Source organism: Saccopteryx leptura, chromosome 1 (assembly GCF_036850995.1).
Source record: "Saccopteryx leptura isolate mSacLep1 chromosome 1, mSacLep1_pri_phased_curated, whole genome shotgun sequence".
In the NCBI taxonomy this organism is placed as follows: domain Eukaryota; kingdom Metazoa; phylum Chordata; class Mammalia; order Chiroptera; family Emballonuridae; genus Saccopteryx; species Saccopteryx leptura.
The window spans coordinates 265720148-265864326 of NC_089503.1; the positions used below are offsets into that span (position 1 = coordinate 265720148).

General features: G+C 37.5%; 1 protein-coding gene across 1 annotated transcript; it reads left to right on the top strand.

The window, feature by feature from the left end:
* Positions 1 to 18436: 18436 nt before the first annotated feature.
* Positions 18437 to 116149, top strand: ADAM7 (ADAM metallopeptidase domain 7). The gene is given in 22 exon segments (XM_066360233.1): positions 18437 to 18496; positions 18498 to 18532; positions 19702 to 19780; positions 21392 to 21468; positions 22409 to 22551; positions 22554 to 22600; positions 23877 to 23930; positions 29039 to 29110; positions 33753 to 33922; positions 36815 to 36899; positions 38305 to 38435; positions 41733 to 41907; positions 43374 to 43463; positions 44463 to 44658; positions 45465 to 45567; positions 46502 to 46688; positions 49083 to 49163; positions 50465 to 50546; positions 51403 to 51499; positions 52270 to 52369; positions 114017 to 114093; positions 115927 to 116149. Coding segments are annotated over 22 exon segments (2364 nt in total).
* Positions 116150 to 144179: the final 28030 nt, after the last annotated feature.

Genomic DNA, 144179 nt, shown 5'->3' on the forward strand with positions numbered 1-144179 from the left:
CAAGGTTTTCAAACTGTTAAATTTTCTTTCTATTTATTTTTTTCTCATCTATCTGTGCTACATCTCTGTCTTTTTTATCCATGATATTTGATTTTCTTTCCCTTAATGGCATCTGAGGGTGGTTTTGTTAATACCACTAATGCGAATTAATAAAGAATAAAAAGTAAAAATTTTAAAAAGCCAAAAAAATAGTTAAAAAATTTATTATTACTTCTTTTTTCCTTTTTTCTTTCCCTCTTTGAAAAAATACCATAAAATACTGAGAATTATGTTGTTCTAAATGGACAAAAACTAACTATATGTGAGGGCCTTAGATGGGGGAAATGATAAAGGGGCAAAAAGGAGTAGGGACCCACAAAATGCAAAAAGGAAAAAGTTTGGATGAAGAATAAAATAATTTGCTTGAAAATGATGGTGACTGAGAGATATAGTGAAAGGGATAAGAGGGAAACAAGAAAAAAATAATACTATTGTATTAAGTGGAACAAAAACTACATAGAATGGAGAGCCGGGGTTGGGGTGAATGCTGATGAGTTAAAAAGCAAAGTAAAAAGCATGAAATGTCACAAAGAAAAAATTTGGATACAAAATAAAATAATTTGTTCGTGAGTGAGGATCAAATGAGAGGAAAAGTAAAGGAGAAAAGAAGAAACTAAGAGAGATGGGGAAAAAAGGGAGAAAATGGGAAATGTAACACTTATGGGTAATGTAGTTCAAGATGAAGAGAAAAAAATAAGATGATCAGATAAGAAAAGGACCAAGGTAGAAGAAGAAAATAAAAAATAAACATAAGAAGATAAAAGAAACAAAAAAAAGTGGGAAAAGTTATAAAGACTATTAAAGACTGTGGATTTTTCTTGATTTTGAGAGGTTCTCTTCTTCCTTTTTCTTTCCTCTCCCTCTTCCTGATTTATGGCTTTATACCCCAGGCTCTGCCCTTGTGGCACACTTAGGTAGAAATTTGCAGTTGATGTGTCTCTATGGTGATGTCATATAGTAGGCTTCAGTCTCATTGATAGTCGGGGCTTGTTAGCATTTGCAGGCTCCAACAATGGGAGAGTCCATTTTCCCGGAGCCTCTCTCCTAGTCTCTCCTTCCTGAATTAGCAGCTTGATGATCCAGCTATGAGGTTGCTGCTGTCACTGCTTGGAGATTAAAAGGCTCAAAGAGCTGGCAGATCCCCACTCTATCCCCACCCAGCGCAGGGTTCTGAGTAAGGCTCTGTCAGTCAGAGCCACCAGTGTAATCAGGCAGGGATGGGAGCCAGTTGCTCTCAAGGTGTCTTTCTATGAGCCTCCGGGCATGTCCAGTATGCCTCAGCACTCTGTGGGACCACTCTCCCCAGGCTTTTTGCACTTTGTTACCTGTATTGGCTAAGAAGAAGATACCCTAGTCGCTGCCTGCAGAATAGGAGGTTTTAAAAGCTGCCAAGTCCCTCTTTTTAGTACATAGCCCTGAGTATGAAAGCTCTGCCAATCAGAGACAGCAGCTTAAGCAGGTAGGGGGTCGTGTTGACTTCTATTCAGTTCCCCAGGTATATCTAGTTAAATTTGCCTTAGCGTTCCATGGGATTGCTTTCTGCAGGTTTCTTCCTTGTTAAAAAGCCTACAGCCTAGCCTGTCTAACTTCTGCAGTGTTTTCTGAGGTTTGTTCCGTAGGTGTTTTCACCCTGTATCGGCTGGCAGGAAGTTGCCCCCACCCCATGTGCAGAGCAAGAGGCACTAAAAAATATCAGGTTTCTTATCTTAGATCACTGATCTGAGACAGACCTTGTCAACTAGAGCCACGTAAACCAGTTGGGCAGTGAGAAGATTGTGGATTAAGCTAATTTCAGTGATTGGATCCGCAGATCTGCTCCATATTCACAAGTGCTTGCGCGACCCTCCTCCTAGTGCTTTTGTATTATTTCTTCCTTGGGATGTTAGCCTGAATGGCTGGGTGAGGTGCCCCACCTGCCCAAAGGAATCTGGGCATAGGGACGTTCGCTTTCACGCATCCCCCATGCGCTGTTGCTGGGGGAGCAGGGACCACAATGAGACTCTGGTTGCAGCCCACACAGAAGCCTCTGACCCTGCCCCTCTGTCCGGGAACATGGGCATTCACTCCCAGGGTGCTTGGAGGAACCTCTTGCACACTGTTCGTGCTCACCGACCAGGATATCAGGGGTAGTGGCGACTGCCACTCGCCCTCCTTTGCTGGGGTCCGACACCAGTGTTGGCTCACATGGGCTGATCGCTGCAGGCACACTCTTTCCTTGGCTTGAATGTCTGTGCCCCAGCCTGGCTCCCTCCACGCCCCCAGCCCCCACTCTCTCTCAGTTCCAAGTGAAAGCAGCCCTTGCTCAGGTTAGTGAGGAAGGCGGAGTGTTCTGTTCTCCACCTTATTTCCTTCAGGGTTGATTATATATTTAGCCAACTTTTTGCCCAATCATACCTTCTTGTTCAGTGTATGGGACTTCCAGACACTCCAGGGATAGATTTTTTTTTCTCTAGTTGAAGAACTTGTTGAAATTTTGGAGAGAGGTATCAGGAGCACTCCTCAAGGTGGCATTTCTCTGATATCATTCCAAGAAATATTTTTTTAAAAGATAAAAAAATGGCCCTGACCTGTGGTGGTACAGTAGATAAAGCACCTACCTGGAATGCTGAGGTTGATGATTTGGAACCCTGGGCTTGCCAAGTCAAAGTACATACGAGAAGCACTCACTATGAGTTGAAGCTTCCTGCTTCTCCACCTTTCCCTTTTCTCTCTCTTCTCTCTAAAAATCCATAAATAAAACCTTTAAAAATGTTTTTAAAAATTAAAAGAAAAATAAAATATAGAAAAAATGGTAGCATGTTTGTTTATATGTGCATTGAGATGATACAGTGCAGAAAGAAACAATTATTAGGGTGATGACACTGGTAGGCAAGAAGGAATGGAATCCAGTATGTTCATGGTGGGTTAACCTGAGAGGCATGGGCAGTACATCCACAAAAATGGGAGATCTGGTCTATATTGGCACACACCTTGATAGTAAGGTAGATGTGAACATGGAAGAAGGTGCAATTTTATTTTCTTTTGATGATTTCTTTTTTCTCAGTGAAACAGGAAGCACGGTGATCAGCTGAGAGTAACTAAGAAGAGATGTAGAGAGTTGGGGAGAGAAGAGAGAATGTAAAACGGTCAGCCAAAAGAAATAGAGAATGGATGAAACAGGGAATGTAAGATTGCTCGTCTGCTCAGATTCATTTACTATTGAAACCATCCTAGGAGATACATATTATTATAATACCCAAGTTGTAGATCAGAAAATCATAGTACAAAGATGTTTCATCTTTTGTTCAAACCCTCAGAATTAATAAGTATCAGGCAATTTACCTTCTGAGGCTTTAAAGCTAAGTAAGTCTTAATGATAACACCAATAAAAAACTATTAAAGGCTTTTCAACAGGCACATGGCATGATCAGATTTGTATTTTGAGATAATGCTTTTTGGCATCTAGCCAAAGAGAGTCCCTGGTAACTGTACTATGGTGAAGGCAGAAGAGCTGGAGAAAAGTGGATGAGATATTTCTAGAAGATAAAAACATTATTTTAGTGGTGGGTTGATTGTGAGGGATATCAATGATGACTACTGGGTTTCAGACTTGCAACATGGAATGAACAATGACATTATTAACTAAAGCAGAAAACTAGTCAAGGGGTCAGTCAGTACAATAAGTTTTGTACATATTGGGTTTGCAGGGTTTTTGATTCTTCCCAGTGGAGATATTGAGTAGAGAGTTGGCTATAAAGGTCTATCCTCAGATAACAGGAAATACAAAAAGTGAGGCACAGCATAGAGGTGACAATGAAAGCCTAACTGAAGGTGGGCTGGCATTGGAATGAGCATACAGTTAGAAGAAGGAAGGTATAGAAAATACTGGGGGAATTCCAAAGTGTAAAAGCTGGATAAAAGAAGATACCCTTACCAGTTGCCAAAGATCTAAGATGAATGTAAAAAGACACATGTCAAGGGAATTAAATATGATATTTCAAGGAAAAGAGTTTGGTCAACAGTGCCAAATACTGCTGAGAAAGTAAGTAAGACGAGGCATCAAAATATCCATTGGATGTAGAAATTATGAACTTATTGGAGACAGGCAGCTATATCAGTAGAATCATAAACACAAATGCCTGAGTAAAATGTGTTAAGATGAGATGTAAGCAAGAATATTATCACAGGAAATATAAACTTTGTGAGAAGTTTAGCTGAAAAGGGAATGAAAAAGAAGGGAATGGTAGGAGCCTGTGGAATCTAGGTTTGAGGGTAGGATATTTTAAAAGGGAAAGATGAGCATATTTAAATATCAAGAGAAAGCTTTCAGTTGTCGTAGATTGTCTCAGCTTTTGGACTACCAGAGAGATAATCAATTGTGTAAGACATGCGTAGAGATAGAATCTCAAACACAGATAAGCCATTGTATTGGCAAAGGAATATCTCTTCTACCATATAACAGAGAACACCAACATATAGAAAGGATAGTACAGTGTTCTTCGCACATTTACCTATTAATGTTTTTATTTTGCATTGATTTGAAGGAGTTCTATATTATAAGAATATTTACCCTAAACTTTTATTATATGTGTTGTGTGCATTTAATTTAAACTAATTTGAGATTTATGGCATAAATAAGTTTCTATGAGTTTTAATAAAGGTGGTCCAAATGTACAGTTATAACATAAATAAGTACTAAGAGTATAATGTACGGCATGATGGACTCTAGTCAACATTGCTGTAGGAAAGTTGTTGAGAGCAGATCCTATGAGTTCTTTTTTTTTTTGTATTTTTCTGAAGCTGGAAACGGGGAGAGACAGTCAGACAGACTCCCGCATGCGTCCGGCACGCCCACCAGGGGCAACGCTCTGCCCACCAGGGGGCGATGCTCTGCCCCTCCCGGGCGTCGCTCTGCCGCGACCAGAGCCACTCTAGTGCCTGGAGCAGAGGCCAAGGAGCCATCCCCAGCACCCGGGCCATCTTTTGCTCCAATGGAGCCTTGGCTGCGGGAGGGGAAGAGAGAGACAGAGAGGAAGGAGGGGGTGGGGGTGGAGAAGCAAATGGGCGCTTCTCCTATGTGCCCTGGCCGGGAATCGAACCCGGGTCCCCCGCATGCCAGGCCGACGCTCTATCGCTGAGCCAACCGGCCAGGGCCCCTATGAGTTCTTAATACAAAAATGTTTTTCTTTTTTTTTTTGTATCTATATGAGATGATAGATATTAAATAACCTTCCTGTGGTAAACACTTTACAATATTTTTAAGTTAAATCACTATGCTATACACCCTAAACAGTGAATTATATCTATTGCATCTCAATAAAACTAGAAGGAAAAAAAGATTAACTTATTTTTCATCACTTCTCCCTGTTGCCTGGACTCTCCACAGTCTTTATCAGGGCAGGGGTGAGAGAGGGTGACCAGCTCGTGTTTCATACACACTCTAAATGCCATGACCCACACCTTTATGTAGCTAGAAAATACAAGTTCTCAATATTTCTATCTTGTTTGTTTTATCAAATTTTCCTTCACGATTTTTACATGTGGCATTTTGCATAAAGAGAACTTCCTCAACCAAAGTTTATATAAACCTTCTTCAATGATTTTTTTCTAAGACATACATAATTTTTTATCTCTCATATTTCAATTTTTAGTACACCAGAAACCCTATTTATAGTAGCAGGCAGAGGGACCCTGTTCAGTCACCCTCTCCACCACCGCAGTGATTGCTTTTAATTAGTACAGGCCGTCCCTCCCTCAGGGTTAGCCGCAAGCACCTCATGAATTGTGTAACGTGATCAAGGAACACTTCTTTCAGTTGGATCAAAATGGTCTATCTCCCTGTTAGGTCCTTCATCCGTGCTGTAGAAGCGAGGACAGAGAACTGTGCACATTATTTCTTAAGCACACTCACCCTCTTCTACCAGAATCATTCAGAATGCTTCCCGGGAGTTTATTTTTCACAATTTTACTCGCTTCTCAGATTAAAGGTATGTCTTAATCTTTTCATCAAGGTTTTCTTATTATGCAATGAGGTAATGTCTCTTTAATCACAAAGTTTAAATTATTAATGATAAACACATTAATATTCATTGATGATTTTGTTGAGAACACAGCATAGGATTTTGGACTAGATTAGGGCTAATGTTGAGATTCCATGAGTCCATGAAATGCCGTATCACTCTTGAATACTCCGAGTTACAGTGGGAAGGAGGCAAGGGTGAACTGATTGTCTGTACCATGACAGACAATGCTAGCCATGAGCCACTTTGAATTTTGTATTAAGACTTCCAGTTCACAGATAAGGAAATTGAGACTAATAACTACAGATCAGAGAGATTAGATGTGCAACTCATCGTCATACTGCTAACAAACTGGTGAAACTTTGGTTTAAATAAGAGCAGATTCTGAACTCCAGGCTCTTTCCTCAATGTGGCTCTGAATGGAGGGAGTGGGGCTCAGCTCCTAGGTGACAACCACAGTGACAGGAGATGTGTAGATTGTGTTTAGTGCTGATTGAGGTGTACCTCAATCCCTTAACAAGGGAAGCCTTCTATTTAGCTACCCGAGTTAAGACTTCAGATGCAACTGTCCCTGGGAGATAAAAACAGTGATTTTCATGAAAACAGTCCACTCTGGGGCAGGCTTCGACAGGTGGCAGAATCAAGAGACAGGCATGAGGAGAATTAGATGACAAAGGTGACAACTGAGAACAAGGTTAAAAGATGGAAGAAGCTGAAGGACGCTGATTTCTTTGCCTCCTCCCAATTCTGCTTATGCCTTCCTCCTCATGTGGAAATACCCATCAGTTTCTCTCCTTGTGAGGTGGGCATGCTGGTTCATGATGTTGTACAGGCTGCTGACTGGGAGCAGGTGAACTCTGCAGGAGCACTTCTGTGATCCCACAGCTGTGGGTGAACACTGATGCTGCATGAATCTCCCTCTGTGTTTCCTTTTAGAAAAGGAAGCTGTTGGCGTAGAGGGCCAAGAAGTGGTTTATCCTAAGTGACTTCCTCTGATGCGGAAGCGGGATGTTTGGCATACGCATGGTTATGACATACAGGTATAGATTTTGAAATAATAAAATGCATTACTTTCATGGGCCTGTGGAAAGCATCCCCTCTGTTTCCACTCAGAAGCAAAGGAGAGAGGAGCCTCAATTTTTTTGAGGACCCCAGTCAGCGGACAGTCTGTGCTTGGGGAGGTAAAAGAGGGGTTGAGAGTAAAGCAGCTCCTTGACAGATGAGGAAACACTAAAAATTAAGTTCCAATTGTAGGGAACGCCAGAAAACATTTTCCAGTTTCTGTGTGGAGTTCTCTGACAGCTCTCCAGATGGATGTGCGGTGACTATACCTGCTCTGTGTGACTGCCAAGAACTGTGCACTCAGGGCGCTCTGCTCTCCTGGGCCCTGAGATGCAGGCTGTTTCCTTACAGATCCTGCAGCAAAGTTGGATGACTTTCATGGGAGCAAAAAGCCTACTTGGCCTGTTGGTTAGAAGGATGTTTAATTAGGTGTTAAAAATTTAAAAAAGTCAATTTTATTTTCAAAAATGATAAATGTTTATTTATGTAGAAAATATATAATGTGCATCATAGGGCACAAGCTTTAAAAGTAGGTTATTTTCCATTCCAACTGTTGTAAAAGACCTCAATGACTGCTCATAGGCGTTTAATACCAGGCGCTCACATTTTGAGCCCTAGGTTTTCAGCTTGGCCCACAGGGAATGGTGGCCACTTTGCTCCAACCCTCCTTGAGAAGGAAAACCTTTCCCAATGCAGTGACTTCTGTTCCTTCCATCACAGAAGAGCCAGACTTCCAGGCTTTTCCTCATTAGGTTTCTCAGTTGTAGGTCAGGAACATTTCAACTTTCCAAATGGTATTATTGAGCTTTCTTTACATGGCTTGAGATGATAAAAAAGCAACTCTATCTGTTGCCTTTGAAAATAATGTCTAAACAGGTTTTCTAATAATCTCCTTACAAGTAGATTTATCTTAAACTCCAATTCTTTTCTCAACTTCTCAAACCTTTTACGGGTTGCATGTTGGTACTCAGCTACGTGGACAAAACCAGCTTTCTATCACCCATTGTGTAAAAGCTGGGGGTCCCTCTGGCATATATCACTTAAAACTTATCAAGACCAATATTAACAGTCCCATAATAAATATACAAGGTGAGCCTGAACTGAGGCAGAAAATACAAAGATTGAATTTGGAGTAAGCGCCATGTTTACCAGGAAGTAAGGAAGTTCCTAAATGAACCAACAAAAAGCTAGAATCACAATAAGGAGAGTATGTTAAAAGAACACAGGGGCTGACTCAAATAGCTTTCAATGGCCAAAGAAGAAAAAATTTGAGCAAAACAAAATACATTAACATAGTTTTGGGTCATAGCAAAGTATAAATTAATATCCATAAAACTATACTGATAACCTGACCAGGTGGTAGCGCAGTGGATAGTGTCAAACTGGGACCTAGAGGACCCAGGTTCAAAACCCTGATGTCACTGGCTTGAGTGTGAGCTCATTCGGCTTGGACAGGAGCTCACCAGCTTGAGCGTGAGGTAGCTGGCTTGACTGTATGATCATAAACATGACCCCATGGTCACTGACTTGAGCCCAAAGGTTGCTGGCTTTAAGCCAAGGCCACTGGCTTGAGCAAGGGGTCTCTCACTCTGCAGTAGCCCCCTGGTCAAGGTACATATGAAAAAGCAATCAATGAACAACTAAGGAACTGCAACAAAGAACTGATGCTTCTCATCTCTCTTCCTTCCTGCCAGTCTGTTCCTATCTATCTCTCTCTCTCTGTCTCTCTCTGTCTCTGTCACACACACTCAAAAAAACTATACTGATAAATAAATGGTTTAATAAGTAAATATATGTGGGAGAGGAGAGACTAGACAAATATTCCATATAGAAGAATCAGAAAATGGATGTAGATATTCCCTGCCCAGGAGGGGGAGATAGAACTTCTGACCCTTTAAGCATGAGCTGTGCATAGTGACTTTCTTTCAAAGAATACAATAAAGAAGAAGGAAACGTATAACTTTACAGTGGAGAAAGCTGTCAAATATGACGTCAACCAAGTGACCAAGGTTAACATCACCAATGATGTCATGTTGATATGACATGATATAAATGGCAGTTTATTTTGTTTTCTCCCAAATCTCCATAACCCCAGTTCAAGCATAAAAAAAGAAAGTCTCAGAAACTAAAGTTGAGGGACAGCCTACAAAATATCTGACTGGTGCTCTTCAAAACTGTCGAAGTCACCACAAACAGGGAAAGTCTGAAAAACTGTCATGGTCTGTAGGAGCCTGAGGAGACATGACAACTAAGTGTAATGTGGTCTGTGGATGTGATCCTACAGCAGTAAAAGAACATCAGACACAAACTAGGGGAATCTGGCTGAGCAAAGACTGTCATTGTAATATTGATCTTGGCTCATCAGTAGTGACAAATACACTATAGTAAGGTTAGGATGCCAATGATAGGAAAATTTGTGTTGTGGTATACATGAGAATTTTGGAAATATCTTCCTAACTTTTCTCTAAATCTAAAATGATTTTAAAATAAAAATAAGTTTTAAAATTAAATAAAATTCTAAAATAAAATGAAATATTCTGTCTATTAAAACAATGGTAATGACAAGATTAATGATAATTTTATCACATTTGACCATATAAAATAGTTCTTCAATACTAATGTAAAATCCATATTCAAACATTCAAACTTCAAAAAGTTTTGATATACCATCCTGTTACACACACAGACATAGGCACATACCTACACATCTACACACAAAGGCCATCATGTTGTAAAATGGGATTCAACACTTATTTAAGTAAGCATCTGTTTCTTGTCTGCCCACTGTGAGTACTATGTCTTTATAATAAAGTCCTAACTTTATATTAAACTTGCTATAAAAAAGTCTTAACTGATGCACAGCTCACATTCAACAAACAAAAACTCCCCTCTCTCTCCTTCAAAGCTGCTTCTCTTCACAGGACCCTCCTCTGAGCAGTGACCCAGTTAAACAAACCAGAAATGAGAGGTAATCCCTGACTCCTCTCTCCAGCCTTCCTCATCAATCACCTAGCCTTGTAGATTCTAGCATGTAAATATCCTTCAAAATTATCTGGTCTTCCTTATCCTTGGTGACTTCACTGCCCAAACCACTGGTATTCCATCACACCCTTTAAATGCTTCTCCTGTCTACAATCATGATCTCTGCTGATCCCTCACCCAAAATAAGTAAGTCATCTAAAATATCATACCTACTGCATTATTCTGCTTAAACCTTTTGCTTCTCTTTGCTATTAAGGTCTAAGTTCTCTTAAGTGACTTACTAGGCTATACATGATTTGGCTCCTTTTTACCTTTTTACTTCTCGTTTCTACTCAACTTGACTTTCTAACAACACTGGAACTTCTTTGTTTTTCAAACATGTCAAGCTCCTTCCTATTTCAGGACCTTTGTGTGTGCTGTTCCTTGTCCCTGACTCCTCCATTCAAAATCCCTGATGCAGGCCCTGGCCGGTTGGCTCAGCGGTAGAGCATCGGCCTGGCGTGCGGGGGACCCGGGTTCGATTCCCAGCCAGGGCACATAGGAGAAGCGCGCTTCTCCACCCCCCCCCCTCCTTCCTCTCTGTCTCTCTCTTCCCCTCCCTCAGCCAAGGCTCCATTGGAGCAAAGATGGCCCGGGTGCTGGGGATGGCTCCTTGGCCTCTGCCCCAGGCGCTAGAGTGGCTCTGGTCGCGACAGAGCCTCGCCCCGAGGGGCAGAGCGTCGCCCCTGGTGGGCGTGCTGGGTGGATCCCGGTCGGGCGCATGCGGGAGTCTGTCTGACTGTCTCTCCCCGTTTCCAGCTTCAGAAAAATACAAAAAAAAAAAAAAAATCCCTGATGCAGTCACTGTGTTTCTTCTATTATGGTGCTTATAATATTCAAGAGCACTTGCTTGATTTTCTTTTTTGTCAAGCTGTGGCTTCATTGGGGCAGCACCCTCTAACTTGTGCACCATTGTATTTTCCTTATTATCACTGTGACTTAAATACCAGAAATTGAATAAATGAGTGAACAGTAAACTAAAATATATGTAAGATATATAGCCAATAACTGTGAATCCTAAAATTATAAATAATTCTTATTAATAATAAATAAAATGCCAGAAAAAGGAAATGGTGAAAAGACATAAATTAGAAATTCATATATGAATATATAAATAACTAAGCAAAAGAAAATGTCAATTCTATCATCAAAAAGAACAATTTATTCACAATAAGTTATTTCGTTATTTTAAAGATCTTATTAATTATAATATTTAAGGCAGGGAAACAAGAACCACTATACATTTCTAGTGAAATCTAAATTTGTACTTCCATTCTTCAGGGTTATCTTGCAATATTTACCAAAAACTTTACAGTTCTGCTCTGTTGTTGACAATGAAATTCTGTCTAACTATAATGAATAGTCCAAATCAAATTTCTGATCTAAGTGTAGATTAAATAAATTCATATTATCCTTTTCAACCATAAAATACAGGGTGAGACTAGCTCAGCAATGGGTGTGCACAAGATGAAGGCACTGTAGGACTTAAGAAAAAACACACAAGATAAAACATAAAAAAAAGATGGGTGCAGGGGACTCCCAGCCTCTAGGACTGAGAGGACTGAGAGCTCAGGTCTCTGCAGCCTCATCATATTTATTTGTTTTCCTAATCATTAAGCAAATTAACAGAGCATGAGCTCAGGTGCTGAGAAGGATGATTAACTAAAACCTTTCAGGTATGCAAAAAATGGCTATAGGGCTCAGATGCTTCCCATTAAACAATCCCATCAGTGCTTGACTGGGCAGTGTTCTGCCCCCACAGGACTTGGCGTTCCAAAGTCCGCACCAGAGATTTCTGTCAGGGCAGCATTCCAATCTCCGGCCATTTTCCTACATGTCCCCCATTTGGTTTTTGTGTAACTCATAAAGAGTTTTTGCAGCCTCCTTCTGTATTAATTGTTGGAGGGTTTGTTGCAAGCATCTGAGGACTAAGAAAAGCATATTAAAATAATACATATACCAATGAGACCTTCCAATAATCCAGTACCCCATTTTTCTATCAAAGAAATAGGATTAAGGGATTGCAGACCATCAGCAATGCCATGCACAGTGTTAGAAGCTGATAAAAAGTTGTAACTGCATGTTGCATGTTAAAATCATCAGCTTGAAGCTGTGCGGTGTCTAAACTAAGATTATGACATCGGACACTATTCCAAGAAGTAAGAGTCTCATTATAACTTGTGGGGTTACACAAAAGGAGGTGTGATTCCAGTCACAGTGAAGTTAAAGCTGTATTTTTAGTTAGTAGTTCTTCCCCGAGCAGCAACACCGCATTTTCTAAATCTACCAGGAATGTGTTAATTTCTTGATCAATGTGAATTTGACTTCCCCATGCTAAACTAGCATTTTCATGTCATTTTTTAATAAATGCAGTAGTTTGGATACTTTCATGTAAAGCTACTCCTGATATCGCTGCAGCAGTTGTAAGGGCTATAATGCCCATGATAGCAGTGATTAGCATTCCAATAAACCTTTTGGAACACGATTGTTTACCAAAAGATGGACTGTGCGTCATATCCATCTGCCAAATGTGATTTGGTTCCCAGCCTTGGGGATTAATCCCAGGAGGAGATTGTTAATGATTTGATATTTAGGAAATGTGCGTACAATGTCTTTAGTCTGTTTCCAAGACAACTAGAATCTAGCACGGAGTCCTGTAGCATTAACATGAGTCAAGTCATGAAACTGACTTGCCTCTGTAAGAGCAGGCATAACCAGTTTGTCAGCTGTAGCATTGCCTGCAGCTAAGGGTCCTGGTAGAACAATATGTGAATGAATATGAGTGATATAGAAAGGGAAGCAATGTTGTCAGACAGCTCGCTGTAATTGAGAAAAAGGACTAGTAAGAGGTTGCGGTAAAGAAGGTTTTAACAAAGCTGTTTCAATCATCTTTGTGACTTGTACCCCTTAAGCAGAATCACTAACAATGTTAACTGGATTGGGAAAATCTTGCAAAGCAGAAATAACAGCATATAATTCACTGTTAAGCAGAAAAACCCGGGGTGGAAATTCATTTCTGTATCGCCTGGTGTAGCCAGCACGTCCATTATCAGAGCCATCAGTAAAGATGGTGGGGGCATAGATAAAGGTTCCCGCCAGGTAGTATGAGGTAGAATCCATGGAGTGTGCCTCAGGAACTGGAAAAGAGGGTTTTATGGATAATGATTAGCAATAATCCCTAGGAAATTAGCAAAAGCTAATTGCCAGTGTAAATGACTCTGAAAACAAGAAAAATTGTCAGCTCTTGTTAAGGCAAGGATGATAGTAGATGGGTCACATCCCACAAGTTATTGAATCTATTCTCTTACTTTAAGAGTAAGTGAGGACACGAGGTCAAGATAGGGAGAGAGAGATTTTTATGGTGGAATTAGGTAAGAATAGCCATTCAACTAATTTATCATGCTGAACAATAACACCTGTAGGAGAATGTGGTGAATGAAAAATCAATAATTGAAGTGGTTCTTTATCCTGAATATGATCTAATTGAGCCTGATGAATTTTTTCTTCCACTAATTGAAGTTCCTTTTCTGCTCCTTTGGTTAAAATTCTAGGACTATTCAGACTAGGGTCTCTACACAATAGAGAAAATAAAGAAGAGAGCTCATGTATCATAATTCTCACTTTTGGGCAAAGCCAATTAGTATCTCCTAATAATTTCTGTAAATCATTTATAGTCTTATGTTATTTCTGGGTATTTGTACTTTTTGGGGTTGTATTCTACAAAAGTGCCTAAAAAAGACACTAGGACAGTCTGTTGAATCTTTTCAGGTGCTATTTTTAAGCTAGCAATTGCACCTGTTTTTCTAAAGCAGACTAGACTTTAATTCTTTTTGGTTTCTTGCTGCTACAAGAATATCATCCATATAATGGAGGATGTAGCACTGAGGGAATTGTGACCAACCAGGTTCCAGGGCTTTAGCTACAAAGTTTTGACAAATACTAGGGCTGTTAAGCATGCCTTGTGGCAATATCTTCCACTAAAATCTTTTCATTGGCTCTTTAGTATTAAAGGAAGGTACAAAAAAGGCAAATATTTCTCAGTCTTCCTGTGCCAAAGATATAATGAAAAAACAATACTAATGGCCATTCCTTAGGTATTAAAGATGGATTTGATAACCCTGGTTGTAAAGCACCCATAGGTTGAGTTACTGTGTTTACTGCATGTAAATCTGTCAAAAATCTCCACTTTCCCGATTTTTTCTTAATCACAGTCACTGGAAATTTTCATGGCCTATATGTTCTTTTTCTAATTGCTCAAATACTAATTCTTGAAGAGCCTCCAATTTTTCTTTAGTTAATGGCTACTGTTCAATCCAAACAGGCTTATCTGTTGTCCATTTTAAAGGCACTGCTTGGGGTTTAGAGAGGAGGCTTTGTGAATAGTAGCCACTAGAGAAAAATGTGACTGATACTCTATTCCTTGTCTATGGCCTCTTATTTCAGGCTGTAAGGGCACTGTAATGCCTCCATTCAGTTTACCGATGCCACTCCTCAGAATACATCCTCGCTGCTTCATAATTTTCTGGCTTTGTTTGCTGTGCTGTGGGAGAGTGAAATATGAATTTCTGTTTGCCATTGTTCTAAAAGATCTCTTCCCCAAAGATTGACAGGAAGTTCTGCGACATAGTGCTGTCATGTTGCAGGCTGACCAACTGGTCCAGAGCAAGAGTATATGTTAGTTAGCACTTTGCTTTAAACCTCTTGCAGTACCTAGGCCAATTACAGAGATATTGGCCTCTTGAAGAGACCAAATGTAAGGCCAAGAATTAATACTGATAATAAATATATCTGCCCCTGTATCAATTAGACCAGGGGTCTCAAACTCGCGGCCCGCAGACTAATCAAACTTCATGGATTAGTCTGCGGGCCAGTCTACGGGCCGCACAAAATTGGTGGGCGGGCCACATGCGGCCCGCGGGCCCGAATTTGAGACCCCTGAATTAGACCCTTAAACTTTTTATTTTGTATAGTAATTTCACAGGTGGGCCATTCATCTAAATTTTTTTCTGTTAAAAAGACCCCTTCTCGTCCCAAGCTCCCAAATCCTTGTGAGCCACGGACCTTCCGACTTGACCCAATTGGAATATAGGGCAACAATAAAAATTGAGTGATTCATTCTCCAGGATATGCCTTCCATGGGATTGAGGAAGACATCAGGACCAAAATTTCCCCACTATAGTCACTATAAATAACTCTGGTATAAACTCGGACTTCTTTTGATGTTAAACTGGAATGTCCTAGCAAAGGTCCCACCGTATTAGGAGGTAGTGGTCCACATAAACTGGTCTTAACCTTTACAGGGTCCTGTCCGGGGGTTAAAAGAATACCCTCTCTGGTAGTAACATCTACTGTTGCACTCCCTGCTGTGGCTGGGGTAATTCCAGGACACTGCGGAGTATTGCTCCTGAGGAAAACGGAAGCTTCCTGCTGCACTGGGTATGCTCCCTTTGGGGACGGGGCTGGGAACACACCCAGCTGGTGGTTTCCCTGAAACGGTGTTTCATTTTTATGATATTGAGAATGACATTGGCTAGACCAATGGTTACCTTTCCTACAACATGGGCATATTCCGGGTGGCTTACCTCCCTCATTCCCTCATTTTTGTTGAGGAGTTATTCTATTGCCTTTTTTATTACAATTTTTTTAGTATGTCCTAACATGCCATAGTTATAGCATTTTCTTGGAAATTTTGAGTTTAACTTTAATCCTGCCATAGCTTGAGCCACCATATTTGCCTTGTAGCTCTCAGTGCCAACTCCTTGGCACATTTAATGTATCCAATTAAATCTAATTTTTTTTAAATTGGGCCAATAACCTTTTGGCTATCTTGATTACTATTTTCAAATGCTAAAAGGTGGAGTGAAGTATCAGCAGCTTCAACATTGGTAGTGTGTGTGTGTGTGTGTGTGTGTGTGTGTGTGTGTGTGTGTGTGTGTTTCTGAAGTTAGAAGCGGGGAGGCAGTCAGACAGACTCCTGCATGTGCCCAACTGGAATTCACCCAGCATGCCCACCAGGGGGCGATGCTTGGCCCCTCTGGGGCATTGCTCCGTTGCAACCAGAGCCATTCTAACACCTGAGGTGGAGGCCATGGAGCCATCCCCAGCGCCCAAGGCCAACTTTGCTCCAATGGAACCTTGGCTCCAGGAGGGGTAGAGAGAGAGAATGGAGAGGGGTACAGGGAAGAAGATGATAGGCACTTCTCCTATGTTCCCTGACAGGGAATCGAACCCAGGACTTCCACACACTGGGCTGACACTCTACCTCTGAGTCAACCAGCCAGGGTGGTAATTTGTTTTTTAATAGCCTCTTGGAGCCAGGCAATGAATTCAGTAGAGGGTTTCTTTGGTCCTTGCAATACCTTTTGAAAAGAGACACCTGCTTGTCCTTTAGATTCATTTTTTCTCCCAAGCTTGCAAGCAACATCTCCTAATCTGGGCAATGGCCTGATCATTCATAAGAAGTTGATTTGGGACTCCTGCCCATGCTCCAGAGCCCACCAGTTGTTCCAGTGAAATAAAAATGTTATGTGTGGTTTGAGTTTCGGCATGGTCATATTACCAAGTCTTAAATTGCAGAAATCCCCCAGAACTTAATAAAGTTTGAGCCAAAGTGTTCCAATCTATAGGAATTAAGTGAGAAACTTTATAAGACCCTGAATCAGGCCATAAGTGAAAGAAGAATTAGTTCCATATTGTTGTGCAGCTAATTTCAATTCCTTCAGTATTTTAAAAGGAATTGACTCATGGGTGAATTCATAAACACCATTAGGATTTTGAGGATCCACCCCAGGAGCCACTCTCTCTGTAACTGTTACTGGAAAAGCCATCTGTAAAGCATCCAAATCTCCCTCTCTATGTGCCTGTAATATTTCTTGCTGAAGAGCCAATAACTGTGGCAGAGACTCCATAGGTACAAAAAACAGGTGTTGGAAGGGGCGGCAAAAGTTCTGCAAAGTCAATGAAAGGAGCAGATGGCAAAGGTTTGTCAACCTCCAGAGCACTTTCAGGCTCAGCGTATTTAGTCTCCTCAAATTCTTCATCTCCACCATCATCATCATCATCATCATCATCATCATCATCATCATCATGTTTGTAAAGGTTCTAAAATGGATTTCACTAAGGTCCGAATTGGCCAGATAATAATCTGACTGATGGAACACCTTGAGTATGTAACTTTTTCAACTCTTTCCCTACCTTTTCCCAGTCATGTAAATCTAGACTTACTAAAGTAAGGAACCAAATACAATGTTTTTCTATTACTTGTAATAATTCTAAAAGTTTTGCTTCACTGGCTTTAGCCCTGCCAGCCTTCAACAATTAGAGACATATATAGGAACAGCATTTCATAACACTGTCCCCATTCCCCATTGTTACCCTGTATTTTCCCGAGAGTGTCCTTACAACTTACCTGTGATGGACTGAGGCCTCTATTTCTCCTCAGGGGCCAGCAGTTGTTTCCTTACTTTATCACTATGGCAATCCTTCCAATGGTGCCCCACGTTGGGTGCCAATTGCTGAGACTAGCTTGACAATGAGTGTGCACTAGAGGAAGGCACTGCAGGACTTAAGAAAAAACACACAAGACACAACATAAAGAAAAGATGGATACAGGGGACTCCCAGCCTCTAGGACTGAGAGGCCAGATCTTTGCAGCCTCATTGTATTTACTTGTTTCTTTAATCATTAAGCAAATGTAAAAAAAATCACTAAGCATGGGCTCAGGTGCTGAGAAGCAAGATTAACTAAAACTTTTCAGGTATGCAGGAAATGGCTATAGGGTTCAGATGCTTCCCTTAAACAATCTCATCAGTGCTTGCTGGGCAGTGTTCTTCCCCCGCAGGACTTGGCGGTCCAAAGTCTGCACCAGAGACTCGTGTCAGGGCAGCATTCCAATATACGACCATTTTCCTACAAATATGTACTATAAAAGTATGCTTATTGGAATAAGAAAATGGTCATAGTCATGATTTACTTTTATGTGAAAAAGCAGGCTATAATACAGTTTCACAAAACTGTTAAAAATACATGAACAGAAGATTTTTTGGAGTTGGAACTGAAAGGACATATAGCATGTATCTCTGGATAAGGGGACAGCATAAGTTATTTTATTTTATTTTCAACTAATAATAAAGATCAAAAATTTAATTAAAAACAACTTGAAAGAAAAATCCTGCATAAATTAGCTCTATTATAAATTCAACTTTATCTTTACTTACCATTTTGCCTGAAAGGACAGCTGGACTGTTGGGTAGACTCCCTGGTCTTTACCCACCTCCAACCTACACTCAAGGATGACACATACTTAAAATCACATGATGGCTATTGTTTTTCAGGAAACTTATGAAGATGAATTATTATATGAAATAAATCTGAGTGAAAAAAACCTTAACACTTCACCTTATAAGATCAAGGTAAGTTCTATTATGGTTAATAACACAGATTTATTAGTCCATAATATTATAGTTTTATAAAAATTGCCAGTGAAGTGAATTCCTCAAGTCATTGTTGTATGTACATAACCTTAATTCTTACCCTTCTTATGTAAGCCCCCTCATTTCAACAGCTTACCAATTATAGTAAGGTTTTCTAGTCCCTAAATTACTCCCTATTTGGGGTACTGAAGTACTTTGACCTCCGCCTACCCTAAAAAGAGTTGATGCATCACTGCTTTGTAAATCAGTAGAACAAAAGAAATTTTTAACCTCAGTTATTTTAAAAAGATATCAAACCAAGTTCTGTTTACACAAAGAGCAAAGTTGAAAGAATTTTATAGTGAACATTTATATACCCAGTAATATATGTATGCTCATAATCATATCAAGATAGACATATATACATATACCCATTAATATTTTTATGCTTGTTTATATTATAATTCCTTGTCTATGCATCCATCCATTATTTTTATGCATTTCAAATTATATTGCAGACATCAAAATAATTCCCCCTAAAAAACAAGCATATCCTTAGAGTTTAATATTTGTTTAGTTTTCTCTTTTGATGTAAAACTTTTTGTAATGAAGTACACAACCATGAAGTATACATTCATGGAATTTTGATAAATGTGCATACCTCTGTTATTTAAACTCCTATAAAAATGAACTATAAAGGTTACTTTTATCTGTAATGGCTTTTTTCTTCATTCTTGAAGGCCATTTTTTTTGTAGATATGAAATTATGGGTTGACAGAATTATTTTTTTCTTTTGGTAAAAGAAACTGACATTTTCCCTTCTCCTGTGACTTTTATAGTCTCTAATGAGATTTTTCTTTTGCATAATTCTGACCCTTAAGGTGAGTGATTTTTACTCAGGTGATATATTCTCCAGGTTCTTCCCACAGTGTCACCTTGCTAAAACTGCCAGAATTTTTTTTTTGTCTCCTCTGCTTCTTGACCAAACCATGAAATCTGGGTAGAAAGGTTTCTCATGTGAGCGGGTTGATTTTGCTTATCTATTTCTAGCACATGAGGACTTCTTGGGATTGGAAAACAACCTGGAGGCTTCTCACTCACATAATTGGTTTTATATATTAACTGTTTAAAATGAGTAAATCTCAGTCCCTCTCTGTCTTCTTTTCCAGGGACTTCCTCGCCTCAAATTACAGTGAAACATACTACTCCAGGAAGGCAGAAGTGATCACCAAGCATCCTCATACAGTGGTACCTTATAGAATCTTTATATGTTTCTTCACTGAAACTATCATTTCCTCATGTGGTTTTGCAAGCCAATTCTAGCTTTACAAGCAGCTTCGGAAACTGTTACATCAGAAGTGAATCCTGCATTATTATTGTCACTGAATGATCCTAGCATAGAAAATATGACCTTTTGAGCTCTAAAGGAGACAGATAACTGCAAAACAAGTAAACCAATAACTACTAACATATTTTTCTTTACCAAACTGATTTCTATCCTCAGAAGTCTGGAGGAAGGATGAAGCAGGACACCAAAGGAGCATAGGCACTTTGATGAGGTTGTAACCAAGCTAAATGAATAAAACCTAAATAACTGACACGATTGAAAACTCTCCAGCTAACTGACCCTAGGAGAGTCACATCCACTGGCCCCACCCCCCTCATGCACCAGCACAGAGGCTTCCCCTCATTCTCCAAATCAATATTTTATTATTTTTTATTAGTACTTTTTCAGTGGATACAGGTTCTATTTTTTATGACTTTACTCACTTTTCCAGAACATGCTCTCTGCAGCATTCTAACCAGTAAAACCATTATTTTTTCTTTCAAAAAGGGTACTTTTAAAACCTATATTCTCTATTTAAAGCAGTTGTCAACTGTGAAATCTAAGTTATCATGAAACCTTTATCAAGTAGAACAGGGAGAAAAGTGGGGAGCATTCTGGTGTGCAGGGGTGGTGGTTGGCCTGTGAGGGTCTGAGGTCCCTGGAGGACCTTGACAAGTGCCGCATATAGGCGTCAGTTGAACAGATGAAAATGGTGAAGGGAGTTATTATCTGATGGAACCACTATGGATGGTGCATCAAGTAGGCTGTAATAAAGAAACTAGCTTGGTTGAAGGAGTGAGACTTAATTTCAACAATCATCAAAAACTTTGTCTTATCCTGTCAGAGAAAGACAAACAGCACATGATCTCAGTTATATGTGGAACCTAATGAGCAAAATAAACTGACATCCAAAACAGAAACAGAGACATGGATACATGAAACAGATTAACAGCTGTCAGAAATGGGGGGTTTGGGGGGCTGGATGAAGGAAGGTAAAGAGATTAGCCAAAATAACATAAACATAACACATAGACACAGACAGCAGTGTGGTGACAGTCAGAGGGCAAGGGGGTGGGCAAAGGGGGGACAGAACTCGACTTTGCTCTGGGCAGTGGGTGTGTGGTGCAGTATGCTGATAATGTTTTGTTGAGTTCTACAACTGAAACCTGTATGGTTTTGTGAATCAATGTCAGTCCAATAAATTTAATTTAAAAAAAAACAGCAAATGTTGGCTTGATTTCATAGACAACTCAACTGCAGAAAATTATAACAGAAGCGGTAGTTTGGTATAAATTATAAGATGAATAACAGTAGTAATATTACAGAAAATAATTATGCAATTAAAATATAAAAATTTTAAAGTAGTTTCAAAATTTTTCAAATGAAAGAATGCAATCAATGAGTGCATGAGTAAATATAAATACAGTTTGTAAGAATGAAATACTGATACACTGTAAACACAAAATATATAGATATTTTATTTATATATCACTCTATGTACTTATATCAAATAGTGTCTTCATCTGTTTTAGGATCACTGTTATTATCAAAGATCTGTTATACATGAGTATGATTATGTGGCCAGCATCAGCACATGCAATGGTCTCATGCATAGTATCTTTCTATTTTCTTTACAAATTTTTCTATGGATTTTTAAAGAAATGAATTTCTCATCTTTCTTTTTAACAAAGCTTGTAAATAGAATTAAGTGGAAAAAGGCTACTGTGTGTTTTCATCATAAGTATCCACTTTGTTCATTGTTTATGCTCACTTTTGACAAAAAGATGTCTAACGCCAGCCCTAAGCAAGACAAGTTTTTCATTGTGTGATCAAAGGATTCAGAGTTGGAAGACCCTGGAAATCTCATGTTACAGGTCAGGATACTGAAATCAGAGACTTGCTCCTGAACATTCTATTTGCTAGTGGTAGAACTAAGTCCAAAGCAGGTCTCCTAACTTCTGATCCTGTGAATTCCTACCACACTACACAGTGTTTTCAGTCTCCAGAAAGTAAAATGTCAGAAGTAAAGCCTGTAAAAGTTCTCTATATAGATCTGTGGCTCAAGAACAAAGTAGAAAGATATGGAGAGGCAAAGGGTAGGAGAAATAGAAACTCTGTCTCCCTTGATGACGACTTGAGTAGTTCTGAGTATTTTCAAGCACCAGAACCCCTTTAATAACAAAATTATTGCATAATAGTATTTGGACTTTAATATATACTCTACAATTAATCTGAGACTTGCCAGAGATCAACAACACTAGGTGAGAGTTGCTGCTCTATCTAATACTTCAAAGTAGAGACTGGGCCATCCAAAAAACTCCCAAAAATTCCATATGAGGTGACTCTTTCAAAACGTTATGAATTCAACCAAAGACCACATATTATCTCCATTATCTTTATCACTCAAAACACCTGGCTGCATGATCATGAGAATCTGCCATTAAATAGTTCTCCTTTCTTAAAAGGCAACATTAATAAAAATGAAATAGAGTGATTTTGTGTAGTAATGTAGTATTAAAAAGTCTTAACTATACATTATATTTCCATAGGGGATTCTTCAGGTTATATGACCAAAGGTACCTCATTGAACCAGTGAAATATTCAGATGAAGAAGAACATTTGATGTTCAAGTATGAACCAGAGAAGCAGTATGCTGCCAATTTTTCTTGTATAGAGCTCAATTTAACCAAGAAGTTGTTCCAAACAATACTACTAAAGCCATGGAAGACTTCAAAATGAAAGTGAGTGCTTTGTTTTTAAATGTTTTTCTCTATTTCTTTATAACCTTAACAGTATAATTATAAACCCAATGAATGAAGTAAACATATAACCTGAGTCAAACTCTTTATTGTTTGAAATCTGAAGTGTCAAACATTTGTGTTTGTTACATACATAGTAAGTGACTGTTCCTATAGTAAATCTCAGTTTGTCCCATTGATTTCAAGGAAGGAAGTTATCTACAATTATATGTATAGGTGTATAAAGTAAGGCTATAAGTGATTGGAAAGATGAAATTTACAATGTCTTGAAAACTACCCTAGATATTGTCTGCTCTTGTCCTCTCTGCCATTATAAACCAGATTCTCTCCCTTTTGTCATGTCAAATGTTCTAACTGTTAAGGAAATTGAAAGTAATAATAAGTTTAATTCTGGTGAGATGATTGCACAAGGAGGTCCTCTGTATTTTAGGATTTTCTCTACAACAAACTCTTCTCTCCTTAAATCCCCACTGTTGTTAGCCTATTAGCACTAAGAGTGTTCATTTTCTCACATATCCATGGTCCCAGACAGGGTCTGAATTATACTAAATCCTTAATGGATATTTTTTAATTGAATCAATGAATCAATCAATGAATAATTACTTAGTTCACATAAGAATGACCTAGTCTCTGAAATATCTGCCCCTGGTTTATTCTCAGACAATACACAGGTACATCAATGCATGCCACTGAAAGCTTGAAAACTTAGAATTTCTTAGTATTGCCTTTTTGTAAAAGATCTATAATTAACAACTTTTATATATGTTTGCTTAGAATTTAGACTACCGCAACATAGGAGATTTGGAGAGAGAGCAGGGGTAAATGGTAACCTATCAGTCCCGTTAGACTGACTATAGCTAATAGTCAGTTCTGGATTGGTTCTGAATTGTGTAGGTGGGTGCTACTTTTTTTTTTTACAAGAGCTTACTTAGTAAGCATTTACTTTGTACATAAAAAAAACCACTAAATGTTAAAAAGTAGGTTTATAACTTTTTATTTATAACTCATTTTATTTGAAAGACTAAATCCAGAAAAAAAGGATAATGAAATATGAAATATTATTTGAAGTTTATTACAATCTAATGTACAGGGTCACATGTTTTAATAATATAATGGGTTTTAGTTAGATAACTTCCTAGAGTTATTAACTATACTTCTATATCTTACCTTGTATTGATAAAATTAAAATTTCTTACATTGCAAATGTTAGCTAAGATAAATATCAACTGTTTTATAAAAATATTTTATGAATTTCCAGATCATCCATAAAAAAAAGTATATTGAACTGTTCATTGTTGCTGATGGTGACGTGGTAAGTTTTAAGATGAACATCTGCTCTTCATTCATTCTTATGAAACTAGACTTGTAATTCTAACAACAACAAAAAATATTAACCAGAATTTTATTCTGGGCTCAATATGTTTTTACCTTCCCAAAATGGATTTATATAAGAGATGATTGGGCCCTTTGGCAAGACAGTAGACTAAGCAAAAATAGAACTACCCATCTCAGTACAAATATATGAAAATGCTGAACAACATAAAAAGTTAAAACTATATTTGTACTCTGTAGTGAGCTCAAAGAAAAGAAACACATACACCCGTGAAACCTCTCCTAGTGCTAAAAATGAGAAAAACATCTCGTTAGAGTAATAAATAAAATTCAAAGGTTTGGTGATCCACAATATGTAGAATATTGTGCATGAAGCCCAGAGCCAGGAATGGCTGGCTCTTCCCTGAAAAAGGAACAAGAAAAATTCTATGTACTAAAAATGTAAAAAGAAAGGAAATATTTTGTCTGCTTGTGGCAAGGGCAGGAAAATATTATGTATGGTAAAAGCAAAAAATCTTAAACCTGTGTCATGCATGGTGTGGGGCATGATGTTATATATTGTTTTCAGATGCAAAAATGCCAAGCAAAGGTCTTAACATAAAAATTGATTAGAGAACTGCTAGAACCCAAATCAAACATGCTCTTTAAAGACATTTTTGTAATCGTGGATCAGACTAACCATGTGAGAAATAGTCAACCAATGCAATGAAAAGGAAAATAAGCTCTCTAAGAACAATAAATCATCTGATGATATTTCAGATTATAAACCTAACATCTTCTTCTAAGAAGATACACAACAAAAACAACAGGATTGCAGAAAAAGTAAGGGTTTTTTCTTCCATTTAGCAGAACATTTTAGGCTAAGCAAAAAGAAAAAAAAAGAATTCAACAAAAATGGAAAAGACTTGAACATATAAATATGTTTGATTTACTCATTTGATAAAATACCTTGTACACAGAAAATAGACAATATGTATTTTTTTCAAGTGCAGATAACATATCTTTAAAAATTAAACTGAAGTCCTGGCTGGTTGGCTCCGTGGTGGAGCATTGGCCAGGCATGTGGATGTTCCCAGTTCCATTCCTGGGAAGAGCACAAAGGAGAAACACCATCTGCTTCTCCACTCCTCCCCCTCTCACTTTTCTCTCTTTCTCTCTCTCCTCCCCTCCTGCAGCCAATGCTTAATTAGAATGAGTTGGTCCCGGATGCTGAGGATGGCTCCGTGGCCTCCACCTCAGGTGCTAAAATGTCTCCAGTTGCAACAAAGCAAGTAGCCCAGATGGGCAGGCATCGTCCCCTAGTGGGCTTGCTAGGTGGATCCCGGTGGGGGTACATGCAGAGGTCTGTCTCTGCCTTCCCCTTCTCTTACTAAAAAATTTTAAAAATTAAACTGATATTTTGCCACAAAGAAGGTAAAAGGAAATAAGAAAGAGTAGATATTATAGAGATTACTTTTTTAAAAAACTAGAACCAGATTTGAAACTATAACAAAATTATTAAATGAATCCATTAAAAGATCATTGGTTTGAAAATTAAAAGCAAAATATATTTTCAAATATTAAGTGACTAAAAAAATACACCTGAAATTATGACATATTTATAGCAAAAAAAAAAAAAAAGAGAAAAGACTAGTATAAATAAAATTTATTAGATGTGAGTGGCATAGCCGTTTTTAGTAGGACATTTGAGGACAAACATTTCTATTAAAAAAAGACAAGAAAGCCTGACCAGGAAGTGGCGCAGTAGATAGAGCATCAGGTTGGGACACCGAGGACTCAGGTTTGAAACCCCGAGGTCAGCGGCTTGAGTGCAGGGTCACTGGCTTGAGCATGGGAACATAGACATGACCTCATTTATGCTGGCTTGAGACCAAGATCGCTGGCTTGAGCAAAGGGTACCTCTCTCTGCTGTAGCCCCCCAGTCAAAGCAGATATGAGAAAGCAATCAATGAACAACTAAGGAGCCACAACGAAGAATTGATATTTCTCATCTCTCTCCCTTTCTGTCTGTCTGTCCCTACCTGTCCCTCTCTCTGTCTCTTTGTCTCTGTCACAAAAATAAAAAAGAACAAGTGTAATGAACTATGAGTCAGATAGAAAATAAAACACAGTAAATTCAAAAAATATAGAAGGAAGAAAATGATTTTGACAATGAGTAAAACTAATAAAAGATACAGTCAAAAAACACAATTGAGTAGATCAACAAAAACAGATCATAATTCTTTGAAAAGATTAATGAAATAGAGAAACTTCTAACAATATTTATTAAGAAAAAATAAAAGTACAAGTAAAATTAGAAATAAAAGGAAAATATCACTATAAACATTATAGAGGTTCTACATCATTTAAAAAATGTACAACCTTGAGCCAATAAATTTATGAGCAGAAGCATGTAGTATGTAATGTAACCTAGCTGACTCAAAAAGAAACAGAAAACTTCACAAAGATCATAACAAGTTTTAAAAATTAAATAAGGAGTCCACAGTCTACGAACTAATAAAGACATGGCTCAGATGAGTTTAAAGACAAATTTTGTCAAAATGTGTTTAACAGTTAACCCTGTTAAAGTTTTACAAACTTTTCTGAAGACTAAGAAAAGAGGAAAAATTCTGCATATATTTTATAGTTATTATAACCTTCACATTAGTTACCTGCTGCTATTTAACAATCTACCTAAAACATAGTGTGGATCACTTACGCTTCAGTAACCCGACGACTGCACCGACCAGGTTGACTGGCTGATAGAAGACAGTGTCAGTCACTGATTGCGGGACAGTGTTGGGTCTCAGTTGGCCACCTGTTTCCAGCAGGCTTGTCTGTTTCTCACATCTGAGCTTGGTATCAAAGCATCAAGAAAGAAGCCTGGCTCGGTGTTTCAGAGCTTTGCAAACTTCGGTTTGTATTACATTTATTAATATTTCATTCACCAAAGTCACATGGCTAAGCCTAGAAGTGATGTTAGAAGGAACTACACAAGAGTGTGGATATCTAGAAGAGAGACTCCTTAGAAGGTCATTACTGTAATCTATGGCATTGATAACACAATCATAAAATGAGGTAAAATTATAAGCCAATTTCACTTACAAACACAGCTTCAAATATCCTAAAATATTTGCAAACCCAGTTCAGCACATATTTAAAAAGTTTACATGATCATGAAGGTATATAATCATGCAATTTTTAAAACCATGTAATTATCTCAAATATCATATCATATCTATAGTTCAAAATTTATAATAAAACTCTCAGCAAATAAGAAATGGAAGAAAATAAAGAATATTTACCAAGATCCTATCTTGTGTAAACATTGAATTTAATAATGAAATAATGGAGATATTTTTCTACAAAGTTGGGAATAAGATACATCTGCTCATGGTAAATAGATTTTTTTCAACACATTTGCTGAAATTCCTAGCCAATGTTAAAAGAGAAAATATAAGATCTATGTTAATTAAAAAGATATAACATTATTGCACATTAAACAATAGGAGAAACTACAATTAACCTATAAATTTTCTAAAAAATGAATTAATAAGATCTAGGCACTAATCAATACATAGGCTTACATTAGCATTTTGGTAGAACAAGTTAACTAACTTTTTAAAAGATTGCTAACATAAACGTTATTCTTAACAACAATTGATTAGTAAAGACTAACAGGGTATTTTGGTAAGATAGACAAGGAAAAGCAAAGGCAGCTTTGGAAAACAAGTGGAGGGTTTTGCACGTCTTTAAGGCAGAGTGATGAGTTTTAAGCAACCAAACAGAGTGAGGGTGTGGATGTGTGTACTCAGAGGCAGTGAGCTGAAAGATAAAGCAGAACACAAATGTCTTATTTAATAAAGGCTTTGAAATAAATGTGCAAAGACCCATACCCCTACCTCTCCCTTACCTCATGGATAGAAATCAATGACTGATAAGTTACCCTGTTCCTGTGATCCTGAGATAGCTTCAGAATCTCTCTTAACTGTGTATTTTAGACAACCTTGCAAATTCATCCACAGGAATTCCCGAGTGAAAACATATTCGCCGTCTAGAATTTAAGGGAACGGTGGCAAAAGAGAAGCCTATGCACAACAGAAGTATAGAGGATAATAGAAACCACGATAAGACAGTTTAGAGAGAAAATGGTTAATATTAAATGTGAATAAGATGGCCAAGAAGATGAGGAAAATATGTTCAATGAATTGATAATTAAGAGGACATTTATGGATCTATTAAGAATAATTTCAGTGGAATAATAACAGTCAAGCCAATGAGTATTGAGTTGAGGATTGGATGGGAGATGATAATGGAAGAGATTCTAATGGTACATCTTTGAGGTATGTAGCTATTTAACATAATAGGTCAGCATTCAAAGGTAACTAAAGGATACTTGCAAGATTCAGAAAAGGCATATTTTTTTAGGTAAGAAGCTTGAGTATTTGCATTTGTCTTTACAAGATACCTTATGCTATTATTAAGTATATTTTATCACACCTAAATTAATAATGCTGAAAATAAGGTTATGATAGCAAAATAGAGAATCCATCTGTAAAAAGAGAACAGAAGTCAAAATAGTCAGAAGCAGGAAAACTGGTGTTGCCTTCCTAGTCTTTTCCCGGAAAGAAAGGAAGCCACAGTTCTGTGGCTCTTTCCTCACACAGACCGGCTCCAGGTGATCCTTGACTACATGCTCCGTAGTTTGTGACCACCATGGACACAGAAGAACTAGTAAAGTTGCTATCTTCTGACAACATAATGGTTGCTGTGGAGCTTTAATAACTTGTTTAATCAGTATGATAAATATGAATTCTAAAGAACGCTTGTTAGTTGACTTGATAAATCATGTAATATAATGTAATGTGAAAGGGGACAAAGTTAAAAATATTTAAAGTAGTTGCTAAGTTGAAGCATGTCTTTTGATAGTGCTGTGTCTATTTTATATAAAAAATATGTTTCTGCATAAGTTGCCCAGATTTTTAGCCGACTAGGAGGAATGCCAATGAACTTTTTTCTTTGAAAATCTGTTAATGGGTGAAATACTTTACTGAGTTAGCACTCAACTCCTATTATTAATAAATATCGGTCTGATGTTTCTATTTCCAGTATCACAGAAATAATAATCCTCAAAGTAAACTGAGGAACTGAATTTGAGGAATGGTCAATTTTGTCAACATGGTAAGATTTTTATACAGTTTAAATTAAGCTAATAATACAAATGGAAAAAACCCTTTTAATATAGATATTACTGAATTCTTTTGGTAGTTCTGCTATGGAAAGCCAAAAAGACAAAACTTTATCCAGTAGACTAATTAGCAAAAATTCATTAAAAATTCACAACAAATAAACCACAGGTCTGAGTTTTGGTTTCCTAAGTAAATGTCATTTAATACTTAAACATTTCAATGAGTTTCAAATATTGGTCACTAATCACAAAAATTTATAAAGCAATGTACAAAGATTTGAATACTCATCATTCATAAATCAAATCCACTATTTTAAATTACTGCTCCACAACCTTGCATAGCGTAAAGGTTTTCAAGTTATAATTTGTTTTTTATGTTTTGACACAAAAATTAGGAAAAATATTTTAGTAAAATTCACTAATGAGATAGGTTTGTCTAAAATAGAAATAGCTATAACCTTTCTTAAAGATAATATTGTAAATTGTAGATATTTTTCTCATGCTGACTTGCTCTAAGTCACCAAACTCCCCTATCTAGGTCAGTGGTGGTTCATTCCCCAGTTGAAGGACATTTGTAGTTTTTGCGATGATGAATGTGATTCTTTAAAACATTTGCATACATATATATGTGCAAACATAAATTTTAATTTCTTTTTGTAAATGACTAAGAAGCAAGAATGTGGGGTTGAATGGTAAGTATGTGCTCTTTAGCTGGTTCTAGTGAATTTTTATATGGTTTGCTTTTAATTTTCACTTAATTCAAAAATATTTTTGATTCAGTGGTTATACATGTGTCACTTAATTTCAGAATAGTTGGACATTTTTTACATGTCTTTATGTTAGAATTCTTCCTAACCATGTATGTTTTTCACTAGAGCTTTAATTTATTAATAATTTTTTTTTTACATTTCTAGTCAGATAATTTAACATTTATATCATCTCTGAGTCTAGTTTTATTGACTCATCTCTTAAACAGTGAGTTGTTTCTCCTTGCTTTTTTCTGTGTTATTTAATATTTTATTAGATACTGTACATTATATATAGGACTGTAGGGACAAAGGAAATTGTATTTATACCTGGAAATGTACACTTCTTCTTTTGGTAGGCCGTTAACAAATGGGATTGAATCAATCTTGCTGGCAATTACACTGGTTGAGGGATTTGCATGCTCTTGTTGCACAGTGCACCACGGGCAATTCCTGTAATGTTAGCTTGTGCTCAGAGTGGGTTCTGAGTTGTTGAGGAGGGAATTCCTGCTTCAACCTCAACCCCGGGCCTTCATCAGAAGCCAACGCTCAAAGGTCTTCCTTCACTTGCTTATCTCTTCTTCAGAGCAACCTATTCTTGGTTTTTATTCAGTAATTGCTGGCCTAGTTATGGGACCCAAGGTGTTTCTGTTATCCTGATCTACCTTTGGTTTTAGGAAAGTCCTGTCCATGGGTCTTTGGGTAAATATTTCCCAGCGTTCATGGTTTCCTCCTTTGGAGACAACCTTGAACTGCCAGGCCTCAAGACAGTTTCCTTCTTCTCTAGGGGTAGGTGTTTTTCTTGACTCTTTTTTCAGCCACAGTAGATCTTCACTTGAGTTCTGGAGATGTAAAGAAAAAGTTTGCTGCAGTTCATATAGCAGCTTAAGGTTTTGTTTCTCAAGATAGAAAAGTGCAGTAGCTCTACCGAGATAGTTAGAATGCATATTCAAGTTTAAGAAGCATTTCCTTATAGAAAGTTGGGTTAGAACTATGGTCAGTCTAAAAAGAACAAGAGATGCTAATGTCTACTGCCAGAAAGTCCCATTAGCCAATGCATATGCCCACATTTTGTAAATAATAAATAATTGTCTATTAATAACAACGACAACAACAACAAAGATGTTCTAAGGCAGCAGTTGCTCCCATCCTTCAGGCCTGTACCACCAAGGGAGAATATCTCCAGTCTCCCAGTCTGTCCTTCTCTGTGTTCATGGGTGTCCAGAGGAGGCCTGTGGAGCAGAGGGTCTTACATGCTCACTCTATCCCACATTTGTCTTTTAGCAATTCCTTAAAAATATCTGATGGTATCTTCTTCTCTGGCTGTTTGGCATATAGCATCTCTTCTCACTCTCTGCCACTGGGAGATGCTCTAGGACCATCTCTCTTCGAAGGAGTTTGTGTTCCTTTAAGGTTCAGGCTGCATGTTTTTGCCAATTACCTCCGCACTCGTGATTTCAACAAAAGATAGGATTTTGTAGCTTCCTTGGCTTTTTCTTTTGGTCAAGGAAGAAGCAGCATTCTTTCTATGTCCACCTTAGCCAGAAGCAGAATTACTCTTAAATATAAATCTAGGTCTATGGAAATTAAAAATTCTAGGACTTTTTATAAAATGTAGGGGCAATGTGAAGTGAAATGAGTATATCTAATAGTCATTTCTGTTTGCTCTTATTTCTTTTGTCTTTGTCATTACCCTAACATTGATCCAGATACAAAATTCAATTTCTCTCCTTGGGTTTTTATCTCCAAAGTTAGAATACATACAAAATTGCTGCATGTTGTTGAACTTTCATTAAATATTTTCAAGTTTAGATTGGGAGGTTATACCACAAACAATTTAAAGTAGCATTGCCTACAAGTCCTTGACCCTTTCAATCACATCACTTATCCCTGGCCTTTGATCCCCCATATTGCCCATAGGGGTGAGGCATTCACAGGAAGCAATTTCTATTCTGGCCCCAGATCTAGCTGGATCTAGCTCATTGAACAGTCTGTTCTCCAGAGTAAAATGTCTTTATTTTATAAGATACTTTATCACTAGAAGAGAATACATTCATAAGATGACAGATATTGTTTTCATTTGCACTTGCAACCAGTTTTATAAACCTAAAGCCCACCCATAAATGTAGAAAGTCCAAAAAGCCTAGGTAAAAATAATTTTTTGCTCTGAGGGATCTGACTTATAAGATTATTCCATGATAAGCTCTGGACAGAAAGGAGTGGGCATCACAGATTTGAGATGACAATTTAACTAAAGGTGTAACTTCATTAAAAATGAAAAAAAAAAGTTATTTTATTTCATTTTTTAATTAGATTTCACATATAAGTGGAATCATATGGCACTTGTTTTTCTCTCACTGGCTTATTTCACTTAGCTAACAAAAAAAATAGGAACAGACTCATAGATATGGAGAACAGACTGGCAGCTGTGAGAGGGGATTAGCGTTGGGGGGCTGGGTGAAAGACGGTGAAGGGATTAACAATGGAAAAAACCCACAGACACAGACAACAGCAGGGTGCTCACCAGAGGGAAAGGAGTGGGGGAGGAGAAGAGGGTAAAGGGGGGATAAATGGTGATGAAGGGAAACTTGACTGAGGGTGATGAACACAGAATACAATATACCGATGATGTGTTATAGAACTGTACACCTGAAACCGATATAATTTTATCAATCAATATTACCCAAATAAATTCAAAAAATAATTTTTTAAATAAAAGAAACCTAGTTTTCATGGTTATGAAATGGACCTTATTAGGTTATCATACTGACACGTCGAATTCAATATATCCATATGATATAGGTTAAGAAAAGCAGAAAATTAACACAAGATTATTGTTATAACAATGATATATGTATTAAACTTTTTAATATCTCTCTATTAATATCACTTAAGTAAGCTCTCCATTTCTATTCTTAATTCAGTGTTCATAGTTTATTATTCATTCTTTCTTCCAATCTAGCTGCTATGGAATAGATAATTGATACACCACATAGTTATTTGTCTCAAAATCTTCATAATACATATTTGCTTAAAATTGTCCTTTTTTGTTCTGACATTAAGTATCTATCAACTAGGTATTTATAAAAGCAGATGAAAATAGAGGTGAGAAGGCTTATGTGCTACAACTGTTTCTTCCTGCTTTGAGCCATCCACAGTAAGATTTCTTAGACAACAAAGTAATTCCCAAAATCAAACATGGAGAACAAACATGGCAGCAAACCATTGGTTTTTTAAACCAATGTAGACTTTCTAATCTGCCATAGAACCAACTCTTTCAAAGCAGAAAGATGAGTAAAGGACATTTATTCGACTATGTACTACTGTTAGTAAATTTACATTTTCAGGTCAGTTGTAATCTCAAAGGTTTACTGAATTATTTATTCAGAAACACTCTGAGCCCACTGCCCAATAAGGCTTATGACAGGTCATGGGGAAACAGACATTTTTAGTTTAGTTTCTTCGCTAGCCATGGCCATTCAACCAGAATTCTGAGAGATTCACACCACATTAGGTTTATCTTTTTAAAGATTTTACTTATTCATTTTAGAGAAGAGAGAGAGAGAGAAAGAGAGAGAGAGAGAGAGAGAGAGAGAGAGAGAGGAAGAGAGGTGGGGGAGGAACAGGAAACATCAGCTCCCAAATGTGCTTTGACCAGGCAAGCCCAGGGTTTCGAACCGGTGACCTCAGAGTTCTGAGTTGATGCTTTTATCCACTGCACCATCACAGGTCAGGGGCATTAGGTTTCAATAAAACTTTTTTTTAAGTCTGCACTTTTTGCTTATGTATCTCATGTATTAAAATTACTTTTTTAAATGTAAAATAATATAGTAATGGTGAGGATCCTTCTGCAACTTGACTTTGTGAACAATTATTTCCTTTTGAACAGATTTATAAAACTTTGGACATTCATATCACATTGATTGGCCTTGACATGTGAACAAATGGAGATAAAATAGAAGTAGATTCCAAAATAGAAACTACTCTATTGTGTTTTTCAGCTTGGCAACAAACAATCCTTTAAAAAAGAAAGATTTTTTATCATGTTTTGTTACTCGGGTATGTAACTGCTCAATTTTCCTGCATACCTATGGAGGATTAATAAAAAACAAAACAAAACAAAAAAACAAGTGAGCAACAACTAAAATTTTTTTTGTGTGTATTTTTCTGAAGCTGGAAACGGGGAGAGACAGTCAGACAGACAGACTCCCGCATGTGCCAGACCGGGATCCACCCGGCACGCCCACCAGGGGCGAAGCTCTGCCCACCAGGGGGCGATGCTCTGCCCCTCCGGGGCATCGCTCTGCCACGACCAGAGCCACTCTAGCGCCTGGGGCAGAGGCCAAGGAGCCATCCCCAGCACCCAGGCCATCTTTGCTCCAATGGAGCCTTGGCTGTGGGAGGGGAGGAGAGAGTGGGAGGGGAGGAGAGAGACAGAGAGGAAGGAGCGGGGGGGGGGGGGGGGGGGGGGGGGGGGATGGAGAAGCAAATGGGCGCTTCTCCTATGTGCCCTGGCTGGGAATCGAACCCCGGTCCCCTGCATGCCAGGCCGACGCTCTACCGCTGAGCCAACCGGCCAGGGCCCGACTAAAATATTTTAACGTTAGGTCTTAGCTACATAGAAATTTCCATATGCACTTTTTAATAACCTTTCTTCCTAATAGTGATGACTGCTAGAAAGGAAAAATCTAATATATTCATAGTCCTGAGCAGGGTTGAAAATGTCGTTAGGTAAGTAAAGTGCTTTTGGAATTCATTTACTTTACTTATTTACTTACAACACTAACCTCCTTCAGCCTTCCAGGCCATATGATTCCAATGCTCCCCCCAAATCAGCTTTGCTGAGGAAGCACCTTATTCTCAGCACCATGTGCCCCTCCAGTAATTAGTGGGCCAAAGGCATCTATCTTCTCTACTATTCAAACTGACAGAAAACTAATGTGAGAAATTAAAACTGCCATAGCTCTGATATTCCTAAGGAAAAGTCTGAATTTATCTAGAATACTCAGATCATTAATACTTAAAAATAAGGGTAACTTTTTTCAATCACTTTTGCCATTCAAAATACCTAAGCACACTACTCAGCCTATAGGGAAGTGATAAATAATTATGAAATTGGACTGACTTCAATCTTGTGCTTTGCACAGTCCTGTTGTCAAAAGGACTATTGAATTATGGAAAAACAACTTTGGAGCAATGGAGTCTTTTAGCATCTCTCATGATGCCCTTAAAGCTATTATAAACGTTGGACACCCACTTTATCTATCTATAATACCTGTGTTTCTCCTGAGATCTGCAGACACAGCCTGCAAATGTGCTTTTGACCATTATCTATATATGCAGCCCACAAAAATTAGGGGATATTTTATCGCTTCATATTCATTTTGAAATAAGCCCCAATTTTTGTGAGCAGTATATTCAGTCTGAACTCAGAATTATGAAGCTTTCAAAGCCTGTAATCAGAGGTCAGGTCCAGCTCTTTGTCAGAATGATGAGAGGGAACCAGACCTCAAAGTAATATCATTTCTAATTTTCATATCTGGGATGGCCAGTAACACATATTTCCATGGGAAATGTACCTGGCTTGGATATTCATCAACTGAAATAATCCAAAATTTTGAGCGGTAAAGTAAAATACCTCTATAATCTTTATAGTGGTCAAGATTTGCCCCTTTGCCTATTCCTTAGACACGTTATCTCAAAATACTTAATAAAATTGCCTAGAATATTTAAATGGGTGTAAGTGGGAAACCTTTTACTTCCATGAATGTCTCATAACTTCTCTCACCAATAGTATGTCTACAAATAGAGAAATGATTGAGTGTTGAGTGCTACTATATGTCTAGTTGGCATTATATTTGAGATTTCTTAGGTGTTGAGTTTCTTTTCTTCTGTGTTCACATAGATCTAGAAGTGGTAAGTCACTGTATATGGCATCATCATGGTGTGACTTTTGGTTTGAGGTGGCCAAGGGCAAAGTCAGAATCTGGACTGTGCTTCCTCAGGTGTTTCCTTGCATAGATGGTGTCTCCCAACGATCTTCAGTCTAGGAAGACCAGAATTCTATGTTCTTCAGAGATGTATAGGCAAATACGAAGACTTTCAAATATAGGAACAGGGACGTTTCAATCATAAAGGAAGAAATAGAACCCATCTTATATCTAGCCATATTTAAATTTTTTAAAGTTAAAATTTTAAAAGGAAAAGTTAAAAATTAAAAGGGATCATCTAGCTTGAACACCTTTTTTGTATTTAAATCCTTTCTATTGCCCACTACATGTGGCTCTCCATCCCATAATAGCTCTCTTTAAAATGTTCCAATTCTAACTGTTCTTGAAAGCATACCAAATTTGGGTTCCTTATTATACACATCTATATCTGTCTTTTTAGGTAAACTAGGGATAGTCCTATCTTCATAGGTAAACTAGGGATAGTCCTATCTTCACATGACAACTCTTTTAAATGTTTGATTATAGCTATTAAATTGTGTATTAGTTTTCATGGTTGATTAAACATTTAAAAATGTTTTCAACCACAGATAATTAATCACAACATCACATCTATTCACTATATTTTATTTTCCTCTCTGAAAATGTTTAACTTAATATTTTTGTTCTTTTAAGTGATTTTATCCAAAGCTTGAGTGTAGAGTAAACTAAAGTCAACTAAAATGGGACTCCACTCTATTTGGGTTTTTTTTTTTGTTTGTTTTTTTAGAAAGTACTTTTTATATGATTTTGGCTTAATATTGCATTGACTTTTTCAATGCCTCTCCTATGTCATAGGTTTAAAATGAGCTTAATATCCATTGAGGTCATTCCTAATTCCAGGTAAAAGAAAAGGCACTTTTATGTGCAAAGGCACTAGCATTGTGGGGGTTCACTGCAATTCAATCTATGTGTTAATTAAATTCCTACCTCAGATTGGAGAGTGTTTTCACTTTGTCTACAGTGGAAAGTGGCTATACACCCATGCACAAGGAACTTCCTATCCAGAGGGTATGTGCTTGCTCTTTTATTCCTCCAGTGTCGTTAAGGTGGGTAACGTTTTATTTATGTTATATTACTTAGTTAAAAGTTTGAAGTAAATTTCTGTAATTTTCTGTGACCTTTTGAAAGGGACTATGTGTGCATCCCTTCATATATTCCCACCAAAATATGCTATGATCAAACTGTCATGTTGCCTTCCCTAACTGAGAAATATTTTATTAAAAAATTCTAGATAAGTAATACAGATAAATCAGTGTTCAGCATTTAAGAGAACATCATATACAGATTAACATACAAATATTAAGAAAGCTCTTCTGCATATTAAATATGGTTGTATACAAGGACATGTAAAGTTCATTAAACTTGGCTGATTTAGCAAGTGAGGATAATTGTTCCTGTGCTGAAATGAAGTGGCATAGACCATTTAAAATATTACATCAAGGCAGACTTGCAATTCATTTTCCAAAGTGTAAGACCTTCAAACTGCCGAATTCCTTTGTTTATCTGATCCTTCTTCAAGTCACTATGCTTCTAGTAAACACTGTCCAGTAACCATATCTAAGAAATTCTTGAAAACTTCAAGATTTATATATTTTTCTTTAGTGTCTCTGCTTAGTTGTTGCTATGCTCAGCCTAGTCTTGTTAAGACTTTGAAATTAAAAGCTAGTACTCTTAAAATGACTTCATGACCCCTTTATTATGTGATTCTTTATATGCTTTGGGTTTTGCCTATAGAATTTTAATAACATAATTTTTTTTATAAAGAGTCAATGTAATCTAATACAGACTGTCACCACTCCAATTATGACCAATTTAGAACACATTTTAAACTTCAAATGAGCAAGATGAAATGACCAAATTAGGGGTATTTTACAATAACCTGATATCCCACCCCATTTGGAAATTAATATTTTTCATTAATACAAAGATTAAATTGTTAAGTAGGGTTACAAAGAGGTAACAATCAACTTTGCTTGGCTTTTGCAGCACTGACCATATATGGTTTTCTTCATAGTAGAAATTCCCTTCTCATAATTGCATAACAATGTTGTGCATTAAAAACATGAACCATGAATATTTTTATTTTACCCTCTTTGAATATCTAGTATATAGAATACAATAAATAATGTTTATTTTATTGGATAAAGCATTAGTTTTTAGCTATTTTTAAGAATGTGTTTCTATAACTCCAACAATGACCAGTATTATGTTCCAAAAAAAGAATTTCAAAATGGTAGAACTAAAGACACTCAAAACATCATTTGTCCAACTTCATTATTTAACTAAAGAAACTGAGGTGCAGAAGAGGGAGGTAATTAAGGTCATGACCTCTCAAATAAGTATTAGTTACCAGAAACTAGAAAATAGGTTTCAACCATTAGTTCAAAGCACTATGTACTACAGCGTACAATCTTGTAGAAATTTCTCATGTACATCTGTTTTTGGCACCAGGATCTTTTACCTGACCTTAATGTAATTGCAAGCAGAATAGCACATCAACTGGGGCATAACCTTGGGATGCAGCATGATGATTACCTGTGTACCTGTACTTTAGGGAGATGTGTGATGGATAGTGTTGGAAGGTAAGACTCAAACGATATAGAGAATACATTGAAATATTTTGGGAGTGGCTTTTGATGAAAACTCTATATTATAGGGATATGTTATGATTATATGGAATTTTTCCTATTATATTCCAGAAAGTCTATTGCAGAGGCAAATATGGTAAGGTGTTTCCCTTTGGGAACTAAATCTTACCTATTGGTAACATCTCAGTGATATGATGAGAGGAATTCTTAAATCTATCTGAACATGCCGGGGTCCAGCCCCGGGGAGAATCCAGGAGTCCCACAGGAAGAGACGGCGTCGGCACGAATCGAGTGAGAGAGCCGAATTCTTTTCTTTCTCTTTATTCTCTAGTTAGCATTTACTGCCAGGCATCTCTCTCAATTGCTGGTCTAGCTTTCCTTTTATGCACACACACTAAGTTACAATCACATGGTATTCAGAATACATTGATTAATCATTGTTTTTGTTTCACTATGGTTACATTTTCTAGGTAACAGTTAATTCATTTCTATAAACTGTAAGTCATTCAAAGTACAATTATACAATAACTTGAACAGCAATAACAATATTGATACAAACTTCCAAAAGGTCAGTACTGATTAATAACTCTACCTTGTCTAGGATACTATTGTCTAGTCAAATTTTATTTATTACTATATTCATACACTAATTAAGTTCTAACTTTACTTTTCTCAGAGTGTTCCACCACCTGCAGGTCAGGTATGCAAGAAGAATGGAAAGTTTCTTTACTCTACCACATGAGAAGGCTAGGGAGGAAAAGTGATGAATTAAGTGAAGGCTGAAAGGTGCTCTGTGTATAGTTACTGTTTCCTACCTATTCATAAGTCACAATCTATTCTTTCTAACATGATTAATAAGAAGAAATTCTCCTACCAACTTAACCCTTTATGAGGGATATCATAGCCAGCCTCTTATGTCTATGAGCCCAGTTCAAGGGGCTTACAGGCTTTTCTGTGGAACTCACACCCTCTGTCTCATTTCCAAAGAAATTACTATGAATCTACAGGGAAAGTACGGTACTATTATCCCTGTGCCATAAATGATAGCACACACCCAGAAAAGGGGGAAATATAAGGCCAGATTAATTCAAAAAGGTCTAAAGGGGGAAGTATCATTGTGCCTTTCCTTTGCGGTGACTTTGTCAACCCGCAGCTGTTAGTCTTCACTGCGGTGACTTTACTAACCAGCAGCCATTGGTCTTCTTTTGCTGTGACTTTGTCAACCAGCAGTTGTGGATCTTCTTCTGCTGTGACCTTGTTAGCCAGCACTAGTGGATCGGCTCCCGACATGAACATATTGCAAAAGTACATGACAATCCATTAGTAATTATACTGAGGTGCTGAGGAGAGGAATATAGTCCACATGCCTTAATGTATCATCTTTACTACAAGCTAGATTTTTCTCCTCCAAATCTTTTTTTTTAATTTATTTATTTATTTTTTTTCATTTTTCTGAAGCTGGAAACAGGGAGAGACAGTCTGACAGACTCCCGCATGCGCCCGACCGGGATCCACCCGGCACGCCCACCAGGGGCGACGCTCTGCCCACCAGGGGGCGATGCTCTGCCCATCCTGGGCGTCGCCATGTTGTGACCAGAGCCACTCTAGCGCCTGAGGCAGAGGCCACAGAGCCATCCCCAGCGCCCGGGCCATTTTTGCTCCAGTGGAGCCTTGGCTGCGGGAGGGGAAGAGAGAGACAGAGAGGAAGGCGCGGCGGAGGGGTGGAGAAGCAAATGGGCGCTTCTCCTGTGTGCCCTGGCCAGGAATCGAACCCGGGTCCTCCGCACGCTAGGCCGACGCTCTACCGCTGAGCCAACCGGCCAGGGCTCTCCTCCAAATCTTTATTCAAACACCAATCTCAGCAGAGCCATCCCAGCCACCTGATCCAATTTTTCAATCCTGCCCCCTTACCCATATATCCTAACACCATGCACACCCTCACCCTTTGCTTCGTTCCTCCCACCCTTTAGTACTAACCATTTTAAAATACATTTCACATGGTACATATTTATTATTTTACTCCTCCAGTACAATACAGGCTTTATGAGGTCAGAGGTTTTGTTTGTTAGTTTGTTTGTTTTTCTGCTTTGTCCACTGTTATGGAACCACAGTTAGAAAAGTCCAGGACAGATACTAGGTACTCCATAGATGCAGAATGAAAGAATGTCCTTCTTCCTTCCAGCGTTGAGTTACCTGCAGTCAGGTCCTAAGCCATGTGCATCATTGAACTCTTTCATAGTGGGCATTCAGGGCGCATTGTACACACTAAGAAAAATATTTGTTGATGGTGGTCAGTGCTTCTATATATTGATTAAATGAAAGAAAGTAGCTAAAGTATCCCAATAGGGTGACTGGTACAGAGGAAGAATTCAGTAGCTGATGTTTATTTTCAGGATTCTACCACCCTAATCTAATAATCTAAAGTCCATCTGTATTTAATCATCATATCAACAATACCTGTAATGGGAAAGGAGTCAAAACAAACAGAAAATGTAAGAGAGGTGAATTTCAGGGTGTTCTTTTTTTTTTTAGTTTAAAGTTCTTTTTAGAACATATCAACATATCATATTCCTAGGGTATGTAAGATATTACTAAATGTATAGTTCATTTTGACAAATGTTTATAGAGAACTATTCTGTTCCAGGCACTGTGTTAACTAGTACTTACTTGAAAAAAATTAAACATGATACAGTCCCCCACAGTGAGAAATTGTAATCTTACATGATAAACAAGTATATAAATTATTTCAAGAAGAAAAAATAGCCTGACCTGTGGTGGTGCTGTGACTAGAGTGTCAACCTGGAACACTGAGGTCACTAGTTCGAAACACTGGGCTTTCACACTTAAGGCACATAGGAGAAACAATCAATATACAACAAAATAAAGCAACTATGAGATGATGCTTCTCGTCCTCTTTCTTTCTCTCTCCCTTTCTCTCTAAAAATCAATAAATAAAATCTTAAATGAAAAAGAGGAACAAATAAAAGTAATACTGGAGAAGCAAGTACAATCAGTCTAAACCGTGGGTGTCAGGAAGGACCAGCTGGGTAGTGTATGGTGAGAGCATTATCACTAAGATAGCATATGTTGACTGTGCTTCAGTAAGACATTTTTTTGTAATAAAAAGCCCAGTTACTCTGTTATAACTGTAAGACAAGATGAAAAAAAGTAAGTGGACTTTGTTTATTATTTATATTAATTCCTACTAAATTATTTATAAAATGTTCACAGTTGTTCTACCAGTATGCATTGATATGATTAATCACTATTTTTAACTCATTTTATTTCTAGCATCCCCGCATTAAAATTCAGTAAATGCAGCAGAATCTAGTATGAGCAATTCCTGAAGGATTATAAGCCAACATGCATGCTCAATGTTCCACTTTCTGATAAGTTAGGTGATTCTCCATATTGTGGAAACAAGAAGTTGGATGAGGGAGAAGAATGTGATTGTGGACCCATTCAGGTATTTGCAAACGATGTGATGTTGATGTTATAAAGTTTGTGCTCAGCTAGAACCTAGGAAGCAATGGAACCATTAATCAACCACAGTGTTCCCCGTAAAGCTTTAAAAACTGTGCTTTTCTTTTGCTTATTTGGGAAACAAGCTATTGGTGCAGCCTCATCGAAGGCTTCTTACCAAGTCCAAAGCTGCAGACAGAGGTGGTTCACACCATCACATTTGCCTGCTTTGTACATTAATTGGCTCTTGTTGTGAGAAGGGTCCATTTGTGTCATTGACTGACCTCTCACGCACAGTAGGAATTCATTCTACAAAATTCTTCATAGTCAATCTAGTTTTACTCTGAAAATTATGATGCTAGCTTATAGCCTCATGGAGCAGTTCATGTTTTAAGGAAACTGTCTTAATTGAGCAGGAACCTCCTAACCTTTCATGTATTTATTGCAGTCTTGATCTCTAAAACATTTAGAATAATTCTTTGAGGCAAAGTTTAAAGTAATTTTTAATTTGCTTTTCTCCAATATAGAAGTTATTTTTTCCAGAAATTGTCCTAGACAATTTCTTCTCAAATTATCAAGTGCATATAAATCAGCTGGAATGTGTTAAAATGTGAATTCTGATTTAATTGGTCCGGAGTGGACTGAGATCCTTTGTTCCTCCCAACTTGCAAGATTATGCTCATGCTGAGGGTCCAAGGACCACATTTGGAATGTTGATACTCATGACAAGGCACAATTCAAAAAAATCTAATGAGATGGCAATTAAGAGACTCCATGATCAGGGTGGGAACAGTGACGTCCCGAGGTTATAACACATCAAGTCTTCAAACATCTGTCACTAAAATGTCAAGAGCCTTTCACTTTGGAAATCGATGCCTTTGCCCCTGTGCTTTCTTTGGAATGGTTCTAATGCTTTATTTTAACATATGAAGTATCTTGCTGACAGTTTTGTTTGCAATTTAAATACTGTTTGAGCAGATAGGTCCAAAGTGTCCATCCTGCTGTTATTACTAAGTATGCATTTATTAAAAAGAGGTCAGCCTAAAATCCTTGGCATCTTGCAGAAGTGTGAAATCCTATCTTCAAAAGAGGTATTATCTCGCATCAAACCTTTAGTATAGAGAAGCAGCAGGCCCTTCCAGAGAGCAGACGCCATCAGGAGAATGGGAGTCACAACTCGGACTTTGTATGCTGCCAGTGAGAGTTCATTAGCTCTGGGGTACTGAGGAGCCACGTGGGAAGAAAACAAAGTAAAAGTCCCAAACACCATAAATAATGATACAAGAGTAAACCGTTTTGTATAATTGCAACTGTAAACCCACTTTGCCACACTCTGTATAAATGTCATAGCCAAGGACTATGTCTGAAAGACAAAAGATATAAATTACACAGAAGCACAATTAATTAACTTTTCACACAGGGGCCAAACTGCCAACCAGTTTCTGATCTTTAATTTTTGGTTATTGCCAGGAGTGCGTTAATCCTTGCTGTGATGCAGACAAATGTGTGTTGAAGCCAGGATTTACTCGCGCAGAAGGAGAATGCTGTGAATCTTGTCGGGTAAGATACTTTGCTAGCACTGGATTTCTCTGTTTTCAGTGTACTAAGTCAACAGAGGACTCAAGAGCTGTCTGACCACTGAATGACCCTATACCACTAATCCCAGGCTGGGGCTAGGCTTACTGGTGTACAATCGAGGCTCTGCTAAAATGTTCCAATTTGTAAGTACTGGGTACAGCTATGGTTGCAGAAGTGAAAAAGTGGAAAAGAAGTCTTTCAGAAATGTAATTATATTGTTAATGTTATTCTTACTCCTTTGTAAATTATTACTAACCTATTCAAACTTAGCTTGAGGTTGGGGTGAGGGGTGGATTGGCATCCCAAGAAGAGTGATCTAACAGAGAATAGATTATGCTGAAATTAGAGATATATTACTAGGATAACAACCAGGAAACTAAATGGCTCTGTTTAAGCATTTATCAATGCTCTTTAACCTTAGTAGATTGTGAAATCACAAAGGAAGGGAAATATGTCTCATTCATCTTGAACTTTTTCCAGAAATTAGCACAGGTAAATGCATACTGAATGGCTGAATGAGAGAATCCTTCCATGCAGTGCCCATCAATAAAAGCCAGGGAATTTTTCTATTACATGGGGAGAAATCCGATTTCTTGGGAATGGAGATTCCTCCTTGTAGGCAGAAAGGGTCTCCCAGCAGTGTGCATGTGTAGTTGGGGGAGGGGAGAAGTGCTGGAGCAGGGTTGAAGAAGACAAGGTGAACAGAATATTTATTCATTTCTGTAATTTATGTCCATGTCAACTGTGCTCAGTGCTGTTCTAGCACCAAATTGCAAAAACACCATCTTGGCATTGCTGAAATTAATAAAAGCTGAGAAATTCACAAGTGATGATAATTCTTAGTGGAATGGGAAAGGAAGTTACCATTCAGCCCCCCCCCAAATTTCTGAATCAGTTACATATATCATCCTTTCTCCTACTTACTGAACATCACTTACCTACATGCATCCAAGATTCAATCTCTTTGTTTCTCTTCAACAGATGAGAAAAGTAGGGTCCATATGCAGAACAGCAAGAGATGAGAGTAATTTTCCTGAAGCATGTGTTGGACACTCTTCTGTGTGTCCCAAGGATGAACTCCAAATAAATGGATTTCCTTGAAAGAATATAAAAGGCTACTGCTTCATGGGGAAATGTCCCACCCGAAATGACCAATGCTCTGAATTCTTTGATCCTGGTGAGAGACAGTTACAGTGGATGGTGGATAAAGCTAATATCCATTATTTCTCTGTTATTGTCCTATACTGGGGAGGGGGGCAGATTGGAAATAATGCCATTTTTGGAATCTTTTCAAGATATTATCTATCATCCCTTCACATATGACCTTTCATATTAATGGATATTACTTCTAGTATTAATTGACTCACTCAGTATGTAGGTTAAAGGTGTTGTTTATTACTTTTCTATATCCATACTGAAATATTCTCCTGAGGGAATAGAATGTTTTGTTTGTTTGTTTGTTTGTTTTTTGTATTTTTCTTAAACTGGAAACGGGGAGAGACAGTCAGACAGACTCCCTCATGCGCCCGACCGGGATCCACCAGGCATGCCCACCAGGGGGCGACGCTCTGCCCACCAGGGGGCAATGCTCTGCCCCTCTGGGGTGTCGCGCTCTTGTGACCAGAGCCACTCTAGTGCCTGGGGCAGAGGCCAAGGAGCCATCCCCAGCGCCTGGGCCATCTTTGCTCCAATGGAGCCTCGCTGTGGGAGGGCAAGAGAGAGACAGAGAGGAAGGAGAGGGGGAGGGATGGAGAAGCAGATGGGCGCCTCTCCTGTGTGCCCTGGCCGGGAATCGAACCTGGGACTTCTGCACACCAGGCCGACGCTCTACCACTGAGCCAACTGGCCAGGGCCTAGAATGGTTCTTTAATTACTTATTTATTCCAATTGAACTTTCAATTACATCAGAAAAATAAAGTGTTTTATAATGAGCACTATCCATGCTTTCATTATTTACTTATATGATGCTGTTTTGCATCCCAGAGGCAAGAGACAGTCCCGAGATCTGCTACATGATGAATAAAATGGGAAACAGATTTGAATACTGCAGAAACAAGGAGAGCAGACTGATACCTTGTGAAGATAAGTAAGCGCCTTATCAAGAAAAGTAAGTGTCCTCAAGAGGGCTTTGCAGAATCAGAGTAGCTCTGTTCTGACAGCTGCTAAGTAATCGGAGACCAGCAGGAGGGGAGCAGGACGAGAGTGTATGCGTGCCAGCGCACCTGTGGGCTTCAGCTATGTGTTTATTAAGGTCCTGCATTGTAAGGGGGAGATATGGGAATGATTTCAGATTCTTCATAGAGAAAAAGAGGAATCAAAGCTACAGGAAAGATAAAGAGACAAACAGGAGGAGGGGGAAATAAATAGAAAAGGAGAAAGAGAAAAAGCTCTTTGGAAGAGAAATGGAAGCATTGGAAGTCAGATTTGATTTTTAAAAGCCTGGGCTGAGCCGTCCTTCCTTCCATTATTTGTTTCTGACACCAGGCATGGCGTTTTGTGGGCCTGAAAACAACAGCACAAACCTAAGGTCGAGTTCAACTTTGCTCCTGAATACATGAGATGAAAGTGGGCAGTCATTTCACTTCCCTTGTTTTCAATTACTTTCTAATCTTTACAAGTGGGGGTTATAAAGAGAGCAACCTCACAAGTTTGTTGTGAGAATCAACTGAGGTGCTCTATGCAAGAGAGAATAAGAACAAAATATTAGCATCCTGATTAAAGCTATGCTAATTCAAATTACTAACAGAAACATTCTACTGTAAACTTAAGCTAATATTCATTTGTGAGAACCATGGAGAGATCAGAAAAAAATATGATCAGGTTACACCTGTACCTCTTCCTTTCAGTTCCCAGGGTCAGGACTTGACCAGACAACCATTTACCCAGCCCCTTGTGGCCCCTGTGCAACCTGCTGGCAGACCTGAGTCTAGAAAAGGGTGGCCAGGCCACTTTAAGGCAAGATTAGTCTCTAATGTTTTATTTCTGGTCCCAAGTCTGAGATTATTGTCCCTCCTCCTCAGAGATGTCAAATGTGGAAAGATATACTGTACCAGAGGGGGACGCTTATCTGTCCTTGCAGAAGAGAAGATCTATCACCTTAAGGCTCCAAAAAAGAATGTCACCATTGATTGCAAAACCTTTTTCTTATATCACAATTCTAAAGATTTGGGCCTGGTTGCTCCTGGAACAAAGTGTGGAGATGGGATGGTAAGATGAAAATTCTTTGTTTTACTAAATGTCTGGGTTCGGCCACTTTAAAATGTCCTTCGATCCAAACATTGGTTCTGGAAGGACTGGATATGAGAAAACAGAAAAAAAATGGCTACTTTTTTATTGAGCAGAGTAGCAATAACATTATCGCAAATATTCATTTTGTCTAATTTTTATATACAGCATAATACGTAAGTGTCATAAATGTGTTTAATTAGTATCTTACAGTAGACATCTAATGAAATTATAAACATCATTTTTGAGTTAATTTGACTATGAAATAGCTGTGAACTTTTCATTTATTTTATTCATTCAGCTGCATTAACTGGGCATGTGCTCTGATGCTAGTGACTGCCAGACACAGGTGATGTGAAGATGAGCTTACTTGAGAATTTCACAGATAAAATGAAATATATCATTACCATCCAACCCAAGTGCTTCCCTAGTGGTATAACCCATATACCTTTGAGTCCAGAGGCCTGACTTCACTTGAGAAAGCATGGAATGATATCTTAATAATGCCATTAAATGAGTGACATTTCAGTTTTGACTTGATGGACATTTTTCAGCACATGAAAAATGAGAAAAGACTGTTTAGAAAGAAATGCCCAAGTACTATGTTTTTCAAAGTTAGCAGGTTATGGAATAGTCAGATAATTGACAATTTCAGTGTGACTAGAGCTTGGGTGAATTGGGAAAAAATGAAATTGAGTAGGTAGAATGAAGCCAGATTGGAAAGGGTTTATTTTTCCAGGATAAAATTTTAGAATGCATACAAACACAATGGCCAGATCACCCAGGTTTATAAACACAAGAATATATGACCAACATATAAGACTTTGTATTTTAAAAAATTAGCTATTTTGAAATTGAATAGTTTCTTTATGTGCTATGGCTTCCCTTCTCTATGCCAACATTCACAAACATTATAGCATCCTCAATATAATGTAATAGACAAGTTGGAAAACAAAAATTCAAAATGTAAAAAAAATTAGAATTTAAGAACTTAACAGAGACCGATATTTCAAGTCCAAATATTTAGCTATAGTTTCCCATTAAATAACTAAATCAATATCAGAATCACAAGGCATCTATATTTGTGAAAATTGAGTTATGTGTGTACCAGCCACAGGCTAGATAGTTAGGGAATTTTCAACAAGATAGAGTGAAGCATCAGATTAAAGAAAAATAAAACAATTTTTTATCACTTCAGGTAAGGAAAATCAGCCAGAAGTACAAAGCAGAAGTAGGACATTTCCTTCATAGAACGCCATTAAAAGCGGCAGGGATTAGCTAAGGCTTCATTGGAGCAAAGTTGACCCAAGTGCTGAGAATGGCTCTATGGCCTCAGGCGCTAGAATGGCTCTGGTTGCAACAGAGCAACACCCCAGGTGGGCAGAGCATCACCCCCTAGTGGGCATGCCAGGTGGATCCCAGTCGGGCGCATGCGGGAGCTTGTCTGACTGCCTCCCCATTTCCAGCTTCAGAAAAATACAAAAAAAAAAACACAAAAAAAACCCGGCAGCGATTGAATATAGGGTTGATAGGGGAGCAGTTGTTAAGGAACACATCTGATCTTTTCATACACTGTGGCCATGAAGCACTACAGAGGGTGCCTACTCTATCCAGAGAAGTCTTAGTCCAGAGTGCGCCTATTACTAATGTCATTGTACTGTACAGAGGCATCGCAAAGACATAAGTACAAAATTTTTTCTTTTCCTACATTGAGATACTATTTTTAAACTTGAGGAACTGAAAATGAATAAAAAGTATTCTAGTTTGTCTTAGTAGTTATTTTTTTCTGGGTAGATTTTAATTTGGCATAGGACAATAGGGCAAACATATTCCACTGTTCCTGAGCACCCTTTCCCCCTTAGTTATACCACAGAATTTAGGAGATAGATAATTTACTTTAAAAAAAAAAAGGAAAAAAAGAAAGAGAAGGGAAGAAAGGAAAAGGACAGAATGGAAAGGGGAAAGCAATAGAAAGTAGGAAGAGAGAAGGAGGGAGGAAATTAGTCTGCTCTGATACAGAAGAACTGGTGTAAAACTATAGTTATCTCTTTATTAAACCTTCAGAAATGGAAAAATCGAAAGAAGAAATATCTCATTATTTCCCTCTAGTTGATATCTACATAGGTTTTAAAACAATGTTTTCCAGTGTTCAGTCCTGTATAGCCATGTGGTACATAACATTTTGTTCAAAGATGAACTGCATATAGCCTAGGTGTGTGTAACAATATTTGAATGTACAGTTCATTATTTTCAAATGGCCGTCAAACATTTATAGAGGATTTCTTATTCTACAGAAGATTCTACATGTGATTTTTCGGAGTAAAAAAAATTATGTAAATTCTAATTTTTTTTTTTTTTTGGTTATTTCATTTCTAGGTGTGCAACAACGGTGAATGCCTGACTATTGAAAAGGTCTACAGTTCAACCAATTGGTCCTCTCAGTACAATAAAAATGCTGTAAGATTTGATTTTTTTTAAATTAATGTCTTACCATAGGCCCTGCTAGCTATGGAGTTCAGTTGTTTAGAGCATTGTACCAAAGTTGCAGGTTTGATACCTGGTCAAGGCACATACAAGAATCAACCAGTAATATGCATAAATAAGTGAACAACATATTGATTTTCTCTCCCTTTCTATCTCTCTTCTCCTTTATCTAAAAAACTTAATAAAAATTAATGTCTCACTGGACATTTATTAACATAAGACTTACTCCTGGGCCTATGTATGTGTGTGTTTGTATTTGTGTGTGTGCATGTGTGTGGTGATTTTTAAATAAAATGTACATTTGGGAACCATTTTTTTTCACATATCAACAATAAAATTGATCCAAAGAGCCAAACCAGGTATCACATATAGATATTGCTAGTGTTGTAAATATATGTTTTATTATTAGATGGGCAATCTAAGAAACCTTGTAACTTATGTACATTTAGTTTAAACCTAAAGTTTAAAAGTTGGATCTATCATAATATCACTTATAATTAAATTACATCAATGTCAACATTTGCCTGAAGTTTAAAAAAACAAAAACAAAAAACTATATATCTTTTTACTGTATCACACTATTCAATAATAGCAGAACCTAGCAGTTATGTTTGTGGGTAACATCATTCCTAAGCTCAATTAATCAGTAACACTTTATATAGAGTTCTATATGTATCAGGTACTGTTTCAAGCACTTTACATATCTATTAACTCTTAAAACCTTCATAACAACTTAAAAAATGAGTCTTATTCCTATGCCTATTTTGACAGATGAAGAAAAAGTCACAGTTTATGCTGAGACTTAAACATAGGAAGTGTGTGTGTTCTTAATCATTACATAATGCTCTCTGATGAACAAAAAATTGTTCCATCACCTTTATCCCACATTTATGTTACCTTATTATTATTAAACCTAGTTAGAGTTTGTTCTTTGGTCCTGATATATTCAACTCTAGCAGGGGCTGTTCCTTTAATGAAATTGATGCCTGCTAGCAAGATAACTCAAGCTGTCTTCCTTATCTGGTCTTGAATTTGTCTGAATTATTTCCTTGTTCAAAAGTTGTCTTCAAAGGTGGTTAACTCTTGTATTTTGTTTACTTATTTCTTTCCAAAATTGATTTTATTATGCAGTTTAGTTAATTAACAATAAAATGTTTGTGTGTGTGTGTGTGTGTCTGATGTAGAACTAGTTGGCAGTAAGCTAAGTAAAGTGCAAAACACAGCTTATGTCAGTCATTTGATAAAATTGTTTATATGGTTGACTGCTCTTCTAGGTGGATGGAAGTGAACTCAAGTGCCCGTGTGAGGAAGACGAGGTACTTGTGGACTGGGAAGAAACTTTAATGTTACCAGTGAGCATCCTAGAATTTACTGTCTTTCATATATCAGAAGTCTAGCCAATGAGCCTGACCAGGCAGTGGCACAGTGGATAGAGCATCGGACAGGAATGCAGAGGACCCAGGTTCGAGACCCCAAGGTTGCCAGCTTGAGTGTGGGCTCATCTGGTGTGAGCAAAGCTCACCAGCTTGGACCTAAGGTCACTGGCTCGAGCAAGGGGTTACTCAATCTGCTGAAGACCCGTGGTCAAGGCACATATGAGAAAGCAGTCAATGAACAACTAAGGTGTAGCAACGAAAAACTGTAATTGATGCTTCTCATCTCTCTCCGTTCCTGTCTGTTCTTATCTATCCCTCTCTCTGACTCTCTATCTGTCCCTGAAAAAAAAAAAAAGAAGTCTAGCCAATGAAAAAGCTTTTATTTTTCTGAGTCTACCAATATAGATTTTGTTTCTGTATGAATTTTTATGGAATTTTATAAATTATTTTGCATAAATATCTAAATTTGAATTTATTTCCATTGTTTTTTAGAATTAATATATCTTCTTTTAGTTAAATTTGGATTAGGTCTTCTAAGAGCCCATTACCCAACAAAGGTTTTTTTTGTAGTCTGTTAATAACTGATAATCAAAAATTTTCTTCTGATTGTGCTTCCCTTAAATATAACGAGATCTTGAGTGGAGTGTTAATTTCTAACATAGATGATAATTTGTATAATAATCTGGCCTTTTACTTTATATTCAATGTTGGGAGGAGGATCAAAGTCTTTTAAGAAGAGAACCAAGTTCATAACAGCTCAGTTAAATGTTAATATCCCACTGTCTTAAAGTCGAAATCCTGGTTGAAGCTATTTTTTTTTTTTTTTACCATTCCAGATATTGCCATCCTGGCTATTGTGTTTGTCCTGAGCATTATCAGTGTTGGGGCTATTACAGTTTTATTCGTTTGTATTAAGTTGAAGCAAGTTCAGAGGTATGTCTGTATTTTCTGTATTGAAGAAGAAGACCATTATTGAGAATCTATTGGGTTTGTGGCCATAGAGGACACTTGATGGGATAAACTATAACCTCGTGTGTGTGTGTGTGTGTGTGTGTGTGTGTGTGTTTGTGTGCGTGTGTGTATTTTTCTGAAGTGAGAAGCAGGGAGGCAGAGAGACAGACTCCTGTGTGCCTGACTGGAATCCACCCAGCATGCCCACCAGGGGGCAATGCTTTGCCCATCTGGGGCATTGCTTCGTTGCAACCAGAGCCATTCTAGTGCCTGAGGCAGAGGCCATGGAGCCATCCTCAGTGCCCGGGCCAACTTTGCTCCAATGGAGCCTTGGCTATGGGAGGGAAAGAGAAAGATAGAGAGAAAGGAGAGGGGAATGGGTGCAGAAGCAGATGGGCACTTCTCCTGTGTGCTCTGGTTGAGAATCAAACCTGGGACTTCCACACGCTGGGTAGATGCTCTACCACTGAGCCAACTGGCCAGGGTCACGAACTCTAACCTCTTATTGAAGACCAAGTCAGAGTAGCAATAAATCAAGTTATCATCCTAATGTTTATCCCAGTAGTTCCCAAGCTTGGCAGCACATTGAAATTATAGGATTATTTTAAATACTAATTTTGGTTCTTCCCTCATATTTAACTGTTATAGGATGTAACCTGAATAACAGTCTTTTTAAAGACTTCTAGATGATTTAATATTACCCTCAGACTTATCCCATATCTGGTGTCAATACTTAATTTCCTTCTTGACAGCCTGCCTCCAGATATACTGGGCGTGGAGAATAAAGGGTATTTTGGTGATGGGCTGCAGACAAGGACTGAGCTAATCTTGCCTGATATTCATCCCCTGAATGTAAGACAATTAATTTGCAATAATTAATTTAAAAAGTAGTTGTATGTGTGTTTGAAGTGGAACTAGCTCTAGAGCTAAATGAAGGAGGATGTACAGAACAGTTTCACACTATTTCATACCATCAAGGTTCCAATCTACATATGAGGAGGGAGAGGATTGCAGGTCTCAAGAAAACTAAGACACTATCTCAGAGCAAACTACATGGGTTAAATAAAGTATTGATTTGTACACAACTGGAAAAAAATACATAAGCCATATTCTAGGACAAAGAACAAGTCTCAATAAATTTAAAATAATTGTAGTCATAAAAAATATGTTCTCAAAATAAAATAATATTAAAAGTCGTTAACAAAGAAATCCTGAAAAAAATCACCAATTAGATAACAAGTTCCAAAGAACTCATGGGTCAAAAAAAGAAAAATTAGAAAGTTTCTTCTTTTTTCAAGCAAGAGAGAGAGAATGAGAGGAAGGGAGAGAGATGAGAAGCATTAACTCATAGTTGTAGTACTCTTAGTTGATCACTGACTTGACTGGGGGCTCCAACCAAGCCAGTGACCCTTTTCTCAAGCCAGCAACATTGGGCTCAATCCAGCTTCAAACCAGCGACCTTTGGGCTCAAGCCAGTGACCATAGGGTCATGTTTATGATGCCATGCTTAAGCCGGAAACCCGAATGGTAAGTCTGTGCTCAAGCCAGATCAGCATGCAATCAAGCTAGAGACCTAGGGGTTTCGAACCTGGATCCTCAGTGTACCCGGTTGATGCTCTACTCAATGCACCACCACCTGGGCTTAGAAAGTATTTTAACATACAAGAAAATAAAACACAACATGTCAAAATTTGTAAGAAATAGTGAATTTAGTAATTAAAGGAAAGTTTATAACAGTAACTGCTTATGTTAGAAAACAAGGCAAGTATCAGATTAGTGACCTCAGTTTTTTAGTGACCTCAGTTTTCACTTTGGAAAATTAGAAAAAGGGCCCTGGCCAGGTGGCTCAGTGAATATAGTGTCATCCTGGCACACAATGGCAGCAAGTTCTATTCCTTGTCAAGACACACATAGAACACAACCAATGAGTGTACAACTAAGTGGAACAACAGGTTGATACTTCTAATCTCTATCTCTTCCACTCTTTTATATCAATGGAAAAAAAATTTAAGAAACTGAGAAAGAGTAAAGCAAATGAAAATAAGCAGAGAACAGGAAAAAATAAAATATTAGATTGGTTACCAATGAAATAGATAACAGAAAATCAAGTAAAACAAATATGTTTTGCAGAGAAGATTAATAAATCGTATAAATTTCAGCAAGGCTGATAGAAGAAAAATAAGAGAGATAACACAGACTATCAGAAATCAGAATGATGACATCACAGGAGATTATACATTTATTAAATTGATAAAAAATATAAAAAAGCATCATTTCAATATGACAGTGTAATGAGATAACAAGTTTTTTGAAAGTTACAAATTACCAACCTTACTTGTGAAGAAATTAATACATTGAATAACCCCGTGTCTACCTAATAAAGAAATTGAAGTTTTGCCCTAGCCAGTGACTCATTGGGTAGAGTGTCAGCCTGGCTTATGGATGTCCTAGGTTTAATTCCTGATCAGGTAACACAAGAGAAGCGACCCTCTGCTTCTCTCCTCCTCTCTCCCCCCATCTCTTCCTCTTTGCCTCCCACAACCAGTGACTCGATTGGTTCAGGTGTGGCACCTGGCACTGAGGATAACTCAAATGGTTGGTCCAAGGGTGCCAGCCTCAGGAACTAAAAATAACTCCATAGCTCTGTTCACTCAAGCATTGGCCCCAGACAGGGATTCCCTGGTGGATCCCAGTTGGGGAACATGCGGGGTTCTGTCACACTGTTTCCTCTCAGCTCACTTAAAAAAAAGAAAAAGAAAAAGAAATGTAAGTTTCTAATATTGAGTTTGTAGTAAAAGTCTTTCACAAAGAACACTCTGTGCCCATATAGCTTTACTGAATTTTACCAAATATTTAATGATGAAATAATATCAATTCTATACAAACTCTTCCAGAAAATGAGAGGAAATAGAAACATCCCCACCCACGTCATGAAGGCAGTATTTCTCTATTATCCACCCAGCCAAAATCAAAATCATTACAGTAGTAAAACTACTTCTCAATACTTCTGGGTGCATAAATTATTACCTTACACTGGTCAGAATGGCGCTCATCAACAAAACAACACAGAATAAGTGCTGGTGAGGATGTGGAGAAAAGGGAACCCTCCTGCACTGATGGTGGGAATGCAGACTGGTGCAGCCTCTGTGGAAAACAGTATGGAGATTCCTGAAAAAATTGAAAATCGAACTGCCTTTTGACCCAGCCATCCCACTTTTAGGAATACACCCCAAGTACACCATAGAACGGTCCCAGAAGGAGGAATGCACCCCCATGTTTATAGCAGCATTGTTCACAATAGCAAAGATCTGGAAACAGCCCATGTCCGTCAGAGGATGAGTGGATTAAAAAGCTTGGGTACATATATACTATGGAATACTACTCAGCCATAAGAAATGATGACATCGGATCATTTACAATAACATGGATGGACCTTGATACATTATACGGAGTGAAATAAGTAAATCAGAAAAAACTAAGAACTATATGAATCCATGCATAGATGAGACATAAAAATGAGACTCAGAGACATGGACAAGAATGTAATGGAAACAGGGAGTGGGGTGGAGGGGTTGGGAGGAAGCGAGGAAGGAGAGGGAGGGGTGGGGAGAATGTAGGGGCACAAAGAAAACCAGATAGAAGGTGACGGAGGATGATTTGACTTTGAGTGAGGGGTATGCAGCATAATCAAAGGTCAAAATAATCTGGAGATGTTTTCTTGGAACATATGTACCCTGATTTATCATGTCACTGCATTAAAATGAATAAAAATAAGATTAAAAATTTATTATTCAATTGTAGTCAATTAAATCTCACAGAAAAAGGCTAATGAATTGTGACCACTTGGGGTTAATCACAGGAATGCAAGGCACATTTAAAATTAAAAAAAAAATCTCCAAGTTAATTCACTGTATTATCAAACTAAAATAATAAAATCGTATAATCATCTCAATAGAAGCAGGAAAAGTACTTGAAAGAGATCTAATATCTACCGATAAAACACAATAAATTAGAAATATAAGGAAACTTACTGAACCTGATGAAAGATATCTCCCAAAAACCTACAGCTAAAATCATATTTATGAAAAAGATTGAATGCTTTGCCTCTAATATCAAGCACAAAGCACTCTCACCATTTCTATTAAATACTTAAGATTATAGCCATTATAATAAGGGAAAAAATATAATGAAAAAAGTAAACTCTTTTGATTTACAGAAGACATAGTCATCTATAGAAATATCCTATACTGAATAAAAGTGAATTTAGTAAGATTTCAGGATACAAATTAGTAAACAAAAATCTATTGTGTTTCCATAAAAAAGTAATGAACAATTCAAAAAACAAAATAATATAACAAAATACCATTTAGAATAGCATAAAAATGTGAAATACTTGAGGATAAACCTGGCAAAAGAAGTACAAGCCTAAACATAAAAAACTAAGAAACATTGATTAGAAAATTAAAGACCAATATAAATGGATTAAAATACTATATATGTTTATGAATCAGTAGGTTCACTATTGTTGGGTTGCCAATTCTTCACAAATTGATCTATTGATTCAAAACAATCCTGATCAAATTATCTGCAGAACTTTTTGTAAAACAAATAATTTTAGCAAAGTTACATAACAAAGAACGATTAACAAAAATGAATTATATTTTCATATACTGGTCACAGTGTGAAAATAAACTCTAAAATATAATGTGAATTACCACCAAAAATATAAAATATTTAAGGATAAACCTGACAAAATATGAAACTGAACTTTACATGTAAAATAGTACTACAATGCTGAGAAAAGCTTTCAAAGACCTACATAAGGAGGCATTAGAACCAGTTGAAGTTTTACAGAGGTGCAAAAGCAATTCAGTAGAGAAAAAAGAGCCTTTTCACAGGTGGTGATAGAATAATGGAATATGCATATGTACAGATAGGAACCTTGACCTTGTCCTCAAATAATAGGCAAAATTAATTTAAACAGCAATATACATAGAAATATAGGCATCTTTTTTCTTACAAAAATTAAAATTTTAAAATGTACAAGACTAGGTTATAGAGTTGAGAGATAAATATTTGGGGTAAAACTATAATGCCATGTAACCATAACTCCATGTAAGAAATAAGTCATTATTTTAAGTCACAAAAGTGACTGTTTTGGTGGGGAGGAAGTGGATAGGCATAATGACAAGAAAATTGACGTTACAGTTGTATTTCTTTTTTTTTGTTCCCTTATATAGTTGCCTGTTATTCTTTTTTTTAATATTTTTTATTTATTCATTTTAGAGAGGAGAGAGAAAGGAAGAGAGAGAGAGAGAGAGAGAGAGAGAGAAGGGGGAGGAGCAGGAAGCATCAACTCCCATATGTGCCTTGACCAGGCAAGCCCACGGCTTCGAACTGGCAACCTCAGCATTTCCAGGTCGACGCTTTATTCACTGCGCCACCACAGGCCAGGCATAAGTTGTATTTCTTAATCAATGCAGTGATTACAAGGATATTTACCTCAAAGAGTTCATTAAGCCATGAATCTTTTTCTTGTGTTTCTTACCTATATTATATTGTTCCGTGAGCTGATTAAAAGTCAATAAAGGAACACAATACTAATTACTAATGGAGATATGGACAATGAATACTCTCATACACAGCTAATGAAAATTTAAATGATATAAACAATGGGGGAAAACAGAACTATTAAAACTGATCATTAAAACTAATCATACCCATGGCCTGTGGCCAGCAATTCCTGTCAGACGCATTAACCCAACAGAAATGTGTACATGTGGACATCAGAAACCATTTACAGTAATGTCCTCACAGTAAAAGTCTATAAACTGTAAGTGCAGATTAAGGAGCTATAAAGGCATTTCCTTAAAAAAAATTTAATGAAGCATTCTTTTTTTTTTTTTTAGGTGGGAGGAGGGATGATAGAGAAAGACTCCCCCATGTGCCCCAGCTGATATCCACCCTGCAATCCCTGTCTGGAGCTGATGATCAAATCAATCGAGCTATTCTCAGTGCCCAGGGCCGACACTGGAACCAATTGAGCCACTGGCTGTGAAAGGGAAAGAGAGATAGAAGGGGGACGGGAGGGGAAGAGAAGCAGATGGTCACTTCTTATGTGTGCCCTGACCAAGGATTGATCCTGGGACATCTGTATGCCGGGCAGATGCTCTATCCACTGACCCAACCCATCAGGGCCTAAGAAAGCATTCTGGATAAGAGTATACTGATAAGACTGATTAATGGGATTGTCTTGAAGGAGGAAGTATAAACCTTAAATTTTGAGGCAAACTATCAATTGACTATTGTTATAACGATGCAAATACTAATGAAACATAAAGGTGCTAGTATTTTAAAGTTGGTGTTTTGGTGCCCTGGTTACACAGCAACAGAGGTTTTGAATGCTTTGCTCCAAATCTACATGTCCCATAAGCCCTTTGCTTTTGCCCGCACAATATTTTAGATCCTGCTGCCACCACACCCCCAGGAACACATATATGACACTGGACCAGAAATGCTTCTACTGGTATTTAGGGACACATAGATCATCTTTCTCTGATTATATGATAGTTTATTATGTTTATCCATTTGTGCTTTTTATTATGCCAGTGGTGACCCCAAGGTGATAAAAATGAATTTTAATTGTTCACTTGAATGGACAGAGAATATTGTGTGACGTTTTAAGCTACACTAAGGTGTTGTGAGATGAAATCACACAATTTTAATGTCAATGTCATATACTCTCCTTGAGGTTGAAATAAGTCACTTATATAAATGTACTTAGCACACAGTGCCTGGTTTATATTTAGCACTTAATATGTGTTAATTATCAGCTATGCAGTTTTCTTAAATTAGTGTGCAAAACAGGTGCACTCCCACAGAAGACAGTAGGGAAAGGTGGCCTGTGCATGTGATCAGTGACAAGTAGTGACAGAAGCCAGTGAGAGGTTTAAATAAAGTTGGGATATGTTGACTACTTCTAGAATGCGAACTTCTTAAGGGCCTTTGGCTTTTTAGATAAATGAAGAACTTAGAAGAAGAACTTAATATTTGTTTAATACAGGGGTCCCCAAACTGCGGCCCGTGGGCTGCATGTGGCCCCCTGAGGCCATTTATCCAGCCCCCGCCGCACTTCCAGAAGGGGCACCTCTTTTATTGGTGGTCAGTGAGAGGAGCATATTGACCATCTCATTAGCCAAAATCAGGCCCATAGTTTTCATTGAAATACTGGTCAGTTTGCTGATTTAAATTTACTTGTTCTTTATTTTAAATATTGTATTTGTTCCCATTTTGGTTTTTTTTACTTTAAAATAAGATATGTGCAGCAGTGTGCATAAGGATTTGTTCATAGTTTTCTTTTTATAGTCCGGCCCTCCAATGGTCTGAGGGACAGTGAACTGGCCCCCTGTGTAAAAAGTTTGGGGACCCCTGGTTTAATATATGAATAAATTTAACTCACTACAAATGGTGTATATACCATACAAATGTAGTTTGTGTAGGAGAGTTTGGGCCTTCAAATCTCATGTTTAGGTTTGTTGTATTTTTGTCATAAAATTATATACATAATAATGATTTACCTGGTACTTGTGTGACGTATTATTTACCTGTGAAAGTCCAGTTCTCAGCAAAATTTGTTTGGGAAAGTCTGTGTTTGGTATCTTTTCCCTGTTACATCAATAGTACCGTTTTGCACACTAATTTAAGGAAACTGCATAACTGATAATTAACACATATTAAGTGCTCAATATAAACCAGGCACTGTGTGCTAAGTACATTTACATAAGTGTCATATTTTCCTCTGGCACCAATGCCTCTCCTAGATCCTGTTTCCACTGGAGTGTGCTTTTTAGTTATATTAATATCTGCTGGGGGTTAACAGAGAGCACTTTGGAAGGGGAGAGGGGTAACCTCAGGCATATCTGTATTACCATAGTAAGTTCCAAAGGTCCTCAAAGACCTTCAGGCTCCAAAGAGATGTAACAGTTGTAGAATTGCAGGAACCCAGTCAATTAAAGATACTAAGATTTGGAGGCTAACAGAGTTTCTTTGTGCTACTCATTACATAATATATAAGGAAGCTTCCACTCCTCTCATATGTAAGTTGGCTATATAGATAAAATCTTAAACTCATTCACCACAAAAGAGCAACCCAGGGAATAAGATTGTTCCTATGAATTTTAATATTTGAACATTGAGTAGGACTGTATTCCAGTGATGGCTGGAAAACTTATTTCATGGGCTTGGAAAGAGTTGTACTTGCTCTAATACTAATTGCAGGTTCAGTGTTTTCTTCACCAGTGAAGAACTGCAGAGTCCTTGGAAGGACTTCCCACCAGTTTTTACAGCCCTCACTACATCACACTGGTGTAGTCCTTTCTGTTAGTTTTGCCTGTTTGTTCATTTTAGTAATAATTTTGATGCCACCAAACCATTCATTGGTCCCTTGAAAAGATCAGCTGGGATTCAAGGAGAAAGCACAATGGCTCGTGCAAGTACACGGTCAGAGGCTGTGTTTATTTAAAATATTGACAGTATTCAATTAGTTTTATATTATTATCACAGTTACTGAGTTTGCATTTGCCTCTTGTAAATGTTGCTCCTGAGACAAATGCCTCACTCACCTCATGCTAATCCTGGCCATGGTTCTCAGAGGTCAAAAAGCAGTGATGGCCCTGGTGAGATCTGATCAACCTGAGGACTCTCCACTGACTGCGGGTGTTTATTTCCCGATCAGTGCTGACAAGAGAGAACTAAATTAGCCAAAGCAGCACACCCATGAGCTAGAAACTGAGTCAAAACAAGAGATTTTATAGGATCCTACGATCACCTGAAATGCTAGAGTCCCACTGTCTGCATCTGTATCCTCAAGGTCACAGAGTGAGGGGTCTCTTATTCAGAACAAAGTGCTAAAAGCACCAAGACTCTCAATTGTATGTCTTCAAAATGAGCAGTTATCATTATGTTGTCTTATTTGCAGCTGAGAGGCTGTGACTGAGATAGCTTTCAGTCTATACTTCCACAGACCCTGCTATCACACAAGGGGGTCTCAGTGAATGCGGCATATTCAATAGGCGAGTTCACTGGGGTTTTACTGGAATTCCAATAGGTACACTTTTTGAATGAAAGCTCTAACATTTAAACAATGTTTGGAAATCTTTTACCAAATATATTGTTGGAGACATTCACAAGGTTGACAACAAAAATGGTTTCTGACAGAACTACACTTAACCAGAACCATCTTCCCCACCCTAACCCATAGGAATTTACAAACTGCCTTAAAGCTTTCATGAATCAAGAAGAAGTGGTTTGCGTGTGTATGGACCCATGTAAAGGTGTGTCTCTGTGCCATATCTGGTGTAGTTGCTGACACAATGACATTTAGGTCTTATAGAAACCCGCATGTATAGAGCCAAGAGGATTCACGGATTCCAGTCAAAGTGCCAGAATGGTAGGTCCCCATGACAAGTGATACCTCCTCACCTTTGCACATTTTCATATGCTAGCATCCTTTTGTGTTCTTTCCCTACTCATTGATTGACTGGGGACATCCCTTGCTATATCAAAATAGGATGGTTAGAATCGTTTCCTTTAATACACTAACATTTCTAATAGACAACCCAGAGCAGGATGCTTTCATCCAAGACTCTGTATACTTGGAATCCAACAGTGTCAATTTTTAATACATTTTAGAAAATAAAACTTCTTTCTCAAACTTTTCTTGGCCATGGTATACATACTTATGGTTTCTCATGGAGTATTTTCAAGGCCATAATAGTACTGGTAATCACAGAAAAAGCATCATTTCTAGTGGTGAAGTATTTTTTCATGATTCCTTTATTATAGTTTTCACTTACCAAATCAATACCTGACTGTCTCTGAGGGATAATTTCACTTTTGAATTGTTATATTTGTGTTAGAAAAATTTTCAGAGATGTGATTTTTGTCAAAGGGAGACAAATTAGGCCTTGGTTATATTACAGAGTTTTTGTTTTCTTTCCTTCTTTCATCCATTCTTTGATTTTTGTTGAGCTCTTACAATGTGCTCGGTTAACACAAAGCCTCCCCCGCAAAGCATTCTTACAAAGAATCCTGCCTGGTACAAACTCATTGTTGGAATAGAGAATAAAAAGGATATTTCTAATGGTCCTACCTCTTTACATGATGAACCTGTCTCATACTGAAGCATGAAGAGAGACACTCCTAGTGCAAACTGGTTTCCTGTAATGAAAACCTACATGATTTTCTTTGTTTTGTGATAAGCTTGTTCATTTTACAGTAACTGCTTAATTAGCCTTGGCTAATGAGAGATGGGAAAATGTGAATAAATGTCAACAGCAGAATCCAGGAAAGTTATTGTAATTAGTAGTCATAAAAAGTAACTGAAATAGGATGTGCTTATAGATTTTTCCCCAAGCATGACTTATTTTTAAGCGTATGTTTCTATTTAGAGCTTGAAACTGAATATCCAAGGTGGCTGCGTGAGGCTGGGCTGAGGCTTCCAGATGCAAGACCTTCACAATCGTTCCTCTGTATTTGCTACACAAACGTTGACAGTTTTTCAAACTTTCTTCATCTTGACAGAAAATGTTGAAGAGAAACAACTTCTTTTCTGTAATATTTGCCTGTAAAATTCATAACCTGTAGTGTAGACATAGGCTACAAAAAGTCACTATAGTTTTTCAAATCCTCTAACTTAATGAAAACATCAGCAGTCTCCTTACTCTAGTATTTTCCTATAAAAAATGTTAGTCTAGTTACTTAAAAAAGAGTCATAACCTTGAGGACAGTCAGGTTGTCAATTGACAACAGGGTTGTCAATTACAACCCTGAGTCTAAGAAGCATAAAACATTGTTTCTAAGAGATTATTTCTTTGGGAGCATGAAAGTACTTACCTTCATTTGAACATGACGTGATTGGTACTAGATCTAGTGTAAATGAAGTTCTCTCCCCCAGAAATGACAAGCAGTGCAGTGCAGGAAGGCATGGATTCTACCAGCTAATTAAAAAGACAACTGTTTGACTCATTTCCTTTCAGCGAGGGAGGTAGAAGAACAGTTCCCATAATTGCAGAATAGTTCTTAAAATAGTGTTGGCAGCAGTGAAGGACTTGACATGTTCCTGGTTAATTCTCAATTCCTAGAATTTCATTCAAAATTCCCAAAACTTTAGCATTCTTTAAGAACCTGCCAGAGAAATCAGAGAGTTACAAGGACTTCAGAAAATTAAGTCCAGCAGAGAAGAAATATGATTCCCATGAAGGACTTGTGAGAACCTCCTATTTTATAGATTTGAGCACTTAGTGATTTCTGAGCCATCTCCAGCCCTCTCTATCCTTTGATTATAATGTGTGGGGTTTAATGATTTCAGCTACTTCTTATTCTGATGCTCCTCAGCATGTTCTCTTGTGCTCTCTTCTTTATTTTTGTAAACTGTTAAAGGTATATGCAATTATTTTTTCATTTACTGAAATAAAGTTTTCAAGTGCTAAATGTAAATTTTACGATTCAAAGAACTAAAGGCTGCAAATAAAAAAAGAAGCCTAGTTGTCATTGGTGATTTTTGTTGCTATGCTGACTGGTTGGTGAGAGAAAAGAGTGAGATCAGATAGCAGTGACTCAGCACTTTATACCTAGGATGCTCAGTAAGTGTAATTCTAATTAAAACCATCCCTTTAAGAAAAAATATTAACAAATGTGTACTTAAAGCAAAAGATAAAAATTTAAATATTTTATGTAAATTTATGAAAAAAGAAATTCCATATAAAATATAAAACCTCATATAGACTAGCAAACAATAATCCTCTGATGTTTAAAATGAAAGGGAGTAACATATTCATGTTCATCTGAACAATACGAATGTTGGTGAACAGTATACATATTGGTGATGTCTTAGTTCCCCTATAAAAGGATAGCATTCCTGAGTGACGTCAGAGAAATGGCGCTGTGAGGAGTGTTCCTGATACCTCTCCCTGAAACATCAACAAATTCAACAACTAGAGACAGAAAAACAAACTCAGGAGCATCTGAAATACACATACATCAAACAAAGGTATGATTGGGTGAAAAGGTAGTTGAATATGTAATCCACTCTAAAGGAAATAAGACGGAGAATGAAGTATTCTGCTTTCCTCACTGACCTGAGCAAGGGCTGCTTTTACTTGGAACTGAGAGAAAGCGAGGGTTGGAGGCAAGGAAAAAGCTGGGCTAGGGCAGACGTTCAAGCCGAGGAGAGAGTGTGCCTGTGGCTCAGCCCACATAGAGCTAATGCCAGTGGCAGATCCCAGCAGAGGTGGGCGAGCAGTTGCCTTGTTTATTCCCGGTATCCTGGTCAGTGAGAGTGGGCAGTGTGTGAGTGGATTCACCTAGTGCTTCAGACATGGGTGCCTGCATTCCTGGGTTGGAGACTGTCAGTAGTGACCCTCTGTGTGGGCTGTGACCACAGTTTCTGAATAATCCCAGCTTCCCAAACAACAGCGTGTGGGAAGTGCATGAAAGCCGGCTTCCCTATACCCAGACTTGTCTGGGCGTGGCAGCTCCACCAGCCATACAGGCTAACAAAGCACACTGCTGGGGAAGAAAACTGAGGAAGTGGTGGGGGGAAGAGTGCACAGGCAGCTTTCAGACAGACTCTGGAGAGCAGACCTGTGGAATGCTGAGGCATACTAGACATGCCCAGAGGCTCATAGAAAGACACCTGAAAGGCAATTGGCTTCCAGTCCAGCCTGATTATGCTGGCTGCTCTGGCTGGCAAAGCCTTACCCAGAACCCTGCATTGAGTGGGGAGAGAGGGGGGATTTGGCAGCTCTTAGAACCTATTGCTCTCCAGGCAGTGGCTGGGGTACCTTCACAGCTGGGTCCCCAGGCTTCTGGTTCAGGAAGAAGAGATTTGGGTAGAGGTTCCAGAAAAACGGACTCCCCAAATGTCGGAGCCTGCAAACGCTAACAAGCCCTGCCTACCAATAAAACTGAGGCCTAGTTTATATTATCACCATAGGGATACACCAGTAGATCTCTGCCTAAAAGTACCACAGGGGCAGAACCTGGGGTACAGTGCCACCAGCCAAAAAGAGAGAAAAGAGAGAAAAAGAAAGAAGATAACTTCTCAAAACCAGGAAAAATCCACAGTCTTTATAACTTTTTCCATTTTTTATTGTATTTTTTATCATTTTTTTCTTCCATCTAATAGATGAGAACTTCCCAAGCCTGTGGAAAGAACTAAAGCCTCAAATTCAAGAAGGAAACAGAACACCAAGTTATCTTAACCCTAACAAACCTACTCCAAGGCACATCAGAATGACACTGGCACAAACCAATGACAAAGAAGAAATTCTCAAGGCATCCAGGGAAAAGAAGAATACAACATATAAAGGAAGGCCCATTAGATTAGCAACACATTTCTCAGCAGAAAATCTACAAGCTAGAAGAGAGTGGACCCCAATATTTCAAGTTCTGAAAGATTGAAACTTCCCACCAAGAATACTATACCCATCAAAGCTATCCTTCAAATATAAAGGAGAAATAAAAACATTCACAGATGCAGAAAAGATGAAGGAATTTATCACCAGAAAACCCCCACTTCAGGAAATACTAAAGGAGGTTTTCTGACCAGACACAAAAAAAACCCAAAACAACACAAAACTACAAGTAAAAGCTCCATCAAGATCATAATAAAAACAAGATTAATCTGTGACAAAGAAAAAAAAAAGGAGAGGACAAAGATTAACAGCAGCAAAGGAGGATGGAGTGCAGAAGCACTCATGAGATAATGTACTACAATGAACATGATATGTATCCTTTCTATTAATGGTAACCACCCCTGAAAAACCCACCACAAAAGCACATGGCTTGAAAAAAAGTAGTAACAGAGAAAAGAAGTATGGATTACAACCAAATAAAAACAAATAACAGAAAAATAAAAGAGAAGAACCAAATAAGGTACAAAACTATCAAAAAGCTATATATAAAATCACAATAAGAAACCCTCAAATGTAATAATTACACTAAACATAAATAGATCGAACTCACCAATAAAAAGACACAGAGTAGCAGAATGGATTAAAAAAAATCCAACTGTATGCTGCCTACAAAATCACATCTAAGCTACAAGGATAAAAACAAATTCAAAGTGAAAGGTTGGAAAACAGTACTCCAAGCAAATAACATCCATAAAAAAGCAGGTGTAGCAAGACTCATATCTAACAATGCTGATTACAAGATAGCAAAGGTAATCAGAGACATAAAATAGTCATTTCATAATGATAAAGGGGACACTGAATCAAGAAGACATAACACTTCTTAATATATATGCACCAAACCAAGGAGCACCAAAATATATAAGAAAGCTACTGACTGACCTAAAAACAAAAACTGACAAAAATACAATCATACTTGAAGACCTCAGCACACCGCTGATGGCTCTAGATCATTCATTCAAACAGAAAATCAATAAAGAAATATTGGCCTTAAATGAAACACTAGAACAATTGGATATGATAGACATCTATAGGACATTTCATCCCAAAGTGCCAGAATATACATTTTTCTCTAGTGTACATGAAACAGTCTCAAGAATTGACCATATGTTGTGCCACAAAAATAACATCAACAAATTCAGAAAGAATGAAATTATACCTAGCATATTTTCTGATCCTAAGGCCTTGAAACTAGAATTCAACTGCAAAAGAGAGGTAAACAAACCGACAAATATGTGAAAGCTAAACAACACACTTTTAAAAAATAAGTGGGCCAAAGAAGAAATAAGCACAAAGATCAAAAGATACATACAGGCAAATGACAATAACAATACAACATATCATAATCTCTGGGATGCAGCAAAAGCAGTAATAAGAGGGAAGTTCATATCATTACAGGCCTATATGAACAAAAAAAAGAGAGCCCAAGTAAACCACTTAACTTCACATCTTAAGGAACTAGAAAAAGAAGAACCAAGACAACCCAAAACCAGCTGAAGAAAGGAAATAATAAAAATCAGAGCAGAAATAAATAAAATAGAGAACAGAAAATCTATAGAAAAAATTAATAAAACAAGGAGCTGGTTCTTTGAAAAGATCAACAAAATTGACAAACCCTTGGCAAGACTGTCCAAGGAAAAAAGAGAAAGGACTCATATAAACAAAATCCAAAATGAAAGAGGAGAAATCACCACAGATATCATAGATATACAAAGAATTATTGTAGAATACTATGAAAAACTATATACCACCAAATTTAACAATATAGAACAAAGAGATAAATACCTAGAACAATACAATCTTCCTAGACTGAGTCATGAAGAAGCAGAAAGCCTAAACAGACCCATAAACAGGGAGGAAATAGAAACAACTATTAAAAGCCTCCCCAAAAATAAAAATCCAGGACCAGATGGCTATACTAGTGAATTCTATCAAACATTCAAAGAAAACTTGGTTCCTATTCTACTCAAAGTCTTCCAAAAAATTGAAGAAGAAGCAATACTGCCAAACACATTTTATGAGGCCAACATAACCCTCATACCAAAACCTGTCAAGGACAACACAGAAAAAGAAAACTACAGACCAATATCACTAATGAATACAGATGCTAAAATACTAAACAAAATACTAGCAAATCAAATACAACAACACATTAAAAAAATAATTCATCATGATCAAGTGGGATTCACCCCAGAATCACAAGGATGCTTCAACATACATAAAATGGTTAACATAATACACCATATCAACAAAACAAAGAACAAAAACCATATGATCTTATCAATAGATGCAGAAAAGGCACTCGATAAAATACAATGTTATTTTATGTTTAAAACACTTAACAAAATGGGTATAGAAGGAAAATATCTCAACATAATAAAGGCCATCTATGATAAACCATCAGCTAACATCATATTAAATGGCATAAAATGAGGACTTTTTCCCTAAAATCAGGAACAAGACAAGGTTGCCCACTCTCTCCACTCTTATTTAATGTAGTGCTGTAAGTTCTCGCCAGAGCAATCAGACAAGAGAAAGAAATGAAAGGCATTCATATTGGGAAAGAAGAAGTACAGGTTTCACTTTTTGCAGATGATATGATCCTGTACATCAAAAACCCCAAAGGCGCTGGCCGGTTGGCTCAGTGGTAGAGCGTCGGCCTGGCGTGCAGAAGTCCCGGGTTCGATTCCCGGCCAGGGCACACAGGAGAAGCGTCCATCTGCTTCTCCACCCCTCCCCCTCTCCTTCCTCTCTGTCTCTCTCTTCCCCTCCCGCAGCTGAGGCTCCATTGGAGCAAAAGATGGCCCGGGCGCTGGGGATGGCTCCTTGGCCTCTGCCCCAGGCGCTAGAGTGGCTCTGGTCGCAACAGAGCAATGCCCCAGAGGGGCAGAGCATTGCCCCCTGGTGGGCAGAGCGTCGCCCCCTGGTGGGCGTGCCGGGTGGATCCCGGTTGGGCGCATGCGGGAGTCTGTCTGACTGTCTCTCCCTGTTTCTAGCTTCAGAAAAATACAAAAAGAAAAAAACCCCAAAGACTCCACAAAAGACTACTAGAAAAAATAAACCAATACAGTAAGATCACAGGATACAAAATTAATATACAAAAGTCCATTGCCTTCTTATATGCCAACAACGAAACATCAGAAAATGAACTCAAGAAAACAATCCCCTTCATGGTTGCAACAACAACAACAAAAAATACCTAGGAATAAACATAACAAAGAATATAAAGGACCTATATAATGAAAACTACAAAGCATTGTTAAGGGAAATCGAAACAGATATAATGAAATGGAAAAATATTTCTTGTTCTTGGATAGGAAGAAAAATATAGTCAAAATGACTATATTAACCAAAGCAATATACAAATTTAATGCAATTCTCATCAAAATTCCAATGTCATATTTTAAAGAAATGGAACAAAAAAATCATCAGGTTTATATAAAACTATAAAAAAACCCAAATAGCCAGAGCAATCCTAAGGAAAATTATGAAGCTAGGAGCATTACAATACCTGACTTCAAATTATATTATAGAGCCATGATAATCAAAACAGCATGGTATTGGCAGAAAAATAGACACTCAGACCAATGGAACAGAATAAAAATCCCAGAAATAAAACCACATGTATATGGTCAAATAATTTTTGATAAAGGGGTCAACAACACACAATGGAGAAAAGAAAGCCTCTTCAATAAATGGTGCTGGGAAAACTGGAAAGCCACATGCAAAAGAATAAAACTCGACTACAGTTTGTCCCCTTGTACTAAAATTAATAAAAATGAATCAAAGACCTAAATATAAGACCTGAAACAATAAATTACATAGAAGAAAACATATGTACTAAAGTCATGGACCTTGGTTACAAAGAGCACTTTATGAATTTGACTCTAAAGGCAAGGAAAGTGAAGGCAAAGATAAATGAATGGGACTACATCAGACTAAGAAGTTTTTACACAGCAAAAGAAACTAACAACAAAATGACAGCCAACCAAATGGGAGATGATATTTTCAAACAACAGCACTGATAAGGGCCTAATATCCAAAATATTCAAAGAACTTATAAAACTCAACAACAAACAAGCAAAGAATCCAATAAAAAATGGGAAGAGGACATGAACAGACATTTCTCCCAGAAAGAAATACAAATGGCCAACAGATATATGAAAAGATGCTCATCTTCATTAGCTATTAGAGAAATGCAAATCAAAACTACAATGAGATACCACCTCACACCTGTTAGATTAGCTATTATCAACAAGACAGGTAATAGCAAGTGTTGGAGAGGCTGTGGAGAAAAAGAAACCCTCATTCACTGTTGGTGGGAATGTAAAGTAGTACAACCATTATGGAAGAAAGTATGGTGGTTCCTCAAAAAATTAAAAATGGAACTACCATATGACCCAGCAATCCTTCTGGATATATACCCCCATAACTCAAAAACACTGGTATGTAAAGACTCATACAGCCCCATGTTCATTGTAGTATTATTCACAGTGGCCAAGACATGGAAACAACCAAAAAGCCCTTCAATAAATGACTGGATAAAGAAGATGTGGTACATATATACTATGGAATACTACTCAGCCATAAGAAATGATGACATTGGATCATTTACAACAACATGGATGGACCTTGATAACATTATACTGAGTGAAATAAGTAAATCAGAAAAAACTAAGAACTATATGATTCTATACATAGATGGGACATAAAAATGGGACCCTGGGACATGGACAAGAGTGTGGTGCTTACTAGGGGTGGGGACGGGAAAGGAGGGGGTGGAGGAGAGGAGGGGCACAAAAAAAAAACCACACCAGATAGAAGGTGACAGAAGACTATATAACTTTGGGTGGTGGGTATGCAACATAATGAAATGTCAAAATAACCTGGAGATGTTTTCTCTGAACCTATGTACCTTGATTGATTAATGTCACCCCATTAAAATTAATTAAAAAAAGGATAGCATTCCTGATTTGTTATTGCTCCCATTCCTCTTCCAGAGAACACACCATCATCACCTACCTGCTCTACCTTGGGCTGTACAACCCTCTAACTATTCATTTTTAGTGATTTTTTTCAAATTTCTTCTCTTCCTCCAATTATGAATATGTCTGGTACCCCCCAAATCCTCTTGCCTCATGCTGCCTGCCTAGATAATCACTCTAGACTTCTAGCCTGCTTCTTTCTCTTGGGCTCCCAGGGGCCTTCTGAGAGCTAAGATATTCCTCACCCTTGCTGACTTCTTCTAGCCCTTAGAGATGTTACTGGCCCTCCATTCAGATGCTGCCACTACCTGCTCTACTCCTTAGAGACCTTCCTTCTACTACTGTCTACAGATCAGGAAGCCCAGTTCTGTCCCTGGTTACGGAACTACTTATGATTTCAGTCTTAATATTTCTGGCTCTTGTCAACTCCAGTGGTTTGAATTCTTTCCCTTGAACCCACAGTTGCTGCCAGGAGGACCCCTGCTGTGGAAAGACAGACTTGCAGACTAAGTAGCCTGCCTTTCCAGCTCAGTCCCACAAATGTCTTGCTGCCCCATCTACACGCAGTCTGAGAACCCTTGCTGTTACTTCTAGTTGCCTAAACTGAGGCTGAACTTCCGACAGCCCTGGGATGCTCTGTCTGGGTCCTGAGGTCCCCTCTGCCACTGGGCTGGACCAAGGTGGATTTGTCTGGAACCTAATGAAGATTGAGCTCAGGTCCCACAACATATACTGCCCCTGCCAAGACTTTTTATCTAATTTTGTGTTCACTTTTTTTAATGACTTCCAGTGAGCTGGATGTGGGTTGGGGAATAGAAACTCAAGTGATTAATCAGCAAAAGTGTGTATAGGAAAAAATATAGGACAAGATGCATCTTTGTTGGGCTGAGGCTGCATTCTCAATGAGGGTGAGGAGTGGACCAGCTCAAAACAGAATGGGGCAGTGGGGGGGAGGGCAAGGGGGGCTCAGGCAGGGAGAGAAGAGCAGCAGGTGTAACCATCTATCCACACAGCCCTGCTGCCTGGGTAAAGACCTTCATGGGCGTGAGGACAACAGGAGCATCCAGAGAGTAAAATCCCACAGATCGGTGCAAACCAAGCGAGCTTTAACTGTGTTCCGGAACCTACATGCAAGTCAGCAGCCCAGGCTGAAGCTTTACCAGCTTGGGAAGTTTGAATAAAACCTCTGCTCAAACCACTGGCCCACTAGGTGACCTGGGTCCGGAGCAACCCACAGAAAAGCAGTGTGAAATAGAAGACGTGAACTGAGACCCCCCCCACAGAGACATCAGCTGCACATTTCAGGGGGTACAGGGTGGGCACGATTCTGCAGTTGAAGTTCAAGGAAGTCATTCAAAAACCACTCATAAAAAAAAGTTCTCTTCCTGTGCTCCTGGCTCATTCCCTTTTGGCACTGCCTCATTTGAATACATTTTTTGCTCAAACTCTTAAAAATTAAAAATAATGATAAGAACTCAAAGAGACACAGAAAAGTAAATCAGAACCCATATTCACTACTATATATGATATTATCTAAATCAGGGGTCCCCAAACTTTTTACACAGGGGGCCAGTTCACTCTCCCTCAGACTGTTGGAGGGCCGGACTATAAAAAAAACTATGAACAAATCCCTATGCACACTGCACATATCTTATTTTAAAGTAAAAAAACAAAACGGGAACAAATACAATATTTAAAATAAAGAACAAGTAAATTTAAATCAACAACTGACCGGTATTTCAATGGGAACTATCAACCTACTTTTGGCTAATGTGATGGTCACTGTCCGGTTCCATATTTGTCACTGCTAGCCATAACAAGTGATGTGACATGCTTCTGGAGCTGTGACATGTGCGTCCTGCATCACTGGAAGTAGTACTGTACGTGAGCGATGCTGCGCCTTGAGGCGCCACCACATACAGTACTCCACATACAGTACTCACTGACCACCAATGAAAGAGGTGCCCTTTCCAGAAGTGCAGCAGGGGCCAGATAAATGGCCTCAGGGGGCCGCATGCGGCCCGTGGGCCGTATTTGGGGACCTCTGATCTAAATGCTACTGTGCTGCCAGGACAGCAGTGATGGTGATCTAAAAACAAACAAACAAAACTCGCATTACCAATATAACATCGATTATTCTCAAATGTCAACCAGCTGCACAAAGCCACTTGGCCTTTTTATCAAGGCATCTGTCCTGCTAGGTGGTATTTTTGAATTTTTTTTTTTTAAATAAATTTTTATTAATGGTAATGGGATGACATTAATAAATCAGGGTACATACATTCAAAGAAAACATGTCTAGGTTACCTTGTCATTAAATTATGTTGCATACCCCTCGCCCAAAGTCAGATTGTCCTTCGCCACCCTCTATCTAGTTCTCTGTGCCCCTCCCCCTCCCCCTAACTCTCCCCCTGTCCTCCCTCCCCCCACCCCTGGTAACCACCACACACTTGTCCATGTCTCTTAGTCTCATTTTTATGTTCCACCAATGTATGGAATCATGTAGTTCTTGTTTTTTTCTGATTTACTTATTTCACTCCTTATAATGTTATCAAGATCCCACCATTTTGCTGTAAATGATCTGATGTCATCATTTCTTATGGCTGAGTAGTATTCCATAGTGTATATGTGCCACATCTTCTTTATCCAGTCTTCTATTGATGGGCTTTTTGGTTGTTTCCATGTCTTGGCCACTGTGAACAGTGCTGCAATGAACATGGGGCTACATGTGTCTTCACGTATCAATGTTTCTGAGGTTTTGGGGTATATACCCAGAAGAGGGATTGCTGGGTCATAAGGTAGTTCTATTTTCAGTTTTTTGAGGAACCACCATACTTTCCTCCATAATGGTTGTACTACTTTACAGTCCCACCAACAGTGAATGAGGGTTCCTTTTTCTCCACAGCCTCTCCAACATTTGCTATTACCCGTCTTGTTGATAATAACTAATCTAACAGGGGTGAGGTGGTATCTCATTGTAGTTTTGATTTGCATTTCCCTAATAACTAATGAAGCTGAGCATCTTTTCATATATCTGTTGGCCATTTGTATCTCTTCCTGGGAGAAGTGTCTATTCATGTCTTCTTCCCATTTTTTTATTGGATTGTTTGTTTGTTTGTTGTTGAGTTTTATGAGTTCTTTGTAAATTTTGGAAATTAGGCCCTTATCTGAGCTGTTGTTTGAAAATATCATTTCCCATTTAGTTGGCTGTCTGTTTATTTTTATATCAGTTTCTCTTGCTGAGCAAAAACTTTTTATTCTGATGTAGTCCCATTCATTTATCTTTGCCTTCACTTCTCTTGCCATTGGAGTCAAGTTCATAAAATGTTCTTTAAAACCCAGGTCCATGAGTTTAGTACCTATGTCTTCTTCTATGTACTTTATTGTTTCAGGTCTTATATTTAGGTCTTTGATCCATTTTGAGTTAATTTTAGTACACGGGGACAGGCTGTAGTCGAGTTTCATTCTTTTGCATGTGGCTTTCCAGTTTTCCCAACACCATTTGTTGAAGAGGCTTTCTTTTCTCCATTGTGTGTTGTTGGCCCCTTTATCAAAGATTATTTGACCATATATATGTGGTTTTATTTCTGGGCTTTCTATTCTGTTCCATTGGTCTGAGTGTCTATTTTTCTGCCAATACCATGCTGTTTTGATTATTGTGGCCCTATAATATAGTTTAAAGTCAGGTATTGTAATGCCCCCAGCTTCATTCTTTTTCCTTAGGATTGTTTTGGCTATTCGGGGTTTTTTATAGTTCCATATAAATCTGATGATTTTTTGTTCCATTTCTTTAAAAAATCTCATAGGGATTTTGATGGGAATTGCATTAAATTTGTATATTGCTTTGGGTAATATGGCCATTTTGATTATATTTATTCTTCCTATCCAAGAACAAGGAATATTTTTCCATCTCATTGTATCTTTTTCGATTTCCCTTAACAATGCTTTGTAATTTTCATTATATAGGTCCTTTACATTCTTTGTTATGTTTATTCCTAGGTATTTTATTTTTTTTGTTGCAATCGTGAAGGGGATTATTTTTTTGAGTTTGTTTTCTAATATTTCATTGTTGGCATAGAGAAAGGCTATGGACTTCTGTATGTTAATTTTGTATCCTGCGACCTTACTGTATTGGTTTATTGTTTCTAATAATCTTTTTGTGAAGTCCTTCGGGTTTTCGATGTATAGGATCATATCATCAGCAAAAAGTGATACCTTTACTTCTTCTTTTCCAATATGGATGCCTTTTATTTCTTTGTCTTGTCTGATTGCTCTGGCCAGAACTTCTAGCACCACGTTAAATAAGAGTGGAGAGAGTGGACAACCCTGTCTTGTTCCTGATTTAAGGTAGAAAGTCCTCAGTTTTATGCCGTTTAAAATGATGTTGGCTGATGGTTTATCATATATGGCCTTTATCATGTTGAGATATTTTCCTTCTATACCCATTTTGTTGAGAGTCTTAAACATAAAATTGTGTTGTATTTTATCAAAAGCCTTTTCTGCATCTATTGATAAGATCATGTGGTTTTTGTTCTTTGTTTTGTTGATATGGTGTATTACATTAACCGTTTTGCGTATGTTGAACCATCCTTGAGATTCTGGGATGAATCCCACTTGATCATGATGTATTATTTTTTTAATATGTTGTTGTATTCGGTTTGCCAGTATTTTGTTTAGAATTTTAGCATCTGTATTCATTAGAGATATTGGTCTGTAGTTTTCTTTCTTTGTGCCATCCTTGCCAGGTTTTGGTATGAGGGTTATGTTGGCCTCATAAAATGTGTTTGGAAGTATTGCTTCTTCTTCAATTTTTTGGAAGACTTTGAGTAGAATAGGAACCAAGTCTTCTTTGAATGTTTGATAGAATTCACTAGTATAACCGTCTGGGCCTGGACTTTTATTTTTGGGGAGGTTTTTAATAGTTTTTTCTATTTCCTCCCTGCTGATTGGTCTGTTTAGGCTTTCTGCTTCTTCATGACTCAGTCTAGGAAGGTTGTATTGTTCTAGGAATTTATCCATTTCTTCTAGATTGTTGTATTTGGTGGCATATAATTTTTCATAGTATTCTACAATAATTCTTTGTATATCTATGATGTCTGTGGTGATCTCTCCTCTTTCATTTTGGATTTTATTTATTTGAGTCCTGTGCCTTTTTTCCTTGGTGAGTCTTGCCAAGGGTTTGTCAATTTTGTTGATCTTTTCAAAGAACCAGCTCCTTGTTTTATTGATTTTTTCTATAGTTTTTCTGTTCTCTATTTCATTTATTTCTGCTCTGATTTTTATTATCTCCTTTCTTCGGCTGGTTTTGGGTTGTCTTTGTTCTTCTTTTTCTAGTTCCTTAAGGTGTGAAGTTAAGTGGTTTACTTGGGCTCTCTCTTGTTTGTTCATATAGGCCTGAAATGATATGAACTTTCCTCTTATTACTGCTTTTGCTGCATCCCAGAGATTCTGATATGTCGTATTTTCATTTTCATTTGTCTGTATGTATCTTTTGATCTCTGCGCTTATTTCTTCTTTGACCCATTCATTTTTTAGAAGTATGTTGTTTAGTTTCCACATTTTTGTGGGTTTTTCCCCCTCTTTTTTGCAGTTGAATTCTAGTTTCAAGGCTTTATGATCAGAAAATATGCTTGGTACAATTTCAATTTTTCTAAATTTGCTGATATTGTCTTTGTGGCCCAACATATGGTCAATTCTTGAGAATGTTCCATGTACACTAGAGAAAAATGTATACTCTGTCGCTTTGGGATGAAGTGTCCTGTAGATGTCTATCATATCCAGGTGTTCTAGTATTTCGTTTAAGGCCACTATATCTTTATTGATTCTCTGTTTGGATGACCGATCTAGAGCCGTCAGCGGAGTATTGAGGTCTCCAAGTATGATTGTATTTTTGTTAGTTTTTGTTTTAAGGTCAATAAGTAGCTGTCTTATATATTTTGGTGCTCCTTGGTTTGGTGCATATATATTAAGGATTGTTATGTCTTCTTGATTCAGTGTCCCCTTAATCATTATGAAGTGACCATTTTTGTCTCTGAGTACTTTTTCTGTCTTGTAGTCAGCATTATCAGATATGAGTATTGCTACACCTGCTTTTTTTTGGGTGTTGTTTGCTTGGAGTATTGTTTTCCAGCCTTTCACTTTGAATTTGTTTTTATCCTTGTTGCTTAGATGTGTTTCTTGTAGGCAGCATATAGTTGGATTTTCTTTTTTAATCCATTCTGCTACTCTGTGTCTTTTTATAGGTAAGTTTAATCCATTTACATTTAGTGTAATTATTGACACTTGTGGGTTCCCTACTGCCATTTTATAAATTGCTTTCTGTTAGTTTTGTATCTAGTTTGATTCTTCTCTTTTGTTTTTCTATCATTTGTTTCTGTTTGTTTGTGTTCCATACTTCTTTCCTCTGTTGCTACCTTTTTTAAGTCATGTGTTTTTGTGGTGGTTTTTTCTAGGGTGGTTACCATTAAGTAATGAAAAGGGTACCTACCATATTCATTGTAGTACCCTATCTTATAAGTATTTCTGCACTTCATCGTCCTTTGCTACTGTTAATCTCCATTCTCTCCCCCCTTTTTTTTCCTTTGTTGTCACAGTTTAAGTTTGGTTTTATTGTGTTCTTGGTGGAGCTGTTACTTGTGGTGTTGTTTTCTTTTGTTCTTTGAATCTGGTTGGAAAACCCCCTTTAGTATTTCCTGGAGTGGGGGCTTTCTCGTGATAAATTCTCTCATCTTTTCTGTATTTGTGAATGTTTTTATATCTCCTTCATACTTGAAGGATAGCTTTGATGGGTATAGTATTCTTGGCTGAAAGTTCCTCTCTTTCAGGGCTTTAAATATTGGGGTCCACTCTCTTCTAGCTTGTAGAGTTTCTGCTGAGAAATCTGATGACAATCTAATAGGCCTTCCTTTATATGTTGTACTCTTCTTTTCCCTGGCTGCCTTGAGAATTTTTTCTTTGTCATTGGTTTGTGTCATCTTTATTATGATGTGCCTTGGAGTGGGTTTGTTGGGGTTAAGAAAACTCGGTGTTCTGTTTGCTTCTTGAATTTGAGGCTTTAGTTCTTTCCACAGGCTTGGGAAGTTCTCGTCTATTATTTGTTTGAGTATATTCTCCATTCCATTTTCTTTCTCTTCTCCCTCTGATATACCTATTATTCTTATATTATTCTTTCTGATGGAGTCAGATAATTCCTGTAGGGCTTTCTCATTTTTTATTATTTTTGAGTCTCTTTCTTCTTCTCTCTGTTGTGCCTCAAGTTGTTTGTCTTCTATTTCACTAATCCTATCTTCAATCTGGGTTGTTCTGCTAGCTAAGCTTGTTACCTCGTTTTTCAGCTCGTGAATTGAGTTTTTCATTTCTGTTTGATTTAATTTTATAGTTTCAATTTCCTTGGTAATATATTCTTTGTGTTCATTGAGTTGTTTTCTGATCTCCCTATATTGCCTTTCTGTGTTTTCTTGTATATCTCTGAGTATTTTTAAGATTTCTATTTTAAATTCTCTGTCATTTAGCTCCAAGGCTTCCAATATGTTAAGTCTTTTCTCCATAGATTTTTCCACATCTATTTGTGTTACCTCTCTTTCTTTTGTATCCATAATATTCGATTTCCTCTTTCTTATTGGCATCTGAGGGTGGTCTTGTTGATAGCACTAATTAGAATTAATAAAGAGTAAAAAGTAAAAAAAAAAACAAAAAAAAACAAAAAACAAACAAACAAACAAAAAAAACCAAAGGGTAAAACACCCCACAAAAAAAAGCAGTAATAATTTATTATTTCCCCCTTTTTTTTCTTTCTTCTCCTTCCCTCCTCTCCCCTCCTCAGGGAAATATCGTGCCTATAATGGAGGGCCTGGTTTGTGGTGAAGAGTTCAAGGGGCAAAAAAAAAGGGGAGTAGGGACCTACTAAATGCAAAAAAAAAAAAAAAAAGGAAGAAAATCTTAGACAAGCATAAGTTGATCTGCCTGCGGGTGATGGTCAACTAAGAGATATAATGAGAGGGATAAGAGGGAACCAGAAAAAAGGACAAAAAAAGGAATAATAAAGAAGAAAAAAATAAAAATAATAAGTAAAAATCTGTTGTATTAAGTGGAGCGAAGACCAAATACAATGGAGACCTTGGGTTGGGAGGACCCAAAATGCCACAAAAATAAACTAACAAGAAAAAAACAAAAACAAAAGCGAAAAAGAAAAATAAAGCCAAAAAAAACCTTGAATCCCAAATTAACTAATTTGTTCGTGATTGAGGATTAAATGGGAGGAAAGTAAAATGAGAAAAGAAAAAACGAATAGAAAGGAAAGAATAAGAAAAAGAGAAAAAGGAAGGAAGAAATAAAAAAGGAAGAGAAAAAAACAAAATAAAGCAAAAAAAAAACAAAAAACAAACAAAAAAAAAACAACAAAAGAGAGAGTGAGAGTTAAGTGTCCTGGAGTATAACCCCAAAGGAGGGTGAGGATGAAGAAGAGAAATAAAATGTAACACTTATGGGTAGTGTAGTTCAAGAAAAGGGAAGCATAAGATGGGCAGAGAATAGAAGGACCGAGGTGGAGGAAATAAAGGCAATAAGATAGAAGAAACAAACAACAACAACAACAACAACAAAAAATTAGTGGAACAAGTTGTAAAAAGTCTGTGGATTTTTCTTGATTTTGAGATGTTACCTTCTTCCTTTTTCTTTTCTCTCCCTCTTCCTGGTCGGTGACTCTGTACCCCAAGCTCTGCCCCTGTGTCACATTTAGGTAGGGATTTGCAGTTGATGGGATTCTATGGCAATGTCATATAATTGGCTTTAATCTTGCTGGTAGTCAAGGCTTGTTGGCGTTTGCAGGGTCCAACGATGAGAGAGTTTGCTTTCGTGGATTCTCTCTCCTAGTCCCCCCTTCCTGAATTAGCAGCCTGGTGATCCAGCTATAAGGCTGCCACTGCTTCTGCCTGGGGAGTAAGAGGCTCAAAGAGCTGGGAAATCCCCACTCTATCCCCACTCAGTGCAAGGCTTTGGGAAGGGCTCTGGCAGTCAGGGCCTCCAGTGTAATCAGGCGGGGGTGGGAGTCAATTGTTGTCAAGGTGACTGTTCAGCGCCTAGCATTCAGTTGGACCTTTCAACCCAGGCTTTCCCCACTTTGTAGCCTGTTTTGGCTGGTAAGAAGAGGCACTAGTCTCTGCTTGCGACTAGTGTGGTATAGATCTTATTATCTGCCAAGTCCTTCTTGTTAGCGTTTATCCCTGAATATGGAGGCTCTATCAATCAGAAGTTGCCCCTGCCCCTTTAGCGAGAGGCACTAAAAAATATCACGCCTCTTGTCTTGGGTCGGTGAACTGAGAGAGATCTTATCAATTAGAACCGAGGGTGCGCAGATTTCACGGGTTAAGTTAATTTTAGTAATTGGGTCGCAGCTGTGCTCCCGAAGGTATTTCAGGCTGCCTGTGCGCGCCCCTCCCCCAACGCTTGATTGTTAGCTTGAATGGCTGGGTGAGGTGCCCCGTCCGCGGAGAGAATCTCCCAAGTAGGGAATACCGCCCTGGGGCCTCTCCCGCTCCCCGTGCGTGGGCCACTGGGAACGTTAGCAGTGCTCGGTCTGCAATGCTCGGTCTGCAACCAGACCGGGCGCGCGCCAGCGGCTGCTCGCCGCTCTGGAGTGTGGGCGGTGCTCGCTCTGCAACCGACCCGGGCGCTGCTCGCGGCGGCGGCTCGCGGCGGCGGCTCGCGGCTCCCGAGTGCGGGATGACTTACCACAGGCGCACTTCCTCGCGGCTTTAGTGAACATCCCTGCGGTAACTTCCTTCACACCCTCGTCTCTCAGATTCAAGTGATAACAGTCCTTTTGCTTTCAGTTTGTGTGGAACTTCGTAATGCTCCGAAGATAAATTTTCTTGTTTCTAGTTGATAAATTTGTTGTGATTTGGGGGAGATCTGTCGGACGCGCTGCTCACGGCGCCATTTCCGTGACGTCACTCGGTATTTTTGAATTTTAAAAAGTATGTTGGATACACTAACATTGAATAGTTGTATTCTAAAGAAAGGCCATCATTTCCTTAACGTACAAATGTGTGGCTGGAGAGTGGACACCTGATAACCCATCAATAAAGTTTCTACAGTGACCGCGAGGTGGTGATCTAGTAGTAAACTAAATCTGTGAGCTAGAAAATTCCATGAAATCATCCTTTTGTTAGGCCTTCAGAATCGTGATTTTTAAGTCAGTTTACTAAGAAATTTGTTAAACTCCTGTCCCTGGATATTAAAGATGTAATCCTGGGTCAATTTTGCCACATGCCCTTTCTCTGCCAGAGTAGTGACTTGAAGTACACAAACAAGGACCATGCTCTTAAACACAAGGGGACCCAGCCTGGCAAATGGAAAGCTTGGAATGCAGATTTTACATTGGAAAGATTAACTCTATTTCCCTCATTTCAGAAATCCAGTCTCAAAGGTGACATGTCAATACTCCAAAATGACTCAGTCTCCTGAAAAAACAAATAAACAAACAAACAGATAAACTGACCTTCTCAGTCACAGTAAAAAATGATGGATTTAAACAGTAAGAAAGAGAAAGGGAAGCCAGGTAGCAGTCACCTCTTGATTTAACCCGACCCTGGTGTCTACTTTTTGGCTTTGTTTTATTTTAATTTTCTATTATCTCTTTATCCACTTTAAAAAAAATCCCAGTGAATTAGCCACTGTTTCCATGGAAACTTGAAGAGCTCCCCCTTAGCCCAAAGACACAGAATGGATAGCGAGTATCAGGAAAAGCCAGAGGGGTATATGACTTTGTGGTGGACCATATATGACAACTGATGTCTCTGTAATAGTCATCATCCAGGAGTGAGATATACTGATTAATCTCCTGAGCTTATTGGAAGCTTCTTGATCACTTTCTACCGGAAACATAGGCTTTTAGGGAACTTAGGAGCTGTTGGAGCTGTTAGGTAGGCAAGTGGCAGTTAGGGGGCCTCAACAGAACCCATTAACATCTTCCTCCAGGAAAAGTGGTAATTGCGAGCTATATGTAATGGATATTGATTTCTAAGAAAAGAAGATACACACGAGTTTAAACCTCAGGGGACCCCAGGGATAGAAGACATAGAAAAAGGAGCCTTCAGGATCACAGGCATGCTACTTGGGAAGCGATAATGTCAGAGCGGCATTACAAAATCTTAGATAAGTGGATTTAATAGTGCTTCTTGCTCAAGGATACAATGATTTGCTTAAAGGAGAGCAAAGATAGCATTTATTGAGTGCACACTATTTGTCAGGCACTATTCTTACCACTTCATAGGTATTATTAAACTCAAAACAACTCTATGAATTTACTATTATTATTTTCATTTTACAGTGTGAGAAAATCAAAGTCAAAATCAAATAATTGGCCAAAGGAGATAACCTAAGAAGCAGTATAGTCAGAATATCAACCCAGGAAGTCTAACTCCAAAGAGTATACTTTCAATCCTTACCATGTTGTTGGTGTAATTTTATTTTTCAGGAAAAGGCGTAGACCTTCAGATATGTGTAAGAGAAATTAATATACCTCATTCCTACTCTCATTTTTCACCAACCAAACATTCCAACCTTCTCAGTCACAGTAAAAACGATGGGTTTAAACAGTAAGAAAGAGAAAGGGAAGCCAGGTAGCAGTCACCTCTTGATTTAACCAGACCCTGGTTGAGATGTTAGTATACATGATGAAGCTGTATTTGGAGATGCAACTGAGAGTTTAACACTTTTTACTGTTCTCCTGGCCAGTTCCTAAGGGAACTGGTGACACTGAAATGTTTCTTGTGTTGTACAACTACTTCAGGTTCTGAAAGATGCTTTCCGAACAGAGCTCTGCCTGAGTGATGTTTTAATCCAGCTTAGTGTGCTGGGGGAAGCTCTCTGTTACTGCCTTCACCATCCGTGTACAGAGAAGAAAAACCAACAAAATTATTGACACTTGGCATGGCAAATAGGTGAGGGGATGGCAGGGGTCAATAAAGGAACAGAGCCTTACATGAAACTTTCTTCCTTGCTCTAATAAAATAAAGAATGCACCAGATGAGTGGTCATTTTTAACACATAGGAAAAGAATGTGTCTGCACTGAGCCTTTCAGATTTCAGGCACCTGCTCAACCTTTCCACATTCTTTGTGTGCTATTCACTGTGAAGCTCTATGACAAGTATGACAGATTAAATGACCTGAGTTTATTTCTGAGAAAAGTGACTTTAATCTAGAAAATGTTTGCCATCAAAGTATAGTAGGTGAGCCTACTTTTTTGTTTGTTTGTTTGTTTTGGAAGAGTTGTTTTTATTTTTATTTTTTTAATGTATTGATTTGAGAGGGAGAGAGAGATAAGAAGGAAGAGACAGGGAGGAAGGAAAGAATGATAAGCATCAGCTCATAGTTGCTTCACTAGTTGTTCATTGATTGCTTCTCTTCTGTACCTTGATGGAATGGTGGGGGGACTCAAGCTGAACCAGTGCTCCCAAGCTGAAAGCAGCCACATTGGGCTTAAGCCAGCAACCTTGGGCTTCAAACCAGTGACCTTTGGGCTCAAGCTGGCTAGCATGCACTCAAGCCAGCAACCTAAGGGTTTTGAACCATGGACCTCAACATTCTGGGTTGACACCCTATGCACTGTGCCACCACCAATTAGGCAAACCTATGATTTTGTCATCAAGCTATAGGGTATTAATTTCACATCACATCTTCTCCAGGTTCTTCAGACTAGTGATTAAAAGGAAGGAAATGTTTAAAGGTCTATTGCCATTTCAACAGGAATCAAACAAGTAATACTAGATATTAAAATTACAAATTATTTTAAACAAATCCTTCAGCATTTAAAATCACTCTTATCCTATATTTAAACTATTCTTTTTTCTCATATTATATCAGCATCACCCTCCTGACATAAAAGTTTATGCCAAGAAATCAGAGATGGTGACATAAAAAAAATAATGACCCAAAGTCCTGACTTGGCGGCATGCCTCTTGAGGTCTAATAGGGAAGATAGCTGGAGCTTAACTTGATCTTCCCGGAAATGTGTCTGATCCTCTCCAAAGAAGGACATAGTTTAAAATAGCATTACCTACTGCAGTCATTAGACTGGCTGAGGGAAGGAAGAAATAATCTAAGTAGCACACTGAGCAAATTTGATGCCTGACTATTGAGGGACTGCCAAGCAATTCAGAAGAAAAATAAATCAATTCACCCCATCTCATTAATGCTGCCTCTGTAGTTTAAGAGGTTTCTATGCTGAAAATATCACCAGCTGGACACTGTTTCACTCAACATTGCACCTTCAGAAATGAATTATCAGGCCCAAGCCAAATCTAACACTGAATTCCTCACTGGGTCCACTGTCATCTTCAAGAAAGCAAGCACTCAGACTTAGAGAAAGGTAAAATGACAGACAACACATCATCTCCAAGATCACAGCACAGCCAGAGCCAGGACCTTCTTCACTAGGACCCTGCTCCTCCAGGTGACTCTTCTAAAAACCAACAAATGAAAACTAGAGACAGAGAGCAATAATACTTATAGATTTCAGAGGGATATTGACATAAAAATAACAAAATAAATAAATATGGATCAATAACATTTAGGTTCCATTTATTTAATTATCCATATAATTAAATTTTATTCTTTATTTTACATGTGCTCGAGGTATTGTTACAGGTACATGAGGATGTACAGATGTATAAAGCTCTACCTTAATAAACTGAGGCCTCATGGGAAAACAAAATAGGCTCCTATGTGATCATAAAATAATATGATGAATGGCACAAAGGAAGAATTTTAACAAATGTGCAAAGGTTTGTCAAGCAGAGAATGACTGTTCCAGGGAGAACCGGGGAGTATGCCTACCAGAGTTTGATGGCTCCACTCTTAGTGTGTAGACCAGTGGTAGTCAACCTGGTCCCTACCACCCACTAGTGGGCATTCCAGCTTTCATGGTGGGTAGTAGCAGAGCAACCAAAGTATAAATAAAAGGATAGATTTAACTATAGTAAGTTGTTTTATAAAGATTTATTCTGCCAAACTTAGCGAAAATCCGACATAAAGTACTTGGTAAGTAATTATTATATGCTTTAACTTGCTGTAACTCTGCTTTGTAAATTTTATAAAGTAAAGTTACTTCCCTACTTTATAAATCACCATTACTGTGGAACTGGTGGGCAGTTAGAAAACTTTACTACTAACAGAGTTACAAAAGTGGGAGGTAGGTATAAAAAGGTTGACTACCCCTGTTGTAGACAGTGGAGCTGAATTATAAACTGTTTAGGACAGTGTGATATGAGGGCAGGTTGAAGGTAAGCTGTACAGGATGTCCTCAACTGTTTATCTTAAAGGCAATGAAACCTCATTAAATGAATTTAAATGACAGTAACATGATCAAAGTTGCATTTAAACAAAAATGACAGCCATAGTTGTTGGATAGATTAGAAACTACACTCAGTAGTGGAGCATCATGTGGATGTTCTGGGTTCAATTCCCGGTTGGGGCACACAGGAGAAACAGCCATTTGTTTCTCCATCCTCCCCCTTCTTTCTCTCTCTTCCACTCCTGCAGCCATGGCTCTATTGGTTCTAGTGAGTTGGCCTCCGATGCAGAGGATGGCTTCCTGGCCTCTGTCTTAGGTGCTAAAAAAATGGCTGGGTTACTCAACAACGGAGCAATGTCCCAGATGAGCAGAGCATCGCCTTATAGCAAGCTTGGGGGATGGATCCCGGTCAGGGCACATACGGGAGTCTGTCTCTCTGCCTCCCCTCCTCTCACTAAAATATAAAAAACAAATAAAATAAAAAATATTTTCATTCAAACTCAGAAAGGCAAAGATTCCTTAACTGGGTCTAATAGGGTCTGAATAGGTCTTCCTTCTAAATTTAAGTATCTTAGTAGATGCTTGTTGAACTGCCTGTCCACTTATTTAACTCAGAAGTCAGCATTTCCTAGGACCTTTGTGAGCACTGACTCATCATATTGACAATTAAACTAAGTACCCATGCTGTATACTCTGGACATAATGAGAACAGTTGCCTCAGCTGCTGCCCTGGGAGAACTTTATTCATATGGAGGAGGCTGAAATGCCACTCAAAACAGTTGTTAACACATTTGAATTCCCAGAGTGTTAGGAGAGAACAGAATGCACTGTGGCTTTCTAATGCTTAATGGACTTATTAAAATGCATGGACATTACATTAAAAAAATTGCAAATGAAATGCTTATTAAATATATACATATGACTTTATTGTAAAATCCTCAAGGTCTGGAACAGCTCTGTTAATAATGTTAGAAAAATGTTGCTGTGTCTGCTGGCAACATTCCCATTTGGAATAAGGTCACACGTACTTTGCTCCTCAGTGATGGAGCCCACTGCTTTGCCAACAACCAGTGCTCCGGAGACTGTTAAAGCTAAATTTCATTCAGGAAATGACAGAGACAAGCTTCGTGCCTGTACTCAAAGCTCACAGCTCTTCTTTCGTTTCTTTCTTTCTTTCTTTCTTTCTTTCTTTCTTTCTTTCTTTCTTTCTTTCTTTCTTTCTTTCTTTCTTTCTTTTTGACAGAGACAGAGAGTCAGAGAGAGGGACAGATAGGGACAGATAGAATGAGAAAGGGATAAGAAACATCAATTCTTCGTTGTGGCACTTTAGTTCTTCACTGATTGCTTTCTCATATGAGCTTTGACCGGGGGGCTACAGTTGAGTGAGTGACACCTTGCTCAAGCCAGCAACCCTGGGCTCAAGCCAGTGACCTTTGGGCTCAAGCCAGTGACCATGGGGTCATGTCTATGATTACATGCTCAAGCCACTGACCCCGCGTTCAAGCTGGTGAGCCCATGCTCAAACCGGATAAGCCCATGCTCAAGCCGGCGATCTCAGGGTTTCGAACCTGGGCTCCACTACAATGTTCCATCCACTGTGTCACTGCCTGATCAGGCAGCTCACAGCTCTGCCTTAGCAGTTGGTTTATTTGCCAAGTTGCAGAAAAATCTCTTTTGTGAGGAAATTTTATTTTATGGATTCAGAGTGGTTCAAGGCTATGAAGGTCATTAAGCTATTTTCTTGATTTTTCAGGTGAGGACAGTGATACACACAGAGTCTATGTAGGTGACTTGCTGGCTGGCTACCAGAGGGAACCAGATCTCTAAACACTTGTCACCTCCACTGCACCATGTTTCTTTGATAATTTCTCCAATGTGATTTCTTTGTTATGAGTGAACCTACCATGATCCATTATGGGACTATTTCAAGGAGAGTCACATCTATTCATTGGACACTAATCTGGCTGCCCATGGATTTTATTCCAAGTGAAACTGGAACTCTAGGAGTTTGTTTTGCCTGTCACCACTTCAGCCAATAAGTATAGACTGAGATTGAAAGCTCTTTATGGGAGCTTTATTCAGATGGCCAATGATCTGAGGAGACAGGGGTTTTATGTTCTCAAAGCCATCTCTAGCCCATATCCCAAGCCTTGCAGTTCCTGGGGCACAAAAGTGTGTTACTTGCAAGTCTTGTTAAGTCACGTAGGCTCGTTCAGGTATCCCGATTCCTAGGACAAAGCTTTTATTTGTGTTAACTGTTAAGCCTATTGATTAAAACTAAAGCCACTATTACTTAAGGTAAAATTTTAACTCCGGAGTTCCCCATCACAAGCAGAGCGGCTGGGATGGGAAGAAGGAATGATACCAATAGGGTTCTCTCTTTCAATGTGGTAATTTTCCTGGTTATTAGCCTGTATCTTATATTGAGCACTGCCCACTCTAGTGATTCAGCATTTAAACTTGAGGAAAACCATAGCTAAATATTCTGCTAAATACTTTGCCTGTGTTATCTCATTCAACCCTTGCAAATCTCTGAGAGGCATGAGTGTGTGTGTGTGTGTGTGATTATTATGCAGATTATGAAACTGAGGCTCGGAGAGGCAATCTGTCTGGGTCATGTACCTAGTAAGCGACAAAGCTGAAAATACACTCTAGTCTCTTCACTCCGCATCAGTTTATTCATCAAATGCCTCAACTCTGCCCCTAATTAAGCAAAAGCAGTAGTTGCTTTCATGCAAGGTGATATTATGCATGTATTATAGTTCTGGGTTTAGAATGAACAGAACCACGCTTAAATGCATAGAGCACTTTGTATTTCCCAAATGTTTCACATCCTTTCTTATTGCTTGTGCAATAAGAAAAATCTTTATTAGCAATTTTTGCAAGTCATAGTAGTTTAAAAAAAAACCAAATGGCCAAGGATTAGGGGCCATGAGCAAGGATGGCTCTGGCATTCTGTAGCCTCAGAAATAGAGAAAGATTACAACTTTTAAAGTTCCCTGGGTTTGGGTTGCTAAATGAAAAAGGTAAAGATATTAACAAAAAAATAGAACCCTCATAGACACAGACAACAGCATGGTGATTACTGGAGGGAAAAGGGATGGGAGAGAGAGGAGAGTAAAAAGGTGATAAATGGTGATGAAAGGAGAATTGACTTTGGGTGTGAACACACAACAGTGTACAGATGATGTACTATAGAATTGAACATCTGAAACTTATATAATTTTAATAACAATATCACCTCAATAAATTCAATAAAAATTTAAAAAATAAATAAAGTTCCTTGTGTTTTGTCAGTGTCCTGGATTGATAGCCTATCGCACTCAAGTCCAGACTTGGTATAGAATTGCTACTTACAACTATTCTCTGAAATACCAGTTATCTCTATTAAAAAGCAAAATAAAAAATATTATAAAGTTATAATATCTGAGAATCACAGAAACTCATATTTGTGATCTGTGGAATTACCACCATTGAAATTCCAATGACTCTATGTGACCGAATGAGCCATCAGCCTTAAGCCACCAAACATTATATAATGTAATAAAATTCACTGGGTGGGAAACAGGAGATGTGTCATCGTGTTACAACATGTCTGTACAGTGGCCAATGAGGTGGCTGCTTTCATATCCATTTCCCTTGGCTGACTTGATTATACTGCATAAATTTACATATTATACTGCATAAATTTACATACAATAAATACAGCCTAGATGCCAGTCTAGTTTATACTGCAGTAACTCCAGTTAGCAACACCAGTTCTCAGAAACTACAACTTCATAGTTTACAGAACCAAACACTTGAGAATGGTATTATTTAAGCCAAATTGAGGTGCCACAAGGTTGAACTAAGATGTGGGAGTTAGTGTTCTCACCTACCTCCAGTTATAGAAATAGACTATAAACAGAAAGGAAAACAAGAAATGGAATAATGATAAGGGAATTATCCAGCAGATATGAAAACACTGCAGGAACACATTCCTCTGTAAAACTCAGTGGTTCAAATATACTGGGCTACAGCTAAAGTCTAAGTTGGGTGCGAGAAAAATCTGAATTTATTCCTAGTCCAACACTGATTTAAAAAAAATAATCTTAGATACAAAATCTGAACTTGGGTACCTATTTTCATACCTGTGGTTTGAGGCATATATTTCTGTATCCTCCCAACAATATGTCATACGTGTATTTACCATATCTAGAGCACAATAGTATCTAATTTATAGATGATCCTAAAGTTCGGTTTATTGAATAAATTAGTATTGTGTCTTCTTATTGCCTAAAGTGCTCACACATCATTAAAAGGCAGCATAGTTTGGTGGTTAGATTGAGCTGAGAAGGCTGGTATTTGAACCTGAACCATGCTACCTACACATGTGAACATGATCAAGTTCTGTATGCTCTCTTGTGCCTCACTTTCCTCAAATGTAAAATATAATGATATTCACTTCAAAAGGTCGTTACAAAGATGAAAAGAATTAATATACATAAAGCCATTGGGAGAGAACCTGCACTAGAAAACATTAGTACATGTCAGCAAATATTACTGTGTTAAAAATAGCTTCATTAACTTTATGATTCCCTACTTTATCCTCTTTAATAATATTCTATTAGAGATATTTATGAATACTGACATGCACAGAAAAGAGCAAGGGAAAGAGAAGGCAACAATGAATCATCAAAGAGCAAGAACAGACATCCTGCATATCCCCATCTCCCAGGTTGTTTTAGGTCATAAAGCAGCACCAAATTAAAGCATTGTAACAATGCTTTTGATAAAACCATGCATCACTCATTAGCTCAGGACTCTAAAGAGGAAAGGCATCTCCTCACAGTTGTGGGGACCGGGGAAACTAGAAGGCAGGTCGCTATTAATTTCCTTGTTTAATTTCTTATTACAGCTTGCTTTTTTTTTTTTTTTTTACTAGAATACCCTGAGTGCAAAATGTTTATGATAATCTTTGTCTTTGAGGCCATTAATTTGCTAGCACTTCCTCCTCATGCATGACTTTGTAGCTAATTTGCAAGCACTTCCTTTTCATGTATTTTCATTGCAATCCCACTGGGGAAGCACTTCTGATTCTAGGCCTCACACATAACTTAGATGTTTACTTGTCTAAATTTCACATTCCACTGAGAAAAAGAAATTGTTTCCAAAGGGATAAGGCAACACACTTCTTAATTTTGTCTTTAAAACACATAGGTAATCTAGTTAGAATTAGACTCCCTTGAGAACATAGGGTTGGAAGACTTTACACTATCAAAATATGAGCCTGTTCCTGGCTTTGCTATCCTGTGAGAACTGAACTTGGTCTATCCTGTGAGAACTCAGCTTTGCACTGATTTAGATGACACCAGAGAAGTCTATAAGGAAACTGGCTGCCATCCTTAGGATCAAGGATTAATCTTATTTTTACCAAGCCCAGTCTGTTCTATCTGTGGTCGTTCATGTTCAACCGTCAATTGAGCTGCAGTTTTGCACAAACCACCAGTTTCTTTTAGACTATAGGCCTAGGCTTCCATTTCTGTTTCCTGGTTGTCACTCTAATTACTCCAGATGACATTAGAAATGGGAGGCAAAGCCCAACTGAACTAGAGAGGACTTAGGCCTCATTGGCCTCATTTTGGGGACTAGACCTGTCCTCTTGACTTCATTTGTAGATTTCTGTTTTGTTCCAAACCAAATGCACCTCTCTGCATTCATGATGTTGATTTCACTTGACTAGTTGTATCTCCACTCTTTAGAGGGTCTCTTTATTTTGCACCATCCATTAGATCATACTCCCTGTGTATAAACGACAACCCATATTAAGAAATAATATTGCTTGTAAACTCATTCAGGATTGCTCATGCTCTCAGAGATTAGGAATACATTTGGGTCTCATAGTTCAGGTTCAGTGTATGTCTATTTATTCAGCTCTGCATTGAGCAGTTGTAGAGGTTTCATCATGCCTTACAACAGAGCCTCTTATAGCCAGGCTAATTAGAAATTAGAATCACACACATGGAAAGGTATTGTGTGTACACATATATACAGTCTGGCTTCCTAGAGGATGTTTTTGCATATATTCATACATCCAATCTACTTCCAAGTCCTTTACTACTTTAATAAATATTATTTGAACAAATACAATATACCAGTAACTGGAAAATAAGGGAAGAATTAAAGATCAAGGAGGCATGATTCAACATAAGAAGAAATAGACAATCTAAATAATGTTATGCATCTTAAAATATTAAAACAATATTTAAAAAAAAACAAAAACATAAAACTGTTTGACCAGGCAGTGGCACACTGGATAGAGTGTCAGACTGGGACGTGGAGGACTCAGGTTTCAAACCCCAAGGTCACTGGCTTGAGTGCTGGCTCACCAGCTTGAGCTCAAGGTCACTGGTTTGAGCAAGGAGTCACGCGGTCTTCTGTAGACCCCCAGTTAAGGCACATATGAGAAAGCAATCAATGAACAAGTAAGGTGCCACAATGAAGAACTGATGCTTCTCATCTCTCTCCCTTCCTGTCTGTCTGTCCTTATCTCACCCGTTCTCTGTCTCTGTCACAAAAAATAAACAAACAAACAAAAAACCCATAAAACTTCCCACAATGAAAACTCTAGATCCAAATATTACTTCAATGAATTTACCAAATGTGTAAGTAATAAATTGTTTTGATTCTACAGAATTTCTTACAGTGAGTAGCAAAATTCTCACAGTGAATAGCACAAGGAAAACTTTTCCCAGTTTAAAATATGAGAGGAGAATAACCCTGATGCCAAACCTTGCAAAGAATATTATAAAAAGAAAAAATGCAGGTTAATCAAAAATATGGTTGGGAAAATCAAAAGGAAAATAGCTTCAAATAAAATTAATTTGTATATAAAAAGAATAACACATTACAACAAATTTAGGTTTATTCTAGGAGAAAATGGTCCATTTAACATTAAAATGTAAACAACAAAAATTATATTAATAAACTAAAAAAAGTACACAATTATCTTGATTTATATAGAACATCATTTCATAAAATTTAACATCATTTATGATGAAAATTCAGAGTAAAGTAACAAAAGAAGGATGTTCACTTAACCCAATTTAAAGAATCTGCAAAATCTTACAGAAAAATTTATACTTAATTGTGAAAAACATAAAGGTTTGCCTCTGAAATCAGGAATAGACAAGGATACATTCTCTTCAACAATGTATTGGATGTCTTCTACTTCTATTCAATACTACTTCTAGTCAACAATGTGTTGAATGTCTTGGCTAGTACATTAAGGCTAATAAAAGAGAAAAAATCACATAAAGATGGAGAGGGAAAGAATGTAATGTTATTTATTAAAAATGTTTGTTGAGCCTGACTTGTGGTGGCGCAGTGGATCAAGCTTTGACCTGGAATGCTGAGGTTGCCGGTTCAAAACCCTGGGCTTGCCTGGTCAAGGCACATATGGGAGTTGATGCTTCCTGCTCCTCCCCCCTTCTCTCTCCCTCTCTCTCTCTCTCTCTGTCTCCTTTAAAATGAATAAATAAATAAAAATAATTAAAAAAATGTTTGTTGCCCTGGCCGGTTGGCTCAGCGGTAGAGCGTCGGCCTGGCGTGCGGGGGACCCGGGTTCGATTCCCGGACAGGGCACATAGAGAAGCGCCCATTTGCTTCTCCACTCCCCCCCCCCTCCTTCCTCTCTGTCTCTCTCTTCCCCTCCTGCAGCCAAGGCTCCATTGGAGCAAAGATGGCCCGGGCGCTGGGGATGGCTCCTTGGCCTCTGCCCCAGGTGCTAGAGTGGCTCTGGTCGCGGCAGAGCGACGCCCCCGGAGGGGCAGAGCATCGCCCCCTGGTGGGCAGAGCGTTGCCCCTGGTGGGCGTGCCGGGTGGATCCCCGTCAGGCGCATGTGGGAGTCTGTCTGACTGTCTCTCCCCATTTCCAGCTTCAGAAAAATACAAAAAAAAAAAAAAAATGTTTGTTGAATAAACAAAATTTACAGATGGTTTCAATTACTATGTACATTTAACAAGGTCTCATGACACATGTAAATGTAAATTGTATTTTATTATATTATCAAAAACCAATTAGAATATAAAATTTAAAAAATACCATGTACCATACCATAAAAATTGTATACTTAAAGTCAAACAATAGACAATTGGTTAAAGATGTGGTACATGTATCCAACAGAATATTACTCAATCATAAGAATGAGTGAAATCTTGTCATTTGTGACAACATGGATGGACCTAAGGGGTATTTACTATACTAAGTGAAATAGTCATACAGAGAAATATAAATACCATATAATTTCACTTATATGTAGAATCTAAATATATATATTATATATAGAGAGAGTAATGCCTCAGTTTTCATTTATTTCCACCATCATCAATTTCAGTTTTTATCAATTTTTTCCGTGAAAAATTTGTCTCAGATTTCCTCAGCGTACCCACGTGACCTTGCTGCTAATTTTGCAAAAACAGAGGGCAACCCATGCGTTCTTCTGCTCAGTGTGGTGTTGTTTCTCATTGTGTAAGCATCACCCCAAGCATCTAGCCAAACAATTCCATTGTTCTCAGTGCTTTTGTGCTTTTTTTTAATTAATTGTGAGTGCTAACTCTAAAATTACATGTAAGTGATTACTACATACAGTAATTGAATTTATATACATTGATTCATACAGAAATAATTGCCTTAGTTTTTATCAGTTGGATTTCGCCGATTATTTTATAATTGCCTTGGTTTTTGTCAGTTAGATTTCGCCAATTGTTTTAAGACAGATTATTGACAAAAACTGAGGTATCACTGTATATATGAACAGCCCTGGCCAGAGAGTTCAGTTGGTTAGAGCATTGTCCCAAAGCACAGAGGTTGCCAATTCGATCTCTGGTCAGAACATACAGGAACTGATTTTCCTGTCTCTCTTTTTTTTCCCTTCCTCTCTCTCTAAAATCACTACAATAAACATAAAAAAAATACATATATATAGACCCTAGCTGCTTGGTTCAGTGGTAGAGCATTGGCCTGGCATGTGAATGTCTCAGGTTTGAGTCCTGGTCAGGGCACACAGGAAAAGCAACCATCTGCTTTTCTACCCTTCCCCTCCTCTCTCTTACACTCCCAAAGACATGGCTTGATTGGTTAGAGTGAATTAACCCCAGGCACTGAAGATAGCTGTGGAGCTTCTGCCTCAGGCACTAAAAATAGCTCGGTTGTCGATCAGCATCATTAGAAAGGCAGAGCATCCCCCAGTAGGGGGCTTGTGGGGTGGATCCTGGTAGGGCACATGTGGGAGTCTGTCTCTCCGTCTCCCCTCCTTTCACTAATTATATATATATGTAACAAAACAGAAACGGATTCATAAATAAAGAGAACTGATGGTTGCCAGCTGGGATGGGGTTTAGGAAACTGGGTAAAAAAGGTGAAGGGATACAAGTTGGTAGTTAGAAAATAGTGATAGGAGATGTAAAGTACAGCCTAAATATAGTCAATAATATTGTAATAACCACATATGGTGCCAGATAGGTCAAGTGGGTATTAGATTTATGGAAGAGATTACTTCACAAGTTATATAAATGTCTAACCACTGTGCTGTACACTTGAAACGAATATAATATTGAATGTCAGTTGTAATTTAAAAATTTAAAAATTAATTGTATGCTTAGGGATAAATTTAACAAAATATGTTAGAAAATCTCTACATGAAAAACAAAACTGCCTGACCAGGTGGTGGCACAGTGGATAGAGCATCGGATTGGGATGTGGAGGACCCAGGTTCGAGACCCCGAGGTTGCCAGCTTGAGCATGGGCTCATCTGGTTTGAGCAAGGCTCACCAGCTTGAGCCAAGATCGCTGGCTCGAGCAAGGGGTCACTCAGTCTGCTGTAGCCCCCCAGTCAAGACACACATGAAAAAGCAATTAATGAACAACTAAGGAACCACAACAAAGAATTAATGTTTCTCATTTCTCTCCCTTCCTGTCTGTCTATCCCTCTCTCTGACTCTGTCTCTGTCACAAAAGCAAAAAGAAAACAAAACCTTTTTAAAAGAAATTATAGAAGATCTAATAAATGGAGAGAGAAACATATTATGTTTATGGTTTTGAAGACTTAATATTTTTAAAATTATTTTTATTTTTTTATTTATTCATTTTTTAGAGAAGAGAGACAGAGAGAGAGAGAAAGGGGGAGGAGCAGGAAGCATCAACTCCCGTATGTGCCTTGACTGGGCAAGCCCAGGGTTTTGAACCAGTGACCTCAGCATTCCAAGTCGATGCTTGATCCACTGCGCCACCACAGGTCAGGCCGAAGACTTAATATTTTAAAGCTGTAAATTCTTCCTAAACTGATCTAGAGATTTATTACAACCCAAAATCTTTAAAGTTGTGTGTGTGGGGGGGGGGGCTATAACTATATATGAAAAATAGCAAGCTTTTAAAAAATATTATTTGGCAACTGGAAATGAAATGGACTGGAAATGGCTCAGATAGAAAAGCAAGCTTGATAACCTATACTTCCAGGTAGTAAGAATTTTATAAAATTCTACAGTGATGAAGACAGTGTTAGCAGACATCCAGATTCTTTATGAAGCTACTCTAATTAAAACAGTCTGTAAATATAGAAGGATAGAACAAAAAGAGTGATAGGAGGAAAAGGAGGGTGGAGAAGTAGACCCACACAGGTGTCAATACATGTCTCAGCAGTGGGGAAATGGTAATCGTTCATTAAATGCTGCTGGGCCCTTTGATAGTCTTCTAATAAAAGGTGAATATTGATTCCTGTCTTACTGTAAATACAAAAATCAATTGCTGGTAGATTGTTAGACCTAACTTGAAATAATAGAAAATATAATGTATGCAATTCTTTTTATGATATTGTGATAGAGAAAGATGTCTAAGGTAAGACACACACACACACACAAACATTAATGATAAAGGAAAATATGGATAGATGCAATAAAATTAACAATTTGTGGCCATGTAAATATGTCAAAACACAAGCGACAGAATGGGAGAGGAAGGACACTTGCGAAACAAAATTTAAGAGTGTTTGCCTTACAAGTATATAAAAGACTGACTTATCAATAAGCAAACAACAGATAACTCAACAGAATCAGGCAAGAAAGCTAAACAGGCATTCACAAATGACCCAATGACAACACATTCACAAAGGTGATCAATTTCATCAGCCATTAGAGAAATTCAAATTGAAACCACAATAAAATGCCACTTAACATTCTCCAGAATTATAATATGAAAAGGCTGATAGAATAAAATAATGATCAAGTGGGAGAGGAGCCAGAACTCTCATATTTCTGCTGGTGAGAGTATAATTGGTATAATCACTTTGGGAAACTCTTTGGTAGTATGCTAAGGATGTGTGTATGTGTGTGGCAGGTTCGAGGCCATGTGGGTGTGTGAATATGTGTGTGTGTACATTTTAAGACCCAGAAATAACACTCCCATGTATATACCCAATAGAAATACATGCATACATGCATCTAAAGTCATATACATTTAGTATAATGTCATTAAATAGTAGAATGTATAAATAAAGTGTGGTGTATTTAAACAATAAAATACTACAAAAGAATGAATAAGTATGATTTACTGCTGCATGAAACATTATAGATGAATTTGCAGGCACAATTTTGAGTCAAAGAAAATAAACACTATATATGGTGTGTTTTTATAAAGGGTGAAACCAAACAAAACTAAATGGGAAAGTGGTTCCTCTGGGGAGAAAAGAAAGAGACTGGGATAGAATATGAGGTTTTCTTCAGAAATGCAGAAAATACTGCAATTGCTTTGAGAAAAAATATTTTCACATTTAATATCTGTACATTTTTCTGAAGGTATTTTATATTGTAATTAAATATTATGAAAGCATAAAAATATGGTCCTTGCTACTTTATTTGGGGAACACAGTTTTATAAAGAAGACCTGATCATTCTTTAGCCCACTTATCAACATTCAGTCTAGTAATATTTTCCTGTGGATAGATGGTTTCATGACCTACAGCTGTAGCCCTCACAACCCTACCCTCCTGTCACCAGACTTGAGACAATATGATCACTTAAGCATTGCTTCATCTAATCCCACAGTACCATTCTTTCTGCTTCTAAAATCATTTGAGTCCATTCTCTTCTCCCTACCTGATAGCCCTCATTCTGCTTGACACCTTCATGCCTCCTGAGCCAGGGCAGCCGCCCCCTAATTGATCTGGACAAAGACATTTTATTCCTACTATAAATACAACTCCTTCAAGACCATAAATATGATGACATTCTTTTGCTCAAAAATGTTAATTTCTATCAATTGCCTACTAAATAAAATCATGGCCTCTGAACCATATGGTTTTACTATCTATATTTGGTTTCTTTTGCTCATATTATTCCCTCTGCCAAGAATGTTTTTCCTACAATCTTCAGAGACCTAAGTCAGTATGTCTTACAATGTCTAACTCAAATGCCACTGCTTCCATGATTTTTTTCCTAATTCCTTTCTGATGCAACTTCTCCCTCCTTTCAAAGACCATCCTTTGTTTTTTATATCTGCTGTGTACATTGATAGATTTCCACTTTATACCAAGGGCCAGTTTTGTATAAAATGACTAAATGTATAATCAGAAAGCATGAGTTTGGATTGTCCCTTTGCCACTGACTATCTGCGTGATCTAACGCGAGCCTCACTTTCTTCTTTTGTTAAGATATGGCAGATGCATAAGATTTTCCAGGACTGGCCACAATATAAACTTTGTCATAAAATAAAAGCATTCCAGGTCTCAAGGAAGCTAATGAAAAGGCTCTTTGCTAGGTGATCTCTTGAGCACTGCAACTGTCATGAACCTCTCTGTGTTTTAAAGATATTTGTGTCCGTTTTCCTTCCTTCTGCAGGGCTAGGAGCTCCAGGAAGGTGAAGTTTGTGATTTACTTAGGTTCACTCCTCAGCACAAGTACACTGCCTTACATGCTATGCTTGCTCCAAAAGTAGTTTTTAAGTAAATCATACAAAAGAACCATATATTAACTCTTTATGGCATCTGACATACACAGTTAGGTAAGTAAGGAATTTGATTTGGGATTGGCCAAGCACACTGTAATCAATGATAAGTTCAATGATAAATGTCATGTCTCGAGGGCTAAGGCTATAATATACTGCTCACAGTATATTAAAATTAAGGGATCAGGGACAGTGCAGATATTCCAGTACTTTCGCCAATAAAATAAAAGTTGGTTTTGCATCTCATTTACATAATCAAACAACTTTCTCTGACTTACGTTTGCTTTTCTGATGTTTTTGTTTCATTTTAAAAAAATAAGATGCTTCTTTTTTTTTACTTCATATTCATTTTTAAATATCCCCTAATTTTTGTAAGCTTGGTGGTTTATCCAATCATAGATAAAATAGTGAAAGGAACTCTGGTGACCATCTAGTTCAAGCACAGCATTTTATCATTGAGTCTTCTCCGCCTCTCCACCCCACCCCCACGCCCACCTCTGACCCGGGGCACTGAAATGCTATTCTCAAGTAATATAGTGAGGAATCTACAGCGGGAAGTATCATATTTTCCTTCCTCCTCTAGAGATATCTTCAGCGTGTCGCATTACCTACCTCTGGAAGCTCTGTTGCTAAGCAACCACGAGCTCTTTCAATCACTTAAGTTTTAAGGGCATTTTATAAAATTTCTCTGCTTGACATATTTGAATGATGGTGGCGTTTACTAACAAGAAAGAACAAGCCCGGAATGGTCAGTCCGTGAGCTTGGGGCAGTTAACCTGATCTGTTTCCTCTAAATGGAAAATGGGACTGTCCCTCGTGATGGGAATAATGAGCAAGATAATGGCATTACAACATCAGGCACTCCGAATCCACATATGCCTGGGGAATGTTGATCGAAACACTTCTCTTTCAATAGCAGTGAATAATAATCTCACCATGTCCTTTTAAAATACAGATTTTAGACAAAATTACATTTTTCTAATTGTCCTAATAGGATTTTCACTTAGGGACTTCTGTATTTAATCTGATTTGTATAACAATTTAAAGCAGAATAGAGTCCTTTCTTTCTCCCCTGATTTATTACATCTCTATGAAAAATTGCCCCGGGGATCCCTTCCGGCCTACTGCTGAGCTCCGGGTCTCTTGGCTTCTTTGGCTGCTGGACCTCGGTAGCAAATGTGAATTGAAGCTGACTTCTGTAACTGGATTCAGCATTGCTACTCAAATTTCTCTGCAATGCACCACAGAATTTTCTTCCAAGCAGACATAGCTCTAATCCTGATAACATTTCCATTTCTCTATTTCTTAATATAGAATATATTTTAATTTTGGAACATGAACTACATATACAAGAGGATGCAGGATTCAAAGGCTGACATACGATGAGCAGATGGCATCCACTTACTCTCCATGACTCTGCTTCATAAGCAAACTCTGCATGCAATTTACTTCACCAAACACTGTTCTTTTTTTTTTAATCTTAATTCAATCATGCCAATGATAATTCACCTATTGTGTTAAAGTATTTTTATACTTAAAAATATTTGAAAGTGCCATACACATTTTATTGAGTAAATTATTAAATAAGTTATGAAATGTTAGAATTGCAATTTATAATCATTTTCTCTCATGTCACCTTCTTCAGAATATAAAATACTTTATTCTAATGTTCATAATGGCCTTGTAAAGTGGATATCACTCTGTGAATGTAAGCATTAACTTTGGTTTATACAGAAAAGAAACTCAGAAAAGGTAACATGTCTAGGCCAAAAGCATTCTTTGGAAAAGCTGAGACCTTAACCCAAGACTTATAACTTCAAAGTCACTACTGGTAATTCTCTTTGTCAAGTGTCAGTAAATCATATGTACTGAGCTATTTATCTTATTCTCTGCTTGGCAGAAAGAAATGAAAATTCTAATTATCTAATAGCAATACTAAAAGTATCTAACACTTTTGGAAGCAATATTCTATCAGGTAGGCACTATGAGTATTTCATTTTTATTGATGAGAAAATTCAAGCAAAGACAAGCTAACTAACTTTCCAAATGCCACACTCTGAGGGAAAGTGAAAATGCCAACCTAGGCCAGTTGATGACTCCTAAACATCACTGTGTTTGATGTCACAAGTACTAGGCAGCTAGCAGAAATAAGGTACAATGGTGGTTAAGGAAGCTCACAGGTTCATTTGGGGATCCACCTGCAAGCCTAAGGTCATTACCACTGTATGAATTCATTGAAAACTTCAAGAAAATGATTGCTGAATTTATGAAGGAAGAAGCAATGTAAGATATCAAGACTACGGAGCTAAGGAATATTAGACTTTATTACTAACAGTCTGAGAAAACAGCTGAAGATGCAGAGAGCAGAGACATGACACTTCCACCAAGTTATTGACATGGGCACTTGCCTCCAATCCTGCTCTAAATTATTCCATATCTTCCCCCCACCCCCAGTGATAAAGAGTAAATAAAACATGGTAGGTAGGATGACCATACATCCTAGTTTCCCTAGGTTATTTTTGTTTTGTGTCTATTGTTCCAGAGTAATTGTTAACAGTAACCCTTTCACTCTCAACAGCTCTCCAGTTTCAGTAGTAGATTATAAGCTAAGGAACATGTAGTTTCTAATATCAAAGTCTTTAATTTAGTGGAAAATCCTATATTTTGTTATAAAACTAGCTGTTTTAGCTTGATAAAGTATGGACTTTGTTTTAGTCTCATAGCTTTCATTTGCAAAATAGGACTACCAGTATATATCTTGCACAGTTATTATGGAGGTTTAATGATGTAAAAGCATTGGTTCTTAGGAAAAGTTTGTTCCAATTCTTCACTTCTGTTATCTTATTCTTATTTAACACTTAACTGCATGCTGACAGTTACACCTTTCCATCCATGTTGCTTCTCTTCCAAATTAGAGACTCTTTCGGTGATCATGGCCAGATGTGAAATCATTGTATGTCCCAAGCACTCAATACACTTTCTTGTACCAGTCTGTGTATAATAAATGTTTGTAGATAGTGGATTTGTTTAATTTATCTTACTGGAACATTTAAACGTTAGTAAGATACAATAGCAGTATGGAATCAATATTAATGCTAGAAAGTCATTCGGCCCTGCCCTTGCATTTAATAAAAGAGAAAACTGACACCCAAGGAGAACAAATTTTACTCTCCTGGGTAAGCACATCTTGATGGTTATAGTGCTTTTTTCATCTTTCTAGGGCAGCCCTTATCAAGCAACTGTAAGAATATTTTACATGGGGATGGTGCATTGCAGTTAAAAGTACTTTTCTACACGTGATCTTTTATTATTTTATTTTATTTTATTTTATTAGTGAGAGGAGGGGAGGCAGAGAGAGACTCCCGCATGTGCCACAACTGGGACCCACTCAGAAAGCCAACTGGGGGTGATGCTCTGCCCATTTGGGGCCCATGCTTCTTTGCAACCAGAGCCATTTTTTAACTGCTGAGGTGAAGGCCATGGAGCCATCCTCAGTGCCTGGGGCAAACTCATTCTAATTGAACCTTGATTGCAGGAGGGGAGGAGAATAGAGAAAGAGAAAGACAGAGAGAAAAGCGAAAGGGGGAGGGGTGGAGAAGCAGATGAGCGCTTTTCTGTGTGTCCTGACTGGGAATTGAATCCTGGACAACCACATGCTGGGCCGACGTTCTACCACTGAACCAATCGGACAGGGCTATGATCTTTTTTTGATCCTGAAATCAACAATCATTATCTTCATGTTGTTCATAAGAAAACAGTTCCTACTTCATTAATAAACTGTCTGATATAGCTGTGGCCTTAAAATGAATTAGGCTCTCTGTTAAAGACAGCAGGTTTGTTAAAGACTGCATTTCATCCTAAAAAGTCACTCACAAATTTAGCTACAGAAAAAGTGCCAAGTCAAAGTTTGCATAAAGATATATTTGCAGAAATCTTTGTACTAGACTGATATGCATAGAATCCAGGGACTCGAGCACATAAAGCTGAGAGGGAGAATAAGACAAGGTGGGTGGGTAGCAGAGACAATGCCAGCTCTTTGCTAGAAGTAACTGACCTGCTGCGGAAGCCTGCTGAAGAGATAAAAGTCAGCTCCGAGGGTAGTGAAATGGTGAAAAAGGCCTTAATTATGAGGTTTTAAGTGATCAGTGTTGAGAAACAGAACAAGATAGAGAGGATATCATGTGGAGAAATTAAAGGAGAAAGGGGCAGGATTCTTAGCAGTTGGGTCAATTGTCATTATGAAGAAATGATCTCATTGGGCAGAATTCAAGGTCGAGCTCCTAGAGGAGCTGGGAATTATACTTAACCTTATTAAGACTCACTACATTTGGTAGTAATGTCATGTGAAATATCTGTCACCTCAATTGAGTATAAATTTAGTGAGAGTAGGAGAATCTCATTTGTTCCTGCTCTAATTCAGTACCTTCCTGGCACATTGAAATTGTTCAATAAATATTTGTTGTGAAAATAAGTTAATTAACAAGCTATTTAGGACAACAGAATATTAATCATGGAGAACAGAAAGAATATAAGAAAAATAAACTGTAGAAGGGAGCTAACAATTTGAGCAGAGAGAAATCTAACATGGAAGTCCAATTGGTGTCCCAAGGGCCAGACTAAAATTGTGGCTTTGGTATGTGTTCATCTCAACATCAAAGATCCAAGGTCACCCTGGCAGGAAAAGAGATCTCTGGGACCATTGAAATTTCAGTTGGAGAATATGACTTAACCCCATGGCTAACCAGAGGTGAGCAACTGTCATAGGTGGCCCAGTTCCTGTTCAAGCTGGCTGAGGGAGCACACATCTGGCTCCAGGGGTGCAGCAGGGTGGCTCACAAAGGCATTAAGGTACTTGTCCTTGCTTTAGGTCATTTTAAATAGACACTCTGGCAGACTCTGTAGTTTACATATTGGCTTCATTCTTTATTGTTATTTGATGGAAAACTGGGTATTGATTTTTTAAATAAAAGCAAGAAATAGTTGGAAAGATTTTGATCATTTCCATTAACTTATTAGGACTATAACAAATCATCCATCTACTAAAAAAAACAACAAAAAAAAAAAGGAAAAAAATCCCTCTGTTAACATTTTTTTAGAGAAGACAGAATTTTGCATTAAATTTGTTTTGTTTTTTTGGATGTTCTGTCTCTATCTAATCAAGTGCAGTATGTTGCTTAACTATACATTTGAAGAGTTTCCTCTTTCTAACCTATTATTTTGTTTATCTGTCTGTTTCTAATGTAAATAATTCTACTTAGGAAACACTACTTGCTTAGTTCCTTTGAGGTAATTTTAAATTTTCAAGATATAGTCAAATTATTTAAGATGTATTTGGATTTGTTAACATTTCTTTCATTTCCCAGTGGAATACCTTTTTCTATAAAAGATATAATATAGCACTTAAGGATAATTCAGGCTCAGCTATGAGTCATAGTGGGATAAGTACAGTACAAGGTGAGGCTAAGACATGCTCATATCAAGGCCAATGGAGTTAATTCTCATGCATGAAAAAAAAATGAAAGGGTGAATGAATGAATGAACTGATCATGAAGGATGTGTGTGCTAACTGGGGACTCAGTAATCCAAAGGAATTCCCAAAAAAAGATCAAGACAAACAGGTTGCTATGAGCAGTGATAACAGAGAAACCGGTCACGCCTGTGGTTTATGACATGAGTCCCCTTAGCTTGAGAGGCTAGCACAGCTCTTTCTTGAGGAACAGCAATTGGCAGCAACAAGGTCTAGGTTTTAGTAAAGGGAAGCAAAATTGAGGCTAAGACTCTTACCTCATCATGGAACTGAGAAGTTGAGCAAGGAGACAATACCCAGCCATTTGGAACAGAGAGGTACACATCAGAGGTAAAGCTGAAGACTGTACCTCTGTAATATTCAGATGGTCAAGGTTCATCAGAGGTGAAGAAGAGCAGTGACAACAAATTTAATTTAAGATCCATTAACTCAGAAGTTGGATGATGTCAATATTTTTCTTTCTGTCTTGATAGGCATTGGCTAGATACTTAGAAAGAAGTTAAGCAACAAGTGAAGGGTTTTGGTCTGTCATACCTGAGCAGGAATGAAAAAGTAGGAGGTGAAATCAGAAAATTTCTGCTAATTACAAAATTTTCTTTTTTATCATCCAGAATGAATAATCTTACCCAGAGTAAAGGGAAGATGGTAAAAAAGATGGCCAGGTGAGTGGATCTATGTGCCTTCTGGTAATCCCTATGACTATTTTGTGAGCTAGGCTCCACTCATCCCAGTTTTATAAGCAAGGAAACTGAAGCTCATTGCACTTAAATTGTTTATCCAAAATTACAACACAGAAAGTGTGGCAGAGTTAGGTGCCAAATCTAGATCTTTTCTAAGCTCATTATACCTTCAGCAACTTTAAAATTCTAAGGAACTAGGTCTGTGGTCTGTGAACTGAGAAAAAGAAACAAACAAACAAGCAAGCAAACAAACAAAAAACCCAAGTCTTCTTTTCTGGAGTAGATTCTGTCATCCTATTAACTGTTAAGAAGTATGGTCATTATCATCTTTGTATTCCCGAGTTCTGGCTCAATCATCACCATATTAATGAATCTTCAGATTTTTATTGTGATGGGTTCTAACAAAGATGCTATATATATAGTAGCTCCTAAATCTTAACCTCATGGAATTACAATCTAATTGACAACACAATATAGAACTTGTCAAATAGCAATACACTAGGTCACAATACTAGTACAAAACTCTCATGAAATAGAGCAAATAGGTCACAATGTGGATTTTAGTTTTGCCCAAGTGATCAGTGGCATTAGGAAGATGAAGACAGTGTTCTTATAACAAGAGCAAGTATCTATCTGTTCTTGATAAACCAAGAGTAATATGTCCCTGGATTCCTTTAAAAATTTTCCTACCTCTTCTTTGTATTCATCACTTGTTTCCACATACATTGATTTCAACCCCCTTCTCCAGCTTGCTAAAGACAAATGGGTGAGGAGGTATAGTCCATGGAAAATGTTGGGTATTTCAGAAACCACGAGGTGTGGTACACAGAAAGGACATCAGATTATGATTCTCTCTGCTCTATTTTTTTTCCAAGGGCTAATATTTTTTCAGCAAGCAAATAGAGATAGTATGACTCAGCAGAAAGGAAATTAAAGTTTTTAAAAATCAAATTGTTAATATTGTTTTATATTTTGAATAGAAATAAGTGGCATTTGTTTCTTTAATCTAACCATGTGTTATATCACCTAGATGATGTTAGTATCAGGAGTTAGCTCTAATACTGTACTATAGAAGATTTATAAATGCAAGGGTTAAAGTAATAGAAACTATCTTAAAGCTACCTGAAAAGTGAACAGCCAAAGAAACACACTTTTGATGAGGTAATGTATTCCCTTCAACTTCATTGGTTGAGTCTAAAATTCCTGTATCCAAGAGTTAAAGGACAAGTTTCTCTGCAACCAGAAAGAACTGGATAGTCTCCAATAGCTTATATAAGATATTTTATGATCACTCAATACAGGAAGTCTCTCCTCAACTTGCTGATAGCCTCCTCTGAATTATTTCCCTAAAATACGCATACATAAACTATACTGCAGAGGTTTCTGCTGGATCCAAAGAAAAACCTACATAAGAGATTTTAAAATGTAGTTAAATGATCAGTGATTATATTTGTGTGCTTTGGTGTAAGGAATACAGCATTACCAGTTCAAAATGGTGGTTCTTCATTCCAGCTCTGTTATAATCACATTTGCAAACGTGTACTATAACTTACTGCTTCTAGAATATAGTTTCTTCTTTTTATTCTTGTTTTCTTGCTTAGACTTTAGGTTTCTTAGCTGACTAATAATAATTGTGGTAGTCCAACCTACTTCATAGAGTTCTTGTATGCAACAACATTTAATTAAATATGGCATGTACATGAGTTCTGAAAAATGTACATGTTCACCTCAACTTCTAGAGTAGCTTATCATCTTTAAAAAAGAAAACATTGGTGACTTCTTATTTTTTTGGTGATAAAGTATGCCCCCTTTATAAGCAAGCACAGCAAGTCTCTTGACTAGAAGTGGTGCTTTCATATGTTGAAAAATCCCAGGAAAAGAGGAAGCAGTCTGTGCATTAATGCAGGCTGTCTTTGAGCACAGTTCTATTCATGCCAAACTGCCTTGAGGCTTAATTACTTAATTAGAATATTGATCTTATTTTTGTAAAATATAGACAAGCAGGAGACTTAAATTCCTTACCAGCAACACTACTCTTGCATTTTGGGGCCGTTATTAAGTAAAATAAGAATTATTGAACACAAGGATTGTGATACCATGACAGTTGATCTGATAATCGAGATAGCTACTAGTGACAAAGGGAAGATTTGTGTCCTAGGTGAGACAGAGTAGGACAGCTTGAGATATTATCACACTATTCAGAATAGTGCACAATTTAAATCTTAGAAGTTGTTTATTTTTATAATCTTTTATTTAATATTTTTCGACCACAGTTCACCACAGGTAACTGAAACTGTGGGAAGCAAAATGGTCAATACGGGGGACTACTGTAGGCCCTGGCTGGTTGGCTAAGTGGAGAGAACATTGGCCCAATGTGCAGAAGTTCTGGGTTGGATCCCTGGTCAGGGCACACAGGAGAACTAATCATCTGCTTCTCTTCCCCTTCTATCCCTCTTACATCTCTCCTTCTATCCCTCTTACAGCCAGTGGCTTGATTGGGTTGAGCATTGGCCTGGGCTCTGAGGATAGCTCAGTTGGTCCAAGCATCAGCCTCAGGCACTGCAGATAGTTCGGTTGATATGGGCATTGTCCCCAGACAGGGGTTGCCAGGAGGATCCCAGTCGGGGTGCATGTGGGAGTCTCTCTCCCTATCTCCCCTCTTCTCACTAGAAAAAAAAAGGGGTGACTATTGTTTTTCATGTACTTGAGCTTGACCTTTTAGGCAGGAGAGGAGAGTAAAAGAGGGCACTTGGAAGAAGATAGATTGAAATATGAACAAGACAAAGTGCAAGTTGACTAATTTGGTAGTTTCCATAGCCTAGGAATAAAAATATAATGAAGATGTCAGGAGGGCTGATGGACCTCAAAAGGATAGCACAGATTTTAGATGAGACACATTTCCATTAGTAATCCAATAATATTTATAAAGTAAAGGTAGACCTTAATAATTGTTCCCAGATTTCTGGATTGGGTGTTTCTAAAAATAATGATGGAATTAACAAATATAAAGAGCACAAAAGGAAATAGCTGGTTGTTTGTGGAATGTAGTGAGATTTGCTTGGAATATGTGGAATATAAGGTGTGAGAGGGACTTTGAAATATATTGGTTCAGTATGCAGATCCATGTGTGGGTTTGCAAAACAGGAGGAAGTGGAAGTTGCTACAGAAATTTGCACATCACTATAATAGAAATGGGAGCTTGAAACACTAGAGAAGGAAAGGGGATATAGGAAGAGTACCATTTGAGAAGGCAATCAAGGGTGGAATCCTGACTTGATGGGTGGTGGCACAGTGGATAAAGCCTTGACCTGGGATATAAAGGTCCCAGGTTTGAATCCTAAGGTCACCAACTTGAGTATGGGCTCATTGAGTTTGAGCATGTGCTCGCCAGCTTGAGCATGAGGTCACTGGATTGAGCATGAGGTCACTGGCTTGAGCATGAGGTCATCAACATGATTCTATTGTTGCTGTCTTGAGCCTAAAGGTAGCTGGCTTGAAGCCCAAGGTCTCTGGCTTGAGCTCAAGGTCACTGACTTGAGCAAGGGGTAGTAGCTCAACTTGAGCCCCAATTCCATCAAGGCACATATGGGAAAGCAACCAGTGGGCAACTAAAATGCCGCAGCTACAAATTGATGTTTTTCATCTCTCTCCTCTCTGTTCACTGCAAAAAAGAAAAAAAAAAGAGAGAGAGAGAGAAAGAGAGAGGGAAAGAAAAAAATTAAAATGGAACCCTGGATGCACTAGTGCTTAAAAATAAGTATTTTGTAGCCAATAAATAAATAAATAATTTGTTTTATGTTATATAATCCCATCTGTTCTTTTTTTATATACACATTGTTTTTTTTTTAATTTTTTTAATTTTACTTATTCATTTTAAGAGAGGAGAGAGAGAGGGAGAGAGAGAGACAGAAAGAGAGAAGGGGGGAGGAGCTGGAAGCATCAACTCCCATATGTGCCTTGACCAGGCAAGCCCAGGGTTTTGAACCAGCGACCTCAGCATTTCCAGGTCAATGCTTTATCCACTGCGCCAGGCCATCTGTTCTTAAATAGATTATATTATGTAGATGAGAAAAAACTTGTTTTGAGAACATACTGACAGGTTTGGCTGTGCAAATTTGCTGAATTTCTCTGCAAATTAACATAAATACTAAAGTTTTTTTGGAAAAAATAGGAGGAAAGAGAACAAAAAAGAAAGATTAAATACTTAGATCAAAAAGAGAGATCCTAGTAGAAATTTTAAGAATAAAACACACCATAAAGAGAATTGAAGTTCTGTGTTTGGCTTCAAGTTCTATATCCCAATAAAAACTTCAGTGAGTCCACACTTTATTGATGTCTCTACTCCTGTGGGTCCACTGGCATGGGGAGGACGAAGGGTGGTGGGAGGTTCTCAAAGATTGACTAATGTCAACTTTTGCCTGCTTAGTGCAATTACTTCAAAGACAATGTATAAGCTAGAGGAAGCCATGAGAATCTAAGTCACAAAAACTGACAAGAAAAATTGTGTGGAGGGGACTGCTTACTTCCTACAGGATCAGGAAGTTTACCATTGATCCTTGTGTTACACAGTGTAGACATACATGAACAATACATATGAAGTTAATATATATAATAGATTTAGCCAGCTAGTTATGTGATTTTAAGCAAGTTGTCAATGTTTACTCACTTATCAACTTGCTTATATATGCCCCTATATTCATATATCAAATTCAAAATTATTGCCTCATTGAGATGCTTAGCATGAACCACCATATTTGTCTTTATATTTAACCACTTTCTAGGTTCATTACCATGTATACATGCAAAATGTTCCCTCCGTGTACATTCCAAAATAATACAAGAATAAAATCTTTTTAAAGCTACCTATCAATCTCTGATTTTAAAAAATGATGATCTTAACTTTATGAGGAATTTGTAACTAGGTAAATCATGCAAAACAGATAAAAGAAGCTTAAAAAGATTTCCATGATGCAAAAATGTTGATCAGAAATACTTTTATATAAAAGTCAATACAGCAAAGCTGACCTTCTGTGCCTTCTGCAGAGAGCCTGGTGTCAAGTTTTCCTTTCCTTCTGAGTTCCTGATGATGCCCTTACTCATGCTGCAGATACTGCAGAGATGGGGGTGTGGTTTCTAATGCAGAAGCTGCATGCCCATGAATATGCATAAACACACTCTAGCTAAAATTCTCTAATGGTTTTTCTCAGACAATTAAAATAGCAACCATAAATTTTGAGCTAATCAGATACAATTAGCTAAGGAAGGATGCTGAGAGGTTTAAATATATATATATACAGTATCCTACTCTAAAGCTTTTTGCATCACTGAATGAGTCTCCCCTTAATCAGCCTCCTTTCAGTTATGGGGGCACATGAATTAATATGAATTGGTTAAAAAAAGAAGAAATAAAACACAATTCAGACAGCTGCAAAACAATAGAATCACATTAGTTTTTCAAACAAGGTCTATATATATTGTTGGATCCCCAGGAAGTGTTAGAAAACTCAGGTGGCCTCAAAATTATACATAGTTTTTATTTTGGCAAAATTGTACACCTTATTTCCCTAATTATAAGCTAATCTTTTTACAAATTGGGAAAAATATAAATCTGTATAAAGGAAGTCAAGATACTTTTAATTTTCAGTCAAAATTATTAACACTGTTAACACAATAGACTATTACTTAATAATCACAGACAAATTCTTTATGCAAATTTACCTACTTATCAACTTACCTACTTATCGGTGTAATCTATCCATACACACATGCATATACAAAAATATTTTTAAAATCCTTTTTTTAGTATAGATTTAGGTTTACAGCAAAATTGAGGGGAAGGTACAGAGTTTCTATCATATACTGGGGTCCTCAGGTTACGACACAGTTCCGTTCCTATGACAGTGATGGAACCCAATTTTTGGTGCAAGTCGAAACACACACTAGCCTAAGTCACTTACCTATCCTCACACAGTTGTAAAATCATAATCTAGAATATAAGAACACAACTAAACCACAGAAAAAGGACAGAAATATACTGTACTGTACACTGTACTGCATATTCTTCTGCTGCTCACAACCAAACTGGTTCACCCATGTAGTCTGTAAGTACAACTCTATCGGCATAAGCTGAAACACTCACGTCTCAATTTTTTTAAGTTTTAATGAGAGTGAGCATCATAAATTCGAAACATCATATTTTGAGACTGTTGTAACCTGAGGATCCTCTGTACACTTGCATAATTTCTCCCATTATCTATATCCCATAACAGAGTGGTACACTTGTTAAAATTGATGAACCTACATTGACACATAATCACCCCAAGTTCACAGTTTACACTGACTTACTCTTTTTTGTGTGTGTGACAGAGACAGAAAGAGACAGAGGGACAGACAGGGACAGACAGACAGGAAGGGAGATGAGAAGCATCAATTCTTTGTTGCGGCACCTTAGCTGTTCATTGTTTGCTTTCTCATATGTGCCTTGACTGTGGGGCTACAGCAGACCAAGTGACCCCTTGCTCAAGCCAGCAACCTTGGGCTCAAGCTGGTGACCTCGAGGTTTTGAACCTGAGTCCTCCGCAGCTCAGTCCAACACTCTATCCACTGTGCCACTGCCTGGTCAGTCCTGACTTTTATTCTTGTGGTTGTACATTCTATAGGTTTAGACAACTGCATAATGACATGTGCCCATCATTATAGTATCATACAGAGTGGTTCCACTGACCTAAAAATCCTCTGTGCTCTGCCTATTCATCTATCCCTCTCAACCCCTGGTAACAACTGATCGCTTCATTGCATACATGGTTATGCTTTGTCCATAATGTCATATAGGTGGAACCACATAGTATGTAGCCTTTTCAGATTGACTTCTTTCACTTAGTAATATGCCTTTAAGTTTCCTCCATAGCTTTTTGTGGCTTGATAGCTCGTTTATTTTTAATACTGAGTAAAATTCCATCATTTGGATGTACCACAGTTTATTTATTCATTCTTGGTTGTTTTTACGTTTTGGCAGTTCAGAATAAGTCACCTGCACCATGCAATATACAGACGATATATGGTAGAATTGTACACTTGAAACTAATGTAGTTTTATTGACCAATATAACCCCAATGAATTCAATTAAAAAAAGAATAAAGCATCCGTGTGTAAATTTTTTGTGTGTGGGCATAAGTCTCAGTTTCCTTTAGTGAATACCAAAGAGTGTGATCGCTAGATCCAATGGTAAGAGTATGTTTAGTTTTGTAAAAAACTGTCAAACTGTTTTCCAAAATGGCTGTTCCATTCTGCTTTCATACCAATAATGAACGAGAGCTCCTCTTGCTCCACATCTTGCCAGCATTTGGTGTTTTCAGTTTTTTGGTCATTTTAAAAAATGTGTAATGGTATATTATTGTTTTTTCCTAATGAGATACGATGTGGAGCATCTTTTTATATCCTTATTTTCCATCTGTACATCTTCTTTTAAGAGGTGTCTGTTAAGACCTTTGTTCTATTTTTTTAATTGGTTTCTTTATTTATTGTTAAGTCTCAAGAGTTCTTTGTCTATTTTAGATAACAGTCCTTTATCACATGTGTCTTTTGCAAATAGGCATTCTCATTCTCTTGACTTTATCATAGCAGAAGTTTTTAATTTTAATTAAGTCTAGATAATTATTTCTTTCATGAATTGTACCTTTGTTGCAGATATAACAAATCATCATCATACCCAAGATTGTGTAGGTTTTCTCTTATGTTTTCTAAGAGTTTTATATTTTTACACTTTACAGTTAGATATGCAATCCATTTTAAGTTTGTATTTTCATACTCTTATAACCATTTTTATTACATGTGTTTTTGAACACTTTCCTAAAGGCACTACAAAATGATTATCACATTATTTCCCTAATATAACACTTATTTTGAGTTAAATTTTGTGAAGACTGTAAATTCTGTGTCTGGATTTATTCTTTTGCACCTGGATGTCCATATGCTCTAGTTCCATTTGTTAAATAAATGAATTTTATAGTGTGTTTATACATCTCTTAGAGATGAAATATATATATATATATATATATATATATATATATATATATATATATATATATATATTTGACTACAGATAACCAGTTGTATCTTCTCTAATAACTTAGCTTGTTTAATAGTATTTACCTAATAATCTCTACTCTCTAGAATGCTGCCAAGAACCTGCTGGAGGAAAATGGATCTCTAATCATTCACTTTTTATATGACAAGGAGCAGGCATTCAATCTCAGTCTCTTAAATCTACATATTCTCAGGGCAGAGTCTGGTCAAGTGACCTTGATTATAGAACTTCTGAGTCACAAGGATTAGAGAGTATGGAGGGCATTAAACCTAGAAGAAGGACTCTAGAGAGCAGGAAGAAATAATGTTAAACACTGACAATAATGGGTAAAAGAGGTGCAGAGCAAAATATGCCCATGAGAAACAAAAAATCACAATAGTTGAAGGCCATTAATGTGGTGGCAAATAATTGTCATCCTCTGCAAAATAAGATCAATTTCAACAGCCCCAGACCAGGGTTTATAAGGGTGAAGGCTCATTCCCTATCATCACCACTTAGCTCATGCCTTTGAGAGAGAAAGAAAAAGAAGTTCCAGGTTTCTGTGGGATCACTTGGTTGCAACCCATTTCCTTCAATTCTTCTCTCATATGTCCATGAAACTGGAGAAGAATAATTTACACTACTCATGAATTTCCCCCTAAAAGTACAATAAAATCAGTAGCTACTTAAAATTTTACAGAAAAAGCAGCACTGTACAGAAGTACCAGAACTTGAATTCAGTTTGCTTGGCTCCACAGTACTTTTTCTTACAATAATGGGAACATACTATGGGGATTTGGGGCCTAAAATAGAGTAATTCAGGATTTTGCAGGGGATAATGGAAATACAATGATTCAGAATTTTGCAGGAAGGCCACCTAAAAGTTAAGTTTCTGCTAAATCCTGTATTTATTTTTTAATTTTAAAAATTGTAATCTGTATGAATAGATTTATTTCCCAGTTTCTCGTGTTGAATTTTTATAAATCATTTTCAAAATAAGGTTTGATATTTGGAAGGCTTGATTGCTTTTGAGAAATGCAAAATAAAGCTTCTTAGAATGAAAGAAGGATTTAAAGTTTATATAGACAGTCTTGGCACTTTTCCTAAATCTAAAAAAAGGCAAGAAATCATGAAGTTATAATGAATACAAGACAAGAAGGCCATCATGTAGTTTTCTGAGACACTTGTTTTTTAAAATCATAACATATTCACCAAAATGTACACAGATTTTTAAGTTATAGATACAGTGATTCGTCCATATATATTGTTTTATTTTTACAGTGTTCCCATCCATGTCAAGAGTGACCAATGTAAGAATCAGAACTTGGCCAGCACTTTGTCACTATTTTCTCCTGAATAGTGATGTTATGAACTGAATCTTGTGTCTTCACAAAATTCATCTAAATCCCTAACTCCTATTGTGATGGTATTTGGAGATGGGGCCTTTAGAAGGTCATTCAGGTTAAATGAGATTATGAGGGTCGGGAATCCCATGATGGGATTATTACCCTTATAAGAGGAGACACCAGTGACCTCGCTCTCTCTCCCAATACATGCACGAAAAAGAGATCATATGAACACACAGTAAGATGACGACCACCTACAAGCCAAAAGACGAGGACTCAGAAAGGAATGGAACTGGCTGGCATCTGGATCTGAGACTTCCTAGCCTCCAGATGGAACCATCTCATCAAACTGGGACTAGATTAAGCATGTCCTTATTCTGGTAAATATGCAGAGGCAGATTTAACGGCAGGCGCACTGGGCACATGCCCTGGTCACCCAACTTCTGAAAGGCCCTGCAAAACTATATACAAATTTATACCTTTTTCTAATGACATCAAGTTTGGTTTCATATGTACAATTTTAACATTAATGTACATAATATTTTTTATTTATTTAAAAATACAGTTAACATGTATTTTTATTTTCCCTGTCTCTTTCTCTTTTTTAAGGAGCCAATGTTTTCTTTTGTGCCCAGGGCCTCAACTGGCCTTAATCCGCCTCTGTAAATATGGGTAAACTTCTCATTACATTGAGATAAATAACTCAAACATGAAGAATAATGATTACTGCATATTTTGTAGTAGTCATTCTTGAGTCATACATAATAGCATAAGTATAACTTTTACCACTTCCCAATAATGCTAGAACTTAACACTTTAACTCCATTTATTCCCTATGACTTTCATATTATTTTTGTCACACATTTTAATTTTACATATATTTTAATTCATAGTACAAGTATTCTTTTTTACACTTAATATTTCTTCACATTTATCCACATACTTACTTTTGCCAGTGCTTTTCATTCTTTTATGTACTTTTAATGAAATCATTAATTCTTTATGTAGAACTCTTGTATTTTTTTTAAAATATAAGCCTATTTGTGATGGATTCACTCAGTTTTATTCTGAATGTGTCCTTATTTTTACCTTCATCTTTGAAGAATATTCTTGCAGGTTATAGAATTCAAGATTGTTAGTTATTTGTGTTTCAGCACGTTGAAGATATTACACTTTCTTCTGAATTCCATCAGTTCTGTAGGAAAGTGAACTGCCTATTGATCCTTCAAAGGTAATGTGTCTTTTTTAAAAAATATCTGTTTAAATACCTAAATACTTTTTAATTTATATTTATCAATCTAGCTTTTCTTGAGCTGATTTCCTCTGGTAAAAGGCCATGAGCTGATTTTTTTTATCACTTCTGAATAATTTTTAGCTTTTATTTCTTAATCTTGAGAACATTATACTGAGTGAAATGAGTAAATCAGAAAAAGCTAAAAACTGTATAATTTTACACATAGGTGGGATACAAAACTGAGACTCATGAACATAGATAAGAGTGCCGTGGTTACCAGGGGGACAGGAGACATGGAGGAGGGGGAAGGAGAGGAGTGGGAGGAAGGGCATAAAGAGGGACAAATGTAAGATAATAGAAAATGATTTCACTTTGGGAGATGGGTGTACAACACAATCAACTGTTCAAATACTATAAAAATACTTACCTGAAACCTATGTATTCTTGTGGATGAATGTCACCTTGTTAAATTTAATTTTCTTTTAAAAAAAGACATAAATTAAGTTCAGTTAAGGAAAAATAAAGCCATTTTCACACACACAAAAGCTTGTTTTCCATATTCTCGTCTCCCTCTTGAGTGTTGATAATATAGAAAATACCCTTTGAGCATAATCCATATGTCTCTTATAGTGTTCTATTTTTTAAGTTATTGTTCTCTGTGTGTTTTATTTTATTTTGGATATTTCCTATAAACTGTACTTCCTATTCACTCTTCTGTCTTCTGATACATGCAATTTGCTGTTAAAATCGCCAATTCAAAGATCGTATTTTGGCCCTGGCCGGTTGGCTCAGTGGTAGAGCATCGGCCTGGCGTGCGGAAGTCCCGGGTTCGATTCCCGGCCAGGGCACACAGGAGAGGTGCCCATCTGCTTCTCCACCCCTCCCCTCTCCTTCCTCTCTCTCTCTTCCCCTCCCGCAGCAGAGGCTCCATTAGAGTAAAAGATGGCCCAGGCGCTGGGGATGGATCCTTGGCCTCTGCCCCAGGCGCTAGAGTGGCTCTGGTCGTGACAAAGCCACACCCAGAATGGGCAGAGCATCCCCCCCTGGTGGGTGTGCCGGGTGGATCCTGTTTGGGCGCATGCAGGAGTCTGTCTGACTGCCTCCTGGTTTCCAGCTTCAGAAAAATACAAAAAAACCCCACCAAATATTGTATTTTTTTTTTCAGTTTAATAATGTCCGTTTGATTTTTTATATATATGCCAACTACAAATTAAAATTCTGCATTGTGTTTTCCCCTATTTTCTTGAGCAAATCAAATAATAACCAAATTTATTTTAAAGAATTTGTCTGCTAATTCTTATATATGGACTACTTGCTGGTATGCTTCTAGTGTTTATTTTGTGCCTTAGGTTTGGCCCTATATTCTCATCTCCTAACATTCCTTGTAAGTTATTATTGAATGCCACATATTGCAGCAAAAATCTGCAGTTAGTTCAGATTATTTTATATTTTTCAAGACAGGAGCCATCTTTCCTTTGCTTAATGTTTAAAACGAGATGGTTCACTTTAATCCAGACCGCTGTGAGCCAACACTAAATTGCAGTTGTGTTAAGACTCAGTCAAGCTATTTTTTGTTCCTGTTGCTAGGATGTGGCTCTTCAGTTAAGGCCATTGTGATTCTTTGTCTCTTTAGCAATAAAAAATGGAAGGAATTTCTTCCCTGCTTCTCAGGGGTTTTCAGCCTAGGTCTTTAGCCGCCCCATCCCACATAATATGACAACTTGACAATACTCCTGAGGAGACCAGCTGTGTTTAAAGCCCCTCAAGTTTGTAATTTTATCACTCTAATTTTGAGTAAATGACAAAAGCTCTGTTGGTGTCTGTCTACAGCAGTGGTCCTGTTTTGGAGGTCTGGATTCTTAAACTACAGCTGTACCCAGGTCTGCTGGTGCCTCCAGGGAAAAAGACGGTGGAGCTCAGTTTCCAGACCCGTCCACCTGTCCTTGGGGCATTTTCAGGTCTCATCTCTTGTGGTCAGGTCCCTGTCAATAGTATTTATTTTCTAAGTAGCAGGAAGTCGCAGAAAATTCCACTCAACTCTTATGAAATTTGAGCTGACTTCTTTAGCCTCCTGTCCTAGGTAGATTTGTAGTTTAGCAGATGTATTAAAAGGGAAATTGGCCATCTGTTTGAGGGCTTTCATATCTCTAAATCTGTCACCCAGGCTCCATGACTGCCACTATCCCTGCTGCATATTCTGCACCTCAAGTGTTGTTGCAGCCAGCTGGCTCAGCCCAGAGACTCAGTCCAAGTCCAGAGTGGACATGTCCACACGAAGAGCAGAATGTCCTGATTGGACTATCTAAAAGTTTCCTTTCTCTACAATTTTACTCTGTAGTTCTCATAGTTCTGTGGTTCTCTGACACTTATTATTTCTAATATTATATTTTACCTGACTTTCTAGTTGATTTTAGTGGGAGCATAGGTCTCCTATAACATGTTTCATTCTACCCAAAGCAGAAGTCCTAAGCTTGGCTATTTATATAAATAAAATAATTGTCACTTCTCATTTTTCTTACTCCTATTTGGCAATTACTTCCAGACCTTCTAAATGCGTACATAACCACTGACTTTTACTCAGCACTTCTTGCCATATAAATGAAAACTGACAAATAATTCTACTTCCAAAGAACGGACAATCCATGCATCATCATTTATTTTATCTTTTCTAAAAGTTGTTGTGTGTGTTTTAATCTACAACTGAAAATAAGAGAAACCATCAAAACCAGTTTTTCTATAAATGTTAGTTTTTATAGAACATGATATGTACATTAATAATTTCTAAATAAGAATTTCTTTACTCATACATTTTGTAGAAGTGTGTTTTCTAATTATGCATCTAACCACTGGTAAAATAAGCTATACACTTGTGTCTTTTCTGTTCCCTGTCCCTGCTTCAGTGACATTGGTTGGAAATTAACTCCACCCTTCCCCCAAACCTTTGTTTCAAACATCTTAACATGCCCTTCTCCCTCAAGAGTTTTGATACTTTTGTGTTTCATAATGTAATTTTAGTTAGGAATTATGTTTGTAGAAGGATTTGAGGCTTTTAATATATGGCATTTGATATCAAAATTTATCTGGTATAATGAGACCAAGACCTAACACCTCTCTCCTTTTATAGAATAGTAACAATGGTAATATTTGTGTAGCATTTTTCTGCTTACAAAATAGTTTTACATAATCTCACCTTTACATCTAAATAAGCATGTAACAAAGTTATTATTCCTATTTGAAATCTGAGAAAACTAAAAACCTGAGAGATTAATTGATTTTCCCAAAGTGAAACAACCAGAAGGGTGCTGAACTGAGGCTCAAATTCAGCCTTCCAATTAGAAATGACATGCTCATTTTCACTTCATTGTTTTCATATGAAAAACTAGCATATCATGTATTGTTCTCAGAACCAGAAAAACATTTCTATAAGGTCTTGCCCCTACCTCTACATGGTCTATGGGAAGAAACAGACTATCTACAATTTTCAGATACTGTAATAAATATCTTCCTATGCCAATGATAGTGTGGAAACATGCATTTAAGTTTTTAAAAAGTAGTAAAGACTTATCTAAGGAATGCCACTTACCTGAAATTTTCAAGGTGCAAAGATTCGGTGAAGAATAAATGAAAAACATTTTCCAGAGACAGCAGTAAATGGGGCTTGACTGATGGTGGGTGGTGCAGGGATAGAATGTTGACCTGGAATGCTGAGTTTCCAGGTTCGAAACCCTGAGGTCTCCAGCTTCAGCGCAGTAATCATTGACATGATCCCAAGGTTGGCCTGAGCTCAAGGTCGCTGGCTTGAGCAAGGGGTCACTGGCTTAGCTTGAGCCCCCCAGTTCAAGGCACATATGAGAAGCAATCAGTTAACAACTAAAATGAAGCAACTACAAGTTGATGCTTTTCATCTTTCTCCCCCTCTCCTTGTCTGTCTCTCTCTTTAAAAAAAAACAAACTCCAAACCCATTAGTGGAAAGACACAGAGGCATAGATAACAAATGCTCTAATATTCTAAATATATTTCTCTTGAGGAGTGGTTCACAAGGTAATGATTAACTTAAGTCTATGAAAGAGCCAATCTACTTGTTAGCAGCCACACAAGATCTTAATGACATCAGCCAAGTGGGCATTAGTGCATAAAAGAAACCTGTACATCCTCTCTAATAATATTTTCCATTTACTAACAACACTTCTTTTATTTCTGAATTATTTCAAGAAATAATCTTCAGAAGTCATAATACTACCTGTTTCTGCCTTAGGTAAGATTATTCTTATATCATCATAAACAATTGAGAGCACAAAGAATAATACACTAATGTTTCAATTTATAAAACTCATTATATACTTTACCCACTGTTCCTGAAAAAGTCACTGCAACCTTTGAATACATCAGTTCTCCTCTACATAGAGCAGTCCTCTTGAACTTTCAGCTAAATTTTTTATGTTTAATGGACCAAAACTTACAAGTTTTATTTTATCTAATTCCAGAGCCTTTACATTCATTTAGTGATTTTCCTAATCATAAAAAATATTAATGAAAATAATGTAGTTGTCATTTTTATATTACTGATCTTAATATAAATTAAAATATATAACTGACTATATACATAGTTTAAATTGTCAATCATAAGAATTGTTCATTTTTTTAATAAAAATGTGTACTTCTCAAAAATGTCACATATTTTATTTTATTTTTCCATTTTATGACACATCCTATGCCACAAGCAGACACTGTTGTTGTCTGACCTTTGGTCACAAGTGCTGAACCAGAATTAAACTCAGTTTCTAATCCACAGATTTTCCCCTACCCCTCGCTGACTGACCATGTGTCTCTTTCACTTCCCCTCTCCTTTCTTCTTTCACTGACTGGCTTTCAAAAATCTCATTATACCTTGTAAATTTAACAGTGAACAAACTGGAGTCACCTTCCTTAGAGTTTATGCTGTTGATTACAGATCCTGAATTCCATAACAGAATAAAAAATGACTTTGACTTTAGGGGTTTCTCTCTTTGTGTCAGTTACTGAATATTCCCTTTCCGAATCTTAAATCCATTTTTTTATCCCTGACATAGAAGTAGGGCTTGACCTACTTTCTAAATTTATATTACATTGCACTTTATCCTCATTTCTAACAGCCCAATTTATTTCACTGTTTTAAAGAAAAAAAAGAATGTAAATATACCTACCTCTTGGTGAACTTTTAAGTTAAATTCTAAGAAGCCCATAAGGTCAAGGTGAGATGTGAAACTACTGAAGAGATAGCAAGAAAAAACATTAATACTTACCATAGTTTGTTACTTAACTGAAAGGTTAAAGATGTCAGAATACAATACACCAGATTTGTAACCAGCTGTGTCGCAAAAAGTTTTAAAACATGCAATACTTGACTATTTAGTTAGGACACTGACCTCTTTTCCCTTAGATTGTCAAATTAAAAAATGGCAACAGCCAACAACATAATAGCCATCCATTGTGAATGAATCAAATTTATACTCATTTTTTTGTCCAGTCAGCAAAAAAAAATTTTTTTGGTGCGCTGCAGAATTCTAGTTTATATGTGCCATAAGAGGAAGAGGATGAAAATTGCTGGAATCGACTCTGGGATCAAGTTCATCCTCATAAGCAACTTTGGGGGTTAATATTTCAATAAATCTATATCCCAGTGAAGATATTGCAAGATGAAAATTGGGATTAAAATATAAGAAAACTAGACTCAATCTTGAAGAATTTTAAAACAGAGGAAATGAAGAAGACTCTTATAAAAACATTAATGTAATGTTTTCATATGAAAAAATGAGTTTGTAAATTTAAAAGGACAACTGAGTTAAAATACATGAAGAAACTGTTTCCAAGAGAAAGAATGCAGGCTATCTGGAATTAGAATGTTTTCGTATTTGTAGTCAACTATTGTTTCACACAGGAAAATGATATAACTTATTTATAATTTTATAAAATGACTGGAGATGCTAGTAAGTGATGGGTTGGAGGGCTAGAATACAATCAGGGAGGCCAGCTAGGAGCCTATCAGAATGATCCAACAAATATAATGATGGGGATGAGGATAGAGCATTGTCATAGATCTGAGACAGAATGAACGAGGATGTGGAAATAAGAAATCATAGGGAGGGAGTCTCACCAATTTTCAAAGCCCCACAGATACTCGTCGTTCAGTCTAGTTGTGACTGAAAGTGCACACAGACTGCATCGACAGAGAAGCATAGTGTGAAGATTTGGAATTTCTTTTATGACAAAGTAATGACTTTTGTACCACTACATCCCACATATATTCTCTTTTAGCTGTGCATATCTTTAAAGCAGGCTGGTTTTCCACCAGCTCCCTTTTCTCTCCCCATATTACCCAACAAAACAAGAAAAGAGAAATTACAAATGTTGGCAATCTAAAAGATAATTTCCAGAAATGTAAATTACAGCACAGGGAATAAAGTTAATAATATCGTAATAACTATGTATGGGGCCAGGTGGGCACTTGAAACACCGGAGGGACCACTGTATAAAGTATATAAATTTTCTAACCACTATCCCATACATCTGAAACTAATACAGGATAATGTTGAAAGCAAATTGTAATTGAAAAAAAATTAGTTATCTCAAAATAAGTAAATAAATAAAAGATAGTTTATAGTCTCTGTCCTCAACCTAAAATTTAAGTGGTATGGCAAGCTAACAATATCATGAGAGTAGACATATTTAGTGGTAAAGAGTGGCATGGTAATGTTGCTTAGGTGTTTGGAGGTAAGGACTTGTTGTTAAGAATGATTATACATGTGGGAATTTGGTCTCAATCTGGAAGTGTGGGTGTGTGAGAAGTGGGCAGTAGATGAGAGGCATTGCAGTGAGCACAGAATAAGTAACAGGAAGACGTGATATTCATATTTGGGAAGTAGAAATTGAAAGAGCTTGGATGGAGAGATGATTAGTACTATCCACAACAAATAAGATCATCTCTTGTGTTTGAGTAGTGCCCTCCCTTGACAATTTGGGCATCCAGCCCAAGGATCCCAGTGCTTTGGGTCCAATTACATTAATGTGACCAACCCAGGAATAATTTGACCTCAAAAATTTTTTGAACACTTTTTATATCTTATACTTTCTTTTTATGGTAGATGGGGTTGACCCACTCTGCTTAGAGCTCCCTTTAAGAGAGCCTGATATAGGGGACATGGGTGATTGACAACCTCTAGCTGCCACACTTTGAGATATATCTTTATGCTCACAGCAAGACACAGTTTACATAGGCTGCTCTCAGCCAATAACTGAGCACATCAGAGATAACTGAACTGGGTTATTCCTATATATTGGCATGACCAAAACTTCTCAGACCTACTCTGAAGTCTGAGGATCTTTCTATTCAATCCCTCCTTTCCTTTTTCTTTGCACAGGTACCTAGTTGCATCATAGTCTGAAAGTGGTCCCTGCCTTCACTGGCATTTCCTGTGAATCTCTTATCGGGGCCGGGAAACTTTTTGGCTGAGAGAGCCATGAACGTGACATATTTTAAAATGTAATTCCATGAGAGCTATACAACGACCCATGTACATATGCATTATCCAATAAAAATTTGGTGTTGTCCCGGAGGACAGCTGTGATTGACTACAGCCACCCACAACCATGAACATGAGCGGTAGGAAATGAATGGATTGTAATACATGAGAATGTTATATATTTTTTATGTTATTATTTTTTATTAAAGATTTGTCTGCAAGCCAGAGCAGCCATCAAAAGAGCCACATCTGGCTCGCGAGCCATAGGTTCCCAACCCGTCTTATATGTATAAAATTCTTCTTTGGTGTTTGCTTCCCAGACCACCATGTATATTAAAATCAACAATTATTCTTATCAGAGGCATTACAGGGTAAAAATCCTTGATGGATCACCCTTCTGAGACAAAAAAAAAAAAAAAAGTCAAGAATTCTTTTCAAGTTTAAATTTCTTTAAAATTGAAAGGACATTGAAGCTCATCTAATTCAACCCCACATACTGACATGTAATTGCTGAAGTATATTCATTACAAAAAAAATAGTCTCATTCTCCACCCCCCTCCCTGTATCCACATTCTTTGCAGAACAACTCTGCAGCTCCAATCAAGAGCTAAAAACTCTCATCTCTCTACTTCTTGCATCTCAGCTGGCCTCAAAACTTTTTTTGGCCAGTAGAATGTGATGGCAGGAACACTAAGCCAGTTCCTACCTTAGACCCAGAGAGAAATTGTACACTTCCACTTTTTCTCTTGGTGCTCTGCCTCCACAAAAGCCATGTGCTGGAGGGCGAAAGACCACATGAAACAGAGCTAAGTCCCTCTGGCTGCCCAGGAACGTCTCAGAACTGTGAGAAAGCCCAGAGAAGGTGAGCATAACTGCTTGCTGATCTCCCACTGACCACAGGCATGTGGGAGATCCTCAGTGAACCTCGACAAGCTGCCAACTTGATCTGTAGACTCACGAATAATAATAAACATTTTTAAGCCAATACGTTTTAGGATGATTTGTAATGCAAGATCATTGTGACAAACATAACTGATACATGCATCTTCTTAGATCACCTCTTTAAGTGAGCACCTAGCTTCTGTTTGTATTATACTAGTGACAGGAACTTAAATAATTGACCAGAAGTTGTTAAGGTTTAATTTTTTTCTTTTTTTTATTGATTTTAGAAAGAGAGGAAGAGAGGAATGAAGAGGAAAAAGAGGAAGAGAGAAATTAATTTAAGCATAAGCAAGGAATGGAAAAGAAGTAATAAAAAATAAAACAGAAGTCAAAGAAATTAAAAACAAGAAAATAATGGAGAAAATCAGTGAAACCAAAAGCTAGTCTTTGAGAGATAAACCAGCTTAATCAACCTCTAGCCCGGCCAACCAAGAAAAAAAGGAGAGAAAGCACAAATCACTAATATCCAAAATAAAAGAGTTTATTTCATTGGACATTAGTAAGATAATTAAAAAATACTATGAACACGTCTATGTCTGCAAGTTTCATAAACTAGATGAAATTGGCCAATTTTTCTAAAACATAAAGTATAAAACTTATAAATACCTTTGTGTCTATGAACAAAAATCTACCACAATAATTACAGGGTTTTAGAGGGAAAAAAAACAATGATTAATTCTACCAAACATTTAGGAAAAACTTATATCTGTTCTCCAGAATCTCTTTAGAAAATAGAAGGTAAAGGAACACTTCCTCATGCCTTATATGAGGTCAACATTACTTTAATATCAAAACCAAATAAACATCATATAGTGTTAGTAAATTTAATTTAATTTAATAATGTATAAAAAGAAATATGACCTTTTATACATCATTAAATACACCATGACCAAGTGGAATTTATTTCAAACCTGTGAAGTTGTTTTAGCATTTCAAAATCAATCAATGTGATCCAACCTAACAACAAGCTAAAAAATCTTATCATTATATCCATTGATGGAAATAAAGTATTTGGCAAAAATCTGTATTTACTCATGATAAAAATCCTCAGCAGTCTAGGAATAGAAGGAAACTTCTTCCACTTGGTAAGAAACTTCGGCAAAAAAAATTATAATTAACATCGTACTTAATGAAAAACTGAAACGCTTTCCCTCTAAGATTGAGAACTTCCAAGGACAATATCTCACCACTCCTCTTTAGCATCATACAGAAAGTCCTCCTAAGTACAATAGCACAAAAAAAGAAAAAAGGAAATAAAAGGTATTCAGATGAAATGACAGAAATAAAACTGGCTTCATTCACAAGTGTGATTGTGGAAAAAAACCCCAAGGAATCCACACAAAACACTAACCTCAGCAACAACAAAATTCTTGGAACTAATTTAATATAGCAAGTCACAAGTACAAAGTCAATACATCAAAAGTCAGTTGCTTTATGCCTTACCAGTGTTGGTGCAGTGGGTAAAGCATCAACCTGGAATGCTGAGGTTGCCAGTTCAAAGCCCCTGCCTGGCTTGCCTGGTTAAAGCACATGCAAGAAACAACCATAAGTTGATGCTTCCCACTCCTCTTTGTCCCTCTCCCCTGCCTTTCCCTCTCTCTCTCTCTCCTCTCTCTAAATCAATAAATAAAATTTTTAAAAAGTCAGTTGTGTTCTTATATACCAGCAATGAAGAACTAAAATTTAACTTTTTTAAAAAATTGTCATTTACAATAGCATATATTTTTCATACACGAAAAAACTACATTGGTATAAATCTAAGAAAATATGTATAGGATCTGTACACAGAAAACTACAGGACACAAATGAAAAAAATTGAAGATCACTTAAATGGGGAGATAGTCCATGTTCATGGATTAAAATATTCAGTATTGTTCAATCCAATGTTTAGTTTAAGTCTCACCTCCTTGGTGAAGCCCTCTCTGATCAACTTCTATTGAACTCCAGCTATTCTACATTCCCACAGCAAAGAGAAATTATTTTTTTAAAATTAGCCTTGAATTATAGACCATCTTAAAATATTTTCAATTTCTTCATGTGTTTCTTATTACTTTATTAGACTTAAACTTCCTGGATATAGTGATGGTATCTCACATTCAGCAAGGATCTAAGACCTAATGTAGACATTTAATACATTTGTTTAAATTAATAATTTAAAAACTCAGAACCAAACTAATAAATAAAATTAAAAACTTCTATGGGATATATCAAGTATTTATAACTGTAATAAATCCTGCAATAAATAGTTTTTGCATAATCTTTACAGTCATTATTCTTAATGTTTTTATGGAATTCTGAATAGAGTATAGGTATATTTAAAGTGATTTTTCCTGATCTATTTATTATAAAATGATTGTTCAGAAAGATAGCAACATCTGATTTAATGAATATTATCTTTTTTTACCTTTTTCATTTTGATAAGCAAAAGTTACATTTTAATTTTTACTTATTTGATTACTAGAAAAATTGAATGTTTGTTTATTTATTATTGCCTTTTTCTTTTAGTACTAGTTGCTAATTTTTTTTTTTGCCCATATTAAAAATTTGAAATCTCTGTTGGTCCTGTTTATTTTTTTTTCTTATTTAGTCTATGGTTTATATAAAAACATTTGTTACAGATAATGAAAATTAGAAATCTGTGTATTATATATAATAAAAATGTCTAAATAATAAGAAATTTACATAAAGGGTACCTGCTTCGTTTCTATATCTTTTCCATAGAACAATTTAGGCCTTTTGCCTATTTTATTTCTGAGCCATTTTAATTACTTTTGTTCTTTTTTCATTTCTTGGCTATTCCTTCTTATTGGTCCATTATATTTTTATTGGATTTGATTATATCCTCAGGACATTCAAATGCTTTAGCATAGATTTGACACAGAATTACCTTAATTTTTAAAATTTACAACACATCTGGCTATAACCTTTCTTAAACTATGTTTTCTAATGGTTTGAGTTGTATTTGTCATAGATTTAAGCATTCAATGGCTTTTTATCAAAGATATCAGTATAAAATAGAGATCAAGAGTCTAGACTCTGGAGTGAGACTACCTTCATTAAGAATCTTACTTACCCAGGCCCTGGCCAGTTGGCTCAGCTGCAGAGCGTCAGCCCAGCATGCGGAAGTCCCAGGTTTGATTCCCAGTCAGGACACACAGGAGAAGCGCCCATCTGCTTCTCCACCCCTCCCCCTCTCCTTTCTCTTTCTCTCTTCCCCTCCCGCAGCCAAAACTCCATTGGAGCAAAGTTGGCCCAGGCACTGAGGACAGCTCCATGGCCTCCATCTCAGGCATTAGAATGGCTCCAGTTGCAATGGAGGAAAGCCCCAGATGGGCAGAGCATTATCACCCTCTAGTGGGCTTTCCGGGCAGATCCTGATCACGCGCATGCCAGGAGTCTGTCTCTCTACCTCGCCACTTCTCAGATCAGAAAAAATACAAAAAGAAAATCTTACTGAGCCAAAAATCATATAACACATGGACACAGTCTACAATGTGGGATGACCAGAAGGGAATAGGGGTGGGGGCTGGGTGGAGGTGGGCAGAGTTAGGAAAATTGGAACAGAAAGAGATGTTAGGTGCAGAAGGTATACAATATGATATGTGGTTTGTTGAGTTGTGTACTTCAAACCTGTATGGTTTTGTGAACCAATGTCATCCCAATAAATTCAATAAATAAATAGAATCACTTATTTGCTGTGTGATCTCAGATAGTTACTTGACCTCCCTTGGCCTTAGTTTTCTTATGTGCATGAAGAAATAATAAGTGTATTTATTAGCATTATAAACATTGTTATAATAAAGTTAATATACACTCATGCCAGGCACAAAATAAGGGCTCAATAAATTTTGACAATTATTAGAACAATAAAGCATATTTTTCTACAAAGGTTGAGATGTATAAGAAGTACTCCCACAGCCTGACCAGGTGCTGCTGCAGTGGATAGAGCATCGAACTGGGATGTAGAGGACCCAGGTTCAAAACATCGAGGTCGCCAGCTTGAGTGTGGGCTCATCTGGTTTGAGTAAGGCTCACCAGTTTGAGCCCAAGGTCGCTGGTTTGAGCAAGGGGTCACTCGCTCTGCTGTAGCCCCCCAGTCAAGGCGCATATGAGAAAGCAATCAATGAACAACTAAGGTGCTGCAACAAAGAATTGATGCTTCTCATCTCTCTCCCTTCCTGTCTGTCTATCCTTATCTGTCCCTCTCTCTGACTCTGTCACACACACACACACAAAAAGAAAGAATTACTGTGATAAGAAATGTCTGACTTCTCAGAATTTTCTTAGTACAGAAGGACTCAGGACTCCCCTATTTTAGCACTTTGATCCCCAAGGCAAACCAAATGCTGCTGTCATAGAGCAATATCAATGTCAATATCAATACCAACACCAATGTATACTTGGGTGCATGAATCATTTCTTGACCTCTGGATCCAGGCATTAATGAAAGCTTTCAAGGAACCACTTAGTGCTGATGACTTAAGTGGATGCAGCATTGCACCAAAGCATGAAAACAGTTTTTATAGTAATCCATATTCTATTCACTTTCCAAATTATGGCTCCCTTCTTGACATTCAACATAAGTTTACCTAATTATGTCATTAATTTGTGTCTCTTATGTGTCAGTATCTATCTACTTTTAAAGAGAAAAGGAAAGATTTGCAAAAGCAATTGATGATCTATCAAATTTCTTGGCACCAGGTGAGGTATGGACCCAGAGCTGATGAATTGCACAACTCCAGCACGACTCACATTGTTCTCTCTATATATTGCATGGAGCACAATGCAAGTGCCTGAAACCCTCCTCCAACAATGGCCACACACTGATGACCTATCACAGCAATTCAATATCAGGAAAAAAATGTACTTCTTGCCCTAGTCTGCAAAGGAAAACTGACATAAAAGATGTTTACAGTCTATATCAGAAAATCAGTGAATGTAGTCTTCCCTTTTCAAAACCCTCCTGTTCAAATTCCTAGTTTTGAATGTTCCATAATGTCCAAACAATTTTGTAAAGGTTAAATAATTATCTGTAATTTTCAACTTAACATCCTAAGAAAACTATGTTTATTTTATTTAAGTAATTTTTACTGTGAAAACTTCAATAACTCTGGATTGAAACAATTCTCCCTTTTCTCTGGCTACTCTATTTCTAACTCATTCTTCAATCCCCAATCTCTCCCTAAAGCCTTCTCAGGTTTTCTAAGCCAACCCTTTGAAAACTTAGAGAAATTCTTTTTGTTATCATTTATTAACCTTTGAACCATAAAACATGATTTCTGTGGTATTATTATTTACCTTTCCATGTGCTACATTAAGCTTTCATTCTCTTATGGCAGTGGTTCTCAAAGTGTGTGCCAGGGCACATTGCTGCGTCCTAGAAGATTTGCAGGTGTGCCCTATGGTATTCCAGAGAAATATGTGCCTGTTGGGGACCAAAAAACCAACAGGGTTTTTGGAGTTTAGATTTTGGGGGGACAGAGGTGTGGGGAATTGGATATAAGCTGACAGTCTGCCTAGCCTCCCACCTCACTTTCCTGATTAGGTTGCAAAAGGCTGTTAAGCTGTGGTGCTGGATTGTTTATAGTACCCCCCAGGTTCCCCAGAAAAACTGGACGCAAGTTTCTTCTATCCTTTGTTTGGTGTAAAGTTAAGATGATATGTGTATGGTGGGAGTTTTCTGCACTTGGTAAAATTCTTGGGTTGCCTTGGAAATGTGATCAGAGACCACTGATTTCCTAATGGCCTAATTTTGCCCTATAAATAAAGCAAGATGTAGTTTTCGGGCACACTTTGTTTTTGCCAGCAGCTTTTACAGGGCCCTCCCGACCTCATATTTTCTTAATTCCGCACTGTTCCCACTCAGGACCTGGAATTACTAGCTGTGTTGGTTCACAGCATGTGCCCACGTATAAAAATAAATATAGTTACTCTATTATACCATTTCATTATGAAAATAACACTCTTTTTTTTTTTTTTTTTTGGTATTTCTCTGAAGCTGGAAATGGGGAGAGACAGTCAGACTCCCACATGCGCCCGACCGGGATCCACCCGGCATGCCCGCCAGGGGGCGACACTCTGCCCACCAGGGGGCGATGCTCTGCCCCTCCGGGGCGTCGCTCTGTCGGGACCAGAGCCACTCTAGCACCTGGGGCAGAGGCCAAGGAGCCATCCCCAGCGCCCGGGCCATCTTTGCTCCAATGGAGCCTCGGCTGCGGGAGGGGCAGAGAGAGACAGAGAGGAAGGAGAGGGGGAGGAGTGGAGAAGCAGATGGGCACTTCTCCTGTGTGCCCTGGCCGGGAATCGAACCTGGGACTTTCACACACCAGGCCGACGCTCTACCACTGAGCCAACTGGCCAGGGCAATAACACTCTTTTTATTAACACATCATTATTATATTTATTATTAACACATCATTATATTATTTTTAGATAAATACACCCAAATAAAATGGATAGATTTTACAAAAAGAAGTGTGATATTGAAGAATCTGATTCTGAAAGTGAGCAAAAGTTAAGTGTAAATAAAATAGGACTTGAAGGCTGGCGAGCAGAATTTAATTTATAGAATTTTCCATCACTTAACACTGAACAATACAATTGGATTAGAAACCCATTTATGAAAGCTTCAAGTGATTTTGGTTTAACATTAACAGAAGAAGAAGAACTGGCAGCTATATCCACTGATCATGGATTGATGATTAAACATAAGGAATTGTTTCTTGAAGCCTTTTGGATTTCTATAAAACAAGGATATGTGGCAATAAAAAAAAGCATTGAACATTTTACTACAATTTTCAACATCCTACTTATGTGAATTAGGATTTTCTATCCTCAACACAATTAAGAGTAAAAAGAGAGGAATTCTTCAATGTATTGATGAGGAAATGAGAGTTTGCCTTTCAAATATATGCCCAAACATTGAAGAAATCGCTAGGACACATCAGGCTCATGTTTCTCATAAACACAAGAATGAAAAAACTTAACACATTCATGCCAGGACCTGCCGAATTTACTAAATCTTACTAAGAATGTATCTATATAAAAAGATAACTTTTTTGTCCTTTTTTTTTTATTTTTAACCCCTCTTTTTTACAAATCCTAAAAAGCATAACTCAAAAAATGTAACATAAAAATGTTACATTTTTAATATCAGAATAAATTTAATTTTGTTGTATTTATTTTGTTTAATTACCATAAAAGCATATTTGGACTTTATATATTTTTTTCTTTAATATTTGACTTAATTATTATAACATATTTCTCAGAAATTTGTATATAATGCGCCTACAATTATTTGAAAGATTTTAAATATACCCTGACTTCAAAACGTTTAAGAACCACTGTCTTATGGACTCTACTACAAGCAAAGATTCTTGGTAAACTCTTGGTCAACTAAGAATTTTTACAATGTAATTGCAGCCTCTCAGGAATTCATAGAATATTGATGGACCAATGAATAGACAGAGAAATAGAAATATGCATTGTTTAAACTCTAACTGAGGAGTGACAGTTTACCATAGAAATCTAGAACATTCAGCTGTGAGAGCTCTGCTTAAGGAAAGGGGGCAGAGAATAAAGGAATTTATAGTGGATGGCATTTTTGGAATGGTTCTTAGTAGACAAAAGAGCATGTTGCATAGTGAAAAGGTAGAAAAGACACACCAAGTAAGGAGTAATTTGGCTAAATTTATATTTTGAATCCCTAATAATTTCTACTTTTATTTATGTTTTCAAATAAATATTTTCTTCCTGGAAATTTAAATTTATTTAGAGGAATAAGGATAGTTTGGTAGTAATTTTATATATGAGAGTTCCTAAGAAACTTTTGACCTTCCAATGTTATTCTGAAGTAACTTGATTATAGACAACATCGGGGTGAACTGACTATGAGACATTAGTAAAATCTAAAGAGCCTCTAGTTTCTGAAAATAATGTTGAAGTAAATAAATATGTTATCATACACATTGTTGCATAAGAAAACTGAAAAGGACCTGGTTAGACCTGATCAGCTTCCTAATAAAATTTAATTCAAGTATCTCTATAATCATCCAATCATAAAAAACACTTCTATTACAAGATATTTCTTGTTGAATAAAAGGCACTAGTGACAGCATGGTGTATGCACTACCTACTTTCCTGCCTGCTGGGTTGGTAACTTGTATAATCAGGCAAAAGGGCTGCAAGAATGCAACCACCTTGTTTTTCAGCCATTGGATAACAAAGCTCAATCTCACCATTTGCCAAAAGGTTAGTTTCACAAATTTGGCACTAAGAAATAAATAAGTTTAAAAAATAAAACTCGCCTGACCAGGCGGTGGTGCAGTGGATAGAGCATTGGACTGGGATGCCATGGACCCAGGTTCGAGACCCCGAGCTTGCCGGCTTGAGCGCAGGCTCATCTGGCTTGAGCAAAATAAAAAATGCTCACCAGCTTGGACCCAAGGTCGCTGGCTCAAGCAGGGGGTTACTTGGTCTGCTGAAGGCTTGCAGTCAAGGCACATATGAGAGAGCAATCGATGAACAACTAAGGTGTCACAACGAAGAACTGATAATTGATGCTTCTCATCTCTCTCCATTCCTGTCTGTCTGTCCCTATCTATCCCTCTCTCTGACTCTCTCTCTCTGTCCCTGTAAAGAAAAAAATAATTAAAAAAATAAACTTAAAAAGAAATAAAAAATAAAACTCACATTATATTTGGGACTGTCCTATGTTATGCATAGCATGGCAAGACATTAAAGTTGATCTCAACCACTGGTAGTATTGATTTAAAGAAGAGTCAAGGGGTCCAAGTGAACCACAGGTTTATTTTCTCCAGACTTTCCTCTGTCAATATTCTAAAGAGAATGGTAAGATGCCAAAAGTGATGATTTACACATTTTACATTAGCAATTACGCATTTGGCATTAACTCTATCAGAAAAAAATACATTTAGGCTTGGTATAATGCCTTTGATATTGATAACCTATCAAATTACATGGAAAAATCAATGAAACTATGTAGGTTACTGTCAGGGAAATGGAGAAGCCATTACTATTTACAATTGCTTTTATATTCTAAATTCTAGATCCATTAGTGCAATATGTCTGTGGTTATAAAAAGATATTTTGTTGTCAATCTTTGAATAAGAACCCCCTCTACAAACACTTAGATATCTTTTTTTCTAATGGAGGACTAATGTTGACAGGAAAAAGATGTTAGATATGGACTCATCAAAATTATTTTCTTGAATTTTGGAAGTGCATAGTCATTGAAGATAATCATGTTCAAGACACAAATATTTTGGCTAAAAATTATACAAATACTCCCTTAGCTTGAGTGAACAATTATTTATTTGAGCTTTTTATTATTCCTTTTTAGAATAGAGCTTGATTCAGAAACATCTTGTGTTCAGACGATTCTGATTTCCTGATATGGTCTGTAAACTAACCAAACCCTGTCTCTAGAATATTGCTTTTCTGAGTAACCCATCCATGCATAATAGTGAAGCATTTTCTAAATGAAAGATTACAGAATAGGTTGCAGAATTATTTTGTGCTATTTTCTAATGAGTCCTGAAATGTGGGAGAATTTGACCAGAGGTTTACTTTCCTTGAACTTAGTAGGAAATATATGTTAGAAAAGACTTAAGGCCTTAATACCTCTGTTTCCATATCTATGAAATGATGGATGAAATGATTGGATGAAATAACTCTAAGGTCTCTACTGTTTTAAAGAAATAAAAGAATTGGATACTGTCTAAAACAGAGATAAACGGGGGGGGGGGGGGGCGGGAGTAATAGAAGACCTCTGGGTTAAAGCTCAGCTACCAAAAGTGCTATTCCGTAAGTGTAAGAAAGACTTCTGCATTACGGAAACAACATAGTCCTTTGTAAATAAAACATTCCATCCTGTAAGCCTTACGAATTAGGTACAAGTAACCTGGAAATGGCAGAGCAATTCCTCATTATTATCTCAATAATAATGTTCCAAATAGGAGGGTATAAAATGGAATATATGTTACTGTACATTACAAACAGTAAGAATAAGTATTATTTTTTGAAACTGTTTCTATATATGTATATATATCACATGTACATGAACAGCATTTATATGTGCATATATATAGCATGTTTGTGTATATGTATTCAGTCATACGCAGCTTAATGACAGGGTTATATTCTGAGAAATGTGTCATTAGGTGATTTTGTCATGGGAACATTATGCACTTACCCAGACTTAGATGGTACAGCCTATTACACCCTATTGGCTCCTAGGCTACAAGCCTGACAGCATGTTACTATATTGAATACTGTAGGCAATTGAAACACAATGGTAAATATTTATGTATCTAAACATAGAAAAGATAAAAATAAGGTATAAATGATAAAAATGGTATACTGTTTAGGGCACTTATCTTGAAAGGAGCTTGCAGAACTAGAAGTGCCTCTGGGTGAGTCCGCGAGTGAGTGGTGAGTGACTGTGAAGGCCTAGGACACTACTGCACACTACTGTAGACTTTATAAACACCATACCCTCAGGAAATACTACTAAAATTATTGAACAATACAAAATTAAATCAAGCATAAGAAATGATACAAATAAGAAACATGATAAACACAAGATGTATAGTAAACACACAGTATATAACAGGGCACACTGTTTTAAGGAAAACTTTGTTTTGTAAGTAGAAAGAGTATGCTCTAAAATAACAACAAAAAGTATTGTCTAGCCTTGGCTAGCTAGCTTGCTTGGTTAGAGCTTCATCCTGATATACAAAGGTTGTTGGTTCGATCTCCAGTCAGGGCACATACAGAAATGGATTGATGTTTTCTCTTCTCCCCCCTTCCTGTCTTTCTAAAATCAATCAATAAATTGTAATTTTTTTCATGTATTGTATAGTAAATACATAAACCAGTAATGTAGTTTGTTATCATTATCATGTATTATGTGTTATACATAATTATATCTGCTATTCTTTTATATGTCTGGCAGTATAGCAATTTTGTTTATACCAACATCACCACACACATATGAGTAATATGTTGCACTATGACCTATGACAGTTATGACATCACTAGGTGATAGAAATATTTTATCTCCATTAAGTCTTATGAAATCATCTTTGTATACATCATCTGTTGACGATTGAAATGTCAAGACTACAAAATATCAGGTCATTTTGCAAAATTTATTTTTTATTCTAAGTCAAGATTTTAAAAAATAAAAAAGACAAAAGCCAGTGCTCTAGGGTGTCACAAATCTTCCCCATTCTCACTCCCACCGTACTCTGTGGGACAAGAAAAACACTGACCTTGTGCAGTTTTCTGAATAAAAGTAGAACATGTAATAGCAGGAAGCATTTATACTGTAGAATAATTTTTCTTGAAGACCACTTTTTGACTTTTGCATTTGTGCTCTTTTTTTGGAGGTTCTGTTTAATCTTTTTGTTTGGATAATTTAAAGTTTCTGACTATGTGGTTGATACATAAAGGGAGGTCACACCCCTTTTTGCTTTGATCTGAAGGAGGTATGGATGGCCCTTTGTCTCTTAGGGACTCAGGAATGGAAGGTGAGGCAGGGGAACATACAGAGACCAATGACTGATGATGCTCACGGGCACGGGGGTAGGGATGGGCAATGGAGTGTGAAAAACAGTGAAAGCAAGAGAATCGGGCTAGAGACAGAGAGAGAAGCTCCCTGTCTGCCAGACTAAGAATTTTAGACCTGATGCCATAGGAAATGGGGAGAAAGGGGAGACCGTCACAGGGAGACCACAGAAAGCTTAAGTCGGGAAATGGCGGACCCTATTCCATTTAAGAAAGTTGTCTGAATGCAGTGTGAAGACCCAGTGATAACTGTTCTTTTAATCCAGGCAAGAGAATAAAAATAATGCAGGTGTGAACTGGGACACCAGCTACAGTCAAGACTGTTTTTAGAGATAAAAAATTTGGACCCATATCTCTAATGTATTTTGTCCACATTTTACCACATACTCAACTAACTGGTGGAGTCCACTAAAATAACTATTCAACTGGTTTTCTTTCCCTTTCTTGTTCTTTTCTCTCCTTTTTTTTTAATTCTCTGCTTTCAAACTAATCTTTCTATGACATGACTTTTTTTTCTATACACCCCTAGTTATAGAGTTCCAATGAGATCCAAAGACCAAGAGAATACAGCTATAATGCTTGTCATTCAAAAAGGATGACCATTCATTCCCACCTTATTAAACCTACTTTATGTTCCCAACTCTCTTTACCAGCTAGCCAACTTTTTGTCTGACCTGTGGTGGTGCAGTGGATAAAGCATCAAACAGGAAGGCTGAGATCACCAGTTCAAAACCCTGGACTTGTCTGGTCAAGGCACATATGAGAGTTGATGTTTCCTCTCCTCCCCTACTTCTCTTTCCCTCTCTTCCCTCTTTCTAAAAATGAATAAATAAAATATAAAAATAAAAAACAGCTAGCCCACTTTTAATTAATTCTACAAATAATCTGACCACTTGTGTCCCATCTATTTAAGCTGTAGGCAAGAACTATGGTAAAGAAACATGGTAAAAATAAACAGTAAAAAAACAAAAGAAACATAGTAAAAATAAATGATGGCAGGATGCCATTATAGAGATTTTTCTGGCCTATGTTTTTAATTTTGTTTATGTTTTTTAAATATGCACTGACATGGTTGAATTCTCTCAGTCTTCAAAGTCACCCTGGAAAATGTGTATAGAGTGAAGTTTCAGGAAGTCAGATAGAAGGAAAGTGGACTTGATATTATTTGGAAGAAGTTATTGTGACTTGGACTAAGATGGTGGAAGTGGAGATTGAGAGAAATAAGTAAATTTTGATTATTTTAGGAGTAACATTTATAGGATCTGGCTGATGGATTACACATAAGAAAACTGGAAATAAATTATTTAGTAAAGATTTTAGTGTCAGGTATAACTGTCTGGCCCTGAATAAACTAACTATTCTAATGCTAAATTTCCCTATTTAATTCGGATAATGGTATTAGACCATATGTAATTGCCCATTTTGACTGTTAGCAACCTACAAAAACCATATTTGAATGGTTCCATCTAATACCCAACATACAGAATTATTGTAAGGAATATATGAGATAAAGTATACAAAATAGCTAACTTCTTACTACACCTAGTAGATGTTCATTTCCTCCCCCCTTCTTTTCCTTCCTTACAGTTCATGATCCAAATAAAAACATTTTTATTGTAGTCTTCTTTGATTAACTAGTGTGTATTAAGCTCTTAACTCTCAGAACTCCAATTTTAAAACCAGATTGCTTCAGTGTGTAGAGCATCAGCCTGGTGTATGGATGCACTAGGTTTGATTCCTGGTCAAGGCACACAGAAGAAGCAAACATCTTCTCTTTCCTTCCCTCTCTCCCTTCTTTCCTTCTTCCCCTCCCTCAGCCAGTGGCACAACTTGTTTGAGCATCGGGCACTGAAAATAGCTTGGTTGGTCTGAGCATGTCAGTCTCAGGTCTTAAAAATAGCTTGATTGATTTAATCATCGGCAGCAGATGGGGGTTTTCCAGGTGGATCCTGGTCAAGGAGCATGTTGGAGTCTGCCTGACTGTCTTTCTTCCTCTCACATAAAAACAAAACAAAACAAACCAAAAACCCACCAGATTGCTTTAGTTTAACAACTCTCCATATCTGCCTTGTTTGAAAGAGTTTAGACAAGGCAAGGACTTTCACAATGTTATAGGGTAGTTTAGTAATGGACTTAGGGCAAAATACATTTTTCTGAAATCTAGGTTTTACCACATTGATACTACTTTGCTATATATTTATGTGTCTGTTTTGTCTTTCCAAAGAGTTTATAAATGTTTTGAGGGCAAGTCACATATCCTATGGTTTGAAATCCAACATTGTTATGATCTACTGCCGTGATGGCGAACCATTTTATAAAAACCACCCACTTTTGCAGTGCTGGTCCCTCCTGCCCACTAGTGGGCGTTCCAGCTTTCATGGTGGACCAATCGTGTCGCCGTTAGGTTGCTCCACTACCGCCCACCATGAAAGCTGGACCTCCCATTAGTGGGCGGGAGGGACCAGGTTGACCAGCACTGCAAAAGTGGGCGGTTTTTATAAAAAAGTTCGCCTTCATGGATCTAGTGGATAGTGGGTGTTCAGTAAATATTCTCTGATTTAATTCAAATTAGATATTATATAAACTGCATACTAATGAAAGGAAAAAAAAGAGTGCATAGAAAAGAACATAAAGTTGACAGTCAAATCCAAGTAAATATAATAATTCTAAAACAGAAGAAATAAAGGAATTATCTGAGTAAAATTATGTGATTAGGAAAAGTCTCCAATAGAGAAAGTTTTAGCAGAACTACTAATTCTAGCAGTCATCCTGAGGTCTTAGGATAGTGTGCTACTTATTAAAACTACCCCAAAAGCAGAGAATGGGACATACTGAATCACAAGTAATTGTGAGCAATTGTTCCAATTTATAACAGGCATCTGTTAGAGCAGCTGGAATTTTAAATCACCTGCCAATTACTTATGGCAAGGCCTTAACTAGCATCACAGAATTTAAGAGATCTCATAATTTAGTTTTGCTCAATTTGTTCACATGTCACAGTAATTTTTATCAAAGCTGCTTATATTTTTACATACAACCAGTACTACCACTTTGACCAAACTGACTAGTCAAATCAGATAAAATACCATTAAACTGATTAGAATGAATCAGTCAATTTTACTTAAGCAGGTATGACCCTTAATAAAGGCAGTTAAATAACTAGCATGCAAACATCACAAAGTAATTTTCTTTAGCATTTCTAAAGAATCTAAAGAGAAGGATCAAGAATAAGGCAGCAGCTCTTGACTTATACAGTGTGTCTGTAAAGTCATGGTGCACTTTTGACCGGTCACAGGAAAGCAACAAAAGACGATAGAAATGTGAAATCTGCACCAAATAAAAGGAAAACTCTCCCAGTTTCATACCTATTCAGTGCAGTTTGATGTGGGCTCATGCACAGACTTTTTAGGGCTCCTTAGGTAGCTATCCCGTATAGCCTCTACAGACTTATCACTGATTGATGGCCTACCAGAATGGGGTTTCTCCACCAAACTGCCCGTTTCCTTCAACTGCTTATCCCACCGAGTAATGTTATTCCTATGTGGTGGCACTTTGTTATAAACGCGCCGATATTCACGTTGCACTTAGGTCACGGATTAGAATTTAGCAAGCCACAGAATGCACCAAACTTTCCTATGTACCATCCACATCTCGACTGGCATGGCCGTGGGCTGCTCTGCTGTATACATGGTGTTATGTCATCATCTGCGCATGCGCACATGCTGCCACATCATCCTACAGAAACTGGGAGGGTTTTCCTTTTATTTGGTGCAGATTTCACATTTCTATCATCTTTTGTTGCTTTCCTGTGACCGGTCAAAAGTGCACCATGACTTTACGGAAACACTGTAGTTTATGAAGCATGTTGGGAAAACAGCTGTGTTAGGCTCGCTTGCTTGTACAATACTTTGCCTGATTAGAGCATGGCAGCACCATGTGTGTATAGTCTATGTAAGGCTATAGGTGCTTTGCCCTCAGGGAAGATTGTGGATTACCTGCCTGCCACCTTGAGGGGCCATTTTGCTGTTTGTTTGCCTGCTGCTGTGAGAAGCAGTTTTCTCCTGCTGGTTTGCTTATCTGCCATTGCAAGACTCTAATAAACAGGAATGGGCCAACGCTTTCTGGCTCTGCAGTTTTTCTACTGTCTTCCCAAATTCTATGTGGATCTGGCTGGCCTTGGCCATTGGCAAGGTTCAGAATAGTTTGGTATGAAGCCACCAACATCCTTGAAGGGTAGAATAGGGGAGTAGCTGTGCCCTGTTGCTATCCTGTTGGGGGCCATGGGCTGGGTGTTTTTTTACAGCCCTGTGAGAACTGAACACTCTGTGCAAGAGGCCGCATGAGGTCAGAAGCACCAGGACGAGCTGCAGACTGAGCACCGACAGTGGCAGGAACTGCAACAGTTGCTGGAGAAGAAGACTGACTGGGTCTGAGAGCTGCAGTTTGCCCTAGAAGCAGAATGCTGGCAACTACAGTTGTTAGAAAAACAATTGTGGGTTTAAGAGCTTCAGCTTCAGGTCAAGAGCTTTCAGCCATAGAGCCTAAGTGAGTGCTGAAGACAGAGCTGTATTCATGCTGGTGGAGTGGCTCTGACTCGATGGCTGTAGTTGTTTCCAATTCTTCTGAGGAAAAGGAGGTTCAGGCTGACACTGCCATCAGCAGACTCAGAACCTGGCAGGTGGTAACCCAGAAAGTAAAATCCCAGCAGCCAAGAGCACCTCAGGGGTAGGCACAATCTCCTCTGCAGGTAGTGGAGCACTCTGTGGTCTGGCACTACACCCAGACAGAATTGATGGAGTTGGAGGTGAAATTCAGGCATAAATCCACTGAGTCCCAGGCAGCCTGGTTGCTGAAGTTGTGGAACATAGGGATGGACAGCATTATGCTCTCTGAAACAGAGATGGAGAAAGTAGCGGCCATTACCATGCACTCTTCCTTAAGGCAGCATCTTCAGAACTGCCATGACAACCCAGGAAACTATATCCTATTAGAATGGGATAAAAAAAAAACATAAGGTTGGTATAAAGACAAAATAAAATAATGCATAGGAAGTACATCATGCAGTACTAAGTAGAGTTAAAAGTTCAAACTCATAGCTTTGGAGAGGATAAGTAAAAACTTAAGGATGACTGAAATTCCTAGCTGGGCATTCTATCAAAGATGTCATACAGAAAGTTAACACACTTGATGAGAATCTATGATTCAATGGGTGGAATAAAATATAATTCCTGTGACACAGATAACAGTATTTCACAAAGCATAGTTTTTTCTTTATGGCATTTAGTGTCAATGAACTGTAGCAAAACCTCTGCCTACTGGTCTCACTCCAGGCAGCCTGTCTTGCTTCCTTTGATTAATTGGTCTTCGCAGAATTTGAGAAGACAGCATTTGACTCTGCAGCTTTACAGGCAATCCCTTATTTCAGTACCATCTGACAATTTTAGTCTCAGTTCCCAGCCTCAGGGTATGCCCTTGTCTTGAGCACCCCAGCTGCTCCACAGCAGGGAGTCCTTGGCTCTCCATTAAATGCATCCTGTGAAGCCCTAGCAATCACAGTAATAGTCTTCAGAAGACACAGCCCCATCACCAGCCTGACCTTCTGACCTTGCATTGTGGAAACCACAATTCCTACCTCTCTGAAGGTTTTAAATTACACACTGGTGTGTTCTGCTTTCTTTCTGTCCAGGGAAAATTAGCATGTGCCTGTGCTGACAGTTGCCTCATATTGATCAAGCAAGATCTAATGATAAAATGCTGCTTAACATAATTTGGGGCAAAATGCAATGAGTTCTTTATCTCTAAAGGGCAGCCAATATTTTTAAAGTTTTGTATTATTTGTAGGTTTTGGATGCCTGCTTACTATTTTTAAAAATTTTCTGCTTGACAAAAATATATTTTCAACATTTCTCTGAGAAGAATATTGAAAGTAAAAAACAAAAAAAACCTTAAGACTTCTGTACTCAAATGGAATGGAATGGATTTTGTAGTTCACTACTTTTACTTACTTGTTTGTATTGGGGTGACACTGGTTCACAAAATTCTACAGGCTTCAAGTGCACAATCCTACAACACATTTTTATACCCTGTCTTGTGTGTTCATGCTCTTCCAAGTCAAGTTTGTCTAAGTTTAAATAGAAGCACAAAAATCAGACAAAATAATTTGCCCAGAACAGAGAGCCTTTGGGGACCACACCAAGATTTGCAGTCTCTCTCTTGACTTCTCAGATGTTTTTATACTCATTCTGTTCCTTGCTGGGTACCAGAACAGTGGCAAACCTAATTATATTATCATTTTTACAGCTAGGTTTTTAGATACATGTGTTTAAAGCTCAACAACAACAAAGCAGCCCCGTTGTAGTGAGAAGGACATTTTTTAAAGTCAGACAGACTTGAGCTCAAATCCAGCCCTGGCCATGGTCTCTGAGCCATTTTACAATCATTGTAATTTTCAGTTTCCTCATTTATGTAAGCTGTCTGCCTACAGGACCAATGTAAGAACTGAGTAAAGTCATTTGTATAAAATATCTGACATTCATTTGTGACAACATGGGTGGACCTTAAAGATATAATGCTAACTGAAATAAGTCAGAAAGAGAAAAACAAATACCATACGATTTCATTCATAGGTTGAATCTAAAAGAAAGAAAGGAAGGAAGAAAGAACGAGAGAAAGAAAGAAAGAAAGAAAGAAAGAAAGAAAGAAAGAAAGAAAGAAAGAAAGAAAGAAAGAAAGAAAGAAAGAAAGAAAGAAAGAAAGAAAAAGAAAACACACAAACTCATAAATACAAAGAACTTCATTACTGGTTACCTGAAAGGAAGAGGGTGGAGGGTAGACAAAGGGGGTGAAGGGGGTCAATTCTGTGGTGATGGAAAATAACCAGACTTGTGGCTTATAAAATGGGAGGGAGATCTTAGCTTCAGAGATCTTACCTGAGGAGTAAGGGGTCCCAGACCCATACCAGACCCCTCAGCCCAGGATTCCAGAGCCAGGAAGAGAAGTCCCTATAATCTCTGTCTGTAAAAGCCAGCAGGGATTGTGGCTAAAAGCTGCGGAAGTCCCAGGCATAAAGCTACTCTACTAATCTCAGGAGATACAGAAGCTCTACCTAATACATAGAAACAAATATAAGAAAGCAGCCAATATGTAAACAAAGAACCATGTCCCACGTGAAAGAACAGGAGAAATCTCCAAAAAAAAGAGCTAAAGTAAATGGAAGTAAACAAACTATGAGATAGAGTTCAAAAGAATGGTTATGAAAATGCTCAAGGAATTAGAACTTCAACAGCATATAAAAGGACCTGAGCTCTGGCCAGATAGCTCGTTTGGTTGCAGGAGTAGTCAACCTTTTTATACCTACTGCCCACTTTTGTATCTCTGTTAGTAGTAAAATTTTCCAACCACCCACCAGTTCCACAGTAAAGGTGATTTATAAAATAGGAAAGTAACTTTACTTTATAAAATGTATAAAGCAGAGTTATAGCAAGTTAAAGCATATACTAATAATTACTTACCAAGTACTTTATGTCAGATTTTCACTAAGTTTGGCAGAATAAATCTTTATAAAACAATTTATTATAGTTAAATCTATCTTCTTATTTATGCTTTGGTTGCTCCGCTACCGATCACTATGAAAGCTGGAACACCCACTAGTGGGCAGTAGGGACCAGGTTGATTACCACTGGGTTGGAGCATCATCCTGAAGTGCAGAGATTGCTGGTTCAATACTAGTGAGGGCACAGAAAGAAGCAGACTGATGTAGCAAGAAATATTTAAAGTGATAGAAACCAAAGATCTACACCAAGATTACTCCACCCAGCAAAGCTATCATTTAAAATCAAAGGACATATGAAGAGCTTCCCAGACAAGAAAAAGCAAAAGGAGTTCATCACCACCAAACCAGTATTACATGAAATGTTAAAAGGTCTTCTTTAAGAAGAAGAAGGAAAAATAAGATAAAAATATGAACAACGGCATGACAATAAATACATTTCTATCAATAATTGAATCTAAAAACAAAATAAAGAAACAAGCAGAACAAAACACACTCATGGATACAGAGAACATTTTGACAGTTGCCAGATGGGAGGTGGTAATGAGCCGGGGGGGAAAAGGTGAAGGGACTAAGAAGTACAAATTAGTTGTTACAGAATAGTCATGGGTGTGTAAACTACAGCATAGGAAATATAGCAAGTAATATTCTAATAACTATGTATGGTTTCAGATGGGTACTAGATTTATTGAAGTGATCGCTTCATGTGTCATATTGATAAAATGTCTGATTACTGGGTTATACACCTGAAACTAATATATTGTATGTCAACTGTAATTAAATTTTTAAAAAATATTTTAAAAATAATAAATAAATAAATAAATAAGCAGATCTCAAACATATTCCTGAGCTCTGGCATATGCAGCCAACTGAATGGCTGTGCAATTGACTGAAATTGGGAATACAAGGCAAATACTGTGTCTAGGGAACAGAGGATGAATTCTGCTGACATGTCACATTTGAGATGATTGTAAGACATACAAATGAATATTGTTCAAAAGTGGTAGGATAAAGGGCCTTAAATTAAGAGGAAATACCAGTGGTAAAAGAATATTAGAAATAATCATTTAGTTGAGAAATCGAGCCATGGCAATCATGAAATTTCCTCAGAAAAGTGTAGAAAAAAAATAAAGCCCTACTGTGGAGTCTGGAGAAAGCATCCTAGCTCTTAGGGTAAAGATCAGAATTAAGTAAGTATGAACTAGACTTATCTCTAGAAAAGGAGGATCATGGAATTCAACAAGTGGATCCTTAGTCAAATGCTATCCAGGAAGGAGATAAATGTATATAGAGGACAGCTGGGCAAAGCAGCATTTCCTTATGATTTATTGGTCATTTATTCCCAAATCTCCATTTAAAACCTTCTAAGTTTGGTCACAAAATGTTAACACATTTTGTTGTAGGATTATGTCTTTATTATTTTTTATATTTTCTACATTTATATAACTCTCTTCTGTATATGGTAATATAAATTAACTTTTTTAAGTCTTTGCTATTTTTTTTTTGAGAGAGAAGGACAAACAGGGACTGACAGACAAGAAGAGAGAGATTAGAAGCATCAATTCTTTGTTGTGGCATCTTAGTTTGCTTTCTCATATTACGTTGACCAGGGGGCTCCAGCCAAGCCAGTGATCCCTAGCTCAAGCCAGCAACCCTGAGCTCAAGCCAGAGACCTTGACTTTAAGACCGTGGGGTTATGCATGGTTATGGCTATGATCCCATGCTCAAGCTGGCCACCCCATGCTCAAACTAGTGACCCTGTGCTCAAGCCTTCAACCTCGGGGTTTCAAACCTGGGTCCTCTGCATCCCAGGCCAATGCTCTAGCCACTGCAACACCACCTGGTCAGGCAATCTCTGCTATTTTTGACTGAAAAAAATTTATGGGTACCCACTTCTATTTTTAATTGCCATAGAGAGATGAATTTCATATTTAATAAATTAATAGCATGGCTATATTAAATAATAAAATTAGCATTAGAGTTTTCTTGGGCTAACAGTCTCCCTGTGGGATAAATTAATCAGCATTTTTGAAACAGTTGAAGTTTGGGGAGTGGAAAAGTATATTATTCTCTTTTTTAGTTGTATGAATATATATATTAAATTATGCAACTGGAAACTACATCTTCTCCCATGTGGCAAATGTCTGAGAAACAATTTTAGTTTTTCTGTATCCAGATAGAGGTACCAGATGTTCCACAGCTCTATTCATTATCCACCATGCATCGTCTTTTCACATGTGCTTTGTTTTCCTTCTTCTGAGAAGCAACTTTACCTTAACTCTCAGGCCATACTTGTAAGTGTTAAACTAGAAACAATACTTTACTAAATACCAAATTACTATATCATCAGTCTCCACTATAGGGCTTTTTTTAGCCTCTGGTTATTTTGAATCTTTGTTTCAGCAAGATTGTGGATAGTGTAAATTCCACTGTGCTTTGCATAATGCCTCAGAAGATGAATGATCAGTGGTTTGTGGTTCAGGAGGTAAGCAGGGTTCAGCAC